Source organism: Furipterus horrens, unplaced genomic scaffold (genome assembly GCF_987537825.1).
Source record: "Furipterus horrens unplaced genomic scaffold, mFurHor1.1.pri manual_scaffold_7, whole genome shotgun sequence".
Taxonomy (NCBI): domain Eukaryota; kingdom Metazoa; phylum Chordata; class Mammalia; order Chiroptera; family Furipteridae; genus Furipterus; species Furipterus horrens.
The window spans coordinates 113,599,485-113,743,663 of NW_028327177.1; the positions used below are offsets into that span (position 1 = coordinate 113,599,485).

Here is a 144,179-nt window from a genome sequence, read left to right on the forward strand (position 1 = left end):
ATGGTCTGGGTTCTCCCTGGATCAACACAGATATCTCAGTGTCTAGATACAGTGTTCGGATGCTCTGTGAGTGTTGTAGACAGGATGCAGCTGAGGCAGTGTAATCCTGCAATCAGGTGCAGGATTTCCAGATTGCCGGGTCAGCAGCTGGGGCACAGCTTCCAGAGTCCCCAGTTTCCTGCTCATGGCAGAAGGGGAGGCTCCTTCAGTGGGTCAGTACTGAGCTGAAGTGCTGGGAGCCTAGAAGCTCAACTGAGAACCTGCTCTTCCACCCGATTTGACAAAACTGTAAGCACCTATATTGGAAGTGCCCTGTATTAAATCATGCAGTTTCCGTACCCCCACCACCACCACCACCACCTATCTTTCAACATAAACTATCCGTCACCTGTTGCTGAACTCTGACACAGTGGTCAACCTTGCTAATAATCAAAGAAATACAAAATAAACTTCAATGAAGTAATTCCTTGTTCATCAGAATGTGAACACTTACAAAGGCTGATAAAATTCAATGTTGGTGAGGGAAACGGGTTCTCTCTTGGAGGTTGGGTAGGTTGGAGCAGGCATTTTGAAGAGCAGCATGACACTATGAATCTAAGTGTAAACTGAGCATCGAATCCAGCCCAACATTCCACCTATAGACGTCTGTCAAAGAGAAATACTGTCACACATCCTTAAAGAAACATTTTCCATGGGTATTAATCACATCATTGTGAGAAACAGAAAAATAACAACACATAGCTGAAATGTCCATCAAGAGGGAATAGTTAAAAAAGCTTACTGTACAATCGCTCCTTGGGAAACTCTGCAGTGGGCAAAGAATGAGGCAGAGCTCCAAGTACTAATATGGAAAAATCACAGACATATTTTCAAGTGAGAATGAATTGCAGAATAACGTGTATCATATGATCTCATTTATGTTTTAAAACATATATGACAAAAGTATATGTTTCTATTTAAACATGCATATGTCTGCATAAACACAGACCAAGGTCAGGAAGGGCTCAAACCAAGGTACCCTGAGGGGCCTGTACAGGACTTTTGCTTCTATTTTCTAACTTCTATTCTGTTTCAACACGTGACTATATTACAGGAAGAATATTATTTGTTTTACATAATTATATTAATATATAAATTTAAAGGTTATAAAACACTATACAGGCAAGATTTCAACTTTCAAATGTTGAAGCAAAAGCTACATAGAGATTGATCATACCTAGAAAGAGAGAAAGAAAGCAAATATGACAAAATATAACACATTGAATTTAGGTGGAAGAATAAGGGTATTCATTGTACTCGTCTCAACTTTTCTGTATTTTTAACATTTTCATACTATAAAGATGGAAATAAAAGCACATCAAATACACATCTTTGGACACACACACACACTTTTCCTGTGCAAGCAGAATTTTCCAGATGTGGGAGCAAAGCCTGTGGCTCTCTCAGCTGCAATTATGGCCAAAAGGCATTGGCAATCTTTCTCCACCATTTCTTAAAGCAAGTCTCTTTCACTCCTGCGGCCAGTGTCCCGAGGAGCCTGCAGATGTGTCAGCAGGGACTGACTGGGGGACAGCAGCCCTCCCCCCAGTCCCTCTAGGGGCACCATCAGGGCCTGGACCTGTTGGGGAACAGCTGTTCCTCCTCTCGTCTCCCTCCACAGGCAGAGAGCCCATGGCTAGGGCACCTTTAACATCAATTATGCCCCTATCCCAGGTGCATATTTAAACCAGCCCCATGAAGGGAGAGGTGGCCATTGGAAAGAAGAGCTGGGGACTTCTTCACCGCCACAACATGGGGCTCTGAAAAGATCCCACTCATTGGAGCTGGTATACTCAGGACGCCTCATTCAGTTTTGAGATCGTAGTTTATGGATAAAGGGGTGGGGGACAGAATAGCAAAAAAAAAAAAAAGAAGGAATTGGAATTTTAATGAGAACCATCTGGCGTGCTTGCCAATGGTGTCATGTTTTCAGTACAAGAAAGTAATTTCTCAGCTTAAATGAGGAAAAGAGCAATGGAGAAAATCCTTACATCATGCTTAGCCCCGAAACTGACGTGGAACAGAACCACCTAGAACACGCACAGCGAGCACGCAAACCCCGCGCGGGGCGGGGTTGCGCGGAGCAGAGCGCCTTCCGTCGCCCCGGTGCTCCGCGGGGAGAGCGAATGTTACTGCTCTGTCAAGGAGACTTGGAAGGATGGGTTGCGGAGGGCCCTGGGCCAGAGCCTGGAATCTGGGTAACCATGGAAACGGGCCTGCGGGTGACAACAAACACGGGATGGAATTTCTGCGTTCGCAGCCAGGCCACAGAGGCAGAGGAATGGGAAAGTTCAGGAAAGTTTTTTGGGTTTGTTTTTTTTTTTAATCCGGGGGTGGGGGGAGGCACAGGAGGGAGCAGCAGTGTTGGGAACCAAGGCTCCCTCCCCAGCACCCCAACAGAGGCACTGGGAGCCAGATTCTGGATTCCTCATGATCAGTGTGTAAATGCCAACTATGCATGTGGCTGAAGAAAAGCGGGCCTTAATTGAATGAGGAAAGATACATGTGATGGAGGAAAATTTTTTACAGAGTAAGTAGGCAGAGAAGGTTTTAAAAAGAATCTGTGAACTCTAGAATTTTTTTTTTCAGTGTTTTTTTTTTTTGTATATTTTATTGATTATGCTGTTACAGTTGTCCCAATTTTTTCCCTTTGCTCCCCTCTGCGCAGTACCCCCCTTCCCTCTAGCAGTCCCACCCTCCTTAGTTCATGTCCATGGGTCATGCATGTAAGTTCTTTGGCTTCACCCTTTCCTATACTATTCTTAACACCCTCCTGTCTATTTTGTACCAACCAATTATGCTTCTTGATCTCTGAACCATTTCTCCCATTCTCCACCTCCTCCTTCCCAGCTAATAACCCTCCAAATGATTCCCATACCTATGATTCTGTTCCTATTCTGGTTGTTTGTTTAGTTTGTTTTTGTTTTTATTTTTTAGATTCTGTTGTTGATAGTTGTGAGCAGAATTTCCTGAGGCCTTTAGAAATAGAATGGCTAGCATCATGCCTGGACAGAATCAGGGCCTGGGACTGAAGGAACAGCAATTCCTTCACTGCAGACTCTTTGCTTTGCAGATGGGGAAATCAAGGCAGAATGGGAGACTGGGCCCCATGTCCTGGCTCCTGATACAAGGTTATCTCCTTGACAGTATATCCCAGGAGCCCGAAACAAGCTCATAGTAGGCCCGTGGAGTCCCCAGATGGGTTTAGGTGAAATAGTATAAATTGGCAGTGGTAAAATAAGGAATAACAATTGCTTCAAAGCATGGGGTTGTTAACCCTGGGATTAGAAGAGGGGAGAAAATGCATAATTGATTGGCATCCCTTGAACTTGAGATTAATATGGTGTAAAATCCACTCCAGTTGCAGTGTTATAGTTGAGAAGGAGCCTCTGTTCTGAAAAGAGAGACTGAACAGTTAAGAATTTAGCAAAGATAGTTTTTAGATAGTTTTAAATAAGCAAAGTTACATAACTTTATAACTGTTTCAAAAAAATCATCTTGAAACTTCATTAGCTAAAAATGCCCCTGAATCAGCCAACAGGAAATAAGAAGTCCAAGGAATTTCTGGAAATAGGAGGGTTTTTTTGTTTGTTTGTTTTTCAAGTGGAAAAAAAAAAATGTTTTTAAGGAAAAAGGAAGCCCTGACCCACATAAAGATAGGGTTGCTATAAAACTAATTTGAGAGAAAGAGGGAAAGTGTCAGCCTCAGGAAGGAGTACCCGGGCCCTGGAGGGATGCTGAAAACAACTACAACCCTTGAAAATGGATACAAGGAACAGCCAGATTTACACCAAAGACGAAATTCCATCCAATGAAAAAATAATAAATCTGCACAAGACTGTCCACAACCCTGTTGACCTTTACAGAGAAACTTAAAAATTGCTTCAGCACTTAACAATCCAGAAATACTTGCTGTTCTTCTGAAGCCACTGATTTTCCCTAAGGCTTTGCTTTGTAACTTTTTATCCTGAAAACCCTTATATCCTTTATTCAGTCATTTAAAATGGGGGAGAAGTGTTATTCATTTTCTCAGCTAATGGTTTTGACACTTTTCTCTACTCCAGGCCCTGAAAATAGTGCTGTGATCATATCCGATTATTCTTGCCTTTTTGGCTTAATGCCATATCTGAGTTTTTAATATTAAAATGCAGAGCTAGCTGAGAATCTATGAGCCTCTCATAAAATGCTGAGAGTTGTCCACCTTCAAATACTTAAGTACTATGCAATCTTCAAGAGGCCACTGCTCATTTCTAATGAGACTCTTCTGTTTATGATTCATGGATTAAACCCCTATAATGGCTTTATATACATGTCCAAAATATGTGGATCCACAAGAGGTCTGAGAGTATTCATGTAAGTATGCATGTGCTCGTGAGAAAGTGTGTGTGGGAGGGAAGGAAGGAAGGAGTGGAAACTGTTTTCATTTTAAAAAGCTAGAAGCGCAAGCAAAGCTGTTCATGCACATCATTGAAGAAGTGAGGTATAGGGCATGAGGATGGGAGAAACCAGTGCCTTTCCAAATTGTCATTCCTTTAGCCCTTGAGAAGCTTACTCTTTCAAGGGAAACAAGGGTTGGCGTTTGTTTTCCTCAGCAATAATTACACTGTTTTGGTGGTTTGTTGGTTTGTTTAAAGATTTTATTTATTTATTTTTAGAGAGAGGGGAAGGGAGGGAGAAAGAGAGGGAGAGAAACATCAATGTACGGTTGACTCTCAGGCACCCTCAACCCGGGCCCTGGCCCACAACCCAGGTATGTGCCCTGATTGGGAATTGAGCCAGCAACCCTTTGATTCACAAACTGGTACTCAATCCACTGAAGCACACCAGCCAGGGCTGTTTTGGTGTTTTTTTAATCTTAGTGCTTTTTAAAAGGTGAGAAATCTTTTATCCTTTCATAAAAGACTTATTTTTAAAAATCTCAATCCTAAGGTTTTCATTATGTCAGTGATAACTATGACATTGAGAGAAAGGGGCCCTGCTGCTGGCATGATGGCCTCCACACCATTAATTCCATCATGCAGTACTAGCCTGAGTGGAAAGGGCCTTAGATGGGATCAGCTCAGCTCAGGGTGCTCAGATGTTTGTCATGGGAATTTGTTCTCCAGGCAAGGTGTCCCTTTCTGACCAACTCCAGGTTGTACCCACTGGATGAGCAGAAGCTTAAGTACTGGATGTGCTCTGAGGAGCACAGACCCTTTCCTGTCCCCTCCCTGGCCTGTCCCCATGACTTCCTTCTAGACTTCATGGAAAGAAGCAACCAGAAACCCTGGAGCTATTACTCAGATGTTCTACATATGTTGTACAAAACTGAAGAGTATAACTTCTTTTCTTTGCCAAAATGCCTTTGTGAAACTGGATTTTTTAACAATAAATCTAATGAACCAGAATACATTGAATTCTAGTTTGTACTGTGTTATCAAATATAGAAGCCCAACAAACCAACTCTATCCAGGCAATGGCCTATATCCAACTAGGAAAACTACAGTATCATTTAGGAAAGCTTTTGGTTGCAAGTAATATGAAACTCAACTAAGAGAAGCTTAAGCAATAAAGAATTTATTATTTCACATAACCAACCCAGACCAGGATTGGTTAATTCCACAACCAAATAGCATCACCCAGAACCAGGTACTTGTCCATCTTTAGGTTCTTGAGTCTTCCTCAGCTGTCATCTTGCTCCCCTGATGGTCATAAGAGGATGGCCACAACTCTGGGCAGCACAACCTCACATCAAAAGCAGAAAAGGGATTATCTTTCCCTTCTGGTTCAAGGATGGGCAAATGACAGAATCAGAGCCCCTGAGAGCTTAGTTGGGAAAGAGGAGCATGCATACATGCCCACTGGATGGATACAGCCACATGGGCCGCTGTGGCCATCTTAACTATGTGGTGAGTGCCTATCTGAGAATGACCAGACTGTTCAGAGGACAGAAGAACCAAGAGACAGGGAAGAACTGGATATGAATATCATTCTGAAGCAATGTACACCCTTGGCCTTTTAGTTACAGTAAATTCCCTGTTTGTTAGGACTTCAAGGTGGGTTTTCTGTCACTTGCCACACAGAGACCTCATTCATACACCTTATTTGTCTAACTTTTCCAGCCCTACACTAGTCCTCCAATTTTGTTTTGTTATTTAAAAATATTACTGGTCAGCCAGTATTTCTTAAAATGGACAAGGTTGTGATGAACAAAGAAAGACTAAGAAATGGTCACAAATTGTAGGAGACTATGGAGACATGAAAACTAAATGCAACGTGGTATCCCAGATTGGATCCTGGAGCAGATAAAGGACGTTAATGAAAAAACTAGGAAATAAAACCTGTAGCTTAGATCACAGAGTTGCACCTATGTCAATTTCTTAGTTTTGACAAATGTGCTGTGTTACGTAAGATGTTAACATTAGAAGAAGTTGGGTGGAAGATATATATGAGAACTGTCCTACCTTTGCAACTTCTCTGTCAATCTAAAATTGTTCCGAAATAACAACTTCAAAAAATACATAATTGGTCACTAATATTCCAAAGTCTCTAAACACTGAATGAGGCTGACATCTTCAAGTCACAGATAATAATGTTAAGTTCCAAAGAGGTTTTGGGACTTGCCCATGGCACCTGGCAACTCATGTCAGAGATGAGCCTGGAACCCAGGTTGTATCACCTGGATGCACACTGCAGTCCAGGAATCCAGAAGCCTTGCTCAAAGAATTTAGTTTCCATGGAAACAGCTCTTTTCTGAGCACACTAAATTCCCTTGCTGTTCTCTATATTAGCTCTGGGCTATTAGATTTCAAAGTCCATTTTTCACATTGATAAATTACACAATTACAGCAGTCCAGGAATGAGCAATAACAGCATGCAAAAGGAATTTGTACCAGAAATTGAAACTACCATATGGTCAATGGATTAACATTAACCATAAATAGAAACCATCACATTCTCTGGTTCCTGCCAATGGCATTCATATGAATTAAACATTTTCTGAATAGCAATACACGAAAAAATGTTAATGCAAAATAAACCCAGGCCACATAATTTCCAAAGACAGCTTTTAGAGGGGCTCCATCTCAAATGACATAGGTGGGAGTGAACATGGCATCCTGGAATAAACTATATTAGGTGACTCAAAAAGTGGTTCTAGTGATGACACTGATGTCAGCAATTCATTTTGGATAATGGTAAACTTCGGCAAAGTTTGGATAAAATGTGTTCCATAAAACATGAATGAAAAGACAGGGTAAACTCCAGCCCGCCCAAGAGTGATCTCTTGTATCATGGTGAATTCCCCCATACAGCCTCAGGGTATGTTTGAGTAAAAGAGATATATCCTTGATCACATGCTTTCCCCCCAAACCATACCAATCCCATCCTCCAGAACCCCTTCCTGTAGAGCTTCTGTTATCCACACCCTGGCACGCAGAGCAGGGCACAGAGTTGGTCACAAATATTAGTTCTGCCCTCTTCCTCTTTTCCCTACCCAATAATTATTCCTCTTCCATCCTGTGAGCACTGGCCCTTAGGCAGAGCCCAGGCATCTGCCAGGATGCTGATCACAGAACGTCAGAACCCAGGGGATCCCTGAGAAACATGGACTGAAGTATGCTAATTAGCACCCTTCCCTATAATTGCTGGTGACTATTGGAATTATCTGATGAAAGTTATGAAAATAATTCCCTTTCCTTGGCACAGAGGTGATTTAGGAAGCACATCTTGATAAAGGAACAAGCCACAATTTCTGATGTTGGCCACAGTGTCCCTCATTAGCTAATGGGTTATATGACAGAAGATAAAAATGATCTTGACAGGCAGGAATAATGAGCCCCAAATTACAAAATGTAATTTAGAAGGAATGTAGGCAGTGCCCTACGGTTAGGTTCCAAAAAGTGCCTTGCAGAGGCGCAGGAGGCAGCATGTGTTGACAGCAAGAGCAGAGGCCCGAGCCTGGGAGTGCCAGGTCCTACCCAAGCCTCTGACCAGCTGGCCAGGCTTAGACAAATGACTAGCTTCAGGGAATGCAGTATTCTCATCTGGAAAATAAGAAACTCAAATGGGATGATCTTGAAGCAATTTTTTGCCAACAATAGGAGGATGATGCAATGAATTATGCTGTATTTCCATGATAGAGTATCATGCAGCTGTTACAAGTCCTGTGTTTCCCAAGAATATTTGATAACATGAGAATGTGCTTGTGACATACTGTTAAGTTAAAATTAAAACTTTAAATGGATTCTGGTTCTAATATTGCAAAAAGAAACAGATGAATGTTACTGGAAGATAAATGGGCATTGAATAGATAGGGGAGTTTTCTGACAACTGAAGTTGTTCATCAAAGGGACCAGTTCCTTCAGATGGAGGTGAAAATCCCAGTGGAGAAACAATCCAGTCAGGGGTGGATCGCTGCCTGACAAGGACTTTGGACCTGAGATTCCTTTAGCGGGTGGGAAGCATGAATCTCAAATAACTCTTCTGACACTAACAGTCAACAGAAAGGAGAAGAGACTGTCACTGGGGGAAATGAATGGAGGTGCGGCAAAATTCTGCAAAGCCCTGGCTTGATCAGTGGGAAGCTTTGGTGTTAATTCTTTGAATCAGATTTGGTCCACAGCCCGATGCAGCATAGCAAAAGAGTTACCATGGAAGTCAGAGGCATCACTGGAAAGCATAGAGAGCTAACCACTTACCTCTGATATAGCACAAATTATTTAAATGGGAATTCTGTAGTTGGTTTGGAGTGCTGAGCTTACAAAGCCACTTCTGATGACTTGGCCAAGATAAGAGTAAATGTGTTAGAGACCAGTCAGAGGCTTGGTGGGAATGAAGAACTCTACATACATCTGCATGTATGTGTGACTGGGAAGTGGCCAAAGTCAGCTGAGGTCCCACATTCTATTTGCTAATTAGTGATCCCTGCACCAATTTGCACTTCAGCCACTTGGACTTCCTTCTGATTCCTCAAACATACCTAGTTTATTCCCATCTTAGAGCCTTGGCCCTTGCTCTTCCATCTACCCAGGAAGCTCTACCTCTAGGTCTTTGTATGCCTGGCTTCTTGGGGTTGTTCAGGTATGATGTCAAAAGGCACCTCCTTGTTAAGTTCTTTCCTGACCACCAACTCAAATTAGCAATTTTGTCCACAGCAAGTGCCCCAGCCCAAAGAGAGCTCATTCTCTCCATCACATTATATTTGTCTTTCTGGAACTCATTACTATTGGAACTTGTCTTGCTCATTTATTTCCCACTTGTTTATGGTCTTTCCTCTCCATTAAAGCATAAGCTCTGTGCGAGTAGAGGCCTTCTCTGCTTTGTTCCCTGCCACAGCCTCAGCCTTTGGAATAATTGCTGGCACATGGTACAGATGTAATGAATATTTGTGGAATGAATAAATGATTAAATGAATATGCTCTTTCCCACCTTGCTCTTGGAGAAATTTCCTCCTATATCATATAATGTTCTTCTGGAAGACAAAGCACGTAAGTGAGACTCAGGTAGAGACTCTTTCATTGACAGGACTCATCCCTGGCAACTTGTCCTTTAATTGGCTTAGTGTCCTGAGGTGACCAAGGAGGGAAAGAAAACACAGGACTTTTTCCAGAGCTCTCCTTGCTAGGGTATGCGGTGCCTGAGATAACTGATAGAGGATGACTTTGAAAGTCTGCATGCGCATGACCAAAGCTGAGCTTGGATCACTTCCAAGGGACTTTGCCCCATGGGGAACTTCTTTCAAGACCTAGGGAGGAAGAGACCTGTAATTACTTAAAGGAAATAATATGGGAGGAGCTCTCTTTGAAATGTCATCTCACAGGCTTTCCTGAGTTAGGAGTAATCTCAGGGCACCCTAAACATATTGACCAACACAGATAGAGCTGGCTTTAGCCTCTTGGGGAAGTCCCTGTGCAGGGATGGGGAAATAGGCTTTCTATAAGGAACTTCTAAAAGTTTGAGTACAGGCATGTCATCTCCAGCATAGGGACAGATATTCAGGAAGAAAGGATTGCTCAGAGATGAAGTGAGAGGGTGAATAAACAGACTACAGGGATCATGCCTATTAGGAAGGCAGACATGGGAGTAAATTTTTGGCTAAAATACTAAACTGTTGGGGTACCTTTTGTTTTTGGTTTGCTTATAGCTGTTGGAAGCATAAAAAGTGAATATTCTTCATTTACATATTCATCAACTAATATTATTGAGTAACTGTTATGTTTCAGATACCATTTTTGATTTTAGGGAATCAACTCTGAACAGGACAGATAGGGTCCCTTTGCACATAGGGTTTACATTCCAGAGGTTTAGATAGACATTTAAGAGATATTTGCACATGTAATTAACAACAGATGTGAACTGATATGTAGGCAAGTCGGCTAAATGAAAAGACAGTTTGACTGCCAATTCCTTTCCTGTTGTTTCACCTGTTGTAAGACCCCACAAGTCCTGAAGGTGGACAGTAAATAATGGCAAAAGAAAGGAGGTGAGCACCAGACCTGGACCCCAGGCTTCCTAGGCTCTGTAGGAAAGGGGCTGGCTAGATCTAGGAAAGCATGGAAACCAAGAGGCCCACACCTTTCCCCATTTCACTTCTGGCTCAAGTCATGCTCCTATGGGCAAGTGCTCTGGGCAAGTCACTGTTGGCCCACTCCACCCTCAAGCCATTTCTCCCCTCTTTGCCAACAGCTGAAAGCCACATGTGTCTTTTTAAGAACAGTCTTTCTCACTTATGTCAGCTTCTCCAGGAAGCAGACACCAGGACGGAGCTGGGAGTGCAAAAAACTTTATCTGGGGAGATGACTGTGAAGAAGGAAAGGGAAGAAGGAGCAGAATTAGGTAGAGAAAGACTCAGAGTGGTACAGATGCAAGAAAATCTTGACCATCAAATAGGGAGCTTTAGAACAAAGATGCCCATTTAGAGAGTCCTGCACTGGACAGAAATTGTCAGGCCCTAGTGTCCTTGACTACACAATCACTGGCTATTGCTGCCCAGGAGAGTGTAGTCTCAGCTCAAACAGCAACAGATCCTGAAGGCTCTCCAGCTGACGGTTATCAGCTCCTATTAACAGGTCACTTCTTGAAGGGAGCTCTGAGCCACACACTCCCATGGCTGCCATGCAAGGTTGGCTTATTGTAACACTCTTACCCACAGCTCCATTCTCCATTGCCATGATTGATAGCCAAGGGAGGGCTTCCATAAGCACAGGCTTTGGCCTCCTGGGAAAATAGTAGGGGTGGCATGGGAGAGGTGGGCACAGAAGGCACAGGGAGCCCCTGGTGTTTGAGGACACAGCAGAGACATCATCAAGGCTCAAGCAGTGCCAGATACAATGGCTGAATAGACAGCTGGGTGAGGGGAGGTGGGTGGCGCACACAACAAACCTAATTCAGAGAATACTGGCAACTTGCTGACTGCCAGGATGGCCACAGTGGACAAGCCAGTGATGGGGACACAGGACAATCTGTACTGCATGATCGTCACATAGAGGCAGCCTAGCCCACAAGCTGAGCACCTCTTCCTTGGCTCCCCATGTTCTCCTCCTGGGAAATCTAGACACCTGCCTCTATGAACTTATGTCCAATGGGGTCACTCCCCCTGATCCTCAATAACTTATTGACTGGTATTAAAGAAAAAAGCTGAAAATTGTTTTTGTTTTTTAAAAAATCTAAGATTCAAGTTGAATCTATCTGAAACAAATTTTAAGTCATATTTCTTAAAATAAGATAATCATCATCTTAGCAGTATGTTTAGTCTAATTCAGCAACTTTCAACCTTTTTATTCTCATGGCACACATAAACTAATTACTAAAATTCCGCAGCACAACAAAAAATATATTTTTTCCCAATCTGACCAAAAATATAGGTATAATTTGGATTTATTCACACTAGGTGGCTGTTGTGTTGGTTACTGTCATTTTTGAATTTGACGATCTAAGGAAAAATAAGTCAGTGCATGTTTTAAAAATACTTGTGGTGCACTGGTTAAAAATCACTGGTCTAATTTGATAGTTCTCTGAAAACTTCTTTCTGAATTTCACATCTCATGTTAAGAGACCCTTGGATATACCAAAGATGACATTGTGTTATGAACTGAGCAATATGCTGAACTAAAATCTCTGTGTTGAAGATCCAAAGAGAAGATCAAATGCAATATAACAATGATGATTTAGCAAGAAGGGCCCCATGTTTCCAAGCACCCCACATATTACAAACACAAAATCCTGAACACCCACCCTTTTGAAGTGCACCACTTATAGCTCAGGAAAATTCATCTCCAGGCCTTTGGCTTTGAATTCTCAAAACAAAGGTGACTGAGCGCTGTGAAGGCGTGACATTGGAGATGGACAGTGTGCTTAGAAGGTAAAGGAAGTGCTTTGGTCAAGAAAACGCAAATTAACTTCCTCAGTCCTTCCTCTCAGAGAGCATGAATGCAACAGATTCTTGCATAATAGAAAATAATTTCCCAGTAGTGCCGATCGTTCACTTTCACCCTTCCTTCGTGTTCCAAATATGTGATTCTGGACATTGTCATTAATTAGTGCTGCCTTCACAGCATTTGTATACATATGGTAGCTAAGGAACATTTTGCAGTTTTAAATAATTCACATTGCTGTTAAATTTGGCAAAATTTGTTAAATGTTAGCAGAACTTTAAGTGTGTGGGCCTCCATTTGCATCTTTGGCCTGGGCCCCACAAATGTGAGGGACAGGCTTGGACAGCAGTATCCTGGTTACCAAGCAGAAGTCAACAAAAAGATCCGTGTAAACTGGGCCACAGTTCATGAAAACATTCCCGTGATGGATCATTAGCAATGACGATAATCACAGCAGCAGTCCTGTCAACACACCCTAAGGCATTGGGTCCTACACATTTTGCTCGAATAGTCAGCTCTCTGCTGTTCTGTGTAGTATCTCTGTGTGCTACGGGAGACATGCTGAGGAACAGCCCTCAAGACCTGGGTCTCGGCAGCCCCTACCTGTAAAGGAAAGACCACTTCTAGTTCTACCCCAGGCCTCGTGCTCCCGAAGCAGGGAATCTGGTCCCTCTGAAGGTCATGCTCCCTAGATGTTTCTTAGAGTGCTCCCAGGTGTCATCCCATGTGGAGTCTAGGGCCAGGTTTCCGACATACTTCTCACTCATCCTCAGCGCCAATACTGCTGCCTCTTCTGCCCAGTGTCCTTGTGAAGGCATCTCTCTGCTGGTGGCTGGGCTGCAAGGCACCCTGCCAGAGCACCACGGTGAGACCCAGCCTGGGGACCTGGCTCCTCCATTGGCCCCTTACTCATGCACTGAATCCCTCTCCACCACGGCTCCAAGCATTTCCTTGGAGATTCCCTAGCTCAGCCCTTCTGCAAAGTCCCTTTTTTTATGCCAGCTTCTCTCAGCTCCCAGACATCCTCCAAGGACAGGGTTCTCGATGGCGTCCTCCACCTGGTTGTTCATCTTCTACCCACCCAGTCCAGGAATCCCTAGGACACACGCTCAGCCCAAAGAGAGCAGGGCTTTCCCTTCTTGTGCCACCAGTGGGAGTGCTGAGTGGTCTCTTTCAAAACAGACATTTAGTCTGCTCCCAACATGACCCTTACAAAATAGTCATTTTCCTAAGTTTTAAAGGAAAAGAAAAGAAAGTCCCTGTGAAGGTTCCATTCCACCACATGCTCTGGTTCACAACCAACAATCCAGCTGCCATCTTCTCAGCTACCAGAGATTTCCAACATGTCCCTCAGAGTTGGCACTCTCAGGAGGGGACATCAAAGCCAATACCCCAGTGCCATCACACATCTCTGAGGAGAAAGGCATCCTCAGAGTCGAGTTCTGGAGCAGTCCCAAAGGGACACAGGGTGCCTGCACATGTCCAAATTTTCAGAGATGGAGGACCAGGGAAACCATGCAGCTTGGTCCCCTCCTTTTACAGGTGGGTAAATTGAGGCATAGAGGAGAAGCAGCTGACCCAGTCACTCAGAGTCAAGACAGGGCAGGAGCTCTGAGTCACGGTGCTTTCCATCACAGAAAGTCTGTGAACTCTGTTCCTGGGAGACAAGCCCACAATTCTTCGGTAAATAGGAAGGGACTTCCAGTGCCTCCTTATCACGTTTAAGCAAGACTGTGGCCAGGCAGTGTGGGCAGTAGAGCTTGGGCAGTCGCCAACCAAGCTGGCTAGCTCCAGACTTATCTGGACCTGGAGAAGGGGAAGGAAGGTGAGAGCAGGAGGAAGGGATGGGGCAATGAGGACCCACCTCTTCACCTCTGCTCTGCCTCCACCTTTTTGTCCCTTCCAGGACCCATATTCCCCTTCTCCCCCACCCCCACTGCAACACATTCTACCTGGCCTTCCCCACTGCCTCATCATCTGGGCTTCCTCCTGAGCAGAATAAGGGCAAGGTGAGAAGATGCTTATGAAAATAAAGGAAGAGGATGGTAAGTAGGTGAGACACACACCTGATACCCTGGTACAGTCAGAGCAGCCGATACAACTCTCCAAGGAGAAAGCTCTGCAGCCCCCTTGCTAGGTGTGGCGCACATTGGAGCAATGGTTCTCAACCTTAAGGGCACACTGGAATTAACCAAGGAGCTTTAAAAACTATGTGTGCCTGGACCCACCCCAGAGACCGACTGACTTTTTTCAGTAAAGCCTGAGCATCAGGGTTTGAAAAAAGCTCCCTTGATGATTTTAATATGGAGCCAAGGTTGAGATCCACTTCTTGAAAAAAAAGCCCTGGTCCATTGTGTATTGGGTTCTCTACTTTAAAAAGAAGCAAATAAGGTTAAGAGAGAAAATCCTCAAATCCTTTTCCCATCCTATTCTCAGCCTGCACTCCAGAAATTACAATTGTTCTAAACTGAACTGTCCAATTGTCTGCTGAGATCCCTTCCCTGGTGCCCTGGGCCTCTGCTACCACTGTTAAGTCTTCACACCTCAGATTCTCCAAAGTCCTTCCTGGGTCTCAGAGTTCCTTTGTATATGATGCTATGAAAAAGTGCTTGGAGTCACCGCTGCTGTGAATGCGAGATCTTCTTAAAATCTTCTTCCCCTTCTTGTCATGATAGAGTAACTGATACCAGATGTCCTCTCACTATAAAAAATGAGAAAATTGGACAAACATAGGAAACAGCTGTTTCCAAACACTGGACAGCAAGCAGTGCAGGACTATGACTGAGTAGAGTCGGGAAAGAAAAGGAGCCCTACCATTGCCCTGGCTTTCTGCCAGGAGCCACTTTTCCAGATGGCTGCTCAGAAGAGTACATACAAATAAAACCACATGAAGGCGTATTGCTGAAAACCAAGGATAAGAAGAAAAAGCTTAAAGGCAGATAGCTAACAAAAGATGCACCACATAACGAGGAAAAACTGAAGATTACCATAAATTTATCCTCAGGGAAAAAAGTGCAAGCTCAAAGATAATAGGAAAAAGAAATCAATCTGGAACCCTGTAAGAAGTGAAAATATCCTTGCAAACTGAAGTGAAGACAATTTTAGACAAATAGAAGCTGACAGAATTTATTGTCAACAGATCTAGTCTACAAAATATTATTAAAGTTGATAATAAATGTAAATGGAAACTTTAAATAAATGTAACTAGAACTTTTTCAGTTTGCAGAAAAATGATTCCAATGGAATCTTGGACTTGCACAAAAGAATGAAGCAGGCTGCCCTGACCAGGTGGCTCAGTGGCTTGAGCGTTATTTCATACACCAAGAGGTTGCAGGTTTGATCCCTTCCTCTCTCTAAAAAAATCAATAAACATATCCTCAGACGAGGAAAAAAAAAATGAAATGTGCCAGAAATAGCAAATAAGTGGGTAAATATGAAAGTTTTTTCCCTCATTTTAAAAGGTATTTAAAAGATAATTGCTGTTCAAAGAAGAAATAATATATTGTGAGATTGAAACAGAGTAAAATGTATAATAACAATAGTACAAAGATGAGGGCCTTAAAGTATATTGTGAAGTTCTATATTGTACCTGAAGTGGCATAATATTGTTTAAATGTACACTGTGATGAGTTAAAGGTATACACTGTGCATCCTATTATAAATATTAAAAAATAAAACAAAGACATATAGCTAAAACTAAAAGTGGAGGTAAAACGAAATAATTGGATTTAAAAAAACAAACAGACCCAACTATATTTTGTCTACAAAAAACTCACTTTAAGCATAATTACACAGAAAAGGTAAAGGTAACAAAGACCTTTTATAGAAAAAAATATATACCATGGGAACTCTATAAGAAAGATAAAATAGCTAGATTAGTATTAGATGGAGTAGACTTTAGTTCAAAGACAATTTCCAAAGATAAAGATGGATATTTCGTAATGCTAAAAGGGTCCATTCACATAACAATCTTAGTTATTTATGTACCTAAGAACAAAACTTCAAAATGCATGAAACAAAAACTAACAGAACTGAAAAGGGAAATAGACTTTTTGACAATCATAGCTGGATATTTCAATATACCTCTCAATTTATAGAACAAATAAACAGAAAACTAGTTTGTATATAGGATTTTTGAACAATAATCAACCAACTTGATCTGATTGACATTTATAGAAAAACAACAGAACACATTCTTTTCAATTACACATGGAATATTCATCAAGAAGGACTATATTCTGGACCATAAAATAAGTCTCGATAAATATAAATATATTGAATTATATGTTTTTTGCCTACTCAAAATTAAATTAAAAGTCAATAACAAACATATTTAGAAAGAAAACCCCAATAATAAAAACCTATGGTCACACAGAGGCTTGTATTCAAAAGTTTGTAATGGCTTTATTCATAATAGACTAATACTATTAACAACCTAAATGTCCATCAACAAAGAAATGGATAGACTCATTGTGATATAGTCACATAATAAAATATTACTCAACAATAAAAAAGAAATAAACAATTGTTAACCAAAAAAAAAAAACTTCATCGTTCTGAGCAAAAGAAGTCAGGCACAAAGGAGCTCATACTTTATGAGTTCATTTATACAAAATTCTAAAAAAGATCAATTTAATTTATAGCAACAAAAACAAATCAGCAGTTCCTGATGTTGGGGTGCTCAGAGGGGTCAACTGCAAAGAGGGACTAGCAGTAACAGCTACATCATTTGCAGGGCCCCATGCAAAATGAAAGTATGGGGACTCTTGTTCAAAACTTATTGAATTTCAAGGTAGTGGCAGCAGAGCACTAAACCAATAAAAGCAGCTCTGGGTACAAGGAGACTTTTTGTGGTGGTGAAAATGTATAGCCCTGGCTGATGTGGCTCAGTGGATTGAGTGTCAGCCTGCGGACGGGACAGTCACAGGTTCGATTCCTAGTCAGGGCACATGCCTGGGTTGCGGGCCAGGTCCCACTTGGGGGCTTGCGAGAGGCAAGCAATTGATGTATCTCCTGCACATCGATGTTACTCTCCCTCTCCTTCTCCCTCCTTCCTCTCTCTAAAAATTAATAAATAAATTTAAAAATAAAATAAAATGTATATCAACATCTTCACGGGGGGGGGGGGGGTGTTACACATCTGTGTACATGTGTCCAAATACATCAGAGTAAGGTGAAAATGGCAGAAATTTCCAAGGCCACTGAAGGGAACAAAACTGCAGACAGACCAGCTAGCCATCTCAAATGATCTGCTTTCTCCATTAATCTACTAAAAGTAGCCCTTTAACACTCAGATTTCAACCACGCCTTCTCCAGAAACCTCCCAGAACATCCTCGTCTTCATTCACAATTGATCAAATAGCTACTTACAGACATTATCCAAAAAGCTGGAGATAGAAAGATCTTTAAAAATACAATTTCTGCTCTCAAATAGTCTAGCACTGTGCTGTCCAGTATAGTGGCTATTTAAATTACATCAATGAGCCTTGACCAGTGTGGCTCAGTTGGTTGGATGTCATTCTGCAAAGCAGAAGGTCAACGGTTCCATCCCTGGTCAGGGCACCTGCCTGGATTATGGGTTTGGTCCCCAGTCTGGATGAGAGGCAACCAATCAATGTTTCTCTCCCTCTCTTTCCTTCTCCTTTCCCCTCTCTAAAAATAAATAGAATCTTTTAAAAATGAATTACATCAATGAAAATTTTAAGAATTAAAAATCCAGTTTCTCATTCATACTAGCCACATTGCAAGTGCTCAATAGCCACCTGTGGCTAGTGTCACCATGGGAAGTTCTATTGGACAGCACTGATCATGGAGACAGACCATGGGAGATAAACATAAATGAGATAGTTTCACATTCTTTTGACTCTTAAATACTTGTCAACATCACAGCATTTTAAATTCAATCACCTAGAAACCAGAAGCAGCCCCTAGTCAATCAAAATGGACACAGTGGGTTTTGCGGATCATGCTTGCAGGGGTGAAGAACATGGAAGGTCCTTTTTTGGTCAAATATGAGCTCAGTTTGCCTTCCTGAGCTGAAATACTCCTAGGAAACTCTTGTTCAATATTTGTTGCTCTAAGTACCCCAGGTGAGAACATTAGCCCAGAGATCCTCAACCTCTCCACCCCAACCACTTCAGGGACACGATGCTTGCTGACTTGATACTTGCCAACTTCACTATACAAGGTCTGAGATTTGAGGGAGGGGCAGATCTGTGGCTCCCTCCAAAAGATAAGAGTAATTTGCTGCCCCCTCCTCCCCCAGATTTGGAAACCCTCATTCCCCTGTCTTCCTTGGGGAGCATAACTTGTCTCTCTTAGTCCCCTATCTGACATATGAATCTCCTCTGCAGTCTGTCAAGGAGTTGCCAGCTTCTGCTTGAACACCTCCAGTAATGAGAGCTCATTGCTTCCCACCGTAGCCCATTCCATCATTAGGAAGTGTTCTTCCTTGGTGGAGCCAGTCAGAAGGTGACTCTGGAGTCTGCCCACTGGTCTCATTTCCCTGATTCCTTCTCCTTTGGAAGTCCTTCATCTCTGTGAAGAGGACTCCAACTTCCCCACCCAAGGGCCTTATCCTCTCCTACCTATAAGATGCTGCCTTGTCAACATCTCTGCCTGCACCCTACGGGGGAGACCCTAACATGGCCTGTTCCTGCAGCCTTTGTAACAGGCAATGCTGATAAATGAATGCTCACGGTGGTTCCCACAGAGCCACTGGTCTGCAGCCTCCTTTAAGTTCCTCACCTGTCGTTGGCAACATCAACAAAAGCATCATTAAAAATTTACCTCTGGTGTTGCTGCCCACACCCCAGCCTAGCCACACCCCTCGGCCCATGGCCACATACCTCTACAGCCTGGCCCGTGGCCAGCCCTGGCCCAGCTGTGGGTGTGGAACTGCCAGACCAGAGCTTCCTGTGGATTATATTCCAGAGGGTTGATAAAGACAGCAGCAGCATGATATCTGACAATGAGCTGATTCAGCAAGCACTGTCCAACAGCATCTGGACTCCATTTAATCCCATGACTATCAAGTCAAGCGTATCAATGTTTGACTTCGAAAACAAAGCCACGTGAACTTCAGCGAGTTCACAGGCATCTATCTGGGAGTACATCATGGACTGGTAAAATGTCTTCTGCACCTACGACAGGGACAACTCGGGGATGATTGACAAGAATGAGCTTCAAGCAAGCACTCTCAGGTTTTGGGTATCCACTCTGACTGGTTTCACATCCTCATTCAAAAGTTTACAGACATGGACAGGGTCAGATCGCCTTTGACGACTTCATCCAGGGCTGCATTGTCTTGCCTATCTAAATGCCTGTGGCTTTCCCCAGAGCTTGACAGATATATTCAGACACTACGATATAGATCAGGATGGGTGGATTTAGGTGTCATACGAACAGTATCTCTCCATGGTCTTCAGCATCATATTACACTGGACTTTTACAAATAGCATCATGACTTACGGAAAGAAAGACTGAAAATGCCAAATCTCTTACCTTTAATGAAATGGAACACAGATGCAATAGAAGCTGTTCTTCCTTTAGACTTTGTATAATTAATATTTGGGGATCCAACTGTACATATGTGGATAAGCTAATTAATGTTTTTGCAGTTGTAACAATAGTCATATTGTTATTCAGATATAGGCATTTGATTTGGGACTGTTTAATTGTGCCATGAGTTAAGACATAATATTTCAGGTATTCTGCATGTGAAACATTCATCATGTGCTTTTCTCTATATCTCCAGTTGAAATACTTTTATTAGCCAATAGGAAGTTTAAAATAATATGAAACTTGCACAGAAGGCTTTTCATTGCCTTGCTTTAAAAAAAGGGGGGGGATTATTGTCTTCATTTGAATATGCAACATAAGCAATAAAGCAATGTACTCCTTTTTTAAAATCTTCACCTGAGGATAAGTTTATTGATTTTAGAGAAAAAGAGAGAAATATCACTGTGAGAGAAACATTGTTTGATTGCTTCCCACATGTGCCCTGACCAGGGATCGAACCCACAACCTTTTTGGTGTACAGGACAATGTTCTAACCAACTGAGCCACCCAGACAGGACTAGCAATGTACCCCTTTAAAAATTTACATCTATCTATGGGAAAACCATTGTTTAAGATGCAAATCTCTCAAGGCTCTCTGCATAAGCCCCACACAAGACACTTCTTTGGAATGAAACTGTATTTTTAAAAACTGTCCAAGAAATTTTTCCTCCTTTATTACGAGAACTCTCAGTGTGTGAGCTTATTTATTTACTTATTTAGCCTTTCTCATCAGGCTGCTCTGAAGCTCAGAGCTTGATAAGACTTTGCCCCTCCCTGGCAGCCACCCCCTTCTCTCACCTGATGCTGTGTCCTCGGTGACATGAACACTTCTGGGGCTGTGCTGCTACTGCCGCTGTTTGGGGGAGCTCAGGAGCGCCCCACTGAGAAGAATGGGGAAAGTGGAATCTCTTTATGACTACTCTCCTGGCTCTTCCACTTCCCACCAGGCCCCCTGAGGAGGAACACAGTGGGGCTACAGGACTGGGGACCCACCCAGTTCCTGATGGAGTCAAGAAAGGCAACTGTCAAGGAACAACGAAATTACACCCCCAGATTTCTAAAATGCATTTTAAAGGGTTTCGGAGTGGCTTTGCAGGTGGACTTCATAGAATGGGTCTTTTTTTTTTTTTTTTTTTTTAAATTCCCATTAAAAATGTTTTCATTGTTAGCACAATTTCAAAGTGAATTTTTATTTCTTCCAGGTGGATGGCTTTCCTAAGGGTTTCTTTCCCTCTTTGTTAATTTCACACCTGGAGTAAAGGTGGAACCAGCCTAGGAGTGTACTCCTGCTTCCCATTCCCCAAATGTGCCCCCAGACCCCTTCCCCAAGTGTAACCTCCACTTCCCCCTCCCCAAGTGTGCTTTCACACACCTCCAAAGTGCTCATACAAAGAGCTGCAACCTTTCCTTGGAACGTCTCCAGCTCTCTTACACCTGAACATCCCATGCTGAGACCTACCACCAGGCAGCCTGCCAAACATTCATTCTCAGCTGTCCCTGGCAGTGGGTGGGACTTGTCCAAAAGCCCTGGGAGGGCAGATGTGTTTCAGAATCCAGAACTTCTTGGATTCTAGAAAGTTAATGTAGTGCCTATTACCTGTATTATGTAAAATCCCAGTGGAGTCTGGTGCAGTACACAGTAATCAAACGTATCAATATTTCTGCACCAACATTCACACTCCATGGGACAGAGATGACAAAGAGCTTCAGGTCAAGTCAGTTCAGTTCGGGTTGTGCTTCCAAGTGAGTCTTTTAAAAACATGCAGTTTTCAGGGCTGTTTGACCTTTTGGAATTGAAGGTAAGGGATGGTAGGTCTGCCTGGCCTGACCTTTCTCGTCTTTTTATTGCCTGAGCTATTTCCCAAACTAATCTCCCGTAAAGAGATTCCTATGGCATTTGTGGGCAAAGTTTGAAAGGCAGTTAATAAATAGTGATGAAATCCTTGTACTCAACCCAACTTTAAATACAAAAAAAAAAAAAAAAAAAATCTTTGTTTCACCTGGGCAAACTGCTTTCACAATGACCCAACATCTGCCCATCTATCATCTTCTGTGTTCCCTAATTTGTCTTCAAAGAACCAAACCATCTGGCACCTTCCAGCCCAGCCACCTTGCACCTGCACCATCCAGATGGCCACCTTTTCTTCAAAGCTCCTGATCTCCTCTTTTAATCCTGCCTGACATCCAGATTCAGTGTGTGTTACTCACAAAGCTATGGGATGGTTTCATCCTTGAAAGAAATGTGATAGGGACTAATTATCTGAGGGCCACTCACAGACTTGTCTTAAATAGAATCAGTGTGGGAATCACAGGAAATTTCCCCATAAATTGCAGAGAAAGTTCCTGAGAACCTCCCCCAAGATGTTACCTGCACTGATTTCAAGTCAGCCGTGATGCAGTTTTTCGCTGCCCCCCACATGCTTTGCACAGAGCCTGGTCTAACTCAACTCACGCAGTTCCCTTATCCCTCCCTCCTGCCTCCCTTAGCAGGTGGAGCTATTGTTTTAGAGAGAACTTGCCATAGCTCCTCCTATTTCTTCTCTGTTTAGAATTCAGAAGTTGGCCACCTGGATGGTCTCACACCCTCCAGCCATTGTAATGGCCCAGATTCCTACTTTACGTGATACCTTCAAGTGGCCTCAGGCCTCTTCCCTTTCTCCTGGTCAGCTTGCTCCCATTTCCTGCTCCCACGGAATTCCACCTCTCCTGTCTTTTGTCTCTGAGTGTGGCTAAACTAGACAACACATCCCCCTTTCTTTGTTCATTTCCAAATACCTGTCCTGTCAGGTGCTGCTAGTAATATACCTTCCACTGAAGAGCTGGGGTGGGTGGTGAGGGGTGGGGGCTATGCTATAGGCCCAGCCATTAGACAGCTTCAAAGAGACTATCTGACCTTTTAAAAAGAGGCTTTGATCTCTCCAGCCCAGCTTTCTGCCTCTCCCCACACCCTCCCTCTCTCCCTGGGCTCCCTCCATGCTCCTTCTCATAATTCTGCTCATTTGAATGTGCAGAGCAATTTCATTTCCTGTGCTGCAGTCCAGCTGAAACAGACCAGGCCTAACTCAGCCCAAGGCCAAACCATGTGGCCCCACCACACTGCCACTATCAGGGCTTCTTCTCTCGGCTGGGCACCAGCACATTGTGCCTTCGGTCAAACTCAGAGTATGTGTTCTGTGATCTGATCCTGCTGGTCTAGGTGCACTGTGTTCCCATGCCTGTGTTCTGTCAAAAACTGAGTGCCTGCTCTGGGCCAGGCCATGTTCCACATACCTTATGTGTAATCCTAACAACGTTTCCATTTTATTATCATCCATGTTCATAGATAAGAGATCTGAGGTATGGAAAAGTTAAATTGCATTGTCATGAACTCAAGTGTCTGTGGATCTCTAGGTTTCTGTGTGTTATAATCATGAGTTCTCATGTGTGTTCATGTTCCTGTGTGTGTGTTCATAGCCCTAGAAACCCCTCATCCTGGCTCCTTGCTCCTCCAGGGTTGGTCTCTCCTGCCCTGGTCCTGGGAAGGTTAGTGCTTGCAGCTGTAGGTCTTGGAGTATGGCCCAAGGACAGTGATGGGGGAAGGGAATCCATGCAGCTCACCAGCTGTTTCAACAGGACCACTGTCTCATGTCTTCTGTGTGCTCTTTAGTGGGAATTGGGGGACAGGTCCTGTAGGTGGCCAGGGGGGTGGGCACCTCTCTCCAGTGATAGTGCCCAGAGGATGCCAGGCTCACTTAGGGCAAATCAAGGGAGACAGGATCAGCTGCCATGCAGAGAGAGACAAGGCAAGACTTCCTAGCAGTGATGGTTGACTGACAAAGGACTAGTGCAGGGCACTAAAAACAAAAAAACACTTCTCTCTGGTGATAGCTTGAACATTTTTCTGCCTCTCCTGAACACTAAAGGGCTCCTTGCACCCTCCACCATGGTAAACATCTTATAAACACCATCTGAAATCCTTGAAACAATTGGATAAGGGTAGCTTATTGAAATTGTCCCCTAGTTACAGATGATGACATGAGGCTCAGAGAGTTAAGTGACTTGCCCAAGGCCACACATCTAGTGGCAGATCCATAGTGCAAATCTAAATTTTTTTGGCTCTTAAGCCTGGGCTCCTTCCATTATACCAAAGTATTTGTGAACTACATGATCACTTCCTTGGGATTTTTCCAAATCCTTGAGTTAAGCTGCCACCTCACAATGAAGATGCTGCTGTGTTTCTATGACCCCATAGTTTGCTGGCCTGGATGAGGGCCAGTCAGCAGCCTCCATCTGGGTTTTTCCATTAACAGAGCTTGAGGCTCCCCTCTAACCACTGCTATGGTTCATCCTTAGAAGTTCAACACACTGATCCAAGGCCTAATCAACCCATTTTACAATAAGGGGAGGTGAAGCACCTGTCCCTTGTCACTCGCAGAGGGTCTGGGCAGGATGACACCTGGAAGCCAGCCTCCTAGAACAGAACATCTGATTCTGAGCTTCTCCATGACTCACAAGCTCTCACCTTCATGCTGGTGTGACTGAGGAAGTGGAGATTAGAACACTCAACAGGCAGAATCTTGCAGCTCCCCTACAGGGCCACTGGGGACCCAGTCTTCCCCCCTCCTCTGACTAAGAACTATTCTTAGGATAAAGCCAGGGGTCATTGGAGGGGCCTCCCAGGCCCTGCTTTACCTGAATCCTGCCCTTCCCCTTCACTCCCCTCTTTTAGCCCACACTGACCTTGCTGTTTCTCGAAGTCCTCAAGCTCTCTGCTTCCTCTGTCCCCTCTGCTTGGAATAATCTTCCCTGATAAACTTCCAGTCTTTTCTGTCTCATCCTACATGTCCTCAAGGAAGTCTTCCTTGGCCCCCAGGTCCTGCCAAGACCTCTACTGGATGCATCCAGAGCCCACAAGACTGGGTTCATTTAGTGTCCTTTGCCCACCCTAGACTACAGAATATGTGAGAGCAGGGACCATCTGTGTCTCGTTCATCACTGTGTCCCCAGGCCACACTGCCTGGCACATAGTAGCTATTTAATAAATATTTGAAAGATGAACACAGACATGATAGAAAGGAGGGAGAGAGTCAAGGAAGCAGGGAGGAAGGCAAAGAGGAAGAGAGGCCAGGAGAGCAGCAGAGAAGAGTTCTCAGCCTCTGAAACGCCACAGGCTCCACCCTTCAGGGCTCTGATGCACACTTGCTCATTTTGCTGAAGAAACATCAATTGCAAAGCTATCATTCCTTTGAGGTCAGTCAGATGAGAAAGCATATCAGAACAAGGCAACAGAGGAAACCATTCCCAGGAATGCAAAGACCTCTATTCTGTGGGGCCTTGACTCACTTTCCAGACACATCAGTGACGTTGTCCTCCCTCCAGGTGCTCATCACTCATGGGGTGACTACCCTGCACTTGTCTTCCCAAGATGACTCAATCTACACTCCAGCCAGACTTCCTGCTGTCTCCACCAGGCCCTGACACTAAACATGTCGAGGCTGAGGTCACCATCTCCTTGACCTTCACTATCACTGTCTCAGTCATGGGCAGTGGGGGAGGGGCTTTTGCTCTGTCCTTTCTCTCCTTCACCAAGGGTGGTTAATTTGTCACTTCTTTCTAGAAGGAGGCACTGTAGACTGGAGAAGTACCAGAAAGGAAGGGAAGGGAAGACTAAGTCTGCCTGGTCTGACAGTCCTGCCTCCTCTTTTATTTCTAGAAGCCAAGCAGGATGTCCCTGCTGGTGACTCTGACAGGGGGCCCCACCAGGTAACGCAGACCTGCTCCTCCATAGCATAGTCTGAGCTTCACAGTGAATCTCACTTGCCCCAGGGAATCTTAGGAAAACCAGGAGAGGGTGTGAGAAAGACCAGGGTGAGGCCCCCCGCATGGGGCAGCAAGCACTGAACAAACTGATTGCTTGGTTGGACTATGGCTATGGTTGGACCTGCAGTAGCTGTGCCCCTAATGGGTCTGCCCACTAACCACCAGCCTGAAGAGAAGTCAGGCCCCACTGCAGCTGGAGCAGCTCAGCAGAGGCGGGTCGTGACCACAAGCCACAGGCGGGAGAGGGTGCTCAGACCCTCACATCCTCAGGATGGTATTCTAGTGCCCCAGGCCTCTTTGACTGGGAAAGGCCTTTAGAAACCCACAGCTGACTTTTCCCAGAAAGCTGCCTGCAGGTACCTGGCAGTAAAGGGCTCTGTGCCCCAGCCAGAGTGGGCGGCCTGGACAAGACCTTTTTCCCACAGGCCTTCCCAGAATGCTCCTAGAAGTGTCAGTGGCTGGTAAGCTTACTATCTAAAGCACTATTGTCCCCAGTGCATCTCACAGGACTGCTGTATGTGGATAATATTTGGGAGAATGCTGTATGTGGATAATATTTGGGAGAATACTGATCCAGGTCAGTCCCCTCATTTTACAAATGGGGAGACTGAGGCCTGGGTCATACTGCTGGTAAAAGGCTGAGCTGGACCTTAAAGAAGGTCTCTCTGGGAACTCCCTGAGGGTGGGACCTCTCCTCACCCCTACGCAACCCCCAGGGCCAACACCCGGCCTTGCTCAGAGATAAACTGTAGGTGACTGCCCCAAAGGGCGAGCTTGAGATGGGGATTCTAGAAGAAACAAAAGGGCAAAAGGGAGATGTTGCCAAACAAGGAAGAGTGTTTTAGACTCTTTTCTCCCAGGAAAAGTAAGTTGTCCCTCTGAAACCCCAAGCAGAATTAATGAAGAACCTTTCTGACCTTGAACTCTAAACAGTCTAGACAAGCAACTCATACCTGGAGCTATTCATAATTAAGTAAGAGAGTAAAATGGGACAAAGTACATATTTAAAAATTTTTTTAAAAATCATTTTTCTGCCCTGGCCAGGTGACTCAGTTGATTGGAGTGTCATCCTGCTTCCCCAAAAGGTTGCAGGTTCATTTCCCAGTCAAGGCACATACCTAGGTTGTGGTTGGATCCCCATTCTGAGCACATGCTGGAGGCAATTGATCAATGTTTCTTCCTTTCTCTCTTTCTCTCTCCCTTCCTCTCTCTCCAAAATCAATAAACTTATCTCTGGGTGAGAGTTTTAAAAAAATAATTTTCTTACATTTTTCTCTTGTCTTTTTTTATTTAAAATGTTTCTTTCTTTCTTTCTTTCTTTCTTTCTTTCTTTCTTTCTTTCTTTCTTTCTTTTTGGTCTTTGCTCTATATTTTGGAATTGCTTTTTTATACTCTTGTGGATAAAATTAATTAATGGTGTTAAGCTTTATTATTACAAATAAATTGAGGAGAGAAATTTGACCCTTGATGATCAGTGTGCTCTATTCAGAGAACTTCTTCATTTCTAAATTGAAAGCTTCACCCAGGAGCAGCTCCCAGTCTTGAGGTGCAAGGCCCCAGGGAAAGAGCAGATATCCAGGCACCAAGGAGAATGGCTCACAGGTGTATCCTGTGGATCTGTTTCTGGACTTCCCTCTGCTGTCTGCCAAACTTCTAACTGCTGAGGACTCCGTACCTGGGCTGGGTCTGCAAGACCTGGAATATGAGAGTGAACACAACATGGTGGGGCAGATGGTGAGAGTCTCAAAGGGGAATATGCGCATCCTGAGCATAACAGTGGGTATGAAATCACCTAAGGAAGGTGGAAATAAGAAATGCAGACAAGAAGAGAAGAAAATGAGCATTTATTGAGTATCTACTAAGTGCCATACAATTATTTTGTGCTCTGTAATTTACTAAGTGCTTTTCCAAAATCAATATTTCTCTCTAACTCCCTCTTTCTCTCTTGCTTTTTGTAACTCTTCTCATTTCTGTATTTTAGATTATATATGTCTCTATGTTTTCTTATTAACTCTCTCCCCCAATAGATTCTAAATTTCATTCTGTAGGTCTTTTTTTAGAGGTAGAAGTGGTCAGCAAGTACTTTTTTAAATAATATTTTTTATTTATTTTTAGAGAGAGGGGAAGGGAAGAGAGGAAGAGAAACATCGATGTGCGAGAGATACATTGATCAATTGCTTCTCACATGCCCCCAGCTGGGGACCTATCCCACAACACAGGCATGTGCCTCCAGTGGGAATCCAACCAGCGACCTTTTGGTTGGCAGGCTGGCACTCAATCCACTGAGCCACACTGCCAGGACTCATTCTCTAGGTCTTATTCATTACTGCTTTCCTAGCATCTAGAATGGAACCTGGCACATAGTAGTTTATAGTTTAATAATTTTTTATTCAATGAGTAGATTAATAAAGTCATCTTTATAACCACTGTTTTTTGGGAGGGATTACTATCCCCATTTTACAGATCAGTATACTGAGGTTAAGGAAATCACAACTTTGCCAAAGTTTGTACAACTAGCAAGTCTGGAGACCAGGTTTTCTAACCTCTTTCTGTTGCCCAAACATTGCATCACCTAGTCTATATCACACCATCAGAAGATAGATCCTCATTCCTGGAGCAAGGAGGTTTGGTCTCAGAGAAGTGAAGTTATGCTCAAAGTCACTAAGCCAGTAACTGTCACAGCCCAAATTTAAATCCAGGTTTTCACCGTTCTTCTTCACAAAGAGAAAGAGAGAGAGCACAGTTTAATGACATGCTGAGAGGAGCAAGGTCAGTGGTATGGTTGCCCAGATAGGGCTTGATGCCAGAGGCCTGGCCAGCTAAGATTGGGCAAGAGCATGCCAGTGAAATCTGAAGATTTCTGGGGGATCCCCTGAGCCCCTGAGTCCCTGAGCCCCAGCCTTCTCATCTGTGAAATGAAGGCTTCAACTAGGTAATTGTTGAAATTCCTTCCAGTTTTTGATGTGCTAATACAATGTCTCCTTTGTGACCTTTGGACCTTTATCCAGAAGACTTGGGATCCAAATTCTATCTTCCCCCACTCTTTCTGCAAGTAGTGGAAGGAGAATCCTGGTCCAAGATCCAGGTCGTCAGGACCTTTGTCACCCAGGAGCACAGCGGGCTTGAGTCAGCTAAATTAGCAGCTGAGATTCACAATAGCCAAGATACGGAAATAATCTAAAGATCTGTTGCTGGATGAATGGATATAGAAAATGTGGTATATACATACAGTGAAATATTATTCAGCCTTAAAAAAGAAGGGAAATATCCTGCCATTTGCAACAACATGGATGAATGTGATGGTTAATTTTATATGTCAACTTGACTGGGCTAAGGGATGCCCAGATAACTGATAAAACACTATTTCTGGATGTGTCTATATGAGTGTTTCTGAGAAAGAGGTTAGAATTTGATTCAGTAGACTGGGTAAAGACCTTGCCAATTTGGTCAGGAATCATCCAATCCATTGAGGGCCCAACTAGTATAGAAAGGTAAAGGAATGGCCAATATGCTCTTTTTTCTTGAGCTGAGATGTTCATTCTTCCCTGCCCTTAGACATTGGATCCTGTTTCTCAGGCCCGCAGACTCCAGAACTTATACCAGTGGCCCTCTGGTTCTCAGACCTTCAGGCTTGGATTGAATTATGCCACCAGCTTTCCTGGTTCTCTGCCCTATAGACAGCAGATTGGGGACTCTTCTTGGCCTCCATAATTGTGTGGGCCTATTCCAACAGTAAACATCCTCTAATATATATCTATATGTATCTTCTTATTTCTATTTTCTGGAGAACCCTAATACAATAGACCTTGAGGTCATTATGCTAAATGAAATAAGCCAAACACAAAGACATCTCTTATAGGCAGAATCTAAAATAGTCAAATTCATAGAAACAGAGAGTAGAATGGTGGTTGCCAGAGGTTGGACTGAGGGTATAATGGGGAGGTAATGATAAAAGGGTAGAAAGTTTCAGTTATGCAAAATAGATAAGTTTTGAAGATCTAAAATACAGCAGAGTGCCTGTAGCTAACAACAATGCATTATATGCTTAAAATTTTACAAGAAGGCTGTTAAGAGTTCTTACCACACTCATCATCATCAATAACCATCATCATCATAACAATAATATAACAATCACAATAATAATACTAATAGAGGAAACAAGACGAAACTGGGAGGTAATGTCTATGTCTATGGCCTTGATAACAGTGATGGTATTGTTAGGTAGGATAGATAGTAAACCAGAGCAGGGAAGAGGAGGAAGACATGTCTCAGCCACTGACTCAGCCGTCCAGAGCCCGGTCCTATAAGATTGCCAGGTGTTCCAAACATCACAAGAAACAGCATGATAGCGCATGAGGAAGAAGGTGGGAGGGTGTCCATAGTGCTCAAAGAAAAAGCCATAAAATAACTTTGGTTAATTGACTGCCTCTGGTAACTATTTGCTTTATGGGAGGGTCCACAGTGCTCAAAGAAAAAGCCCATAAATAACTTTGGATAACAGTCTCAACTTTAATTGACTGCCTCCTATCACATGTCTGTTTTACAACAAGAGGAACAAATGTGGTCTGGAGTCAGATAAGAATTCTGGGGAACAGACCACCACACATGTTTATGTTTAGGTGGTCACATCCCCCCAGGGGAAGCTGACACCACCATTACCCACCAATCAATATGTAACTCCCTCACCCCATCCCACCAACTATATCAGTCCTCAGGACAAAGGACCTGATGCCTTGTCTTGTCTTGTCTTGTCTTGCTGCCCTTGCCTTGCCTTTACCTGTGCCCTATGCCTTTCTCCCTGACCTGGGCAAGGCCCATTCTCTTCCATGAGAACATATCACTAATAAACTCTGCTTGCTGATCTTTCTTTCCTGACTGCATCATCAAGAGGAACCGAGTTTTCCCACAACAGTATCACAGGTGTATGCTTATCCCCACTCATCATCTTGTGTACATCAAATACATATAGTTTTTTGCATGTCAATGATATCTCATTAAAGCAGTTTAAAGGAACAATCAGTGTCTAAGAGGTGGGACCACATGGGGTCAAGGATGAGTGAGGGCAAGAATGAGTGTTGAGGTGAGGGAAGATGGGAATCATAGCAGGAAGGAAAGGACCACAGATGGGGAGGTGAGGCTTGACTGGGGGACTCTGGGTGAAGAGTGATGCCAGCAGCGATGCTTGTAAGTGTGTGTGTGTGTGTATTCCTCCATTTGTGTCCCATTCTTATTTAATGTAAAGATTGCTGTTGGTAGATACCTGTAGAATTTGGTTTTAGATTAGAAAAGAATCAAGTGGGACAATGAGTGAATTACAGAAATAATACCACCCAGAGGTAGAGAGTATGGCTGGTATCCATAAGTGGATCCAGTAACGATGGCACATTTTGTCTCCTCGTTTTTTTTTTAATTTTTTAATAATTTATTTATTTGTTTGTTTGTTTATTTATTTTTAGAGAGAGGGGAAAGGAGAAAGAGAGGAAGAGAAACATCACTGTGTGGTTGCCTCTCACTCACGCCCCCAACTGGGGACCTGACATGCAACCTAGTCGTGTGCCCTGACTGGGAATCGAACCAGCAACACTTGGTTCGCAGGCCGATGCTCAATCCACTGAGCCACAGCAGGCTTGGATTGAATTATGCCACCAGCTTTCCTGGTTCTCTGCCCTATAGACAGCAGATTGGGGACTTTTCTTGGCCTCCATAATTGTTTGGGCCTATTCCAACAGTAAACGTCCTCTAATATATATCTATATGTATCCTCTTATATGTATCCTCTTATAATTGTATCTTGTTACTAAGAAACTCAGAGCTGTGATTGTTGTATGGGAGTTCAAGTATTTACAGAATGGTGTGTGTCGATGTTCAGTAGCCAAAGAGGGAGACATGTTGGTCACTAAACGGTTATCTCTCAGCCCCAAATCCATCTCTCCCTACGCTGCCCTGTAATGCTGGGATTAGGACTCTGCAAACTCTCTCTTCCCTCTGCTAACGTGGTTACCCGTTAAATTTCACTAATAGGAGGTGCTAGCTAGATGGAGACACACTTGCTTCTTCCTCTTGGCTTCCTGTCTCAAAAATAGTCCTTTAGCCATGCAGCTGCCTTGGGGTCCAGCCCCCACTCTCTAAACTCCTAGAGCCAGCCTCAGCATGGCCTCCATCAGAGGTCTGAGGAGACTCCTGCTCTGGCCCCTTCGTCAGAGTGCTGCATCCCAGGTGCACTGGCCCCACATCTGAACAATGAGGTTATGATAACCTCTGCTCCCTACTTAACAATCTGTTGGGAGCCAATGCTCCCTGCATTTCTACACATCTTGTGATAGCTTTTGTTCAGGAGTGTCTTTGCAAAGAGGTTTGCATAACAAACAGCCTTGAAAGCTGCAGACAGTGTCTCCCTCTGGGACACTGGGCAAGTTTTCTGACCAGGATAATAGAAATAAGGACTCTGGCTGGGGCAAATTTGGGTGGGTATTATGGACTGATTTGTGTCCTACCAAAATTGCATTGTGAAATCCTAACCCCCAGTACCTCAGAATGTAGCTATGTTTGGAAATAGGGCTTTTAAAAAGGTAATTAAAATAAGATGACTAAGGTGAGCCCTAATCCAATATGACTGGTGTCCTTATTAAAAAGAGGAGACTAGGACACAGACACATACACAGTGAAGATACTGAGAGGAGACAGCCATCTATGTGCCAAGGAGAAAGGCCTCAGAAGAAATAACCCTGCCGACACCTTGATCTTGGAGTTCTAGCTTCCAGAACTGAGAAAATACATTTCTGTTTATAACACACTTCTTAAGCCACCCAGTCTGTGGAGCTGTCACACTAGCCCTGACACACTAACCCAGCAGGTTTGCTAGCAGCCCCCCTATAAGATTGGGGATTTCCTGAGCCCAAACTCCTCAGCTATGACACAGACCTACTGTGTATTTAGCAGATCCATTGTGTGTTTAGCAGACGCGTAGGCCCACCTCTGCATGGCCCCTGTGGGGGAAAGGGGAAACCAATGTAAACATGAAGCTCATGATGCCTGCTGTGCAGTGAGTAATAAACTGTCTAAATCCATTTTGGCTCATTGTCATCCTACCAGGCAAATCTACACTTGTAGCAAGTCAGCCTCACTGCTGCCAGCAGGCTGCTGCTTGGGAACCACTTGCCCACTTGATGTTACCTCTAAATTATCCCACGTTGCCTTTCTGTTCTGTCAGCCCTCCAGCAGCTGCATTAGCAGTTCCCTATATTAATTCTCCTTGGTTGAAATAGCCAGTGTAGTTTCCCATTTCCCAAATGAACCCTGACTGGTGTCCCAGGTCTGAGCTCTACATTAGCACAAAAGGCTCAGGCTATGCACCTATCCCATGAAGTCAACTGAGTGCCAGCCACATGCACAGGAGAGGAACTGGTGAGGAGTGGGAGCCAGCATGGGCCCAGGCTCAGAAGCATACAGTGCTATTCCTTTTGCTGTACCTTCAGGAAGGTGAGTGCAGGGTGAATGGTGTCACACCAGGCTGGTGTCCTGACTAACATTGTCAGGAACGGGTCTGGCAAACATCAAGAGTATTTTCATATTGTGGGTCACCGTTCATTGGGTGTCCATCAGATCAACTAAATTCAGAATGCTCAAGCATTTTAAAAATGAAATAGAAGAGAAGAAAATAGCATAGACTAGAAAATAACAAAATGCATTGCACATAGTAAATGTAAGTTTTATTTTATTAAACTTTTATACCAGAGGTGTGTGTGTGTGTGTGTGTGTGTGTGTGTGTGTGTGTGTGTGTGTGTGATTATACTGCTTGCATTGCAATATAAAATGCCTTTAAAAATATTATAGCAGACTTCCGTCCAAGGTGGAGGCCTAGACAGACATGGTGGGTCTCCCTCCACAACTAAGAAGGAATACAACTACCTCAAAACTAGAGACAACCAAAAGTTCCAGAAAATCAAGCTGCATGGAAGTCCAACAAACAAAGATATAAAGAAGAAAACTCATCCAAACAGGTAGGAGAGGCAGAGCTGGGGCGGAGAGGACATGGTATGGTGGCAGTGGCAGTGGCAGGCCAGTGGAAAGTGCAGTCACATATTTTAAAAAGTGTGGAGGGACACCTGGGGAGCGTTCCCATCTCCTGAGCAGACTGCACAGCTCATGGTCCCAGCGCCAGGGAAAATCAAGCCTCATTGCTTCTGACTGTGCAAACCAGTGGGGGTTGGGGTGGAGGAAGAAACAGCCAGACTCTCAGCAGAGTCTGCTTGTTTAAAAGGGCCCCCATGGTCCTAGAAGGTCCACAGACCCACCCACTCTGGGAATGACAGCCAGGGCAGCAGCTAGAGGGGCGGCAATCCCATACGAAAGTGGGAAAAGTGCCTGGAAAAGGGGCAAGTGCTGAGCCAGTGGCATTGTTCCCTCTCTGACCCCTACCCTACATATAGCTCTACAACATGGTGAAACAGGTCACCCTGTACTGACAAATACCTAAGGTTCTGCCCCTCACAACCTAACAAGAGCGACAGCTCTCCCTAAGACATAGAAGCAAACTAACACAGGAGCCTGTCAAGATGAGGAGACAGAGAATAATGGCCCAAAAGGGAGAACGGATCAAGGTTCCAGTGGGAGAAATAAGTGACAAGGAGATAGCCAACCTAACAGATGAGGAGATAGACAACCTAACAGACACAGAATTCAAAGTATTGGTGATAAAGATGCTCACAGGCTTGACAGATATGCTTGAGTACGACAAATGCATAAGGGAAGAAGTGAAGGCTATACTAAGTGAAAAGAAGGAAAATGCACACAAAACCAATGGTGAAGGAAAGGAGACCAGGGTTCAAGTCAATGATTTGGAACATAAGGAAGAAAAAAACAGTCAACTAGTACAGAATGAGGAAAAAAGAATTGAAAAAAAATGAGGAGAAGCTTAGGAACCTCTGGGACAACTTTAAAAGTGCCAATATCCAAATCATAGGGGTGCCAGAAGGGGAAGAGGAAGAGCAAGAAATCAAAAGCTTATGTGAAAAAACAATGAAGGAAAACTTCCCAAATTTGGCAAAGGAAATAGACATATAAGTCCAGAAAGCACAGAGAGTCCCAAACAAGCTAGACCCAAGGAGAAGCACACCAAGATACATCATAATTAAAATGCCAAAGGTTCAAGAAAAAGAGAGAATCTTAAAAGCAGCAAGAGAAAAGCAGAGAGTTATCTACAAAGGGGTGCCTATAAGACTATCAGCTGATTTCTCAAAAGAAACTTTGCAAGCAAAAGGGACTGGCAAGAAATATTCAATGCAATGAAAAGCAAGGACCTACAACCAAGACTACTCTATCCAGCAAAACTATCATTTAGAATGGAAGGGCAGATAAAGTGCTTCCCAGACAAGGTAAAGCTAAAAGATTTCATTATCACCAAGCCATTATTATATGAAATGTTGAAGGGACTTATTTAAGAAAAAGAAGATCAAAACTATGAACACTAAAACAACAACAAACACAACTATCAACAACTGAATCTAAAAAATAAAAACAAAATCCAACTAAGCAAACCAGAATAGGAACAGAATCATAGGTATAGGGATCATTTGCAGGGTTATCAGCTGGGAGGGGAAAGGGAGAGAAATGGGGAAATGGTGCAGGGATTAAGAAACATAATTGTTTGGTACAGAATAGACAGGGGGAAGTTAAGAATAATATATGAAAGGTTGAAGCCAAAGAACTTATATGCATGACCTATGGACATATACTAAGGGGGGGTTGGATTGCTGGAGGGAAGAGGGGTACTGGGCAGAGGGGAGCAAAGAGGAAAAAATTGGGACTACTGTAACACATAATCAATAAAATATACCTAAAAATAAAAAATAAACAAAAAAAATTATAGATTGGCCAAAGAGTTTGAAGAAACCACTGGTCTAGAGATCTTATTTCCTTTATTATTTTTTCTTTTCAGAGATGTGGGTGAGTCCCAACTGAATATAAGCATATTTTATTCTATTAGTCCAGGAAGCAGGCACTGAGCAGCTGTTCCTGTGGAGATTCAGAAGCGGTGCCTGTTCCTAAAGAGTTTCCACGTGGGGGCTGGGACAAGAACCAACAGAGGAGCAAGATGGGAAAGGTAGGGTGCCATGTGGGAGGGCAAGAGTAGTGCTGGATAAGAAGCTGTTTGTTTTGATGTGACTACTCTGATGCCACCTTTGTGTCAAAGTGTAAAACACTTTCTTAAAATCATCCACAAGCTGCATAACAGACTCTTATAACCCTTACTCCATCCCTGACTCTTACCCCAACCAAGGGGATGAGGCTCAGGAATAGCACAGGGATGTCTGTGTATTTGGTTCTCTCTCTTTTTTTCTTTTTTCCTTAAGCTTAAAGTTTAGTGGTTGGGTTTTAGGCTGAGTCAAAATGTTCCTTCATCAAAACAACCGTGTGTGAAACAGCTGCTACAGTTTCAATGAAAATGGCTGCAGGAAAATTCCATGGAACTTCCCTGCGGGAGCCCCTCACACAAACTTATTTCTCCACTCTGCCAATTTGAGGTCAGTATGGATTTAAAAGGGTGGCATTTGTCTCAGCCAGCCCTGGCCTTCCAGGCGAGAGCTAAGTAAACAAGAGTCCTGGGGAAGACCATTTCTTCACGAGGGCCCGTGGTGGATTTTTCCAAGGGAATGAAAGGTTGTCTTTGTACAGAGGAGAGGAGAAAGAAAATCTGCTATTTCACAGCTGCCCATTCTCCATGACCTCATCAATGTTGACTTTCTCACCACTTCAGCTCTCTTGGAGCTCAAGAGAAGGCCGGGAGGAGACCAGTGAACAGTGCCACCTTCACTATACAGACTGGTCAGAGAAGGCCAGGAAGTCACTGAGTCACTGACCATCACCCCTCACACCAGGTGACAAGGGACTAAAGAAAGGGAGGAGGGGCAGTTGGTGAGGTCCTGAAACAAAGCTGCTTTGCCTTGGATGAGGTGTGCCCCGTTTCAAATGCCCACCAGCCAGACTTCAACTTTTCGGGCCTGTATTATTTTTCTCAGGAGGAAGCAACATGGAAATGACATTTGCTCTGTAATTTAGGCACTTCCTGGAAAACCATAATTACCCATCACTTTATAATTACCTGCCACCACTTTCTTCAACTTGGAACCCTTACTTCCATGAGTTCTATTCTTAAACACCTTCCCCACCCTGAGAAACAAGACAAAGCACTTTAAATGTTTTCTTGATGAATGTTTTTCTCCTCCAAGGACCTTTATATATTGCATGCTGCCCCTTGAACACCTATTTTAATTTTCATATAAATTAGATTATGTCTCTAAGTGAGCGAAAGGAAATGACAAAGAATTTATTTTTTTCATGACCAACAAGAATAGAACTGACCATCATCTCTGGGTTTTGTTTCTTTTTAAAAATGTCTAGCAGCAATTCTGCTTCTTCAGTAAGAGCCAGCCTGGTGAGGAAGAAAGGACATGCCACCATCCAGATGTTTGACCTGGCATGAGGCACCATCTTTCCAGGGGTTGGCTTTCCATGACGAATCAGCATTTGCCCAATATGACATCAGGGACCTGGGGTGACACAAGAGCAGAGCATCAAATGATATGGATATTAATCAGTGTCACCCCAACACATTTGATAAAATCCTAAGAAACAACATGGAAGCAGGCTCTAAAAGAATTCTTTCCTTGTCTTTTCATTCTGTAGGAGAGATAGTCTCAGTTCAGTGCTGGTGGGCCTTTAACAACTCTCTGATGACTTTAACCTTCCTTTAGAACAGATCAAGCAGCCCTTAGGTCCAAGCCATCTGCTGGCAATGACAGCTGGAATTTAGTATCGTCATTTTGATTTTATTATTTCTATTTTTTACAATACCTTCCATTTATTTTAACTATATCTAATTTCCTATTTATGTTGAAAACATAGCTTCCTTTCTAATTGGTAGTTTTTCATTAAAAAGGGCTTCTCATTTTAACACTGAGGACAGGGGAGCAAGTAAGGGTTGAGGTAATGAGTGTGCCTTAAGTAAACCTGTCAGGATTAATCCTTTCAGATATTAGAAAAGACCAAGGAAATCAAAGGCACTGAATTAAAGATGATCAATTCAAACAGGCACCCTACAAATGAACTCTGACTTACACTGCTTTGTTATCTATCCAGATCGTCAGCAGAAATAAACTAAGGACAATTAAACACCTCTGACTATTACCAGGAAGTCAGAGGGTTTTGTTTTATTTTCTCACTTGTTTATTTGAAAAATGATGATGGTTTTCTTTCCTTTAAAAAAAACACATACATATAAGGACTTGGCACTATTTGCTTTAAGAAAAAAAAGAATTATGGTGCATACACTGTCCTACATTTTGCTTTATTTATTCAAAAACACCTGTAGGAAATTCCTCCAAGTCCACTGCTATAGCTCTAATTTATTTTTTTTAGAAGCTGTAAATGTCATGTGTATACTATGGTGTGGATGTGCCACAATTCTTTCAACCATTCCTCTACTGATGAACACTCCCACTGATTCTCAGTCTTGGCTTTGTAACAATGCTGCTATAAGCATGCTCATGTATATATCTTTACATAGTCAAGGTTAATATCTAAGGGATAGACCCCCAAGGGATGAGGTTGCTGCTCAAAGAGAAGCTGTATATTTATTTTAATAGATGTTCATAGAGTATGTTCCCCAAAACACACATGTCTACCAGGCCTATATGATAGGCCTGAATCTCTTTTCTGAATCTCCTCCACCAATCAATGCTACACCTTTTTTTTTTTTTAGTTTGTTATGGCAACAACACCTTAGACTATAGAAATAAGTGCTGCCTTTTTTATTTTAAGATTTTGTTTTTCAGAGAGAGGGGAAGGGAAAGAGGAAGAGAGAGAAACATGACCAAATCATTTGCCTTTCACATGCCCCCAGGCATGTGCCCTGATCGGGAATCCATCCAAGGACCCTTTGACTCGCCAGTCAGCACTCAGTCCACTGAGCCTCACCAGCCGGGGCTACTTTTATAATATCTGTTGTCAAATGAGCAAAAGTTGTTATTTCATTTTTTACTTTAATTTGTATTTCCTTGATGGCTGGTGTTTTTAGCATCTTTGCTTTTGTTTCTCAGCCATTCTAAACTTCTCTTTTCATACCCTCTGCTCATTTTTTAAACTGAGTCATCTTTTACTTATCAACTTGTAAGAGGTTTATCATATTGTAGATATTAACACTTTGACCAATTCTCAGGCATTATATTATTCTTTACAACCATTACAATAATTGTATCCAATTCAAAAAATCCTGTAGAAACTTAAAGCTTTAAATTTATATATTAATTTTGCAATAATTGATAGTTTATGATAGTATTGCCTTCTCAAACATGAATATGTACTTCAATAAGATTTCAGAATTTTGTACAAATAAACTGTGTTTTTCTTGCTCAGTTTATTGTAGGGCTCCATAAGTGTTTTCCACCCACACTGAAAATTTTTCCTACTTTTGTATCTAGGTGTTTATTATTTCCTAAAATAAGGAAAAGCTATTTTGACGTGGATCATCTATGAAGACACCTTCCAAATTATCTTACCATTTCCATAAGGTTCTTTTTCCTAAAATCTTTTGGGCTTTCTGAGGGAACTGTAATATGATCAAAGGGAAAAAATGATAGTTTTATTTCTCCTTTTCCAATATTTATGGTAATTATTTAATATTCTTTTATTGTAACATCTGTTAAAACCTTCAAAGCAATGATGATAGCAGGCAGCTCTGTCAAGTTCCTAATTTTAATTAAATTATTTCAGTGTTTCACTATTTAGAATAACATTTCTTATTGAATTTTGGCAAATAGTCTGTTTAAATGTTTAAGCAGTTAATTTCTATTTTAAGATTACTATGAAAAAATTATTTAGGAATAGCTGTTAAATTTTTACCAAGCCTTTGCACTATCTATAATATGATTCCATTGTTTTTCTCCTTTACATACTAATGTAGTAAATGAATGGAATTCCTGATATTTATTCCTGGGGAAAATTCTACTTGGTTAAAATATATTATTCTTTTGATATTTTGCTGGGATCTATTTGCTACTTCCTTCATTCATTTGTTAATGATAAATATTTATAACTAGCTTTCTATGTTGTAGGCATTGTTTAGATCCACAGCAATGAACAAAACACAAAATTTCTGATCTTATAACACTTATCTTTTAGCAAGTTGTTTAAAAATTCAGCAACCTTCAATAACAAACCATTTATTTCTTGCTCTTAGGTCTCTGGAGTGTCAGCCATCTCCTGGGGTCCAGACTCTGCTCAGGCTCTACCTTTTCTGAAATCTTGTTTCAAGGATCCCCAGTATTTTCTGAATCAATGGGGGAGAACAACTCTCCCTCTTTCTTTCACTGGTCCTCTTATGGGGTGGGGGCCACCACATTTGGATTCAGGTTGCCACGTCCCCAGAAACACCTCTAAAATACCCTTTTAAAGTTAAAAAGACAAGAGGATTTACACAAACATAATGAATAATATTTCAGGTGATACATGATAAGACAAATCACTAAGGTGGTGTGTGAATGACAAATGCTGAGAAATACTGCACCAGAAAAATGTCGAATTTCCCTTCTAACTCTAGTGTGTTATTACTCTGCATAGCAGAATTACTGGAATGTTCTTCTAACAGGTTATGTGTTGTTTTGAAGATGAAAAAGGAGAGATCACAGTCAAGATTAAACTAGTAAAATGACTTCTCCATGGTCAGACAAGTCATATGTATACCATGTATGTATGATGCATATATATTATATATATGGCATATACATAGACCTCAAAATGGAGGCAGATAATTAAAGAAAGCAAGGAAGCAGGAATTATGTTTTAAATATGATTCAACTAAGTAATAGCAGCAAGGACACAGAGCCCTGGGGTTATAAGGGAAGGGCAGGACATGACAGGACAGGAATTATGACCATTATAAGGGACTTTCTTTCACAGAGCACCCCCTGCATAAAGGGGTCTAGTGAGGACATCAGAGCCCAATCAGCCTTTACTGTGAAGAGGACATTTTTCCAAAATAAGAGCCTCACCTGTTTCTTTTGTTGTGTAGCATTTATTATTACTGAGCGTGAAAGAGTGGGGGAGGGAAAGTCGCTCTTAGATGCGCAGCAGGGAGGGGCCCCACACACCCATCTCTAAGTTACAAATAGAGCCCCTTAAACATTCACAGCTCCAGGCCCAGGTCACCTGGCTGCCATTAGCTCTTCCACAACAAAGGGGTCCTGGCACATCCAGGGTTGGGTCCTGTCTCTATTTGCAATGGACTTGCCCAGTTGTCAGTATCTTCTGTGAATTAAGGCAATTCCCCTAAGCACTGAACACTCCAACCAAGGAGCTCACAAATGTGCCTCCTTGGCCTCAGAAAAGCTTCAGGTCTGAGGGGACAGACAGAAAGGATGTCTGCGGGTCACCTGCCTTGCCAGGTTCAGGTTTACAGTACTTTGTTTAAGAAGGAGCATCACTGTTGAAGTGAGCACTCTTAAAAAGGTACTCAGCCCACCCCCTTAGCCCCATCAACTGGCCGAGCCACCACTTGGCTGCAGCGTCCAACTCCGATTCGGGGCTCTCTGTGGAGCCCTGCCTGAGGCGCCCAGCCCCGAGGTTCAATGCTAGAAATTGAGTATATTACTCAAATCCACTTCTTTCTGAAGTCGACTAATGTGCCAGTGAAGAAAGCCCATTGTGTACTCCGCATTGGGCTTGCTACACATGTGACCTTTTCAAGGACTCACCTGCTCAGCCAGATCCCGGCATGAGTGTGAATGTGAGTGTGCGTGTGTATGTGTGTGTGTGTGTGTGTGTGTGTGTGTGAGTGTGTGTGTACACGCACGCGCAGGCGAGCGCGGCACCCGCGGCTCTGGCCCCAGACACAGGAAGGACCCGGTCCCTGGGCTCTGGGCGCATGAGGATGGACGAGGGACGAGCTGGGTCTGCACAGGACAATGGCCGGCTCGCTCAGTTGGCGCGTGGCCCAGCTCGGGGGGGGGGGGGGGGGGGGTTCGGAGAATTCTGTCATTGTTCTCGCGGCTGGGCGGCCGCCGCCTGCAGCCGGCGGGCTGCAGTCTATTCACAGGGCTGCCCGGCAGCCTGCGCACCTGCCGGAGCCCCTCCCCTCCCCGCCCGCCATCTGTCGTCTGAGCGCCATTGTAAGCGGCGGCGCCTGACGTCCTGGACGACACCCAAGGGGACCCAGGGCTTAAGCCAGGCGAGAGGCAAACAAGGAGGGTTTATTTCTTGTCCCATTTGGAGGTGACCTTGAACAAATAGCCAAGCCTGGGGGCATCCACGCGCTCCCCTGCCCCCAGCTTTTGGCTCAGGATTTCTTTGGGGGCTCCTCGTGGACCCGGAGATCCAGAGTCTGCAATCTGAGCCCAGCCTCCTGCGCGGACTTTCTGGCTGTTATCTGGGCTGGAAGGACCGGTCAGTGGCAGATCCCTCCCACCACAAGCCTCCTAGAACAGCCCACAGGAGCCGGAGAGCCCATTTCAGATGCAGATGCTGGTTTTGTCCGAATGCTGAAGCTCCGAGTCCACCCCAATTGTCGGGGCCTCTTGGGACACTGGGTTGAAAGAAGTCTTTGCTGCAACTGCAAATGCAGGCCTTTCCAGTCCCGCCAGCCAGGCTGCTGCCCCAGCAGTCTTTTCTTCATTTGTGATACATTTGCTTAATATCTCCTTTCTTCCTTTAATGTTACTGGAAGTTTTAAATGCTTTTCTATATCCCAACCAAAAAAAAAAAAAAAAGACATACCAAAACAAAACAAAGTTATGGTCATTGTGGTCATGACATCTTTTTCAAATTACACCTCCCCCACCTTGTCCTACAGAGATTCTAACCCACCCTTCTTCCTAGGCGCCTCCCCAGTCTCAAGATTGGAGAGCCGACCCTCTTCTAACCTCACTCCACCCCGCTGTCTCCCACCCACAAGCACATCACCTCTTTTCATAGATGAGAAACTGAAAAACAGGAGACAGGAGGAGCTGTGAACAGAGGTGGGTTTACCTCTCGGAATTTAAAAGTCACCTGCCCTCAATTTGGTCTGCTATTACTAGCAGGCAGATCCATGCAAAGAGAAATGTCTGGGCTTCAGGGTGGAGGTCGGAGGCTGATCTCAGGTTGGGCCACTTCAGGTAGATGTCTGTCTCTCGACCCCGCTGCCAGGAAAGGGGAGTGCTAGAACCCCAGAGGTTTCAGGCCTCAGGAAGCACACTCTCACAGGCAAGGCAAAATCCCATGCAGAATGGGGTTCTTCTCTAGAAATGTTGTGTGTTCGCAGCTCACAGTTCTCCATCCAAAAGAATGCCTGGTGGGGTGAAATCAGACCAGGGAATGGAGAAGCCTTGCTGAGATACTGCATTTCAGGTCCCCTCTATTGGACAGAACTAGATACGGGGGTGGGGGGGACATGCTTCTCTGAACCCCCTTTCCCATCCCCTTCAACTCACAGATGGCTTCTTTCCTTAAGCTAATTATTCCTGGGCTATATGTTTACACATGTGAGTGTGTATGTGCATGTAGGTAATACGTGTACACAGTACAGATTCAAGAGAAACAAATGGTTACTCACTGAAAAACTAGTCTTCCTTCCATTCTGTTCCCAGAATGTCAGTGTTTAGTTTTCTGTTCCTACTTGACCATAAGAAGGCCCAGGCTTCCACTTGTCACTGGACTCCTTCTGTCTTGCCTCCAGCTGTGGGACCTGGCGCAAGATCTTCCTTCTCACTGAACCTTGGCTGTCTGCTCAGTAAGACAACCTACTACACAAGGTTGCTAGGACCAAACGCCATGTATAAAAAGTGTTCCAGGTCCCCTGAAGGGCTCTGTGTTCAAATTTGAAGTTATCACTTCAGAAACAAAGAGCTATTATCATTCCCCTCACCTTGTCTAGCAAAGTTCGAGGGGATAGGTATTGAAGACTTTGGATGAGAAAAGAAAGATTTGACAGCCGGGAGACTGTAAGCTGTTACAATGTGGAGAAGAACTGGAGCTAAGAAAAATGGGCCCAAGAAGCTAAAGGGACATGTATCAGTTAGGTTATGCTGCATAACAACCAACCATAAAATATATATGACAAGAATCTGCTCACGATCTGCAGACCAGTAGCTGTTCTGCTTGAGGCTGTGGATTTGTGGGGTGGCTGGGGCAGTTCTATTCCATGGGTCTTATTCTGGGGATGCTGAGGGGTCAGCTCCCTAGACTACATTGTTCTGTCAATGACAGAAGTATGGGGTACAAGCCAAACTACGCAAGCATAATAGCTGCTAACATCTCATTGGCCAAAATAAGCCACCTGGCCCAAGTGAAGTCGAGGGAGTGGGGTGTTCATTTTACCCACTGTGAAATAGTGGCAAAGGTATGTATTACCATGGAGCAAAGAATTTGGGGTAATATTTCAATTATTTCTCTCTACATTCCCTTCCTAGATAACACCCATCCCCACAGCCTTAAATACCAGGCATTTGCTAAGGATTCCCTAACTTACATTCCAGGTCACAGCTGTCCCCTAAGTTCCAAACACCTCTGAATTCCCACAATCCCTTTCCCCCCTAATATCTGCACTTGCATATCTTATACACTTCCCCAAGTAATTCTTGGTTTCCTGCCTCTACTGCAAACCTGACTTCAGCATTAATCTCTCCTTCTGCCCTCTTGCTCAAACGCGAGGCAGAGGATCACCTTGCACCCATCTTCCTCCCTAACCACCTTCGCACCACATTCAAATCATTAACATGCTGCTCCCTCAAAATCTGCCTTTCCCTCATCCAGACCCTCAGCGTCTCTCACCTGGATGATCACCACAACTTCATAACTATTCTCCTTACTCCGCCTCTGCCCCATTCAGTCTTTTCTCAGCATAGCAACACAGTGATACGCATAAGCTATAGATCAGATCATGTCTCTCCTCTGCTCCAAACCTCTGATGGCTCCCATCTCAGAGAAGAGTAGTCTTTATAATACTCTACGAAGTCCTATATAATCTGTCCTCACTCTTCCACCTCTCCAGCTTCACTCCCTAATACCTGGCCCTCACATATTCTGTTCCATTCACACTGCCTCCTACTGCTCTGTAAGCACCATCAGGCACACACCGGCCTCGAGGCCTTTGCATTTGCTGTTCATTCTACCTGGAAAGCTCTTTCCCAAAACCTCTACACTGCTAGTGCTCTTGCTTCACCTTCCCAGGAAAACTACCCCTAGCCACCATACCCAGAACATCACGCCTTACCCAAACTTTCAGATCCCTGTCCTTGTCACTATCAAACCAATGACACAATTTTACTTGTTTGTTTTGCTCATTTTTCATCTCTAGTGGGAATAATGTATGCTCTGTGTATGGTGAGCATCTCAGTTTGCCCAGGACTCTCCCTATTTCAGCACTAAAGTTACCATGTCCCAAGAAATCCCTGTGAAACTGGGATGATAGGTCACCTATAGGGCAAGGATTCTCTCTCTCTCTCTCTCTCTCTCTCTCTCTTCTATTTCTACTCCTGGTGCTTAGCACATTTCCTGGCACCCATTGAATAGTGGCTGAATGAATGAATGAATGAACAGCCAGAGTGATCCTCTGAAAACTTAAAGCTGATCACATCTCTCCCATGCTAAAAGCCTTTCAATGGCTCCACATTGCACTCAAAGCAAAATCTAAACTCTTCACCATGCCTGTGAAGCTTGTCTTTGTTGACCTTGCTGGTTGCATCTCATACCTTCTCTTTCTTCACAGTCCTTGAGCTCTGGAAAGTCTGACCCCCTTCCTGCTTCCACAAGTATGCCATCCCTCTTCTTACCTCCTGGCTTTTGCATTCGCTATTTCCTTGGCCTGAAATACACTTCCCTTGGAGGCTCCTGCTCATCCTCCCAGGCTCCATTTGAATAGCGTGTCCTCAGAGAGGTCTTCCCAGGCTGTCCTTTCTAAGAGGCTTCCTCCCCCGATTTATCTCTTGCATGCCATTCATGGCTAACTGTGATCACTCCTGTTGGTTTATATGTTTGTTTGTTTATGACTTGTTTACATAACACCACCATCTAGAATACACTGAGTGCTTTCAAATATCTGCTGCAACATACTTTGTGGTCAGGAAAGGAGAAGGGAGAGTTGAGAAGTTTTCATGCCCAGAGTGAGGAGCTAAGTTCACTGGGGACCAAATGGGCTTTTTGAGCAATGAAGGAATCCTTTGGACCTTGTCAAGGAAGATACTAATTGTAATTAAAATAATATATACCATTTATCCAACAATTAACATAGGCCAGGCATGATGCTGAGCATTTTATATATATCACCTTGTTTAATCTCACAGCAGCTTCATTATAATCTCCATTTCCAGGTAAAAGAATTAAGTGTGGGAGACACTGTCTGTTGCCTACCTAATGTCCATTCTCCACATCCTCTTTGCTAATAGGACCTAGGTTTTGTATTAAGGTGAAAATGGGTCCAACCCTCCATGAAAGATATAATTGTTGAAGCCACCATTAGCTAAATGCACTGCTACTTGCAACTGAACATATTTCTAGATCATAGACTAGGGCTCAGATAACTTTGGAGAGAGTCAAGCCTAAAGAAGAAGGATCTAGTCAGGAAGTTGTGACAGTGAAGGACCAGCAGCGTAACAACCAGAAGTTAAGCCCAGGTTTTGTTGTCATTAAAACTAAACAGGTCCTGAAGACATTGCTTTTGAGGCCACTTAAAAGAAAGAAGGCAAAACAACAACAACAAAAAAGTCACATTCACTCTTGACCAGGATGTGATTGTGGAATTTCTAATAGCAACAGACGGAAATCTACAGGAAAGATGAGGGCTAAAAGATGCAAGGTTTTGACATATGACAAGGTATAACAGAACTAACATTTTTTAGTCTCCATTAGGCTTCAGCCACTGTGTCAGAAGTTTTACATTACCAAGCCGATAGGGACTTGCCAACTCCCTTGCAAGGCAGAAATTATCATCTCCACATTACAGAGGAGGAAACTGAACCTCAGGGAGGAAGTGAAGAAAAATATGTAAGAGCTATAAATTCCAAGCAATCCCAATCAAAAGCTCAATAGGAATTTTTTAAAATAAATTGACAAGCTGATTCTAAAATTCATATGGAAATACAAACAACCTGAAATACCCAAAACAACCTTGAAAAAAGTTGGAGGACTAACACCTGATGTGAGAAATAATTATAAAGCTACAGTAATAAAGACAGTACAGTATTGATGCAAAGATAAACAAATAAATCAGTGGAACAGAATTAAAAATCCAGAAATAAACCAATGCAAACTGATTTTTTACACAGGCAAAAAGTAATATAGTGGGGCAAGGATAGTCTTTCCAATAAATTGTGCTGAAATAATTGGATATGTGAGTGCAAAATGAGGATTATCAAAGAGGAGGCAAAGGTGGAGGAGGAAGAAGAGGAGGAGGAGAAAAGATCATGGATCACTTCTTGGACTATTAATAAAAATTAACTCAAAATAGATCACAAATCTTAATGTAAGAGCTAAAATTCTACAACTCTTAGAAGAAAACATAGGAGTAAATCTTCATAATCTTGTGTTAGTCACTGATTTCTTAGATATGACATCAAAAGCACAATGTATAAAAGACTAAGTGAATAAATTGGACAATATCAAAATTGAGCACTTTTTCTTTTCAAAAGACACTGACTATTAGGAGCAGGAAAATAATATTCAAAGAATCCCAAAACTCTAATTCAGAAGACTATATGCACCACTATGTTCATTGCAGCATTATTTATAATAGCCAACATTTGGGAGCAACCCAAGTGTCCATCAACAGATGAGTGGATTAAAAAGCTGTGGTACATTTATACATAGACTACTACTCAGCCATAAAAAAATTTTTTAAAAAAAGGAAATCTTACCCTTTGCGATAGCATGGATGGAACTGGAGAACATTATGCTAAGTGAAATAAGCCAGTCAGAGGAAGACAAACACCATATGATTTCACTCATATGTAAAATCTAATGAACAAAATTAACTAACAACATAGAAACAGAATCTTATAGAGAACAGACTGACAGCTGTCAAAGTGGAGGGGTGTTTCAGGGCTGGGTGAAAAAGGTAAAGGGATTAAGAGAAAAATACTCATAGACACAGACAACAGTATGGTGATTACCAGAGGGAAAGGAGGTAGGGAAGGTAAAAGAGGGTAAAGGGGGGATAAATGGTGATGGAAGGAGACCTGACTTGGGGTGGTGAATACACAATGCAATATACAGATGTTGTATTATATAATTGTGCTCCTAAAACCCATATAATTTTTTTGTATATTTTATTGATTATGTTGTTACAATAGTTTCAATTTTTCCCCTTTGTTCCCCTATGCCCAGTACCCCCCTTGCCCTAGCAATCCCACCCCCCCTTAGTTCATGTCCATGGGTCATGCATACAAGTTCTTTGGCTTCACCCTTTCCTATATTCTTCTTTTTAAAATTAATTAATTAATTTTTATAACAATAAAAAATAACAATTCCCCCCTCTCAGACTTAAGACCCTTTATAATCTTATAAAGGACAATGGTTGAAGGTCTCATGCTCCTCTAGCTGCTTCAAGCTGGACATGGTTGTTGTCCTACCTACCCTTGGGTCCAGAAATCCCTAAAAACAGTGGGGGTATGGAGGAGAAGGTGGTCTTCCCACATGGGGAAGGATCTTGCAGACTCCAGGTCAGCTGGCCATCCCCAGACCACGGCATGCTTGGTTTAACAAGCTGGCATCCTTGTTGTATTTTGGGGGCAACAGATTTGGCAACAGGGTTAAAAGGCATCATTCAATCCGTAACCATTAGATGACAAAAGGCAGGGATTAATTTTTCAATGTCTCATATTAGGGAGAAAAAAAAAAAGGCTCTTTGGGGGAAGGTGTGCAAGGCACATCACACCTGTCCAAAACCCTTTTGCCCACTATACTTAGTTTGGGCCGAGGGGAATATTTTAGGTTTCCTCCCTCTCGGACCTCTGGGCCCTTTCTATCCAAGCCTTTAGGATAGAAAAGAGAAACCAATTTTAAAGTGAAGCCCAAGACCAACCCATGCTTCACCACCCCATCCACTTAGTTCAGCTAAATCATTCACTCTCAGGAGACAGCAATGCAGACAGGATTAAATGAGGCCTATACGTATGGACAATCACTTAGGTAATGAGATAATAAGCTTATGCCCTATGAAAACAGAACACACATGTTAATTTATGCTGAAACCCATATAATTTTACTAAACAATATCATCCCAATAAACTCAATTTAAAAAAAAAAAAACAGGAAAATAAGTCACAGAACAGAAGAACACATTGGAAAATCATGTCTGATAAAGGACTTGTATCCAAAATATATAAAGAATTCTCAAAGTCAACAGCAAGAAAACAGAGAACCCAATTTAAAAAGAGATGGCAGCCCTGGCTCATGTAACTCAGTGGATTGAGTGCCAGTCTGTAAACCCAAATGCTGCAGGTTAGTTCCCAGTCAGGGCACACGCCTAGGCTGCAGGCCAGGTCCCCAGTTAGGGGCATGCGAGAGGGAACCACATATTTATGTTTCTCTCCCTCTCTTTCTCCCTCTCTTCCTTTCTCTCTAAAAAATGAAGAAATAAAATCTTTAAAACTAAATAAAATAAAAGGAGAGGATAACATATTTGAACATGCCTCACAAGAAGATATACAATTGGCAAATAAGCACATGAGAAGATGCTCAACAATAATAGTCATATGGGAAATTAAAATTAAAATCAGAATGAGATACCACTGCATGTCTACTAGAATGGCTAAAATAAAAAAGACCAACCATACCACTATTGGTGAGTATGTGGAAGAAGTTGTATTCTCAAACGTTGTGAGTAAGAATGTAAAGTAGTAAACCCCCTGGAAAACAGTTTGGCTGTTGCTTTAAAAGTTAGATATATACCTACCAGATTAACTAGCCATTCCTCTCCTATCCAAGTGAAAAGGAAATATATGTTCATACAAGCACTTGTACGTGAACGTTCATAGTGGCTTTATCGGTAATAGTGAAAAGCTGGAAAACCAAAATAGCCATCAAAAGAGGAATAGATACACAAATCGTGGTATATGCATACACTACAACTGAGCAATAAAAGGAAATGAACTATTGAAACACATAACAGCATGGGTGCTTAGTGAAAGAAGCCAGACAGAAAAGAGCACACCCTGAATGATTCCATTTATACAAAAAAAAATTTTTTTAATATGCTTTATTGATTATGCTGTTAGTTGTCCCATTTTCTTTTCCCTTTGTTCCCCTCCACCCAGTGATCCCCCTCCCTACAGTTGTCCCCCACCTTAGTCCATGCCCATTGGTTGTGCATATAGTTCTTCTCAACGTCTTCCTATCTACTCCACTCCCTTTTACTATGCTTCTTAATTTCTGTACCATCTCCCTCCCTTTCCGCCACTTCCTCCTCCCTGCTGATCTCCCTCCAAAAAGTTTCCCATACCTATAATTCTTTTCCCACTCTTGTTACCTACTTAGTTTGCCTTTGTTTCGGTTCCCTAGTTTCTGTTGCTGGTTGTTGTGATACAGTTTTCATTTTAATGTTCATAGTTTTGATCCTTTTTCTCCTAAACAAGTCCCTTTAACATTTCATATAACAGTGGTTTGGATCAGATGAACTCCTTCAGTTTTACTTTGTCCTGGAAACTCTTTCTCTGCTCTTCTATTCTGAATGACAACTTCGCTGGATAGAGTAAACGTGGTTGTAGGTTTTTGCTTTTCATTACTTTGAATATTTCTTGCCAGTCCCTTCTTGCCTGCAGAGTTTCTTTTGAGAAATCAGCTGAGAGTCTTATTGGAACTCCTTTGTACATAATTCTCTTCCTCTCTCTTGCTACTTTTAAAAACCTCTCTTTATCCTTAATTTTTGACATTTTGATGATAATGTATCTTGGTGTGGTTCTCCCTGGGTCCAGCTTTTTTGGAACTCTCTGTGCTTCATGGATCTGCCAGTCTATTTCCATCCCCAAGTTAGGGAAGTTCTGCTTCATTATTTTTTCACATAATTTTTCAATTTCTAGTTCTTCTTCTTCATCTTCTGGAAACCTATGATTCAGATGTTGGCCCACTTATAGCTATCCCATAGGTTTCTGAGCCTCTCCTCATTTTCCTCACTTTTTGTTTCCTCTTTCTGCACTGGTTAACTGTTTCTTCCTTCCCTATGTTCCAATTTGTTGATTTGATCCCTGGTTTTCTTGCCCTCACCATTAGTTTCATATGTGTTTTTGTTCATTTCAGCAGGAGTAGCCTTCATTCCTTCCCCATCTTGTTTAAGATCTGCTGTTAGGTCTATAAGTATTTTTATAATGAAAGCTCTGAACTGAGCCTCAGGAAGATTTCCTATCTGCTGCTTCATAAGATTAGATATTTGCTGTCTGGTCAGCTGCGTCACTGGGATCTCTATCATGATGTGTGCCATCCTGACAGTTTTGTGTTTACCTATACTTCCTGGGCGGGGCTGTCATGCCTCCTAAGCTATAGGGGGAAGAGCCCATGTACTCGTCACACCCGAGCAACCCTTCTCACCACACTGTGGGGTTTTCTGTGGGGGTGGGGGTCCAAAATGGATTCCTACCGTTCACTCTCCACTGAGAGACCAGGAGCCTCCTCCTCCATCCCAACCCACTCTGGGCCTCACAGTCCAAGGCAATGGGGGTCTGCCTTCCCCAGCATTGCAATCACAAGCTGATGGGTCTGGTCTTCAGCTGCGGGTGGTCCCCAGGAGCTTCTCGCCTCCCCTTAAATATGGGTGTCTGTGCTTACCGCCATCCCGCTGCCATTGCCGTTGCTGCTGCTGCCGCCAACACAGCTTGGCCTCTCCTCCCTGGCTCCGCCCCTCCTACCCATCCTGATGAGCACCACTTCTTTATAACTTCATATGTTGGACTTCTGTTTATTTTCTGGAACTTCTGGTTATTTCTGGTTTTGAGGTAGTTGTATTCCTTTTTAGTTGTGGAGGGAGACAGAGCGTGTCAGTCTAGACCTCCATCTTGGCCAGAAGTCTTCTGTGTGTGTTTGCCTCTGTGTCTTAAGTAGAGCTGTCACTCCTGTTACATTGTAATGGGCAGAGCCTTAGGGATTCATCAGTACAGGGCAACCTGTTTCCCCACATTGTGGCACTGATGTGGGGGAGAAGTCAGAGAGGGAACAATGCCACTTGCTCAGCGCTTGCCCTTTTCCAGGCACTTCTCCCACTTCTGTATGGGACTGGTGCCTCTCTAGCTGTTGCCCTGGCTGTCGTTCACAGAGTGGATGGGTCTGCGGATGTTCTAGGATTGTGGGGGCCCTTTAAACAAGTGGACTCTGCTGAGAGACCAGCGGTTTCTGCCTCCACCCCAACCCCCATTGGTTTGCACAGTCAAAAGCAATGAGGCTTAATTTTCTCCGGTGCTGGGACCGTGAGCTGCACAGTCTGGTGAGGAGCTGGGAATGCTCCCCAGGGTCCCTCCTGATTTTTTAAAACGTGTAACTGTGCTTTCCACCGACCTGCCACTGCTGCCGCTGCTGCCACCACCACACCATGTCCTCTCCATTCCTGGCTCAGCCCCTCCTACCTGTCTAGATGAGTATTTCTTCTTTATATCTTTGTTTGTTGGACTTCCATGCAGTTTGATTTTCTGGAACTTCTGGTTGTTTCCAGTTTTGAGGTAGTTGTATTCCTTCTCAGTTGTGGATGGAGACGCAGCATGTCTGTCTACGCCTCCATCTTCGCTGGAAGTCCTCCCAAAAGTTTTTAAAGGATAAGCTAATCCATAGGAATAGAAAGCAGAGCAGTGGTTGCCTGGGTGAAGGAAGTGATTAGAAAAGAGGGGTTGGTAAAGGGACATGAGGAAACTTTGGAGATGCTGAATATTTCACTCTCTTGATTGCGGTGACCATTTTATGGGTGCATATGTTAAGACAAAACTTAACATGTTGTTCAGCATAGTTTATTATATGCCAATTTTTAAAAAAAATACCCAAGACCATACAGGAGGTCAGCAGAGAAGCGGTGCAGGTAGGCATCTAGAGCTTGAGAGCAGAGCTCCTACCACCCGCACAGACCGCAGTCAGATGGCCATAATCTGTTGGCAGGAGCTATGTGTGTGAAAACTCCAGCTGGAATAGTTAGAATTCTTCATCTAAATTCCAGGAAATCCAAGGACTTCTGGGCACCATATGAAAACATAAGAGAAAAGAAATGGTTTATTTTCTGAGAAAAATGAAGCCTATTTTACGGGGTCATGGAGACTCTGAAGTACCACCACCAGCCCTTTGCCTGGGTGCTTGCTGGGGCTTGGGGTGGGGGCAGGGAAGAGAAAACTCCAGTCTGCCTGCCTTCCTCAAGCAGAGACAGTCCTAACACTCATGGAGGTTGGCAGGGTGGGGATAGGGGAGATGAAACTGCTACAGGTTTCTGAGTACGGGGTGGGGTTGGGAGTGAGGGTGCAGGCCGACACAGAACTCCAGGCTGGCAGAAGCCCCGAACTCAGAAATGTGGGAAATTAGGCTATGTTGCCCTAAGGGAGGCTCTGTCACCTGCAGGTTTCCCTGGTGTCCAGACTGAGGGGGGAGCTGTTCTCAACAAGAGCAAGCTCTTCTCTGTTGGTAAGGACACACACACACACACAATGCAGCTGCCCTGGCTGTGGACATGACAGCAAATCAATCACCTTGGTCCTCCTAACCAGATCAAACTCTTCATCAGTAGAGCTTGTCACTTTGTACCAAGGCCTCACTTGTGTTATACACCCCTTCTATTCAACAGACAATAAGTATTTACTATGTGCCAGGCACTCGTAGTCTCTAGCAATCTCCCATCCTTGCCCTGTGGAGCTTAACATTCCAGTGGAGAAAACAGACTATATACAAGACAAATAAATAAGTATACAGTGTGTCAGACCGCCATATATATAGTGGAGAAAACAGAACAGAGACAGGGGACAAGAGAAAGGATCGGGTTGTGTGCGGAACTGGGAGAGGCAGGGTGTGGCTTCGCTCAGTCCTGGTATGACCCCACTCTCTTCTCTCCTATGATGTCTTTTCATCCTAATCTTAGAACAGATGGCAAAGAATCAGGATGGACTTTGTTGGTCCCCTGGCAGCCATATCCAAGACCCAGTCATCTTCTCAGCAGCTTCTCCTGGACAGAAAAAAGGCATCTTGGCAGCCGTCCCACCACAGCCCCCTCATAGGCTGTTGCTGGGGGCTGCTCACCCTTGGGCCCAATGATGAGTTAACTACCCCAGGAATTGAGTGCTTTCTGCTTCACCTTTCCAAGCACTAGTCCTGCTCAGGAATTGAGTCCTTCCTAAACTTACAAAGGCCCTGCCCCTCGGTCTCTCGTTCTTTTCTGACCCACTACTGCATACCTTCCATTTATTATTCAGGCCCATCTCTCTGCCCGTAATCATGCCCCACAGGTTCCCATTTCTGTGCTTTTTCTGCTATGCTGCTCCTCACTGAGAATGCCCTCCTCCTACTCAAACACTTCTCATGCTCAAAGTGGAGCTCTAACACACCTATTTCCAGAGCCCCTCCCCTGCCCATGTCAGCCCCACAACCCCCCTTTTCTTGATCCCCAACATCACGCCACATCTGAGCCTCATAACTGAGGCAATGTTGTCTCTGTTTCACTGCTATCTCCCTGTGGTCTGGTCCCTCCAACTGTCTTGGGTGTTCCTCCCATGTCCTTACTTTCTTCTGTATCCCTGAGATGCAAGCTCATACTGAACATACAAAAGGCACACCACATATACTTCTCATTTCTTCCTTAAAAATAAGCCTTTGCCCTAATTTTCTTTTCTGTATCTGAGAAATGGAAATGGTTTGGAAAATTCCAGTATGGGAGTGCTCAGCCTTATTTGAGTTGTGCAAGTGGGAAAAAATGTGCTTTTCCCCAAATTAAAAAATTTCCCCCCAGCCTTTTCTTTGAAAGAAATTCACAAACTTCTGAGCCCAGTATGTAAGTTTACCAGTTTCTTCATTTCTCCAAAGAATGAACTGTCCGCCCATTTATATGTCATATACACACATATTTTTGAGTCAATGAGAAGGATGAAATCAGAGTAGGAATTTACCAATCCTGAAAATGAAGCATGTGACACATGGAAAGTGGCAAACTCTTTGATGCCTATGTCCCCTGGCTTTCCAGTGTACTAAGAAAACCATGTCTTAACAGCAGTATGACCCAGTTTGAGTCTATCCTCCCTCTGCAGTTACCCAAACTCATCCATTCATCTGTTCAACAAATACTAATTGAAAGTCCAGTGTGGTTGGCGGTTTCTTAAATGACTCCCAAAGGCCCTGTTTCCTGGTACTTATGTATACTTGTGTAACCCCCTCTACTTGAGTGTGCACCGGACCTACTGAAGAGAATAAAGTAAAAATGGTGGGTATTGCATCCAATGTTAGTTTCCAAAACAATGATAATGTTCATCTTTCTCAGACTCTCTTGGTGATTCTTCTTGTTTACTCACTCTGATGAGGTCAACTGCCAAGTGGCCAGCTGCCCTGTGGAGAAGACCATAGGATAAGAAATAGAGGGCAGATTCTGGCCAACAGCCAGGGAGGAACTGAGGCCCTCAGTCCAATAGCCTGCGAGACACTGAATCCTGCCAACAACCATGTGAGCTTGAAGCAGATCCTCCCCATTCGTGTATTCAGATGAGGCTGCAGCAGCAGCCGACACTTTGAAACATGCTGAGCCAGAGTACCCAGGCAAGCTGCATCCAGATTTCTGACCCACAGTAACTTAAGGTATTAAATGTTGTTTTAAGCCACTATATTTTAGGTGCAATTTGTTATGAAGCAATAAATAACTCATACACCAACTATGTGCCAAGCACTGTTCTTGGTCCCAGGATACAGCAAAGGATAAACCATACATACATCATGCCCTCATGTAGCTGAAAGTCTAGTGAAGGGAGGCAGATGATAAATAAAGCGTGGTGACAGAGAAAAATAGCACAGTGCAGGGGAATGGGGAATTACTAGGGTTTGGGGTAGATGGTGAGGTGGGGGTGACAGTGGTTGGAACTTTACATGGGGTGGTTGGAAAGGCCCCCCGAGAAGGTGGTATTTGAGCAGAGACCTGCAAGGGAGAGCATGAACCATAGACTATCTAGGGGACAAGTGTTCCAGACAGAGGAAACAGTCCTGAATGAGTTTTTGTTTTGCTCGGCAAAATAAAATTTAGAGAAGGCAAGGCTTCCAGCTTTTCTCCTTAGCCTGTAGAAAAATAACTAAACACAGGCAGCCCACCAGAAATGCATTCCAACTTTCCTCCTGCTCCCAGAGAGAGCTCAGAGTCCAGACAGAGGTAAGCTTTGTTTCTATTTTGTTTCCTGTGTCGATATAGGCAGTTACTCACCTCGACAGGTGGGGCTTCTGGGACTTTGGGGGAGGAAGGGAGTTGCCTGATGTTCCTTCAGCTTGCCCTCTGCCCTGGTGTGCTTTTCCTGCTTGATGCAGAGTATAGGATGTAAGGGTTGGGCAGCTGGGACCCCAGACCAGACGGTTTACCATTGGAGAAGACTTGAACTGCTCAGTTCACTCTGGGATCCTCAAGGCCACCAATTCACATTGGGCCAGACCCACTCTGACAGCTGAGAACTGGTTGGAGACAGGGGCGCTGATAACCACTCATTTCCGTCTTTACAGGCTTTAGGTTTAACTGAGGAATTCAAGGGGAAAGCAGTTTACAAAATGGTGTTTGAAGAAAGGAGGCCTGAGAAAGTCATCCTGCTGTGTGCAGAACTAGAGACTTGGGTAGACTCAGAGATTCTGCTTCCCCACACACTTTCCCAGAGTGAGGCTGGACACCGAGGCCCGGGCACCATAGCTGCCCAGTAAAGAATAAGGATTGTGAGAGGACGCGCCAACATCAGCTTTCCGTCTGAAATCTGACCAGAGCCAGATCTGATCTTCTGGCCCAAGTCAGAACTGATTAAGTGCCTCTGACTTCTGTTGAACACTGGCGTTACCAATGCCTCTCATGCCCCAGAAAGAGGGTGAGAACTTTCCATCTAGCCTGTGAGGTCCAGAAGGACAGTCCAGATCAACATAGGCCTGCCCTTGGCAGCGAAGAGTGCTCTGCTTCTCCACACACAGGGAGGAAGGATAAAATAAAGACATTTTCCAATCAATTAAAATGGAGAGCTATTGTCATCTGCAAGCTCATATTAAGGTGGAAAAGAAAAATAATCTGAAGTGCAAGCATGGAGATAGAAGAAGGAAGGAATAGAGAACCATGAAAAGACTAAATATGTGGGTAGATCTAAATGAATATTGATAATGTATAAGAAAATAATAATGTCTTGTGAGGTTTAAAATATATATGGAATTAAATTACATGACAAGAACACAAAAAAGATGGGAGGGGATTAAATGGAGTTAAAATGTTTTAAAATTTTTACATTATCCTGAAAGCGGTACGAGTATAAATCTACATTAAACTTTAATGTCAAGGGCACATATTGTAAACTCCATGGTGACCACTAAAAATTAATAAAATAGTATCTAATTAAAAAGCCAAATGGAATGGAATAATAAAAAGTACTGAAAAAGCATGAAAGGAGGAAAAAGGAACATAAAACAAGTGAAACAAATAGACAAATAATGAGATACAGGTGAATTTAAACCCAAATATATTAGTGCTTTCATTACATATAAATGGGCTAAATGTTCCAATTAAAATCAAAGGTTGTCATACTGGATATTTTTAAAGGTACGCTGACTGAGAGGGTATGCACCCTTCTGCCTGGCTCCCCTTGGGTTTAACCCTCTTACTAAGGGGAAGGATGACCTAAAGCTAGAGCTGCAGTGGGTGTCTTACAACCATGAGGTTGGGTCTAGAAGCTGTGGCCAATGGATGGAAGAGCAGAGAGATGAAAGGATCCTCATACACTGAAGATGCTTTGGAGCTACCATACCAGCCAAACATGACTTGCCTCCAGACTTCATGCATTTTTGGGGGAAAGTAAATTTCTAACTTTTCTAAGTTTAAGCCATCGTTTGTGTGGTGTCCAATACTCAGAGATAATCAGTCCTTGATACACAGGTTAGGCATTACATCTGCAAAACCCACTGAGTGTCAGGTACTAACCTTAAACTGATTAAAACTATTGGGTTATGTACCATGTAAAATTTCAAAGGAGCACAGTGTCACCACAATGCAAGAGCAGAAGCCACTTGGAACAATTAGACCACAGAGGAGTTTAATGAATGGGACCATTCCTGGGTATACCTCATCTCTCACGCCAGAGGGATATTGATAAGATACTTTATATGCAATTTAAATGAGTTAGTGGGAAAAGTGATTTCTTGTTGGCAGCCATCAATCATGAAACAATACAGATCATCTCATGGCAAAAATGAATGTTCATGACTTCATTTCATTCATTCAACAAAGGTTTATAGAGTGCCTGCTATATATTATTCTAGCCCCCAGGGGTATAGCATTGAACAAAACAGAAAAACTCCATGGCCTAGTACAGTTTACATTCTAGTAGGGAGGCCAACAATAAACAAATACGTAAGTAAGATAAATTGTATGTAGAATGGTGCTAAGTCAATGAAGGGAGAAAAAGGAGGAAATAGAACAGGGAATGGGGCAGGTTGTAACTATAATGATTGTTCAGTATGATTAGAGAAGGTCCTACTGAATGGTGATATTTGTTAAAAGATCTGAAGGGAGTGAATAGGAGACCCAAAAACTCTCAGTCAGCTCATGCCAAGGCAGGAGGAAGGATTCTGGAAGCTACAAATTGTCCTCATGAATGGCTTTGGCTGAGGGTGCTGCTTGCTTGAGAACTGCCCTCGAGCCTTAGGGAGGAGGAACGGGGCACATAGGAGGTCCCACTGCAATGTGGTGGGAGATGAGAATTTACAGAAATGCTCTGTGGAGAAGGTACTTATTGTGCCCATTCTGTCTGGATGCCATTAGATAGATTGTTTCACTTCATGCTCACAACTACCCTATGTATAAGGTGGGTTTTATTGGTGCTTGTTTTGAACAAGATAAGAAGGCTCATATTTTGCCCAAGACGGCAAAGCCAGTGAGTAGGGTTGGAGGCTTTCCTGAGTTGATGCACTCAGCACCTCACAACCCACCGCTCCATTTCCAGGGATTGTCCATCCGGCCAGCATGCAGGGAAGAGCAGGGTGAAGGAGAGCACGGTGGCGGAAGTAACGAGAAGAGAGCCCAAGGAAACTTGGCCCCTTCTCAGAAGTTCTGGGCTGAGAATTTCCTCCTGACTCTGGCATTGAGAGGGGAGTGCAGGGGACAAGTGCAGGGGACAATGGGCCAGGTGTCCAGCATTAAGCAATTCCCAGCTGCAGAGACCAAGGGTTCTGCCCTCCCTCTACCTCATCCCACATCCCACGCCCACACCCACCCCAACTGCTATCCCTGGCCCATCCATCCTCCCTTGCCCATTGTTACTCATGGAAATGAGGTGGCTGGGCAGATGCTTTATTGGCAGTGCCTTTGTAGGCACCTGACCCAAAGGGAAGGGTCTGGAATGTGTGACCAACATTAGCCTCTCCAGTCTGCCAGTTGTAAGCCAGACATCTCAGCCACTGGGATGGGAATGTGCACTGGGCTCCAGCCTTTGCCAGGATGTGAAAGTTGGTCAGTGAGATGCCCCTAGGGGCTCCACTTCCCTGAATGGAGAGGAGGGAGGGAGAGCAATAAAGTTCCCATGTCAGTGCCCAGGAGAGGAGACTCAAAGTTCTCTCTCCTTTTCTCTCCCTCTTATTTACTAGGCATCAGGCACTGTGATAGTGCTTTACTTACATTATGTCATTTGATCCTCACCATGGCCCTGTGAGGAGAACCCCATTTCATCAAGGAGGGAGGGAACTGAGGCAGAAGTGAGGTGCCAAGATCACAATGACACAAAAACCCTAGCTCTGAACCGCTACAATGGAGTCCTTTATTGTCCCCTCCCTCTTTTTCCCCCTTTCTGAAACTTTAGTTCCCCCCTCTGTCTTCTTCTTCTCTTCTTTTTCTCTTTCCCTTTCTTTGTATTCTTTAGTCTAATAATTATTTGTAAGTCAACTATTATGGTCTGGGCACTGCTTGGCACTGAAAATAAAGCAGTGCAGAAAGACATAGTCAAGTTTATATTCAGTTGGGGGTAGATGGACCAAAGGAAATAAGCAAACACATAAATAAAGGATTAGGGAGTAGTGACATAGTTTGTTGTTACAAAGAGAGCAAGAAGAGTGACGTGCCAGAGAGCATCTTCAGGTCTGGTGTTTTAAATTGGATGGTCAGGGACGGTCTCTCTGAGGAGGCGACCTGTGAGAATAGACATAAAGAAAAAGAAGGAACCAGCCACTTGCAGACATGAAGCCAGAGTGGGCCAAGTAGACTGAGGGGTCAGGGGAGGAAATTCCTGCAAAGGGCAGCAACTTTTCAAAGAGCTGAACATGACCTAAATCTTTGTTGTGACTGTGGTTATATAACTGTATACAATGACCAAAATTCATCAAACTGTACACCAAAATGGTTGAATGTCATTATATATTATACATAGTATTATATACCTTACTAAAAAAATGTGGGTGTGACTGTGTCCAAAAGTAATGATAACTGATATGCCTGACTCCATGGTCCCTGCCCTCTCATCCTCAGAGGGAAGCACTGTCCCTGTGCCTCTCCAGAGTCACTCTTTGTCACTTTGAATTTGGACTGGTGTTGGGAAGGATCTGCTAAAAGGGTCTGAAAATTAAGGCAGAGCAGTCAAGACACTCCAGACCTCTAACAGAGTTTAGACAAGGATGATACTGAATATGGGCTGCCTCTTCACTGTCTCCGACTCTGGAGCCACCTTATTTTATAAGGATGATGGGCTCTCTACTCCAGTTAGTCCACTGCCTGGTACTTTTGAAGATCGGTCTAACTTCTTTCCTGCCCTCACTTATGTGGGTACACCTTAAACAAAATACATGGTTTCCTTCCTGCCAGAATTTTCAGATTCTTCACAAAGGTCAATGCCATTGTGACTCTCTAAGATAGGAATCCTGTTTATGGAGTCTCCCTGGCACATATGAGCACAGGTTTCATGGAGCATGCCACACAGCATACCCTGAGCCTCTGCACAAAACAAGCTGGACATTATCACATCTCCCAAGAGACTCTCCAGCCCCTGTCCAGTCAAACAATGGAACCTTCCCAATAGGTCTGAAAGGTCAGATGCTGTGCCCTCGAGATTCAGCAAAAATGGGCCTGGGAGAGACAGTGTTCTCCCCTCTCCTCTCCTCTGAATGCACAAAAAGGAAAGAGCCAAAACTGGAAGCAAAGGCCAGCCTTCACCAGGATACCCAGGTTTCGTGATGACAAGGTGGTGTCTTAAGGTGTCATGCACCTCCTAGAACTCTGGGTTCAGCCCCTGAGCCTCTCAAACCCCAAGCCTCAAGTCTTCCTTTCCAGGGTCTTTACTGCAGCCCTGGAGTCCTGGGGTACCAGAGTACCATCACAGAAGCATCCCTACCCTGGTCTTATCCTTGGTGGATGTATGGGAACCCAGCCCACAGCAGGGAAAGCAAGCCCTGAAGTCGTAGAACCAGCTGAGCAATGCTGAGCTTGCCAGCTTCCTGCCCCAAGTGCCCACACCAGTCAGTCTTGACAAGGTCTGGAATGAGCCACCCCAGTGAGAAAAACCAAGAGGAGGCTGAGTCTGGCTAAACGGGGAGGAGAGAAGAGACTTCATCCTGGCTCCACCCTAAACCTGCTTACTGGAAAGAGAAAAAAGGAAAAAAACCTAACTCTTCAGTGAAAGAAGGCAGGAGAGGGGAGAGCAGGAGGCTAATGTAAACAAAATTCCGGAAAATGGAGAGCAGACAGTTGAGGTTATAGCTTTCTCCCAGTACTGAGTATCTGGGGAGGAGAAGAAATAAACTTGGCAGAGCCTCAGATTCTTAGCAAGTGGGGGCACTGGGCACCCCCAAGACAGGGGCAAGGGCGAGGCTGGAACCAGGCGAGTTGGTTGTAAACCTTATGGAGAGACGCATACTCTGAGATACCCGCCTTCGTCACTGCCTTATTGCTTACCACTCCCCTCCCCCCACTTCCACTGCCAAGCTGGAGAGTTACCAGCTGGAGAGGCTGAAGGTGGTGATGGCAGTGGTGGGGTCTGGCACAGCCCACTGCCCCAACCCCCTTTCTGTTTCCCTTCCTTGTTCTTTTCTGAGCACACTCAGGCTTCTAGATTCCAGGCAGGAGATTCAGAGGATCCTCCACTGGGAAACTGACTTGGGCAAGGAAAATGCCCTATATATTCTACTATTTTGGGGGTCCCCTACATCAAAGCCAGAACCCTATCCCAACCTTTTTTCTGTGAGACCCACCAAAAAACGAGTTCTGCACCCACATGGGGCTTCCATCAGCTGTGAAATGCCTCCTTAAAGATGACTAGACAGCTAAGAATCAAAGTCATTTGAGAGAAGCCTTAACTATGAAAAACAGAGAGCAGAACAAACAAACAGCAAAAAAGGAACTCCAAGGAAACAGAGATAATGTGGAGATTGGAATAACAAAACAATTTTCATTATAATTACTACTCCCAGAGGGATGAGAGAAGATAATTAATTCATCTTGAAAAAAGAAGATGATATTATGAAAGGAAACACTGGATTGAAAAAACAACCCTTAAAAGTTGAAAATGATAACAAAAATATAGAAGGCTTGAAATATAAAGGGGTGAAATCCACACCCCCCAAATGAAAAATAACAGGAAAAAAATGACTTAAAATTAGATCATCATTTTGGGAGTTCTAACATCCAAATACTTGGAGTCCCAAAGAAGAGAACAATTCAATTGGAGAAAAGTAACCACAAAATCATATGAGAAAATTTTCCAACACTTAGGGACATGCGGTGCTAGATGGAAGGGCCCACCAAGGGCCCAGAACAAAGGACAAAAACATGTCAAGGAGCCTCACTCAGAAACTTCAGGACAGCAGACATGCAGAGGAAATCCTAAAAGCTTCCAGAGAGAGAAAACGGTTCATATCCAGGGAATAACAATCAGAATCACACCACTTTTCTCAATGGCAACACTGAAAGCAAGAAGGCAATGAAGCAAATCTTTCAAAATACAGAGTGAAAGTTATTTCTAATCTAGAATTTTATACCCAGACAACTATCAATATGTTGATATTGTATGAGAGTACAATTAAGAAATTTTAAGATGCAAAAAAAATTTTTTTTTTTAATTTGCCTCCTACAAATCTATTATTAGGAAATTACTAGAAGACAAAGACAAGGAGTCCAGGAGACAGGAACACAAACAGAAGAGAAGTTGGGGAAGGGCCCTTCATGGAGATGAAGGGAGATCTCAAGATGAAAGCTATTTGGTGGAACCAGAGAATAACCTGTCCCAACTCCCCAGGAGGGATGCCATCAAGACCAAAATGGACCTGCTAAAGCACTAATGCATCTACATTCACTGCGCTGAATTTTGAGGTTCTACATGTCTGTTTTGGCACAAGTTAATGCTAAATATATAGCACTCCAGGAAAATGGAAAAAATGAGGCAAATATTTAATTCCAATAACAATAAAAGTTGTGTAAGAAAGGAAGTGTAATCATGGCCTGGTATGTGATTCAGCTATTAACAACATTTATATAGTCACAATCGTATAAATATTCAATAGTAATTTATGCAAAAAAATGCCATGTAGCCATATCAAGAGGCTAGAAGGAGAGAAGTATGTATGTATATGTGTCTGTATGTGTCTGGTGTGTAAGAGAGCTCTATCCTAATCTTTCATAAGAGGAAGTAGGTTGATAATACCTGGAGCAGAAACACCATGAAATAGAAGACTATTTTTTAGAAATTTAGGTGTCAATAACAGAACATGCAAAAGACTTGAAAGTGGTTGCCTCTTGGGAATGGAATTTGGTGGGGAGAAGAGTGAAACAGGGTACTACATTTTACATTGTTTGACTTTTTAAATATTTTTATTAAGGTATAATTGACTTATATAAAAATATACACTTATTTAAAGTACACAATTTAATGTTTTAGCATATGTAGACCACAAAGCGTCCCTTTGTAATCCCTCCCTCCCACAATTACTCCTGGAGGTCAGTAACTACCCATGAATGGCTCAACACTTCCTGCTTCAGTTCTAGTGAACCAGGGGGTCTGTGCTTTTAGTGCAGGTTCTCTAGATGCCAGCCTTGGAAGACCCTTTGCAGTCCATCTTGGCCTTAACACTCAGCTTTAAAAGCACCACCTCCAGGAAGCCTGCCATCACTCCCTCACTGTGCCCATACCATCTTCCTCCAAGATGGAGCTCTCTGCTCTATAGTATACTAGCCTCTTTCTCTCCTGTATTCAGTGACCTGTGAGTTCTGCAAAGATGGAAATCCCCTTGGATTCATAGGGTCTGGCTCAGGATGCATACTCAGGAAATATTTTTGAATGAATACATAAAATACCAGATAGAAGAGATGCATAGAAGAGTGAATAGGTGAGTAAATGCAAGGTAGCTTCCCAATGTCAATGATTTAAGGTTGTGTTAAAGATTGATAGTATGTATCTCTTTAAAGATCACGTGAAAGTTCAGAAGAGACCAAAATAGATGGAAAGTCAGAAACACAACTAGAGCCATTAGACCATTCTTGGAGCCTGGGAGACAATTGTCCCCTGGACAAAACCCTGTCCCAAGCATGCTTGCAACCACTCCTCAGGGAGCAAAGATCCACCTTGGGAGCCCTGGGACCTGGCCCAGCAGTGGGGACGAGGCTCACTAGGGGGCAGTCTTTTATCACTCTGTCCCTGCCCCAGCAGCCACAAGGACCTGCCTGGGTTCTTTTCTGCAAGGAGCCCTGCAAATCCTGGGCCTCCTCACATTCCCTGCAGCCTCTTGCCAAGAGCTGAAGGTCTTTACAAGCAGCAATGGCATGTCCACCAAATCAATTCTCACTACAAGGGAGCTGTGCCGAAAATGCAGGTGTCTGAGGTCACATTGACATTGCAGAATGGTCTTCCCTTCCTCACTGTTTCAAATGTGCCAATTGTTAGTTCCCCACCCCCAGCCTGATGGCTGCCCAGAGAAGAATAAATAAACTCCTGTAATTTATCCATTTATTCACCAATATCCATCAGGCACTACTTCCTAGAAACTCACAGTTCAAGGGACCTTGGAGGTTCTGGGCACTTATGGACCTCAGAGCAGGGGGAGGGAATGAAAGCAGTGTCAGAGCTCCCTCCCCAAGCACAGGAATCCTCCCATCCCTGGGCTGGTAGGAACATCTGAAGCCAAGAGCACAGAAAAAGGCCAGGCCTCAAGGGGTATGTGCAATTTGAAAGTCAGGACTTCTTGATATTTTAGGTCAGTGCCCTCTTACCTCAACCACTGTGGGGCCTAATTTTAAAAATGCTTCAATTCTGGAGGAATTAACGTCCCAAAGACACAGGCCCTGTGTGGCAATCTGTGCCTGAAGGAGATTCTGGGCCTGATGCCTGGAAGGTGGTGGTGGTGGAAGGAAGGAGAGGATTGGGAGGAAAAACCTGGAATAAGGTGAGCATAAAATGGGGTGGATAATGGACCCCAAAGTCTTGAAAAGGAGAGAGAGGAGAAGGCACCCAGCTTGGCTTTTAAAACTGAAGCACTGGAACTTCCATCCCAATGCCCAGGCTCTTGTTGAAAATTTGCTACCTATTCCAGATTCTAATGGGCTTCCTAGTCCCTATAACCTGTCAAGGAAGTGTCCAGGAGAGGCTGGAAGGGAGAATCTTCCTTTGATATTGCCATCTGGGCCCCAGAGTCCTTTCCCCACCAATTAGCCATTTGGGAAATAGGACCATTCCCTTCCTAGCTCTGTGGGAGGGGGCTGATAGGGTCCAGCGCAGAACTCACCTTCATATTCCTGTTGGGTGCAGTGGGACACAGCCCAGGCCCAGGCTAAGGAGGGACAAGGGTGTGGGTGACTGGATCCCTTGCTAAGCCCTGCACACACCTATGATGCAGCCACACCCCTGGGGAGCTGCACTCTCCAAAGCAAAAGCATCGTCTGACTTACTCTGAGAATTGGGTCACCTCTGCACATTTCCTGGGCAGGATTCCAGACTTACCAGCCACACTGTCATCTGGGAAGAGTCATTGCCTTCAGGGGGAGGGGGATAAGAAAGAAGAGGACAAGATGGGCAGAGAGGGACAAAGCTGGGAGGAAGAAAGCACTGGCTTACTAGGCAAGCCTTTCTTCCCCTGCTATAAGAAGAAATGATGTATATGCTAGCAGGCTGGCCAGCCCAGTGCCCACCTGTGCACATTTGCCTCTGGCACATCTGAGCTGTGGTGACCCTCTCACCCACCCACTCTGCAGAGCCAGGTGTAGCTCCCAGCTCAGGCAGCTCCACCAAGGCCTCTGGCCCTGCCCTGCCTGGAAGGCCCAGCCCTCCACCTTTGCAGAGAGAAGTGTATGTAAATTTCCCATTCAGGTTTTGGGGTCCCTCCTCTCCTTCTGTTGTTCTAGGGCATGGAAGTGAGTGGTCACGAGGGCTGATTTATGTCTACTGCTTACTTTTCCACTGCAAGATGTACCTCCTTGACTCTAGCTCCCTCAGGTCTGTCCCTTTCTGCAACCATCTCTAGAATGTTTGCCAAGAGTTTTGCAGCTGTCCCCCAAATGGCCCAAAGACAGAAACTGTACCATGTGACCTTTCCCCTGATTTTGCAACCCCAGAGTGCACATGCCCACATCCACTCTCACACCTTCATCAAGTATTTCCAAGAAGAATGCTGTCCGCAGGGTAAGGCCACCTGGGGACCTCTTCTCTCTTTCTTTCATTTCTCAAATGTCTACCGAGTGTATCTAGTTGAGATGGTAGCAGATTGGCCATAGTTTTTTCTTTGTGAGAATGGGTCTTGGATAGCCAAATATCCCTTAGTTTGGCACAAGTGACTTATTTTCTCCAATGTCTCAGAGCCGATCACTGTTTGAAGTGATCAGCCAAATGCAATATTTGGCTTCCACACATACACACAATTTTGGGGGGAGGGCTTTATTGAAAATTAACATCCCTGGATAGTAAAAAGCTCTTTCAACTTAAAAAGTTTTCTTGTCCCTAGTCTCCCTCCAGCAGATCTGGGAATTGCAAACTTCATGGTGAGGGGAGGAAAGTAAGACCCAGACAGACCTGGAAGTTAGTCCTGACTCTCCTGATCAGCAGCAGCCTGACATGGCCCTCTAAATCCCAGCCCACCCCAGCCCTGTCTCCACTCCCGAGGATGTGTCAGCAGGCCCAGTGTGGTTAGGGCTCAGGAATGACACCCGTAGCTGTGGGGGGAGGCGAAGGTAGGTGGGGAGGGTCTGTCCGGGCAGGCTTTCTGAAGAAGGGGTTTCTATCAGCCTCAGGAGAGGTGGGAGAGGAAGAAAGGGTCCTAAAGGCTGAGGAGAGAATGCTATCCAGAGGAGAAACAGCAGGAGCAACAGAAGAGGGCATGGTGGGGGGCGCAGCATGCTGGCTGGCAGGGTTGTAGAGGGAAATGAAGAAGAGTCTGGACCAGAGAGAGCAGATGGAGAAAGGGGGGCTCCTAGAGCCTGTCCTGTCCCTCTAGGGAGACTGGATTCTGGGGCCACGGAAGGGTTTTGAGAATGAGAAACTGAGCAGCCCAGTGGTTACCTGGCTTCATCACTTACTCCCTGTGTGACCTCGGGCAAGCTAATTAACCTCTCTGAAGCTTGGTGTCCTCATTTATAGCACAGGGAGGGTAACAGAACTCCCTGAAAGGGATGACTGGGAGGGCTGAATGAGGTGACTGGGAGAAAAGCGAGTGAGTGGTGGCACACTGCGCACTCTGCGTAAAGCGCTGCCAATGACTACCTTCTTCGATTAGAGTTGGACAGAGAATCTGGTGACGGGAGATTCCGTTGGCTAGGTGGATCAAATTAATCGGAACGTTTTCCAATCCAGATTCACACTTCCTGTGGAGACAGGTCCTAAAAGAGCTGGCGAAGGTGTTTGTAAACAATAAGAGTGCAATTCAAAGTTCGCCGCTGGCGGTGAAAGCAGTAGGGGTTAGAAGAGGTTTCGTGCTGGAAGCGGAGTCATTTCTTCGCCCGGAGCACGTTCCAAATCAGATGGATATGGACAACTTTGCAGTCCTCTCTCCACCTGTATACACACGCCGAGCCCCCCGCCCACCTTCCCCTGTCCTTTCTCACAGCGACACCGTGAACCCCTCAGGGACACATGAAATATGTCCTCGGTGTCGTTCGCCCTCGGGATATAGGGGTGAGAGCAAGGCAGAGACAGGGTTGGGGACAGTATTGGGCCGAGTTGGATTAAATCGTCCCTGGCAGCTCCAAAGGCAAAGCGGGGTGGGGAGGGAGGAGCGCAGCCCGTCCTGGAGGGCCGAGGGCAGCCCAGGAACGAAGCTGGGGCCAGCCCCGTGCCGGGTCCGCAGCGCCGCCTCCCCGGGAGGGCGGCAGGGGCTGGGAGGAGGGAGCGGGAGGAGGCGGAGGGCAGAGGAGGGCGGTGCGCTGAGAGGTTATTTGTGGTTCGCTTTGATCCCAAGGGGGAACCTGAAACTCTCACATTCCTGGCATAGCAGCCGCCTCCGGCGCGGGCCGACCCTGGGGCTTTGCGCTAGAGCCTGAGCAGCCAGAGTGTCCGCGCCACCGCTCAGTGCACACCTCCGCTGCCGAGCTGAGCCCAGCAGAACCGGGCTGGGGCGTCAGGTCTGAACGCGCCGAGCACCCGCGGGCCTCAGCTGTAAGGAGGGCCGATCGGTGCTTCAAGCAGCACACCGGGCCAGCAGAGACGCGACCCAGCCGAATCCCCAGCTCCAGCGCGGCCTGGCCTTTTCCGGGAGCAGGAACTCGGAGGATCCAGTGTCCTCAGGGCGCACGGCGCCCTTTCCAGGCAGTTACAAAGGTGAGCAAGGGGCACTCTGCCCGGTGGGCGCCGCGCCTTGTGCCCAGGATGGAGGAGTTCTCGAAGACGCAAGGGTCCCCTGGGGCTGGGGAAAGAGGCAAACTCTGGGGAGAGTGGGGTTCGTGTTTTGGTCGCGGGTCGTGGAGACAAGCACAAAATAGGGCAGGTGGTGCCATTTCAAATTTAAGTTCAGGGCCCTGGAGGCTGATTAGGTGGGGGTTACAGGTGCCTTTGCCCCCAACTAGCCCAAGAATTCCTCTTTGTCTTCCTTGGAAAATCTTAGGAGCCACGAACTGGCTCTCACTTAAAAAGAATGCAGCTTGCCGTCCAGCCCGGTGACGTCAGCCCTGGAGCATTCGGAAAACAAAGAGGGCTGGCGAGGGAGGAAAGGAGGCGGACCCGCGACACTTAAAAGACCTCTCAGGGCCACCGGCTACCGTCGCCCTCTCGCTGTAGGCGCAGCAGCAGCCTCCCAGTGCTTGTGGTCGGCCGAGAGCCCGGTGCGGCTGGAGAGACCCTCACTCCGGTTTTTTAGGCGAGCGTGAGCCCAGGCAAAGGCGGGAGATGAGCGCTTGCTTAGAAAGGGGGTGGAGGGCGGGCTTCACTGAACCGAGCGCGCTAGCTCTGCCGAGGTGCACCGGGGCGCGGGGTGGGGGTTGGGGGTGGCGCAGATTTTAGTAACGGCTCCCTTGAAAAAAATGTGCCTCTGAAGGTCTTGACGAGGACAAACTCAGGATGAGAGGCCCCGAAAGAGGTGTTCCCTGCTCCCAGACACACTGCTGAAGAAAGGAGGTCTAGAATCTGTCCGGAAAGCTCTGTAGTTTTGGTCTTCCTCCTCGGAGTCAGGCGGATAGTGATGAATTTAGGAAATGCCTGGCAGCGATTTTCAACCTTTTTCATCTCGTGGCACCCATCAACTAATTGCTAAAATTCTGCAACGCACACAAAAATATGTTTTTGTTGTTGTTGATCAGACAAAAAATATAGCTATAATTTTGCTTGATTCACACCAGACAGCTATTGTTGTGTTGGCCTTTGTGATTTTTTTACTTGACAGCCTAAGAGAAAAGAGGTCAGTGCCCCTGACTGAACAGTCAGGTATTGCATTTTTCAAAAATTCTTGTGGTACACCATTTGAAAATCGCTGCTCTAGGGCGGTAGCTCTGAAGTCTTGCATCTCCACTGCTCCTGTGTGTAGGGGGAGGGGATGGCATGATTGGGTGCCAGGGAGGATGGGCACAGAGATGCCCTCCAGACTTACCTCCCGCCCCTCATCTGTGGGAGTGGATTGAGAATGGCTGCTCTGTCAACTTACCCAGCCCAAACTGCAGCAGGGCACTGGGTCTAGTTTTATGGCAGAGGAGGGGCCACATTCCTCCCAGTCCCCTCCCCCCATACACACGGGACCTGTGGAGGTGTGGGTTTTGATTGGCTTTCCCTGAATCCCAGTTTGGAGGTTTGTGTTGGAGGAGGCTGTGGAAAGGAAGCTTGGTGAGGCAGGCAGCCTTCCAGGCATGAGCCACTGGGAGTGCAAACTCAAAAGGCAGCACCTTCCTTAGGAAATAATCTACCTGCACTCACAGCCCACAGCCTCCAGCTCCAGGTCTCTGCAAGCAAAAGCCTTCCCCTTGCCCCCTTACTCCTCCATTGGTCTCAAGTGGGTGATACTGATGTCAAGATGCTGAGTGCACATCTGCTATGTCACCAGAGGACTATAGGGGGCTTTTCCAAGTATCATGCTTGTGTGTGTGTGTGTGTGTGTGTGTAAACTCAAAGACATTGTCCATCCTTTCTTTCTTCTGGAGCTCCCATGCAGATACTGTCAACATACAGGCTATGTGCCTGACCCACGGACCTTGGTGGGTGGCACCTTTTTGACTCATCTCACAAAAATCATTGTCCTGTTATAGCCTCTTTTCTTTCATCCCTTGTTCTCCATTCCAGATACATTTTCTCCTTCTTCCCTTTTACCTTGCACAGTGGCTGCCAAGGTCATGCCATGACAGGGAGGGTTCTGCTGGGTAAAGAGTGGTGAGTTAGCTGTGCCAAGGCTGAATCTCAGGCATGCCTCATGCTAGAGGGTGCTGGAGGATATCTGCCTGGGGTTTCTATTGGACTAGACGCATTCTTTATTACCTGCCAATAAATTGGGACCCTGTCCGCCCCTAGACCAGACAGCTCAGTGGCTAGATTTGAACTAGTCCTGTCTTGGAGTCACTAGTCTCTTTGATGGGTGGCTGGCTGTAGGAAGCTGTGGTTCCTGGTTGATTACTTTCTGGGTACTGGTGTCTTTTCTCTAAGGCATAGTAAGTCTCCATGCATATAATTATATTGGCAATCCTTTATCAAAGATTTCTAGTGCACCAGGAGCTCAACAGCCATTGTGTCCTTTAATTTTCAACTTCATGCAGCAAGCATTATTCCTTCCCCTTTTCTAATGGAAAGAAGCTGAGACTCAGAGGTTAGATAATTTACTTAATCAGTAGGGGCAACACTGTCATTTGAACTCAGGCTTGTGTGGCACTCTACGTCTTGCTTTTCATCATTATGCTTTGGACCTGACCCTAGAGGAAAGTTCCTCCCTTTCCCATGTGCTCACACTCATTGCTCTTCTTTCTTTCCTCCCAGGTGCCCTGGGGCCACGTGCCTCTGGCTGTTGTGCAGGCAGGTACGTGTACAAGCCAAGGAAGCATGAGGACTCTGGAAGACTCCTCAGGGACAGTCCTGCACCGCCTCATCCAGGAGCAGCTGCGCTATGGCAACCTGACTGAGACACGCACACTGCTGGCCATCCAGCAGCAGGCCCTGCGGGGCGGGGCTGGAGCTGGGGGCACTGGCAGCCCCCAAGCCTCCCTGGAGATCATGGCACCCGAGGACAGCCAGGTTTTGCAGCAGGCCACAAGGCAGGAGCCCCAGGGCCAGGAGCACCAGGGCAGTGAGACCCACCTGGCAGAGAACACCCTCTACCGGCTGTGCCCACAGCCCAGCAAGGGCGAGGAGCTACCCACCTATGAGGAGGCCAAAGCCCACTTGCAGTACTATGCGGCCCAGCAGGCAGGGCCCCGGCCACTTGTGGGTGACCAGGATCCCCGAGGGGCCCCTGGAGGCCATCGGAGGCAGGACGAGGCCCTGCGAGAGCTGAGGCATGGGCACGTGCGCTCCCTGAGCGAGCGGCTCCTGCAGCTGTCCCTGGAGAGGAACGGTGCCCGGGCCCCCAGCCACATGAGCTCCTCCCACAGCTTCCCACAGCTGGCCCGAAACCAGCAGGGCCCCCCACCCAGGGGCCCCCCTGCCGAGGGCCCGGAGCCCCGTGGACCTCCACCTCAGTACCCACACGTTGTGCTAGCTCACGAGACCACCGCTGCTGCCACTGACCCGCGGTACCGTGCCCGCGGCAGCCCGCACCTCCAGCATGCTGAAGTCAGGTACCTGCCCTCCTAGGTCTTTCAAGCTCTTGACTCCCTTCCAGTGCAATTCTCCCAGAGCGGAGAGCCCCCAGAGGACCCTTTGTTGGGGCTGGCAAGCCCCAGAGTAAGGCTGGTGAAACCCACATCTCCTTCCCAAGAGTGAGGGGCTAATGCCTAGAGGAGGGAGGGACTTAGCCAAGGTCACATGAGCACCTAAAAACATCCCTTGTTTTAATTCAGAAACGGACACCACTGTCTGATTAGCTATAGTAGTCAAGTAACTGGAGTTCCCACAGGGCATGAATTATACAGCACGGGGTTAAAGGTTAGGTTTCAGAAAGAACTTGCTAAAGACAGTTGAGAATAATTGCCAAACTCAAGATTTTTAACAAGTGAACAGTGCTTTCTATGAGCATTGGGAGGCATACCTAACTGGAGGCAGGAAGGACCAGGTATCCTTAGAGACCTCTCCCAATTCTGCACCAGGGCAGAAGCTGCCCTGTCTCTACTGTTTATTTCCTTTTGTATTTATTCATGGGTTTCATATATCTGGAGCCTGTAGGGGGAGAGGGTCCTAGGTCCAGACAAGCCCCTTTCTGTAGAGGCTCGGGGGAGGCTACTAGGGAGACTTGGAGTTTAAGTCCAAGTGAAGGGAAGCCTTCGGAGGATGTGATTTGGCTTATCTTTTTTAAAAGGGCCCTCTGGCTGCATGCAGAGAATGGATTCTAAGGCACTGGAATGGAGACTGGGAGCCCAGAGAGTTTGCAGAAATATGGGTTCCTAGAAATGAAGCTGACACACTCTTCATTTCACACACCTTGCAGTATCCCCCATGGGGGGTGGGGGCAGGCAGGCAAGAAACCCCACCAGAGGGGCCTGAGGATTTGCAGACTCCCTTCCTCTGATGGCTCAAGGTCAAAGTCTGCTTCTCTTCACGCCTGCTGAGTCTTCACTTAGTCACCCACTTTCCCACCATTATGCCTTCCCTTGCTCTCGAGAAATGAGTGACGCAAGGGTGTTGGTATCAGAGGAACCAGAGTCTTGTGGGTTCTCTCCAACCTCTACCTCCCAGGCCCCTTACCTTATCTCCCTTCTCAGGGCTGGGTTGGGGGTAGTTTCGGAAGCTGAGTCGTGGTTTCTTCTTTGGGACCAGCCTTATTGAACCCTGTCAGGAAAAGATAATATCGTGGAAAGGAAATAGACTGTTTGCAGGAGAACAAAAAAAAGAGGGGTGGGGAGGGGAAGGGAGAGCAAGTGTGAAGGGAAAGGAGACTCTATTCTTTCTGGGAGCTAAGTCATCCCCAAAGAATGCCAGTTGTGTCTGCCAGGCCCAGTGCAGGGGGAGCGAATTCATGAAGCCACCCCGAGAAGACCACATTTAGCAGAGCAGGGAGAGTCTGGACATTCCAGGGGGACCCTCTGCTCAGCTCTCATAGGATGCCCTACCTTAGGCAGGAAGAGAAATGCATCTGCCCAGCCTCTCCTTTGGGCTGATTAGATGAAGACCATTTGTTGGGAACTAGGGGCAGGGTCTCTTAGCCTGGGGTCCTTAGAAGAACAGGGGAGCAAGGCTACAAGGGGAGGAAGGGCAGTTGAGCATGAGTACTGAGGTGCTGGACCCAGAAGTGGACTTCAACTTCTGTGGGGTTTCTGGGAACTGGAGGATTTCTGGTAAAACTAAGATGGTCTGTTCTTTGACACCCTTCACACCATGCCTGTTGCTTTTTGCTCCCTACCTTGACACAGGACCCTGAGGCGTGTGTTATACCAGTGCTAGAGGCCAGTAGGACATTACCCTTATACTCGGGCTATTGCAGAAGTCCGGAGGCAGCCCCTACACCGAAGAAAATGCAGTGTTTGGGCCCCATTTACTCTTTAAACAGAGAGTAATCTGTGGTCTCTACTAGGAGAGGCAGAAGATGGGCCACCCTTGTGGCAGCGCCTTCTGTAGGAACACCCCGAGCGCCTTCTGTAGGAACACCCCGGTAGCTAGAGATGCTTATACTCATTATTTAGCAGAGCCATGCTGGCACCTTGGGGATTTAAATGTCTGTTTTGTCAGACTCTGGAGCTCAGACTCTCATCCTGACATCTGTCTCGCCACCCTAACCTTAGCCACGGTCTTCTAAAAATGTTTCTGCAAGGGACCCGAAATAGGAAGGGAAAACGTGAGTGTGCTGCACTGGCAGGTGCTAATATAATGCCTGAAACTAGAGGCTCATTACAGTTACAGACCGAGGTAGCTGCTGGAGCTCAGCCACCAAGTGGCCCAGGGGCCTGGAAGGCTGTGCGCTCAGTCGTGATTGAGGTGGCCTCCAGCCCCAGAAAGAACCTGCTTTTGGTTAGAAGGATCGAGTGCACATTTTTAAAGATGCCTTCTTTAAGCACTGGTTGTTTAGGAATTCAGGATCACTCAGGCAGATCCCCAAGGCCTGTCCACAGTGAGGCTGGGCGTGAAACAAGCATTCTGATCTTACTCCCCTCTAGCTCTGCTCTCCTGGCCCTTTGAGGGTCTTAGGCAGACCTCGTGTGGAAAAGGCCTTTCCCACTGTGGGGAGGCTGAGTTTACTTGTCTTTGTAGTATGCCCAGGAGGGCTGGGCCAACTCGGGGCTGCTCTGGGGTGGGAGCCATAGGGGTCTGTGCAGCCTCTGAGCACCATCTCTTCTGTTACCCAGGATTCTGCAGGCCCAGATGCCTCCTGTATTCCTCCAGCAGCAGCAGTACCAGTACCTGCAACAACCCCAGGAGCACCTTCCGCCCTCACACCCAGCTGCTCTTGGCCATGGCCCACTAGGCTCCCTCAGTCCACCTGGGGTGGAGGGGCCAGGAAGCACCCAGGCCTCCTCGGCCACCTCGGGCAGTGCCCAGCTGGCCCATATGGAGACTGTGCTGAGGGAGAATGCCAGGCTACAGAGGGACAATGAGAGGCTACAGAGAGAGCTGGAGAGCTCAGCGGAGAAGGCCGGCCGAATAGAGAAGGTAGGCCTTGCTGCAGCCTTAGAGGGGAGGAAAGGGCTTGAAGGCTGAGTGGGGAGTGGGGAGTCAAAGGGGAGGCAACGAAGTCTGAAAGTTTGTCTGGCTGGGCTTTTCTTTTCACCCATCCCTCTGCCTCCCACCCCCTAATCCCTCAAGCACCCTCCCTGGCTGACTCCAGACAGCTGGGGAGCAGCCGTGAGGCCACAGAGCAGGTCTGGAGCATGAGCAGTTGCTGGCCAATCATGATTAGAAAGAGCTCATTCACCAGCTCCCTCACACTCACACCCTTCCCCTCCTGTGGACACCTCCCACAGAGAGCCCTTTGTGTCCCCCATACAACAGCACGTCTGTTCTAGGCCCTTCCTGGCCAAAGAGAAAGCCCCTCCTCTTGGAAAAAACGAGCGACTTATTGGAATCACAGGCCAGCTAGCAGCACGTGCAGAACCTGCCAGCAGCCAAGTAGGCGGGGCCGCTGGGCCAGGCTGGCTCTGCAGTGGATGGTGATGGCCAGAGGAGCAAATACTCCCGGCAGAGGCAGCTCAGGCTGGGGTCCAGTACCCGGTTCTTCAGCAGGTGGCCTCAAGCCTCCCATGGCTGTCCCGTGGTGTCTAAAATAGGTCAAACTTCAGAAGATGGATGGAGTCTTTTTGCTCCCACTCCTGGCCCACTGGGCTCAGATTTCTCAGCTGAAGCCAGACAGAAGTAAAATGCTTTCACCCTGGAGGCATCTGCTTCCAGGGTACCTAGCCTTGGCTTCACTAAGCATCTGGACCTTGGGAGAGTTAACAGGACCCTTGCTTGCTGATCCCAGCAGTCTGGTCCACCCCGCAACCCCCGGGGCTGCATGCTTCTGATGCTCCCACTATCACCACCTGGACTTTTTTGCTCTCACTTTATCCTCTCCTCTCTCACCTCTGATGGAGAGCAGATCAGCATGGGCCCATGGAGGGGGCTTTGATGGCACCACCACCCCACCCCCCACCCCCGGAAACTCGCCCCTTCCTTCATCTCTGCTGTCTGCCTCTTGCAGCTGGAAAGCGAAATCCAGCGACTCTCTGAGGCCCACGAGAGCCTGACAAGGGCCTCTTCCAAGCGGGAAGCCCTGGAGAAGACCATGCGGAACAAGATGGACAGTGAAATGAGGCGGCTGCAGGACTTCAACCGGGATCTTAGAGGTGAGAACAGGTCGCCCAGGCAGAGGGGCAGGATGTCTGCAGAGGGGTTGATTCCTCCATTCAAGGCAGAAATTCCCAGTCTCTGTCCTCTGCAAAAAGGAGTGTAAATTGACTCAAAGGGGGCCAGGTTGAGACCCCTTGGGAGCCACCCTGACATGGAGATGCTTATCTCTGACTTCTGGACCTTGGAGCCCCTCCTGAAGCTCTCATCTACGTGGCCCCAAGGGCTCCTCTGTGAGCCTATCCCTAGGTTGGAGGATGCAGCCCCATAGATAGGACCCCAGGGGACACCTGGACAGGCAGCTTCATTTGATACTCAAACATCTTTTCTTTATTTCAAACAGAGAGATTGGAATCTGCAAACCGCCGCCTGGCGAGCAAGACACAGGAGGCCCAGGCTGGCAGTCAGGACATGGTGGCCAAGCTGCTTGCTCAGAGTGAGTAGGGGTCCCACTCAGAAGCCTGGCCAGATGTGTGTGTGTTGGGATCATCACAGCCCAGTTGGACAGGGAGCATTGAATCTTTCCCTTGTCAAAATGGTGCTTTGAGCACAGGTTTACTGAATGCCTACTAGGCACCCAGCACTGTACTGGACTTGGGGAGAGGGGTGGCTTCTGAAGAAGAATAAAATCTGGCTTCTATTTATTGGGGAGATCAGTGGAAACAAGAGGGACAGCTGGGTAGCAGTGATTTGCCGAGCTGTGGTGCTGACCATCAGTGCGTGTCCTTTGGAAGCAGAGGTGTAGCGGGCAGTGGAGGAGGAGGGATCGCCCTGGAGACGTGAGATGAAAGAGGAAGAGTCCGAGTTCCCCAGGGACTTTCAGGCCACAGAAATGTTAGGGGTGCCCAATAGGCGGGTGAGAGCTGGGGAGCAACGGAGGCACCTGAAGACAGCAAAAATGGGTTCCCGGAGCTGAATCGAGTGCAGCCTAAAAAAAAGAGGTTGAGGAGGCTTATCTAAAGGGGGTGGTGAAGTCTCCTTAAAGAGTGGATGAGTTTATCATTGGCTGTCCCATTCCGTCATTCATTTGTTCATCAGAGCTGTGCCAAACACCCGGCAGGGGTTGAGCAGAGTGAGAAGAGGCCCAGGAAGGTACTATGGTGGGGAGGTGAAGAGGGGCTGAGCTTGAGAAAGTAACAGAATCATGGGAACCACAGATTCAAGGGAACAGGTGCCCCTGGCCCTGAAGACCACTGACTAAGCCCCCACCCCCCACCCCCCGCCCCCCAGTGGCCAGAGAAAGAGGCTCTGTGGGAATGGCAGGGGTGGAGAGGAGGCCACAGGTTAAGACACAGCTGGAAGGTTCAGGAGAGGTGCATGGTTGGGGGGGGGGGGGCAAAGGAAGCATTGAGCTCCTACTTTGTGCTATAGCGATATTTGGGGGAGTGGGCAGAAAAGAGGAATGGGAGCGGATGGTGTCTGGGTGAGGATGGCCTTGAGGAAGGAATCAAGGAACGCATCAGGAATCCTCCTGTGGGTGGCACAGCGCGTGGGGTGTGAGCAGAAATGGTGGGGCACTTTGAGCAGTGAGCTCTGGCTGGCAGCACCTCCTTCCTCAAGGAGGGCTCAGAGCCCTGACAGCGCTGGCCAGGGCAGGGAATGGGAGCACAGCACTGAAGCGGGGTGGGGCAGGGCAGGAGGCAGGCTAGGACGGACTGGCTGGGTGGGGTGAGGTGGCAAGCACTGTCCCTGGGAGAGAGGCCGTGGTGGTGAGGGAGAAAGGGAAGGGGGCAGCCCTGGGGAGTCTGGAGAGGGCTGGTTGCTGAGAGGAGGCAGGTGTCCTGTAGGAAAAGGCCTACTTTTGGGCCCTGGATCTGCCAAACAAAGGAAGTCACAGGCGAGTTTCTGGGAGCCAGCAGAGGAGGGGCACGGGGGAGGCAGCCTGGAGGCGTTTCCGCTCCCTGGGGAGCGAGCGCCAGGCTGTTCTTGGCTCCTGGCTGGAGCCAGTAATCTCGCAGCCGCGGGTGACCTGGATGCCTGGCATTCCAGAGCCGCCAGGCTGTTCCGCTCCAGGCCGTCCCCCCGCCGCTCCCTCGCTGCTGGCCCTCCTAGCCACTGCTTGGGGAGAGTGAACACAAAGGGAGACTGGAGCTTGCAAGTGGGGGGCCTCGATTTCTCTCTGTGAAAGGCACTTTCCTGGCTCCCTCCACAGTTCGCTGTACCCCCATGCCCCCTCCCCTCTCCAGGCTCTTCCCACACAGCAAAACCCCCAACACCCCTCTCAGACAGGCCGGCCCATGGTTTTATTCTGGTGGCTGGGGATGGCTAAGGTCTGAGGACTCTCAGTGCCTGCCAGCACCCTAGAGGTTGTACTAGGTGGCAGGAAGCTACTGGAAGCAGAAAGCTAAGGTCTCCTACCCATCTCCAAGGGCCAAGGAAAGCCAAGCAGCTTTTCCTTGCTCCTTATTAAGAGCCCTGGGGGAAAACACAGATTTCTCAGGGAAAAAGTCTCTGGGTGACCACAGTTTTCCACCTCCCCTCCACTAGGAGGGAGGTGTGATTCTTATCACCAATGCCATCTGCTTTTCCTACTGGGAGGTCATACAGACCCCCACCTCTGCTGCTCCGGTCCCGCACCCTGCCTTCCCTGGGTATCTGGCCTGGAGTCCTGAGGTTTGGTTCTCCTAGCTCTGTCCCCCTTGGCAGTTTCTTCACCTGGAGCTCTGAGACAGGACCATTGTGATAGGACTGGGTTGTGATACAGGCCTCCTGCAAACTCTCAGTCTGCTGTCCTTGTCTGCCCCTTCCGCCTCACTCACTGAATGGGAAGCCAGCCCAGTGTGAACGGCTCAATTTTCAGTAATATTGATCTTCCCCATCTTTTCCCTCTGCACCAAGGAATGAGGCCAGCTTTGGTCCCAGCATTCAAAAATCCAGGGTGAACCTGAGCTGACCTGGGTCCCCTGTACCCTCCCTCTGCCTGCCCAGATTCCAGGCCGCTAGTCTTCTGTTCCAGAACCTGTACTGGCCTCTATAATAGGTACTTAGCCACACGTGGCCTGAAGATGAAAGCTAACTAAAATTACATAAAAAGAAAATTTTAGTTTCTCCCTCAAACTAGCTACATTCCAAGTCCTCAGTAGCCACACCTGCCAAGTGGCTGCTGCTCCAATTGATACCATATAGGACAGTTGCATTACAGCAGAAAAGCCCACTGTGCTGTGATGGTTCTGCTCTAGAGACCATGCCTCTTGAGTGCATCAGGCAGCCCCAGAGCCCACTCCCACCCCCACACTGACCAAGCCCCCCTCTCTCCCTGCAGGCTATGAGCAGCAGCAGGAGCAGGAGAAGCTGGAACGGGAGATAGCACTGCTGCGTGGTGCCATCGAGGACCAGCGGCGGCGGGCTGAGCTGCTGGAGCAGGCTCTGAGCAACGCCCAGGGCCGGGCAGCGCGAGCTGAGGAGGAGCTGCGCAAGAAGCAGGCCTACGTGGAGAAGGTGGAGCGGCTGCAGCAGGCACTCGGGCAGTTGCAGGCTGCGTGTGAGAAGCGTGAGCAGCTGGAGCTACGTCTGCGCACTCGCCTGGAACAGGAGCTCAAGGCCCTGCGTGCGCAGCAGGTGAGCCCGGGAGCCCTGTGGAGGTGGTAGAGCCAGGGCAGCCGCTGAGGAGGCCAGTTCCACAGTCCCTGGGAGCCCTTGCACAGACCAGGCCTAGGCCCACCTTGGAAGGCAAGGGTGATCTCTGTTCCTCATCCTTGCAGCAGGGCTCCTCCCACCCACCAGTCTCAGCAGAGGTTCTGCCACTTGGCCATGTGCTGATGTCCTCAGGAGCAGCAGGAGTTGGCGTCCTTGAGAAAGTAGCTCAGGACCTTTGATGTAGAAGACTAGCCAACTCTCATGTGTCTCCCCAAGAAAAGAGAGATGGTCACCCACATCCTAAATCTATTCTCCTTTGGAGTGTGTAAATAACTCTGGTATTTACAAACCGGATAGAGTTCTATCTTCACCTTCCCCTTCCCTACAGAGACAGGGTGACCAGCCTCCTGGTATGCCCAGTTCTGCCCTAGTTGACACCTGTTGCCCCAGTGTCATTATTAAGAGCCACCCACCCCTTCCCCAGTTGGGATGATAATTTAAGTGGTCACCTGTGCAGAGGTAGACCTGATCTTTCCTACACCTGGGCCACAGGATTCAGGGCAGGGATGTGGGGACCTGTGCCACCTGTTTGTCTCTGGGTGGAAGGGAGGTGGGAGGAGACTGCTGTGAATAGCTCTGATCAGCACAGGCAGAAGTGAGAGCCTCCTGTGGGGTGCACACCCCAACCTCTGTCCTTGACCACAGTGCTCCTTGCTTTGCAGAGACAGGCCAGCTCCACCAGTGTTAGTGGCAGTGGTGGGTCCCCAGAGCTCAGTGCCCTGCGGCTATCAGAGCAGCTGCGGGAGAAGGAGGAGCAGATCCTGGCGTTGGAGGCCGACATGACCAAGTGGGAGCAGAAGTATTTGGAGGAACGTGCCATGAGGCAGTTTGCCATGGATGCAGCCGCCACAGCTGCTGCCCAGCGTGACACCACTCTCATCCGACACTCCCCACAGCCCTCACCCAGCAGCAGCTTCAATGAGGGCCTGCTCACCGGTGGCCACAGGCATCAGGAGATGGAAAGCAGGTTCGCCCAGGCGGGGCCAGGGCACCAGAGGTGGGGGTGGGAGGTAGCAATGACCAGCCTCGGTGATGTCCTTAATCTCTGATAAACAGGCCCCTCTCCCCACATGGCTCAGCTGTCCCTCCTACTTCTGAGCTGGCCCTGTGTGTTTGGCACACCAGGCGTTGTACACATGTTCTTTCCCAGAGATAGCAACTGAGCCCTTAATCTGCCCCGGAGACCTTGGCCTTGCAGGTGCTGGATGCCATCCAAGGCTCTGAGAGCCTCTACCTGCTCCCCTTCCACCATGTAAATCAGAGACTGAGGCTTTCCAACTGAGTCCACACCATGTACCACCCAGAAGGAATGTGGACTGGGTCCTTAGCTTGGAGATAGCTAGTTTTTCCTCTCCAAAAATAATGTCAGAGGCCCCTCGAGATTTCATTTGACCTGTATCTGACTCAAAAGCAGAAGCATATCAACTGAGTTCATCTGATGGTCAGCAGCTCTGGGGTGTTGCGCCCCAGGATGAGGTTTGCCATTGCTATCATCAGATGAGTCTAGAACCTATCCCTTAATGACTTGCCTTTGCTGGTATAAGAAGGGATGGTTTTCAGAGCATCAAAATCCAAAGCTATGATGACATTTATGAAAGCCAGCTCCTGGCCCTGGCAATTGGGTCCAGCCTGGCTGTAGGGAGGGCTTTCCCTCCTACTGTTACCAGGTGGGAAGGGTAGAGCTGCTGAATCTGTGATCTGACAATGTGGGCATGACCTCTCCCCTCAGGTTAAAAGTGCTCCATGCCCAGATCCTGGAGAAGGATGCAGTGATCAAGGTCCTTCAGCAGCGCTCCAGGAAAGACCCCAGCAAGGCCACCCAGGGCTCCCTGCGGCCCGCCAAGTCCGTGCCGTCTCTCTTTGCGGCTGCAGCAGTAACAGGAACCCCGGGCTGGCAGGGGCTCTCCTCTAGTGAGCGGCAAGTGGATGCCCCTGCCTGGTTGGCTGCAGGTGAGCAGGGGCTTATGGGTGGCATAGTAGAAGGGTGGGTTGCTCTCAGGCGTTTCTTCCCAGGGCTTCCTGATCCCTTAGCTGGGGAACCAGCTTGTATTCTGATTCCAGTAATCCTGCAGCCCATTGTGAAAGGGGTGCTGTAGCGCCCATCTCCATCACCCTCGGCGCCAGCCACTTACCATCTAAGTAAAAATAAAGTTTCCTGTGCAAATGCACCTTCAAGGCGAGCCCCCTCCACACCTCCTCCTAAGCAGAGGTCATAGAAATTCTAGAATCCCTGCTGCTTTTAAGACTTAATCTACGAAGAATTCTACCACTCCAAACATGTGGAAGCCAGTCTAGCCTGACAGTTATTCCCATTTGGAAACAGCAACATTTAGTCTTAATGAAATTCTTGCTGATCAAGAGCGACCTGTACCACCTCGTGCCCCCAATAGGTGCAGTAAACTTGGGGTGTTCTTCATGGGGCCATGTCTTGTGAATGAGGCAATAACTCTCACCCTCCTGCCTTTCCAGCAGACAGGGCCCCAGCCGAGGAGCCAGTGGCCACAGCTCCCCTTCCGGCCCATGCCAAACATGGGAGCAGAGATGGGAGCACCCAGACTGATGGCCTCCTGGACGGCACCACTGCCTGTCTGGGGCTGGAGCCCGACAACCTTGTGGGGTGCAGCAGCGGCCAGAGGACAGCCTCACTGGGTAGGTCCCCACTTCCCTGGCTGCTGTGCCTAGCAAGGCTGAGGGCACACTGCGGTGCGATTGGCAGTACCAGACCCCTTCCCAGACACTTTCTGTTCATAGCCCCCACTCCAGGGAGAGCCCTGCACAGTGATGGGCGAGCAGGGCGTGTGGCCCACCTCCATGTGAACGTGGGGGCTGGTTGGATACATGAACAGAGGAATGGCAAACCCTGATTCCAGACAGATTCGGAATTCAGAAAGAAAGCGACCCCATGGGAGACACTTTATCTCCTCTTTCCTACTTTTCCTTACATAATTAATTGCCAATCTAAATATCTAAGATAGTGGAGCTTGGCAAATTATCCTCATGGCACTCTCAAGTTAGTTAGAAGACTTCCTTTAAAGAGTCCAGGGAGGAGAAAGTTGAGAAGATGCCATTTAAATTTTTTTACTCCCTTTCACATTAGCCTTTGCATATTTGCTTGTGTCTCACATCTCAGAAAACCACAGGCATGAAAAGAATGCTGCAGCCTGCCTCCCTCAGGGCTCTCCACCCTCCCTCCAAGCCCTCCAAGGAGTTCAAAGTTATAAACAAATGTGTCTTGCTAGCAGGAGGTTGGTAGTCTGGGGGGAGAGCTGAGAGGGAGCAGAGCATTGTGCTTAGTTGGCCAGGTTATGGGAACCTGGATAGCTGGGCAGCTAAGGTGGGACAAGTTGGTAAAGAAAGACCCTGTCTTCAGAATGTACCAGGATTTAAAAGAGTGGCCTGGAAACGCTTGCTGAGATGTGTGCCTGTGATCTTGTCGCCCTGCAGACTCTGTTGCTGCATCCAGAGTCCAGGACTTGTCGGACATGGTAGAGATACTGATCTGAAGGAGTGGATGCCGTGGGGACTTGGATCCATTCCCTGCTCTCCTCTGCCACTCTTCGGCCATTCCAGCAGCCCCTCCAACTGCTGCTTCTCCACTTCCCTCAACCAGGCACTCATTTCCATTGACCATCTGGTCCCCAGGTGCTTAGGAAGGATGCTGCAGGGAAGAGGGATGCCGTGAGAGCACCTGCACCCCAGAAGACCCTGCTTGTTAGCCCCACATCCCTCCTGGGCCCATGCAGAATGAGGATTTAGACTTTACTTGCCATCAGGCCTTGCTGCTGGGGTCATGACTGAAGGCCTAAAAGAGAGCTGAGCCCCTCTTGCACCCCAAGGTGACAGGGAGTAAGGAAGGGGATATGTTGGTTTAGGAAGCTGATTGCCAAGGATGGCTGCCTGTGGAGCTCCCCTCTGGCTAAGTGTGGTCCCAGCCAACCTCATCTGCTCCTCAGCTACTCGCTGCCTCCTTGGGGTCACTAAGACTTGCTTCTTTGGGGGACTATTGAAGGTGTTAGTCCTGCAGAAGCCACTGCTTCACCCTTTCACTTGGAGTGGGTAGGGCCTCTTTAAGTGAACTGGGATCTGCTGGGCGGTTTGTATATAATTCCCTTCCTCGTTGAACAGAAGGAGGAAGCATGTTGCTTCAGACTTGTCCCCTCGTTCTGTGCCCTCGTCCCTGCTGCCATGGTTCTTATAACTTCTGACAAGCATCCCAGTTGTCTCCTGTTCTCAAGTTCCTGGCCCATGGATTTTGATACTGGTTGATCCACGGGATATTGGCTGTCTTTTCCTCCCTTCTTGAGCCCTGTTTTAAGAGCCCATGGGACACCCACCCCATCCCCAATCACCAGCTTCTTGAAATGGCTTCACGGTTCCTGTCCCTGGAACATCCTGTCAGTTTGGATATGAACCCTGAGCCAGATGAAATGAGCCACCACACACAGACATCTGCCATGGTGGGCTTCCCCGCACCAGTTCTTTCAAAGGAAAGTGGAGAAATTGCCTTGTTCTCATCAGTCTTTGTTCCCACCTGGAGGGTTTAAGCGAGGGAGTGATGCTAGTGAAAACTAGTCAATGAACTACAAGATGTGACTCAACTAGTCCTTTGAAGGGAGCCCCTGTCACAAAATGGCACCCATGAGGCTGGCTCCTCAAGCTACCCGTGCCCAGCGCCCTGAAGCTGGGCCAGTGCTTGGAATTAGAGGGAAGTATCGGTGTGGCAGCCTGCCAGCAGCACTGACTTTGACTTCTGGTCTTAAGAGCCCCCCAGCTCAGCCCCAGGAGCACTGGGTGGGTTTTAGCTGTTTGTCTCGACTGTTTTTAGTTCTTCTCGAATCTTTGTTTTTTCTTTCCTGTTTTTAAGTTCTGTGTGTGTTATTTTATTTCCATGGTTCCTTTTTGAACATTTGCATTTGCTGGACAATTGCATATTTTTTTAAATCCCCTTACCCCTCTTAAAGCTTAAAAAAAAAAACACATTTGGTTCATGTGCATTGTTTACAAAGCAAAAAAAAGAAAAAAGAAAAAAAGATTAAAAAATTATTGTGAAAAGAAAAAAAACAACTTAATATATTTTGGATTAATATTTGGTATTTCTTTTAAAGTATTTTTTGTGCTGTGAACATTTTCTGCCAAAGACCATGATGTGTGTCTGTATGTTTAAGTTATCGTAAATATTTAAAATGTAAACATGGCTCTTTTGTTATGCCACCCTGTACCAGGATTGCTGCTGCATTCCACTGGGTGTAACAGTATTTTAATAAAAAATAATAATTAAAAGTTGTGTCTGTACAGGTGAGATTGCACTGAGAAAGAGGAGAAGCAAAGTAGGGGATGAGGATTTGGTGGGGGCCACCCCTGTCACAGTGTCTGGCCACTGAGCACTGAACTGTACCCCCAGCCTCCTGCCCCAAGCTCCTGTGTGCCTTGGTTCTTAAATATTGACCAGACCCTGTCCATAAACAGTCAGCCCAAGGTCACTACCATTTCTCATACAGAAGAATGGAGGGTGCCCATTTCCACTTTTGACTGGAATACCAGTGGGCAAGGTAGATCCATCCTTATTTGCAAGGCTAGGATGGTGCATAGTATAATCTAGGATTCACCAGCCCTGGGAATTTAATAAGGCTGCATTAGAAAGAGAAAGAGGATGTTGGCTTGCTTTCCCCTTTCACAGAGAACACTTAAGCTTAGATGGGCCTGATGGATAGGCAGCCTCCCCAGGTAGCTTTGTCCTAACAGGCTTCACATGGCCGCACACTGGTTACTCCACAGTAGGAGTGGGGGTCCAAAGGTGGACACCCCATACCCCTATTCTCTCTACCGCGCACCCAACATAGAAAGTTGTCTGGGACCCTCCCGAGAGACCAAACACTATATTTGCCCTCTGCCTGGACTTGGGCAGAGGGTGTCGTGTGTGGCATGTTCTTGGGCACCATCTCTCCCTTGCTGTGGCTTCACCACCTTACCCCAGGCGCAGGAAAACATGCCCCTCTCATCTGTAAAAGAAAACACTCAATCTCTAATGTTCCTATATCAGAAATAGTGTCTGTCTCCGCTGGCCAGTTGGCACCAAGGCTCCCAGTCAGGATGCAGGCTGGCTGTCAGTCTGACCACAAAGCAGCAGGCAGCTAGACAGGCTCTAGGCATCTGATAGAAACAGTCACCCCCTGCAGCTATGGATGAAGCATTTCCAGGGCAGGTGTGGGGACTCAGCCATGTTGATGAGTAAGGCAGGATCCTAGAGAACATGTCTTCTGAGCCAGCCTATCTGCCCACAAGAAGCTAGAGTCAAACAGAAGAATTTGGAACATCTAAGGATGTTTTTTATAACAATTTTGCAAATGGCAATGGGCCTCATACGGTGGCCCATTGCAGGATTCCCCACCCAGCGCAATGCAGAGGCCACAGACACCACCCCAGCCCTCTCCCACCTGTCTCCACCACCTGGCAGCATCTGTGCCCATTTCACTGCTACCAGGCCCTGGATGGGGTTTGCTATGTGCATGGTTTGCCCTCCTAGGATGCACTAGGTGGCCTGGATAGCGGAGCTCTGCTCCCACTTCTTTCCCTTTGACCACACCAGCCCACAACTACGTTTGCTATGATGTGGTATTGAAACAAAGTGGCAGGACATTTTAAAAACTGGCTTCGCAAAGAGGTTCTTGTTCACCCCCACCCTCCCCCAAGAAGAGCCTGGGAGGGCTGTCAGGTCCAGGTGCAATAAGCCCTGACAAGAGCGCCACCCCTTCCTCTGCACCTTTGACCTGGGACTTGCAAAGCAACTATGCCTTTTGCAGGAGCTAGTCTGTCAAGAGGCACTTTAATTAATTTCCTCGGCACAGACCACGAGAGTGAAGAAACCAACCCAGCCTGCCCAGCGTGTGCACGTGTGCATGTGTCTGTGCACACATGTGCCTGAGCATGTGTCACAGAAAAAGATGTGAGGGGCACTAATATCTTCTGGCTGGTACCCTTGCAGGGTACTGGAGCTTTCCAGCCACATGGTCACCAGTGGGTCTCAGGAGCCATTTCTTCTCAGTGCACTTTGTATTTCAGCCTAACAAAGTTCCAGAACCAGTGGAAACATTGGTGGAACTGCAGGCCAGGGTGGGGTTGGGCGGGCTCTGGGGAGGAGAGTGGTTGCCCCTGTGCCTGGACACCTGTGATGAGGGGGGCTGGGCAACGAGGGAGCCAGTCCCTGGGTCTCACAGGTGGCTCTTCTGGGCCCTTTGTCTCAGCTGGGGACAGTCCTGCCCTGCCTGACCCGCCTCCACCCAGTGCTTCAGTGGCCCAGCAGAGGCCCCACACTGCTCCAGAGGGCTGGTCATCACCTGCAGGGTGTCCCAGCCCTCCTCTCTCTCTCCTCCAGGTTAACCATTAACTCTTCCCCTGGTTCAACCATGTGTTAGCTCAGAGGGCTTGGAGAAAAGTGCCAAGGTAGGGACAGCAAGTTGGAGCCTAGTCTCCCAGATGTGGCTGAGGCCACCCGCTGCCTCTAGGGACGCCAGCTGGACAGGAGGCTTGTTTGAAGTGCCACCACTTTGTCTGCTAGCTCCGCGAGGACCTGTCCAGGATACAGTGGTCCCCAATTAGCCCTTGCTGTGTGTCACTGATGCCCAGAAACTCCTGCATCAACCAGTGTCTTCATAAACCTGCCACATCTGGATCAAACTCACAAGAAAAGCACCACAGCAACCAGACTTTGGTTAAAAAGTTGAAATATGATTCTCATGCCGTTAAATCCACCCTTTTAAAGTATACGATTTAGTGGTACTTTATGTCACAACATCCATGCCAGTGACCAACCATGCATGATCCCCAGGTGCCGGTCCAGTGAGCCATGTAGACAGTTATAAGTGGTGTTTGATCAGGTGCATTCACACTTGTCGGCCCTTATTTCTCAAAGGTGCCTTTTGACCTTTCTATAGCTGACAGTCTCCTTCCACCTGGCCCAGCCCACGGCTTCACAACACCTCCTCTGGGCCTCAGGGAGGACACTGTCTACTCTGTGCTCCAGGCCTCTGCCACCTACCCCCAAGCTGCCAGGGTGGAGGTGCCGGCCCGAGGTCTCCTCCAGGCACTCTTTGTCTGCTCAAGGTTTTCCAAAGTCAAGAAGCATTGCCGGGGGGGTGGGTTTAGTTTTGTGTGGCCTGAAGCTTATGTAATCTGGGGGACTCTCTTTAAGAAAAAGACTTTGAAATGGAAAATACAAAATTAGGTCTTAGAAGGGGTTTGGTCAGGCAAGCCCCTTGAGGCACAAGCTTCAATGACTTGGCAGTATGCCCACGGCTGGGCAGGGGCCTTGTGTCTCCCTAAAGGAATGAAGATCTCGGAGGCTCCTATGACTCAGGCCCATCTTTGTCTCTCCAAGGTGAGACTTGGGTCTGGAGATCACTGAAGCTGAAGTTTTTCTCTGACTGGGGCAGACTGATTCACTGCTCTGGGTACCCACCATAACCCTCTCCCCTGGGGCAGAGGTGCCCACAACAAGGGGGCCTAGAATCCAGTCGGGAGATAATACCACAGAGGCTGGACAATAGGGCTGACCAGCTTGCCAAGGACCAGATCTGTGGCCAGGCTGTGTCTGCACCCTGTTCTCAACCACCAAGCACATCTCTAGCCCCAGCCAAAGTTGGGAGTTTGGGGGGAAGGAGGGACATCTCACAATCAACTCTCTGGGTGCCCCGGAGAGCCGTGTCACTCAGCTGTGGCACAGACACATTCTCTTCTACTCTGAGGGCCTGTCTGTCCGCTTTCGATTCTGAGTGGGCCAAATGTCATGAACTGTCCTCAGATAAAGGCCTCATGGGAGTCCAAAGGCTCCTACCTGGGGCACATTCCAGGTGTGGTTGGGCAACAATGTGAACATTTTCCTGCACAGGTTTGCCTCTCCTTGCATCAGTTTGGCCTTCTTTTTTCTAGCTCCAGGAGGCCCTGCCCAGCCTCTCCTCTGCAGCCTTTGCTTGCTTAACACAATGCGCTGTGGAAATCCTCACAGCATGTTGCATCAGCAGCAAAATACCAAAACCTCAACCAGAGAGTGACTAACTGCATAAGCCCCAGCTAAGGTCTGCCCTGAAAACTGTAGTAACCCTCTTTAATTTAAAATACAGAAAAACAACCCTCTGCCCAGAGACTTTTCTCTAAGGTTTGGGCCCTCTGCTCAGCAAGACTGATTTTTCTGTAACAGGCCTTGTCATCTCTTCCTTCCTTCCTTCCTTCCTTCCTTCCTTCCTTCCTTCCTTCCTTCCTTCCTTCATGTTACATATGTTTATTGAGTTCCTGCTGTGTTCCCAGCACTGTGACAGGCACCAAAGGTACAATGATGAATAAGGCAAATTACGTGTCCAGGCATCTTTATGCTTCTAGCATCTGATTTATCTTTATACCCCACAATGAGCCGAGCACAGGGGTTTTCATAAGTGTTGCCTAAATGAGTATTCTTGGCAAGAACTGGCCCCCCGCCTGCTTTTCTGGCTCTGGGTTCCATCTCTTATGTACACGCAGCCACACAGACAACAGATGGGTGGTTCTGAGGGCACTGTGGTCTCCCTCCCCTCCTGGTCTTTGCACACGCCATTTCGTTTCTCTGGAATGCCTTTCTCATCTCTTTTCTCCTCTCTTGGCCTTTTCTCCTCTCTTTTGAGTACAGCTTGAACATCCCTTCCTTCTGACAGCCTCCACTCTCCAGCTTCCTTTGTGTTCCCCAAGACTGTGAGAGAGGGGAGGTAAGACTTGCAGATGAAGGGAACTCTTGTCTGTGGCTATGCTTGATTGAGAGAAAGTAGGTAAAAAGACATAACTGACCTTTTTCATTACACAAAAGTTACCCGTTGTCCCTGTGCTGGGGGGTCACAAGTGGCCTCGAGCACTGCCAGGATGCTAAACTCTGAGGATGTTCCGGCCAGAGGGCCCATGCCCCTCCTCCTTGGTCAGACCCCGTGGTTTACTGGCAGAAAAGGAGAACAAAAGAGATTCTGTGAGTATAGTCTCGAGGTCAAAAAAGGAGAAGCTGAGCCTGAGGGCTTGGGTCGAGGTAGAGAGGAGTGGCTGAGCACGCAGCCGCAGTCGTGGGTGTGTGAGCCCAGAACCAGCCCTGCTGGATGGCTGGCCCATGAAACAGGCCCAGGCGTTGCAGGCCACGTGGGCCCCAGTCAGCCCCAACCGTGGGAATAGTTGGTGGAGCCAAACTCCCTCCTCCCCCAAGACAGCCTCTCCTTCGTGGCTCTGCCAGCCCTGGGCTCCGTCTGGGCACAGACCAGGGGCAGGAGAAGAGTAGAACACTTTTCATCAAGGCAGCAGTTACCAGCCATGCCGTATGGCACTTGAGTCCCAGGCAAAACTCACAGGGGCTCAGACCAAGAGCACTGTGCTCAGAGCTAGGCAGGGACGGGGACAGGGAGCATTTGCTGTCCTTCTATACCTTGTCCAGCTGGTGATGCTTCACCCTCTCAAACCCCTTCTTCCACATGCTCTCATTCAACAAATATCCATTACACACCCACTGTGTGCCAGACACTATTGGGGGTGCTGGGGAGATGGTGGAGGAACAAAGCAGACAAGAATCTTGCCCTGTGGAGCTTGCCTTCAGGTAGTGGAAGGGCGGGGGAAGACAAACAGAAAACTGAATATTGTTTATGGTGTTAGAACAATGATTCTTAAAGGTGGTGAAAAGCTAGCTCATCTTTTTTCTGGTCTTCATTTGGATTTCTTGGCAATGTCAAAGAGCTATAGATTCTAGAGTATCTATAGTTTTTGAATGCTTACTCTCAGTTCCTGCCCTCACATCCTCTTGTGGCAGACATACTTGGTCCACACTGTGTAAGAAGATAAGAGTTTTCAGGAGAAACAAAGGAAGGAAAGAGAGATGAGAGGTTACAGCAAGGTGGCAGGACTGGGGGAAGAGTTGCAGTTTTAAAACGGTGATGACTGAGGTGATATTTGAGTAAACGTTGGAAGGATGTGAGGGAGTGAGCCACGTGTGTATCTGAGGAAGGTACATTCCAAAAAGAAGAGTTTTGCAAACTTGGACTTTGACTGGTTGAAGCCTTCTTGAGGGTTGAGGAGCAAGAGGTAGGAAGTGAGGGAGCTTTGTAAGAGGGCATGAAATGGGGATCCCTGTGCAGGAGAGGCCCACGGATGACACCCTCCCCCCCCGAATCTTACATGGCCTGCAGCTCCCTGGGGTAGCCCTTGCACCCTGGGTGCACCCTGATCCATAGCCCCTCAGAGCTTCATGCAGCATCTCAAGCCTGGGCAGGGTCTCCCTGAAACCACTGAGATCCTAAATAGGGGCACAGCTTCCCTGTACCTGGTCTCTCCTCCCTCCTTTCAGAACCATCTTCCTGCATGAGCCAGCTCTCTACACCTGATTCAAGGATCACACAGAACATCAAACAGAAGCCATTCTCCTGGTGAAAAGCTTTGTCTGTGTGCTCAGTGTATCTACCTCCAGATGTGAACAGAGGAGGTGCTTCCAGCCCAGGAGGTCTGAGCCCCATTCCTGTGTCTGCATGAATGCAGGGCCACAACTATAAGGAAGGCCCCATCCACCTGACTTGTTTCTGCATTTGAGCCCAGGCTACTTGGCACAATGGACATGTGGAGATTCCTTTCTCTTATTGAATACACCTTCACACTTGTAACTGCACGACCTGTCACATACGCATGCCTCTACATCAAACGCACCCAGACTCTAAATACATTCACAGACTTGGTGGCATGCACACCTGACCACAAATATCCATCATAAACCTTCAGGTACACTAAAATGGGCATGCATACTTTTACACGCATACACACACACACACACACACATACACAAATTCTTGCGGGTCAGCACCCACACCAAACACATACCCCCAGAAACACATACATGTTCACTGAACATAGACTCATTCTCTTTCCAAGAGAGTTTCTAGTAGGAGACAACATCCAGCACCTGTAGTGAGTGGCGGACAGACAGACGGGACGAAGTTCACTCAGGCATCCATGTGGCCTTCTCTAATACAGCCCCACAGGAGAAGAAGCATGCTGGTCCCCTCACCACCAGGCCTTCAGGAAGACAAGACTGGGGTGGGGTCAGGTTTGGGCCAGAGTATGTCAGAGTTCCTCGGTACTGACTCAAGGCCAAGAACAGACAGCCTGTGCATTCCTGACAAGTAGGTCATTCTGATGAGATATGTTGGCCTACATGCCTGGACCTAAGGCCAACTGGAAAAGACTTCGAGTAAACCAAGGGGTCATGGGGCAGCAGTTAATAAATAGGTATTGCCTTTTATTCAGGCCCTTTGATTAGGTCTATGCAGCGTAAGGGTGCATGTGTCAGGGGCAAGTGTTCTTAATAAGTGCAGTGTATATTGAGAGAGGAGGGGTGGGGGCAATGGCTGAGGAGGGGCTCAGTATGGGAAGGATGGGACAGCAAGTGGACATAACACTAATACCGCTATTGCTGAGCACAGCTGTGTGCTGGAACTGTACTGAGTGTTTCTTGTGTATTACCTTGCAAGTTAAAGAGGATTGCCTCCATTTTACAGATGAGGAAACTAATGCTCAGAGGGTTTAAATAAATTACTCTAGCACCCAAACAGGAGAAGATATTTGCAAATAACAGCTCTAGTGAAGGGTTAATATAAAAAATGTATAAAGAACACATACAATTCAAGAACAAAGAACCAAAGGATCAAATTTTAAAATGGGTAGAGGACTTAAACAGACACTTCTCCCAAGAAGACATACAAATGGCCAATGTATACATAAAAAGATATGCAATTTCACCAGCTATTAGGGAAATGCAAATCAAAACCATAATGAGATACCACAAACCTGCTAGAATGACTGTCATCAATAAGACAAGAAATAGCAAGGGTTGGAGAGGTTGTGGAGAAAAAGGAAACCTCATACATTGCTGGTGAGAATGTAAATTGGTGAAGTCACTATGGAAAACAGTATGGAGGTTGCTCAAAAGCTTAAGAATAGAGCTACCATAGGACCCAGGAATCCCTCTTCTGGATATCTATCCGAAAATTTTGAAAATATTTATTCATAAAGATATGTGTACCCTTATATTCATTGCAGCTTTATTCACATGACCAAGACATGGAAACAACCAAAGTGTCCCTCAGTAGAGGACTGGATAAAGAAGAGGTGGTAATTATATATACAATGAAATACTACTCAGTCATAAGAAAAGATGAAATACTGCCATTTGTGACAACATGGATGGACCTTGAGAACATCATGCTAATCAAAATAAGTCAGATGGAAAAAGTCAAGAACCATATGATTTTGCTCGTATGTGGGAAATATTAAAAGAGAAAGCAACAAGCAAACAAACAAGACAAACCAAAGCTCATAGGCACAGACAACAGTATGCTGGTTACCAGAGGGAAAGGGAGGGGAGAAAAGGTAGAAGATAGTAAAAAGGATCAAATATACAGTGACAGAAGAGACTTAGCTTTGAATGGTGAACACACAATGCGATATACAGATGATGCGTTATAGATCCGTACACTTGAAACCTATATAAGCTTGCTTATTAACCAATGTCACCCCAATAAGATTAATACAATTAAAATAAACAAATTACTCTAGGTCCTCAGCTTATAAGCGTAGAACTAAGATGTATGCCATGATCTATCTGGCTCCAGAGCTCAGATTCTTTCTACATTCCCATGTTGAACCTAAAACTCACATTTTAAACTGTCACAAGCCAGAGGAGCCTAAGGATACAAGACAACAAAATGTGTGCAGGCATCCTAGAGGGGATCCTGAAACATAAAAGGACATTAGGGGGGAACTGAGGCCCTCTGAATATAGTATAAAATGTGATTTTGTATCAATATTGGTTCCTTAATTGTGGCAAATGTAGCATATTAATTAAGATGGTAATGATGGGAAAAATTGGGTGCAGGGTACACAGGAACTCTTTGTATTATCTTCATAATAATTCTGCAAATCTAAAACTTCTAAAATAAAAAGTTAATTTTAAAAAAAGTTGTGTTTTTGCCAGTAGCGGGGGCAGCAGATAACTTATATTCCACAGTGCAGCCAGGGCCCATGGCCTGAACAGTTAGGGCTTTGGGAAGTGCTTCACTACCTTTCCTCAAAATGAGAGGCTGTTTTAGACTTTGCACCACTGAGTTCCCATCACCTGAAAATATGAAATAAGACATGATTGCAGAGCTGTTACAACCAAGGCCACCAGAATCCCCTTCCTACATGGGCCAAAGGACCCTGGAGGCAGGCAGAGCCAGGCAGAAGTTCATGGAGCTCTGCAGTTTTGCAAACTGGCATGAACTGCTGAGGCTGCAGCAGGGAGGTCTTTGTCTGCCTGCTCCTCCTCGAGAATATGACCTGGCTAAGCTGATGTCCCTCCATTTTTTCAACCGTTCCCACCAGAATGTGGCTTTCAGTTGCACTTATTTTGTTAAATTTATTCCTGTGCACTTAAAATTCTTTTATACTATTATAAATATCATTGTATTCTTGGTTTCATTTTAAGACTGTTTATTGCTAGTGTACAGAAATAAAATTGATTTTTGTATATTGACTTGGTGTCTTGCCACCTTTGATAAACTTTTTTTTCATTATTCTTAATATTATTTTAGTAGATTCCTTAGGATTTTCTATATATAAGATTATGACATCTACAAAACAAGAAAGTTAACTTCTTCCTTTCCAATCTGGAAGGTGAATAGGTGTGTTGTAGACAGCAGGGTCTCGTCTGCTGTAGTCCAAGTGGGGGTTTCTGGATTCTGTGGCAGCCAAACCTGTCCCAACTGACAGACCTAAGGTTCAGATTAATAACCCTGGTTTCAGAATAAGCTTAAAAACCTGCTTAGAAATTATATTAAGGCCAGGCCTGTCACAAGGGTTAAATGAGATAATGTATGAAGGATTCTTAGCATGATGCTTGGCATAGAATAAGTATTCAGTAAATGGGACATTATTATTCTTATGATAATTTTTATTATTTTATAAATTATTCTAGAAGGATGTCCACTGACAGCCAGACTCTCTTATAGCTTCATTTTAATCATTACTTTCAAAATTCCTCAGTAGATGCCACTTGGACCAATCCAAGACCTAGAGAGCATGAGGCACCACCCTTCCACCGCTGTCAGAAACAGCCATCAGCGTTCACCTGGCCATGGGTGAAGTCTTCTTTAGGACAAGCAGGAAAGAAAGTTTCCCTCATCTCCCTGAATAAGCGCGTCAGGAGCAGGGAAAGCTGCCCTTCCTCTCGTTCCCTCCATCTCCCCACTGCATGTCAGGCTGTAAAAACAGTCCAGTCACAAAGGCAGCGGAACAAGAGGGCACCACTGGAAGCAGGCTGGGCTTGACCAGAGCACTGGGTGATGCCAGCTCTAAGAGTGGATCCCAGGTCCTTCCCTCCGCATGGGGTGGGAATTCCTCCTTGGATTCTGGCATCAGGCCTGCGCTCCTTATCTCCTCCATACCAGTCGTATCAGAGCAATTCAGTGAATATACCAAGAATGTATTTGTTGCCCTTTGAGCAACCAGAGTGCTTGCAGAGTTGGCCTTGGGCCCATGCCTTCCAGGAAGCAGATCAGCAGAGCTAGCTAAGCCAAGACTCTGACCTGAAATGGCCCCAAGACCAGGACCAGCTGTGCCCCTCAACCCAGGTGAAAGCTGAGCGCCTTCTGTGCAACCACATCCCAGATCACCTCAGACTCTACTGATGGTATGGATTCCACTGTGGTCTCCGCCAGAGTTGGCTGAAGTAAATGGGGAAAGAACAGTAGAAAAAGTAGAGTCAGACCCGAGGCATCAGGGGAATGTGGGGGCAGAGGGGTGAAAGAGAGTGGGGTCTAAAAAAGTCATGGGGTCTAGCAATGAAGAAGCCACAATTCAGAGCAAACTTTCACAGCTAAAGAAGATCTCAAGGTTGTCTGTACAAGGATGTTCATTGCAGCGTTGTTTATAACAGTGAACAATGAAAGTAAGTTCAGGGTCCAGCCCCAGGAGATTGATAAATAAATTATGATTCAGCCCTGTACAAGTAATAAACTGGCAACTGAGGGTAAGAAGGAAGAGATGGACTGAGAGAATACAGAGTTTTTTTGAGGGCAATGAAACTACTCTGTATGACATAATAATGGTGAATACATGTCATTTTACATTGCTCAAAAACCACATAATGTGCAACACCAAGTCAAACCCTAATGTAAACTATGGCCATAAGGTGATTATGATTATGATGTGTCAATACAGGTCCATCAATTGCAATAAATGTATCACTCTAGTGGGGGATGTTGGTAACAAGGGAAGCTGTTCATGGGTTTTGGCAGGGCATACATGGGAAATTTCTGTACCTTCCTGTCAATCTTATATTTTTAAGATTTTATTTATTTTTCATTTTTAGAGAGAGGGCAAGAGAAGGAAAAAGAGAGGGAGAGAAACATCAGTGTGCGAGAGAAACTGGTTGCCTTTCACACGACCTGGCCTGCAACCCAGGCATGTGCCTTGGCAGGGAATCAGACCAGCAGCCTTTTGGTTCGCAGGCCGGCGCTCAATCCACTGAGCCACACCAGCCAGGGCAACTTCCCATCAATCTTGCTGTGAACCTGAAATTGCTCTAAAATAATAAAGTCTACAAGGAAACAAAAGAAAACTCTGATAGCTCACAGATTTTGTTTGGCTTTTAAGAAGAATGGGATTATTTGTCATTATGAAAAAGACTGAGAAGTTTTATGGAAAATAAAAACCAGATGTCCAGCTTCTCTCAAACACCAGAAACTTTGGCAATTCTAGGCCCTCATTTCCACTTGGCAAGCCTTTGTCTGAAGTAAGAAGCAGCTGCTCCTTTCAAATGAGGAAACCCCTCCAGGTGGCCAAGGTTTCTACCAAGCCAAATTCAATCATGCAGTTTCTATTGGCTGTGGGTGTAGATCTCTTGTTCAGACTATTCCTGTGTCTGCAACATTCCTCTTTTATACTCTACCTTTTTCCTACTCATTCCTTTGGATCCTGTGCGAATAATCTTACATGTCACCTCTTCAGGGAAAACTTCCCTGACTACCCCAGACTGAGTTGGTCACTGTTTCATGTTCTCAGGACAAGCTTATAAAACTCTTCACTATTGTCACAGAAGAGGCATCTGTGACAACTCTCCCTTACAGAAGGATTCCACTGAATAAGTATAGAAGGAATGAGGAAATATAAAATCACCTAGAACACCAGAACTCTGTAGGCAAGACCCACCCATGGACAGTAAACTTAGTGAGTTAAATGAGATAATGTTAAAAGAGATATTTGCAAAGTCTCAAAATATTCTTCCCAAGACAAATCTTTATTAACGACAAAGGGGAATATGGAAACTTTAGAGTGGAGAAACCCAGCAGATTTCACCTTACTTAAGTGACTAAGGTTAACATCTCAAATGATAAGATGTGTAGGCATCATGTACCACCTGATATCATGCACTGAAAAAGGCATGCTACCTCAATATAATGCCATTTCTCAATCTAATCGTGAGAAGACATCACAAAAACCCAAATTAAGGGCCTCTACAAGGTGACTGACCAGTACTCTTAAAAATTCTCAATAAAAAAGTGAAGAACTGACCCAGATCAATGGAAATTGAGAAAACATGACAACTAAATGTAACATGAGACACTGGATTAGAGCCTGGAACAAAAAAATATATATATTGTATAAGTGGAAAATAGAGTCTGTGCTAGATAGGTATTGCAGTGGTGTTTATTTCTTAGTTTTCAGGATTGTAATATAGTTGTGGGAGATGTTACTATCCGGGGAAACTGGGTAAAGGGTACAGAATTCTGAATCATATTTACAACTCTTCTATGAGTCTAAACTGGTTTCCAAATCAAAAATCAAAAAAGTATTGGTGTAATTGTTTGCTTGATTCCTGTGTCCCCTTCCAGGCTATACACTTCACAAGGGTAGGAACTGTGAATGCACAGTCTTTTCATCATTGAAAATCGCTGACTTGTAGTGGATATTCAATAGATACATGCTGAGTAAATAGACTTGTAGCCATGACACAGAAAAAGTTCATGGCCTATTACTGAGTGAAAAACATGGGACACAATACGGCACATATAGTGTGTCAATATTTGTATGAATAAAGACACTAAGGATTGCCCTGGCCAGGTAGTTCAGTTGGTTAGAGCGTCATCTGGATAGTGCAGGGTTGTGGTTCAACCCATAGTCAGAATCAACTAATGAATGCATGGAAAGGTAGAACAACAATCCTCTCTCGCTCTCTAAAATCAATAAATAATTTTTTAAAAAAAGACTAAGGATTTACAAACCAATATTGACTGTGGCTGTTTCTGGAAGATAAATATTAAGTAATAGGTAATTTTACTTGGCTTCTTTCTACCTTTTTATATTTTCTAAGCATATTTAATGGTTTGCAAACTACTTTTATGTACAAAAAAAAAAAGGCGTACATACACACACACACACACACACACACACACACATACCACATCATTTGAAAGAAAGCCCTGAGCATCATACCTTCCAGACTTGGAGCCAGAATTTGAGGGCTGGAGGGAGACGTATATGAGCCCGGGCAGTGGTGCCCAGTGCACGGTGATCGCAGCCAGTGAAGGGGAGAGGTGCTGAAAGGCTGAGCTAATATGCCTCTGCTTCTCAGCTTCTGCACTCAGCCAGTCAACACTCCGTGAGCAAAACTTTTGAATCAGTGTATTCCTTTCCTAGGGCTCCCATAACAAATTACCACAAACCAGGTGGCTTAAACCAACAGAAATTTATTCTCCCATTGTTCTGAAGTCTAGAAGTCTGAAATCAAGGTGTAAACGGGGCCATGTTCCCTCCAAAGACATTAGGAGAGAATCCTTCTTTGCCTCTTCCTGGCTTCTGGTGTCCTCTGGCAATCCTTACATTCCTTGGTTTATAGCAGCATCGTCTACCCCTTAATCTCGCCTTTGTAGTGACATGGCCTTCTTCCTTGTGTTCCCTGTGTCTCTATCCAAATCTCCCTCTTCTTCCTCATATAAAAATATCAGCCATTGAATTTGGGGCCTGTTCCAATGCAGTATGACCTCATCTTAACTTGATTACATCAGCAAAGAATCTATTTTCAAACAAGATCACATTCACAGGTACTGGGCCTTAGGACTTGAGCACAACTTTTTGGGACACACAGCCTACTGCAACTAGCACATGCCCTGTACCTTTATCTGTTACTATGGAACACACCATTTCAAAACTTAGCTGCTTAAAACAACAATAATTTTACTTGCTAAGCAATTTGGGCTGTGCTCAGCTGGGAGATTCTTCTGCTAGTCTCACCTGGGTCATTAGTGTGACTACAATCTTCTAGTGGCTCTATTGGGACTGGAAGGTCAAAGATGGCCTTATTCATATGCCTGACTGTTAGCACTGGCGGTAGTCAGTCAGGTGGGCCTCAATTGCAATGACACTTGTCTATTTTATGTGGTCTTGCATGCTCCAGCAGCTCACATGCAGCTTGGCAGATTCGAAGAAGACAAGAGCAAAAGCTACAGCACTTCTTGAGGACTAGGCAACTGCATTCTAGTGGTCAAAGCAAGTCACAGTCCAGTCCAAATTCAAGGAGTAGAGAAATAGACTCCACCATAAAAAAAGCAACAGAATCACATTGTAAAGGTCATGCACATAGGGATGAAAGCATCTTTGCAAACAGTCAACCATAGGCTTTAAGTTCTGAGAAGATAAAAATGAGCAAATACAGGCCTTGCCCTTAAGGAGCAAGTGTAGCAGCTGACCACGATGAACTGAAGAAAGTGCTGTGTGTTAGAGTACAAGCACAGAAGAAAGCAATACATTTCCTGGTGTGTGTGTGTGTGTGTGTGTGTGTGTGTGTGTGTGTGTGTGTGTGTGTGAAGGGGCAGCCACTTACCATATAAATCCCAGGACAAGGGCTACCTCATCTTTGTCTGGTTCTGGATAATGACCTCCATGCCCTTCTGCCTCCAGTCACAAACTCAGATAATCATTGCTGTGAATCATAGTCTAACTCTAAAGCAAGGATAGCATGATCTCAAATCCCTAAAGAAGCAGCTATGCCCTCATGTACAATACTGACTGAGGTAAGAGAAGATTTTCAAACAAGAGAGTTAGTGCAAAAATGGTCTTGGAGATAACCATTGGCAGAGCCTCTCTGCCCTCTGTCACTGACAGACACTTGCCCTTTTCTCCAGTGACAGGCCAGGAGAGGTCTAGCTGCCCATATTTATGTGTGCCTCCGAGGGCACACATCACATATATCGCACAAAGGTGGAATCCTGGCTGCATTCATTTACTGTGTGACTTTAAGCCTGTTTCCTCATCTGTAAAATGTGGACTCATAAAACTTTTGTAAGAGCCTATGAGAATTATTTGCAAACACTGCAGAAGCTGTACCATCATCTGAAGGATGTGTGTTGTTCCTGGCTCTTTCGTTTATCTGTTTATTCACTCATGCAATGTTTAACTTTATTTCATCTGCCCAGAGCAGCACCCACCTCTTAGGATCTGCTCTTCACCCTTCCCCAACCATGTACGTTGAATGGAAACTGCCATTTCCTTCTATACCCTCTTCACAGTGGTTGGTCCAAGGATGGGCAACGGGCTTAAGATGAGCCAATGAGCATTCCTTCCTGGAACTTTAAAATGTGAGAATATAAAGAGGTGGCCAGAAAGCTCTGGAGCAGTGTGGACCTTGTCATCATATGAGGAAGCACACTGTAGGACTCTGTAGGCTGAGAAGGGAATTGCTGGGGAAAGGTTGTTACTGTGGTATTCCCCATGCCTCAGTCAAGAGTGTGACATTGGGATCCATTCAGCAGTGCATTGAGCTGGCAGCGGGAGGCGAGAGCTATTGGGCTGCAAGGAGGAACTAGACAGGGATCAGAACCACTCCCCTAACGGATTCGCAAGTACAGGATGAGCAGGGTTTAGAGGAGTGCTGGGGTGGCCCTTGAGTCCCAGGACTCGAGACAGAGGGGCATGGAGTGATTTACCAGGTGGCAAAGGGTGAGAGGTGAGGCTTCAGAGGGGCCAGACTATATCATGAAGGCCTCACAGGCTGAGGCCAGAGCCATCTTGATTGTCTGGAGGGCACAGGGCAGGATTGGATGCTAGAAGTGGTAAGGTCGGTTGTGCATTTGAGGAGGAGATGGAGACTCACCCTGCTGGCCTGCCGCCCCACTATAAGGCCCATGGTGCTATGCACACTGGTATTTGGCAGCTCTGGCCTCAAGCTCCCAACAGCCACCTACAGGGGCCTGGGCACACAAGTTGCCCATGGGTAGGGTAGCTCCACCCCTAGGCTCACCCACCTCAGCAGATTCCCTGTTGGGATTAGGCCCAGGCTTTCCCAGGCCCAGGATACCTGGGCACATGAGTGAGCATGACCATCAGGCCTTGGGCCTCACCCAGAATGGAGCCCCCTTTAGCAGCCCATTGACTTCTTGAAGTGCTAGGCCTGGTCCACAAGCCTCCCCCATCCTGCCTGGCCATCCCAGCTCTGGCTTCCCGTTGGGCTGGGCTGGTAGTATGGGAGGGTCCCAGGGCCCATCAGGCCCTGCTCTCACCTGTACTTGCATCAGCATTGCTGTCCTCCTCCCACCTCAGGCTGAAGGAGGGGCCCACATGAGCCTTGGCTCCTTACCAGCTCCCTCTCATCACCTGTCAGGCTGTCTGGGCTGTGCTGTGCTGGTGAACATTGTCTTCCCATCCCTGCCACTACCTAGCTCAGCAACTGCCAAGGATGCCCAGGTCCCCAGGACCCACCGCAGCTGAGGGCCACACCACCACCCCACTGCATAGCCACAGCTGGCAGATGCACAGGGCAGGAGGTGTGATCCCCAGCACTTCCTACCTTGCATAGACCCCCACCCCCTCACTTGCTCCTTAGGACAAGGCTGAGCCATAGTCTGTGGCACTTCCTTCATGCTCCTGGGCAGGGGATTTTCACCATGTGGGGCTGACGTGGGGACAGGTGAGTCATCACTTTCAGCAGCAGAAGGATGATGCAGTCTACAGCTCCCAAAGGAGAAGGAGGGAGGAAGGAGATGACAAGAACAAGCCCAGAGCTGGGGCAAGAGGGATCAGGGAGCCACATATCCATGCACTGTTGTGGGCACCTCCTCTAATGCTATACTAGGCATAATGGTGCAGCAGCCCTGCTGTGGAGGAGCTCAAGCCAGCTGGAGGCAGAGGATAAAAGCCTCACCATGTATGGAGCAGGTACTTCTGAAGCAGGAAGCAGAGGCTCTCTATAGTAGCACAGAGCAGAGACCTGTGATCCGGAGCCAGAAAACTTCACAAGGGAAGGGCATCTCAGCTGAGGCCTGCAGGCTGAACTGGCCAGTTAAAGAAGGGGAGTGAGAAAGGAAGGTGAATGGCAGGGTGAGGGAGAGCAAGGCATGGGGAGGAACAGACAGACATTGTATTCCGTGGGAATGTGGAGGGCCTAGGGGTTCAAGGTGGGCCTGGAGGGTGCATGACTAGGATAGCAGGGATCCTAGAAAAACCAGCTGCCTAGAAGGGGGTGCTTTGGTCAGATGGCAGCTTGGTGGGTGGGTAGGAGGAAATATGGTTCCTGCTGAGGCTCCTCGGTGTACTCCCAGGATCATGCCCCCAAGAATGCTCACTACTGTTCTGTCACACAAGCCATGGACCATATCTATGAGGCTAGAACAACAGGAGCGTCCTACCTTATGCCCTCTGGAGACTCCCAGACAAGTCTGCATTCCCTTTCATTGTCTACATTAAGAACTTACTGCAAATAGACATGTGAGCTTCAGAGTGGCCATGGAACTTGCCTGAAGTTACATGGCCCATCAGGCACAGAGGCGGTTCGAGCCTATCCAATGCCAGAGCTCTGGGCAATGTTAACAGGAGTCACACTCATGTCACACACATACACCACAGATTCCCTGGTCATGAGAACTTCGGAAGCACTCAGTAAAATAATCTCAAATAGGCACTCTCCTGGAGGACTTGCCAGAGCCTTTAATGTGCATGGGCGATAGAGGATGTATAGCATATGGAGAGATTTTCCACGCATGGGCCACAGAATTCTTCCACCCAAGGGGTCCACACTGGGCTTGCTGCTCTGGACAACAGAGTCAGAGACTGGACTCTGGAAGCCTCCCTGCCTTAGACTACATGGATGCTCACTTTAGTGCTGGCCTTGTTTGGTAGAGTTGGTTCATTGCAGAACTTCCTCGAGCCTGGGTAGAGGAGATTGTGAAAGTGGGCTCCCCTGAGCCCAACCTTCACACTCTGTGCACATTGCCTGCAGCCTTGGATCACCTGTGCAGATGTGTTTGTGGTTCACCAAGGGACACTCCCAGACAAAAGGGTCATTCCAGGTCACCAAGAGCACGAGCATGTTTGGGGAAGGCTTCCAGGAAGAGATGGCATTTTATCATGAGGGATGAGTGGGAGAAGAGCGAAGGCACAGAGGAAGAAGCCACCCATACGGGAAGCACCCGGGCTGGGAGAGGCCAGGAAAGGGAGCCGGTGCTGGTGGCGGTGGCTTTGAAACCTCTCCATGAGGTTCTGGGACTTGGATCTGGGTCATCAGAACACAAAATGTGCTTGAGACAGGGATGATTTAATCAATCCACAAGCAATTCCAGCCTGGATTCATTCCCAGCAGAAAAGATTCCGGCATTCCTTCCTCCCTGTGAGCTCCCAAGACCTGACTCCCACCATGTGACCGCAGTTACTGCCTGTGACCTCCTGTCTCACCCCTGCTGGAGTGTGCCAGCTCTGACCCAGCCCATGACAGCTCTTGAGTTGGCCCTTCTCCTTGCAGCACCCATGGCTTGGTGCCTCCACCTGCATTGCTTCCCTGGGTCTGAGCACCCGGCCTCAGGCTGCCCTAGCAGAGAACCTTGCACGGGGCTGTTTCTGGGCTTCCTCCCCTCACTGCAGACTCCTCAGCTGAGCCATCTTCACTCACCACCTCCGGGCTTCCCAGGCACTGCCCCAGCACATTTAAAGAAGGCAGTGGTTTTGGGGCACCAAGCAATGGCTGGGCATCAGGAAAATGCTGGTGGGTAACCACCCTACTCCAGACAACACAGGATGGCACTCTGTCCTTGGCCCAGTCTGCTCTCCATCCTAGCTTTGCTGGAGCCCATCCCTGACTCTCTAGGAAAGGGGTACATCAACCCAGCCAAAGACTTCCCTCATGGTCACCAGGACCAGGATTCGGGACACTTGTCTCACTCACAGCTAGGCAGATGCCAAAAGCCACCTGGGGAGAGAAGGTGGAGACAGAAAATAGGAGCCTGACTGAGACCACCAGACTGTGATGACCTGCTGCCCCCACTCCATCCTTGGGACAATTAAGGATCCAGATGGCTGCTGTCCCTCTGCCCTTAGGGTAGAGCGGGCTGCCTCCAGAGCTCTGACACACCCTTTCTTCTTCGATGGGGTTGTCCTTTCATGTGGTTGTCTTTGTGCCTCAGAGCAGTGGCTTTTCTCATCAATGCCAGAATCCTGGAGATGGGGGTCACTGGCTCAGCTCCTTTTACACAAGCACGCTCGTACATGTGTGCATGCACAGGCGCGCGCGCACACACACACACACACACACGCAATACCTGACACTCTGGAGCACATTTTCCTTGGAATTCTCTTCCTGAGTTTCCATGAAGAGTCAAAAGCCTTAGAACCTCCTGAATCTGCTGATTGATTCCCTCCTGGCATGTTAAGTATTTTTACAATTGCTCTAAACTCCCATTATCTCAGCCTTCTGAACAGGCTCAGTGACTCGTGCAGGCTGAATACGTGCCTGGACACCAAGAGGTCGCCTGCTGCCCTTGCTCACATGAATGTGACAGAGGGCGGCTGGGTCTTCAACATACTTTCCCTTCCTGAGGCCAAGGCCGCAGGAAAACACAAGATAACAAAAATAGAAAGGAATGATCTTGACCACACGGGTTAACTGTAAATACTGAAAGATGTTTCGAAGAAAAACTAAAGTAAAATGATAGATTTGGAAGGAGTTCGGAGATAAGTTTTCTTATTCTCTTCTAGCCAGCACTTCCCACATTTGTAATTTTATACTTATCTGTGTTACTATATGCTAATCACTCAACAAATATCTATTGAGCGCGCACCATATGCCAGGCCCTATTCTAGATGCTTGGGCTGCATCAGCGACAGAGCAAAGGTGCTCCCCTCTGGGTGCTTGCATTCCGTGGGAGGAGAGGGAGAGACCGACAACATTAATGATATTCATAACACATGAGAACATGACAAAAAATGTTAGCAGGGAATGGGTGCTAGGGAAACAGAAGAGCAGGGTAAGCGATGCTGGGGAGATGTGGGAGGTGGGGGCAAGTTGTAGCCTAGAGTAGTTAGCAGAGGGGACCAAAGGGAGGAGCATCGGTAGAAGGGGCAACCAGAGTGAAAGCCTGTGGAAGGAAGAGGCAGGAGGCCAGGTGGCTGGAGCAGAGGGAGCAGAGGGGAAGGTGGTGGGAGAGAAGGTCAGGAAGGTACCCGGGAAGAGGTCGCTGGTCACTGGTCACTGGTTCACTCTAAGGACTTTGGCTTTGGTGAGAATAACATGGGGAGTACTGCAGAACAGGGGAGTGGCACGATGGGACTTCACATCTGTGAGAGCTCCAGGAGGTCAGGGTCAGTCTGCAAGCCCATGTTTAGGGCACGGCACCTGACAAGGACTCAATAAATACTAAGCACCAGTGGAATGAATGAATGAATGATTGAATGAATCCAAGCTGGAGATTGTATCCACACCTTCCCAGAGATAGGACTGTAGATACTTCTGGACAAATATTTCCAATCTGGTCATTGTTTCTGGGCCAGAGATTCCTATCCAGATCATGGGTTGTTTTTCAAAGTCCTCATTTCCAGGTTCCTCCCCAAAAGTCCTGATTCCCAGGCTGGGTGGGGACCAGAATGAGTATGTGAATCTCAGGCAAACCCATCACCATGTGGGAAACATAAATTCAGACACTCCAGATACTTCCGAATACCCAGCACCTGGCATCATACCAGGCCCAGGGCACACGCTGAATGAAGGAATAAATATGTGCCAAATAAATTCATGAATGTATAACTGCTTGAAGATTGCTCATTAATTGTTCTTTTCCTTTTTCAACTCAGACGTTTAGAATTGTATAAATAAACAGCCTTCCAGAGGCTGAGAAGCCAGGCTGCTGTCTGCTCTTCTCCCCCCCCCCCCCACCCAAATGCATGGGACCCTCCTCTTATCTGGGGCTCTTTCCTTCATTGGCTTCCACCTGATTGATCTGCTCTTATCCTAAGAGATGCGGGTATTCTGAAAACAAATCGCCTTTCATAACCCAGTGTTTCTGCAGTGCTCCCCATCTGGTAGGACCTCTCCTGGGATGAGAGGGCTGCTGAGGAATGAGGCTCTACTGGAGAGCCGGATGCCCCCAAAGAGGGGGGCTGCTGAGCCTGGGGAGTGGAGGCGGGGGCGTCAGAGGCTCTGAGGGAGGCAGCAGTTCACTTCCCTTTCCAGGCAGGAGAGGTCCGCCCACATTCCTGGATGGGGACCAAATTCTTCCTACAGGAAATGCTGGAGCTGCGAGGAGGATGCCTTTCCTTCTTGCATCTCCCCATCACCACCAGTTGCCCCCCTTCAAAGCTCAGGGCCCCAGCCCAGGGCCATGGGTCTCAGATTCCCGGCTATTGCTTGCATGTGCTGGCTGCTTGAGATTTTTGCATGTAAACAGTAAGAGTTCCTTATTATCTTCACATATTTGGAATAAGTACGGCCATTTTTTCTCTTCCCGGAGTTCACAAAAGGCCAGAAATTCCACAAGGCCTCTGACTCAACTCTGTTTTCTCCCTTCCTCTTGCTAACCACCTTTGCCCTCATGACCTTGGCAGAGCACCCAGGAGCCTGTGCTCTGCAGCCACACCTGGTGGGCTGGAAGGAGTCAGGCCCCTGACCCAAGTGGGGCCAAAGGCCCACCAGGTGTGTTCCATTGAGGGGACAACTTTGTACTGCAGGAAGCTAGGTAGTGGTTTATCTAAGGGCCTCACACGAAAGACAAGCAATCTGGGTTCAAATCCTGGCTCCTTTACTTATTGGCTGGGAGACAAATTAGTTATGTCTCTGAGCCTCAGTTTCCTCATATCTGAGATGGGTGTGTCAATAGTTTCTTTCTCTTAGCGAGTCTGTGAGGATTAAATGAGATAATGCACAGAGAACACTTCACAAACAATAGCTATAATTATTCTATTTTCATTAGTATTGAGCCCCTGCCATGTACCTATAACTGTACAAAGTCCCAGGTCCCTGACCACCTCATCAAGGAGATAGGCAAGGAAACAAGCTTTGGGCTACACGTGATCAAATGGTGTTCAAGATAGAGGGGAAGGCAGGATTAACCCTCTGCAAAGAGATCAAGATAGTTTCACAGAAGAAAAAAACCCTTGAAAAGGTTTTAAAGGTTGACTAGGAGTCGTCGAGACAGTTAAGGGGGAAAGGACATCACAGGTAGAGGAGATAGCACATTCCAAGACTCAGAGGCCCAGTCAGCAAGCTGGGTGTGGAAGTCCAGGACATAGGAATCTAAGGTGGGAAGAGGACAAGGGTGACAGGGAAGCTTTCGAGACAGGGAGAGTCCCATCCTAAAAGGCCTCGGAAGCCTTGCCAAGGAGAGATCTAGATTTCTCCCTAAGGGCGCTGCCTTGTAATGACGGTTTCGTTTTAAGATCTCTTGGCTGCAGTAGGAGGGGTCAGGGCGCAGATGCTGGAAGGGACAGGCTGGATCGGAGTTTGAAGGTGGGTGCAAGAGGGTAGGCCAGTGGCCCTCAAGCTTCAGTCCTTCCCTTGCCTCCTTGGTCGTGTTTGACATATCCAGGCACAACCGCAACTATTATTCATGTAGTATTTCCCTTTATGTCAGCTCATTCTGTGGCATTATATGTGTACCATTATAGCCACTGCTTTGTTTCCTCCGGACATATATCTAAATGCCATGCGCTTAAAATGAAAAGTATATGGTCACTTGCCACTGGAAATCATCTCTCTCCCCAGCTGGGGCACCAGACTCAGGCTTTGGGAACCCTCAATCCTGCCAGACATGAGGGCCTGAGCCCCGCAGCTGGGAAAGAATAAGGGTCTGCTTAGTATGTAGTATCAGCAAGGCTGGCCCCCCAGACCCTTGCATTAACCTTTATGGCCTTTGCGACTTTGCTTGGGGGCTCGAGGGGCTCAGCATGGCTGCTGCTCTGAAAGGGAGGACCAGACAGGCATCTGCTGCCCTTGGTGACCTGGACTATAGTTGTTAGCACCCCCTCCTCATCCAAACACATGGGCTACAGCTCTGGTGGGAGCACAAGCAGGCGAATGCTCTTCCCTGAGGGTGAGAGACATTTCAGCAGACCCAAGGCTGGCTCGGTGGGTACGAGTTTGTAGGTAACTGCACAATGGTGTATTCGTGAAAACCATGCAAGGGGAGGGAGAGAGGAGGAAGAAAGGAAGACAAGAAGGGAGGGAACACAGCATCTGATTTATCTTCACAAGAATCTTGTCAGGCAGGAATTCTTGTACCCATTTCACAGATCCGGAACCCATCTCAGAGACATTAAACTACCTGCCAGGTTATTTCTAGTAAGAAATTGTACTTAGTTACTAGTTCAGATCTATCTCACTTAAAAGCCATTGCTTTCTTTTAAAAGAATAAAGTTCAGAATCACAACGTTGTAGGAAAGCAGCTACTCTTAAAAACCTCTTTCAGTCCTCTCTTGTTCGTGTGCAAATATATGCATGTCTTCCTTTTATTCACCTAGCACTATATCATAAATATATCTAATGTTGCTTAACAGTCTTTACAATAATCCTGTTTACATAATATTCCAGCCTGTAGACATATCATGATTCACTGAGCTATCACTGCACATTTAGGTGGTTTCAACGTCTCAGGAATATAAATCCTCCCCACTCCCACCCTTCCCAAGTCAGGCTTTCCCGAGATGAGTCAGGCACCCACCTGCCCCATGTCTGGAAGGTGATGTAGGTCACTAGGGCCTGATCATGGCTGCAGTGGTGCAAGGCACTCTAGAGTCTCTTGAAAGGTGAGAGCTACTCAGAAAGCTATGTCTTCTGCCTCCCCAGGTACACACTCTGCCAAGTCTGACACGGCCTTGCCCCTGCCACTGTTCCCATTCACTCAGGCCACAGCACTGGAGGAGATGTAGACTGGGGAGACCAAAGGCAGGCTGAGTTGCTGCTGGTGAAGACAGCCCCATGCCCAGGCACCTCAAGAGCCATAAGGCACCCAAATAACCCCAGAAATGGTCAGCAAGGAACCCAGCACTAGGATAGGAGCTGGACCCCTGCAAAGGGCTCTGGGGCATTGTTTGGACCCTGTTCCCTTCAAAGGCCCCTTCCAGAGAGTTCTCTGTCTTCTGCCCCTTTGGGGAACACAGCCACGTACCAAGCTGGCTCCCTAACAGTTCTCAGGTGGACTCTATACACAGAAACACTCCTGGCAGGCAAGCAGACGTGCACAACCACCTGAGATAACCAGCCGAGGATCACATTTTCAGGATGCTTCTGTTCTCTCTGTTTGCAAAGCAGATATTTGGGGAGGTTGGGCTCCGAATTGCCAGTCCCATGGGGAATGGTTAGCATTCTTGGCATAGCTGGAGGGCTGCAAGGCAAGGGATGACTGCTCGGAGGCTCTCCAGACCCGACCCAAGAAAGATGAGCCATAGCCTCGGCATCTTCTCTCCTCGGCTGGGTTTTGGTATGGGACACACTGGACATTCTTTCCAAGAAGGTAGGATGGTGAGAAGTCTCCAGAAGGGCTATTTGGAGAGAGTCATCATACTACTTATGCAAGCCCAGGACTGGGTGGGAGTGCTTGCTGGGGTCATGTCCTTCTCGCCCCAACCCAGCACAGTGCCCGGGGCCAGCCGAACTGCCTTTGGAGAGGCTCCCAAAGGGTTCATGAGGGTGGCTGTCTTGAGCCAATGGGATCTCAATTTCTTCTGGGTAGGTGCTGTTTGCATTTTTTCCTCTTTTAATAAAGAATATGTATCTTTTAAAAACAAAATCAATAAAGTTCTTTTTAAATAAATAACTAAAAAAAAAAGGCCCCAGAGCCAGGGCATTTCACCTCTTGCCTTGATTATAAACCCCAGGGTTTAGCAATCCTTCTTGTCAGAACATCATGACTGTCACCCCTCTGCGTCCTTTCCTGCAGTCATTTGGACATTCTACTGCGCTGTAGAAAGGAAGGGGAGTAGTGGCCTCCCTGAGTCAAACCTGTGGTAAACGGGTTCCTCATTGGGCACACTGGCCGGTGGCCAACGGCCACACCTATAGAATTCTCTGAAATGAGCAACCGCATTCCTGAGGCCATTCAGTGGAAGTGGCCTCAAAGGGCAAGCTGGACTTTATTCAGGCCCCGCTCATTGCCAGGAAATGCAGGGAGAGAAATCCTGTCTGTGGCCCCTGCGCAGCTGGTGTGTGTTGCCACATCCAGGGTCCACTGAAAAGGGTGCTGTCCTGGGAGACAGATCGTCGGGATGACCACAGCCTCCTTTGGAGCTTCTGGAGAGCAGCAGAAGAGGGGCTTTGGTGGCAGAGGGAAAGCCACGCAGCTTGGGGCCCAGGTGCCCACCCTGTGACTGCGTGACATGAAACGCAGAGAAATGCTCTTGGGAGCCTGATGCCAGGTGTGTGAGAGACCAGGGCCCCTGCAGGAGGTGGCCACTGTCCCAGAGGAGGGAAGGAAAGGCCTGTCTCGGGACTATACTAAGGGCCCAGCGTGTGTGTGTGCCTCTGAGGGCCAGTAGGCTGAGGTCTCACCCTGCCTGAACTTCCTGTAAAGCAGAGGCTCTCAGCCCTGGCAGCGTTTCAGACCCACCTGAAAAGCTTTTGAAATTCCCACACCCAGTCTGCACCCCAGACCAATAATACAATCAGACTCTTTAGAGGTAAGACCCAGCTTTCAGGTAGTTAAAACTTTCAGCCAGGGTTGAGAACCCGTGCTTCACGGCATTATCTCATGCATCCCAGGTTCATCAAGGAGTGTAAGCAGGGCTCCTCCTGAGGTGCTCAGGGAGCCACCTTGCCCCTGGAGGCCCTCCTCACACTCCAGTCTCTCCAAATTCCTCCCATTCTTCAAATCCCATCTCAGTCCCTACCACCCAGGGAAGCTCTCCCTGGCTGCCACAGCTGCAGTGTCCTTCCTCTGAGGCCCCTGTCACTGAGGATTTGTGTCACCATGCGTAGCCATCGGTTGACCAGTATTTGTGCTGTCTACCAATTGGGTAATCTGTTCCCTGGGGCCAGGTACTCTGTTGCAAAGTATGCTTTCCTGTAACCCACCAACCTATCACCTACCACCATTCAGTGCCCATCTTACATGCTCAACGAGTATTTGGGGGCTGGCTTGCATTTCAACATTTCAGGCAATCTTGGTGAGAGACTTGAAAGAACGTCTGATCCAAATTAGTGGTTTTAATGCTGATCAGTGATTGTGGTTACGGAGGTATGTCTGGCAGGAATGGGGTGGAAATGACTGCAAGAAGAATGGCTAAGAAATGCCAGTTAGGCTATCTTCCAGGAATGTATGACTGACCCATCTAAGCCAGCACTCACGTGATCCAGTCTCTGTACAAAACATCTTCAAAGACACGGAGTGGTGGGTGGGGAATGGGGTTTAACTATTTAAGAGCATCTTGAATATTTACTGCAGTCTCTTAAGGGAACTAGAATGTGGCAAATCTGAGAAGCTGATATATCAGCTAGGCCTTGTGGAGGGCAGAGAAACAGAAAGGTATTCCAGGCAGAGAGACTAGCTGTGGTGGATGCAGAGGCACACAGTGCCTGTTGGGCTCGCAGAATGGCCAGTAGTCCTCTGAGTGTGGAATGAAGAAGTAAAAGATGGAGATGGTTAAAAAGAAACAGAAAAGGAGGACAAAGGCCAATCAAGGAAGAGCCTGGAATGCAGATGAGGGAGGTGGACTCCAGGTCACACCAGCCAAAGTTAAGACTGAGAAGGGCTGTGATGGAATCACTCTGGCAACATACAAAGAGTGGGGGACCAGTCAGGACACAACAGTAGGCTCCAGGAGCAATGCCTGGGCCAGAGAAAGCCTGCAGATGAGAGCTGGCACAATCAGTCCACCTGCACTGCCAGCGCAGCTGCATCTGAGTGTCATGCCGTGTGTGGTATGGGGCTAGCGTTGGAGGTGCTCCCACATACTTACCCAAGAGACCCTTCCAGAGGTCCTGGCCTACCCGGCAGGCCACCCCCAGGCCCAGACTGGCCACTCCATACTGCTCCTCCAGCATTTGAGCTGAGATCAGAATCTCCCCAGGTGCTGGCAGGGCCACCCTCTGCTGCCTTCACTCACAGGGTAACATTTTCACTTTATGTCCAAATCAAAGGGTATTTATAGTAACCACCAAATAGGAGAAAAGGGGAGGGGGGATTCTTAGACTCAAACAAAAATTTTCAACAGAATGGCTCTTTAGTTCTAAAAATTTTATGTCAATTTTTACCAAAAGATTTTAGAAGTCTTGGCTGCTTGGGCTTACCAGGAAGCCAATGCTGAAATGGAGTTCAGAATGCCAGCTGACTTATGGAGGAAGGAGTAACACCTGTGAAAGAAGAGGGAGGAAACAAGCTTGGAAAGTTCAGACTAGGGTGCAGACCTAACAGACCCAGCCAGTCCACCAGGGCCTGCTAGCGGAGTTAGGTGTTATGTGGAAATGTGGACATGGCTAGGCCCTTGTACCACCACCTGGCCCAGTCACTGGCCAAGGCCACCTCAAAAAGAACGTAAACATGGTCCAAAAGCTGAATGGACCTTGCAGGAGCCAACAGCTGTAGACTGCCTGCGGACCACAGCCTTGCAGCTGGGCAGTCCTTTCTTGGAGAGGAATCTTTGTGTGTGCCATGGAGCCTCTCCTCTAAGCCGCAGGGCCACACCTGGTGCACTTGAACCCTAAGGGGTCTCCCTCACTCTCTCCATCACCTTCCTTCCCTCCTGCCTCACTCAGCAAAGGGCATCTCTCTTCAAGGATCTGTTCTGTTTTCCCCTCCCTCCCTAGCCCTGAAGCCTTTTCCTTCACTTACTTCCTCACGATACTCTGTTCCAAACTTGCCACAAGTAAAATCAGAAGGTGAATGCCTACCTGGAAAAAGATCTGTATAACTCGAATCACCAAGGACTCATCTTCATGAAATATGAAAAGCTCAACACAAATCACAGATGTAACCAAACAGAAAAAATGAGGAAAAGCTATGAATGAGTGTTTTATGAAAAAGGAAATAAGATACACCTTCAATGAAAAGGTGCTCAGCCTGACTCATAGTAAAAGAAATTCAAGTCAAGACTACACAGAGATACCATTTTCACCTATCAGATTGGCAAAGATCAAAACGTTTGACTCAACACAGCGTTGGCGGGGAAACACGCACATTCACATGCTGCTGGTGGGAACGGCAATTGGTTTGTACGGAGGACACTTTGGCACTGTCCCTCTAAGTTCCAAATTCCCACAACCTTCAAAAGGCAGCAGAATGTAAGGCTTAAGAAGATGAACTGGAGCCAGAACATCTTGGTCTGAATCCCAGCTGCCCAAGTCACCTAGCGTCTCTGTGCCTCAGTTCTTCTCATCTGTAAAATGGGATGGTAATAGTACCCACCTCTGGAGAGTCTTGTAAGATTAAAATACATTAATTATTGTAAAGCACTTGCTACACTGCTCAGTCCTTAATAAATGCCATGCAAAAATTAATTATCATTATTTTTAATTGACCCAGCAATTCCACAGCTAGGCATTTACCCTATAGATATGTTTGCCCATGTGTTAAATGAGTTTACAATGTTATTCATTACAGCATTGATGCATCTGGGGAGCAAACTGGAAATAATCCAAATGTCCATAAACAGGCTAAATTAATTATGATGCATATGTATCATAGAATACTGTGTGGATGCAAAAATAAAAGGAAAAGGAAAAAGGAAGTCTCTAGTACTGATCCAATGTGTACAGAATACTACCATAAGTTTTTAAATAAGGAGTAGTATAAACACAAGCCCACATTCCCTTATTCACAATTATGAAATTGAAAAATCTCTAAAAGAACAGAAGTTTTGTTGTTGTTGTTGTTGTTTGTTTTTTTTAATAACTTTGGCCTAAACACACTTGGTAGCAAAACCTTAATTCAGCTGAACTCTAGTTATCCTCCTTGGTGCTGAAATACTAGGTTTTATCACAGACTCTGCAGGGCTGTGACATAACACACACACTACCTTTATTTGTTGTCCCATGAGTAGATGGAGCTGTCTCATTATAGGGTTTTCAAGGTAAAAAAAATAAAAATAAAGATAAAGATCAAGAAAAGAAAATGCAATAGTGGTTCACATTGCTTCTGCTGCATAGTTTGAGGGTCCCACCCACATGTCCCTGGTGTCACAATCACCAACCACCCGCCAAGTGGAAGTGTCCCTGCAGGGCTACCTTTGTACACACCTTGAATTCTGGATTCCCAAATACACCTGCCCCCAGAGGTTCCAGATAAGGAGCTATGGGCTTTTATCTACCTTTTCTCCCCCATTATCAAACATTCTTTAAGGATGCACTAGAAACTGGCACCAGTTACCTCTAATGAAAGAAGCTGCGTGGCTGTGCAACAGGAAGGGGAGGGACAGTTTTACTCTATCTCAGTCCAAGAATTTAAAGAGCCTATGGATATCTTACTCACTCAAAAAATAAATAAATACCATTGAAGATCTCCTCAGCCCAAGCTGCCAGGTCGTGTCAAAGCCTGAATACCCTCTCACTGGCATCTCTGTGGCAGGCTGCCTGGGAACTTAAACATGGGAACCAGGACTCAAGGGTGGGACAGGAGCCTCATCACTGACTCACGTGCTGCCCAGGGCACGGTGGTGAGGCCTCCTCCCTAGAAAAGTGGAGATAATCAGAGTGACTAAGTGGTGAGCGCTCCAATGGGCCGATTGGTGGGGAAGTCCGGTTCCCTCGCCAGCACCTTCCTTCACGCCTTTCCCTTCCCTGGCAGGCAAGAGCCTCACTCCAGATGCCTCCTTGGCTCCTCTCCCAACAGGGACCCAGTAGGAGGGCAGCGTGTGCAGGGTCCACAGAGGCTCAGGGTGGGGAGCAGAGTACATGGAAACAAACCCACTGAGGAGGCACAGCAAGCCCCTTGCAACCCTGTTTTCAAAGGTGAAAATTCAGAATAACCCACATGTCAGCATGATAAGGGAATAGTTCAAGAAATCCAGGGGATGGGTGGACCTGAATGTGCAGGTGAGAAATATTGCCCATGACCTAGTGTTGAATGAAAAAAGCAAATTGCATAATAACACATATATGATGACAAATCCCACAAGGACCCTTAGATGGTAGGGGAGGGAGGAGAAAGTAACAGATGAAAGATGTTAGTGAGTTTATAAAAGAGGAAAAGCAAATGACAGGTGGGCAAGCTAAATGCCAAATGCCAGTCTAGAGGGCTCTGCCCAAGAGACATGCACCTGGCCCTCGTGCAGGAAAGCCCATGTGGCTCAGGAACTGAGACACAGTCAATGCAAAAGGGGCTGGAGTGCAAAGCAGGGCACAGGCTAATAATCTGCCAAGACAGCACTTAGACCCTGGTTCTCTCCCCAACTGGGCAGCAGGTGAATTTATCTCACCCAGAAGAGATGCAGAGAAGTTAAACGCGAAGGATGCCAGATAGAGGAGCTCCAGGCACAACAGAGGGCCAAGGTGGGGTGGGGGGAGAGGACCAGCATTGAAAACAGGAGACTGAGCCCTTGTCACCGGTGTGACTCAGTAGGTTGGAGTATCATCCTGCACACTAAGAGGTTGGGGGTTTGATTCACACTCAGGGCATATATGGGAGGCAACCAATCAATATTTCTCTCTCAAATCAATGTTCCAGTCCTCTATCTAAAATCAAGAAAGATGTTTTTAAAAATTAAAAAAACACACACAGGAGACTGCATGAGAGTCACCATGTGAAAAATGCGCCCACCAACCCCTTTCCCTCACACCCCCAACCTCTGCCCTACCTAATCCAGAGGAGGAGATTGTACAAGTCTCAGAAGGAACTGAATGACTTCTGAGAAAAGACACAGAGAAACCAACTCTCCAAACAAACCTCTGAGTCCTCCTATCAGACTCAAGGTTCCAGTTAGCATTCCTTAGCACCCCTCTTGAAATATGAACAAAAATGTCAGCATCACCAATCTCTTGAGAAAACTCCCCACACAAAAGACAAAAACCACAACAAAGAAGCAGAATAAAAGCAGATAATGGATGATGCAGAGGAGAAGAAAATGTCAAGAAAAGCAGTCTTCAGAGAGATGAGAAAATGGCTTCCATGAAATTAGATCAGAATATTTTTCTAGAGACAGAGGAAAAAGAACTTCTTAGAAATTAAAAATGTGATTCTAACATAAAAACAGACCATATTTAATAGAAAAAAAATGGGTCATGAGCGAAATCACCAACAGAGAAGAATAAAACAAAAGAAGACAGAAAAGATGAGAAAATGTGGAGGCTCAATCAAAAGACCAATTTGAAAAGAAAGTACAGAGGAAATAATATGTAAAACTGTCACAAGATGTCCCCAAACTGAAAGACATGAGCCAAGCCCCTACCAAGTACCCAGTACAACAAATGAGGAAATACCCACAGAGAGACAAGAGCTGGTGCAATTTCAGAATACCTGGCATAAAGAAAAGATTCCACAGGCCTCCAGTGGGGAGAACATGGGTCATCTACAGACACGCAGGAATCAGAACTGCAAAGGGCTGTAGGAAGAGTGGGGCTTCCTCAATGGAGGGGCAAACTCAGGAATTTATTTTTTAAATGTGTTAAAATTGATACTTCCTCAGATGTTGTATAGGCAGTTGAATATAAGAGGCTGAAATATTAGGGATTTTAGTGCAATCTTATCTTTTTTTTAAAAGAGGCTCTTTCTCGCAATAATCCATGTAACAACCCAGCAGGTATCCTCCCATACCTGTCTCTATGCCTATATATACACACATATACAAACATAGATATGCACACATATTTGTATTTACACATACACATGTATCCATCTGTAGACATACATACATATGTAAGCATATCCACATGTGAATAGGGCAGCTCAAGAACACACATTTCAGACCTCTGACTACAGTGTTTGCACCTAGGCCAGGCTTCCCCAGCCAGTGACTGAACAGGACAGGGACAGTCTTGTGTCCCAGGACACAAGACTCCACAAACCTGGGACTTTGACTCAAGAATTCCCCATCCCAGTTGCCAAAACTTTCTTAGACCTAACTATACTGTATTCTCCAGCCTCCTCCAAAACTTCCCATTTTTCACTCATAGGAGTTTTTCCCAGTAAACCTCTTGCAAGTTCTTGCAAGTTGAATTGCACTTTGGTAATTAATTCCTAGAGGACCCAAACTATGAATATATATATATAGTCTGTCCAGAAAAAGTCCAGTCATTGTTAATATAATGAGAATAGTTTGCTTGACAACGATGTAACCAAGGAGAGTGGATAGGAATGCACATGCATGAACAATGAGGACTTCACTGTACTAGTCAGTGGGGGTGGTAGATGCCATTGAGTGAGCATGTGTACTGTGTGACCGTCGCATTCAAAATGATTGAGCAAGTAGAGCAATGAATTTGCATCAAATTTTGCATTAAGCTTGAACATTCCTCCATGGAAACTATTCAGATGATTCAGAAGGCCACAGCTATGGGCAATTGGTGATTGGCAGCTTCATCGTGACAAGGCACCCACTCATGTGTCATGTCTCATACAGAGCTTTCTTGGCAAAACATCAGGTCACCCAGGTGACTCAGCCCTGCTACAGTCCAGATTTGGTGCCCTGCAACATCTGGCTTTTCCCAAAACTGAAATCACCTTTGAAAATAAAGAGATTTCAAACAGTTGATGAGATTAAGAAAAATACGAAGGGGCAGCTGATGGTGCTTGGGAGGACTGTGTGAGGTCCCAAGGAGCCTACTTTGAAGGGGACTGAGGCATCATTGTCCTATGTACAATGTTTCTTGTATCTTGTATCTTCTTCAATAAACATCTATATTTTTCATATTACATGGCTGCATACCTTCTGGACAGACCATATGTATAAATACAGTTTCCAAATATCTCAGCTGTTTGTCTTTGTGTTATCTTTTGCTACAAAAAAGTTTAATCTAGTCAAATATGTTTTTTTTTTTTCTTTCATAGCTTCTGGGTTTCTGATATTTGTTAAAAGCTTCCCCACCCCAAGTCTTCATGGCCTAAGAAGCCTGCCAGAACTCTCACCATCACATCTGTATTACAGGCAGCAGGAAGGAGAAAGGGATAAGCAGGGCACTTCACCTCCCTTTGAAAGAAACTTTCAGCACTTTCTACATAATAATTCTACTTACATGACTTTGGCCATAACTTAGTTACAGAGGCATCACTAGCTGCAAGGAAAATATTGTCACTGTCTTGAGAAATGCAACCTGCCACACCCATGCTTAGAGCCAAGGGCACTCTTGCCTGGTGGCATTCAGTAGACAGGTAGAGACCACATACCACTAAGAGTGATCTGGAGCATGAGAACCTTCCCTTTGAGGGGAAAAAGCCTCTATTTTGTCCCCCATAGGCATCATGTTTAAGATGATGGGCATACTAAGTCACAGAGAGGACCCCCCAGGAGGGTCTCAGCTCTGAGGCGGTGTAAGCACAATCCCAGAGGGGCTGCAGGCTCCAGAGGTGGCATATCTGCCTTGGTTCCCTCTCCCCTTGGTGCCTTCAACGGGAGAGAGGCAAGAGGCTTGTGGCTGGTTAGGGAATAGCTAAGCCTACTGGCATGCAGGGCTGAGGGCTCTGAACTTTGGGAAGTACCACCAGCCATTTCCAGGCAGATGGAGGCTTTAGGGAATTACTTATGATTCATGCCAGTCTGCGGGTGTGTCTGTGCCAGAGAGAAAAACATAACATTGCAAATATTTTCTTGGTCACTCACAAAGCCCACTTGTCATTCACAGAGGGCCCAAAGAGGGCCCAGCCACGTTTCCCCAGATATTTCTTGCAGGTTTTCTTCCTACAGTTTTACTCTCAGTGGAGAAAAGCACCAAATGGAAGTGGTAGGTCAACGGAGAAGAGCTGGCCTGAAAAAGAGAGACCTAGAAGGTTTGAAGCAAGGGACTCAGCATACCATGCTCTGGGCCCTGTGGATTATAGCAGGACTGGCCAGCATGCAAAGGCCTATTCTACCACACCCCAGATGGCTACTCTTCTCCAAGTCCCTCCCCTTCACTGAGCCTTGGCTTTTCACTTCTAAAGTGGGAGTGGCAAGCCTGGCCCTGCCTCTTTGTCAGTGTGAGAAGGGGGTTGATCCGGACAGTCCTCCAGGCTCGCATAGGTCAGAAAGCTCCTCCTCATCAGCTATGCTGTGGACTAGGTGCTCTACTACAATTCTCTTGTTTTTTATTTGTATGTATGTACATATGTTTTAAAATAACTTTCAGAAAATTATACACGTATTACATGCTCGCTGTTAAAATAACCAGGAAACACAAACCAGATCATGGCAATAAAAGGGAGAAAAGGGCTATTAACATCTCAGCACAAGTTCTTAGAGTTTCCAAAACCTAAATATATTTCCAATGGGGACTTACTTCATATATGGTTCTGTAAGCTCTCATTTTTCATTCAACAATATGCCATGAGTTTCTTTCTGTCACAAGCAAATTTCTATGATGTATTTTAATGCTTTTATGATAAATGCTGTATTCAGTTCTGAACACAGGATCTGTATTACTGATTTTCCCTTTGCCTCAGGTCCCAATAGGCACAGCATAGAATTGTTACTGATCCTGTCTTTATTTAAAATTTGGCTATTTTGTTCACCATGGGTTGATTTTTATTTGTTAAAATATTATTTATCTTTATTATGGAATTTTTTGGTACCCCTTACATTTTGCACCCTAAGCAAGTACCTCACTTGCTTTCACCTTAGTCCCAGTCCTGTGTCATGTGTGTAGCTCCTACTTTATATTGATATGACTAATTGTTGGAATCTGCCCTGGCTGGGTTGGCTCAGTGGATTGAGCGTCGGCCTGCGAGCTAAGTGTCGCTGGTTCGATCTTCCAGTCAGGGCACATCAGAGAAGGAAAACTCTGATTCCAAAAAACCTCCGCTGCCTTGCGGCATACCTCTTTAGGGAAAAGACTAAGGGAGTAAACCCCGACAGAAAATCCGGAGCCGGAGTCCCTAAGGCGGTTTGACGTTGTAGTCAACACCGGCAACTCCTGCGGCGCACCTGAAGCCAAGCTGTATGGACTCCGTCTTTCCCTTGGATCCTTCAGCTGCGAAGAGAGGAGGGGTCTGCTGCATGGGCAACAGCAGACCCTCCATATCACCCTGCCCAGGCTCTGTAGCTTCAGCTTCACTGGAGAGGACACTCCAGCGTCATCGCAAGATGTCGATTCAACACGGGAGGAGACAGATACCGTGTCACTCCCGAGTCGGACTGCACAGCCATTCTCGGCGGTGCAGATAGACTCTTAAGAAGCTACACCATCGTCTCTCGAGACGGACGGCTGCCGACGAATTGTTGGAATCCTAAAATTGTTTTCCATTTTTCCAGTTTATTCATCTCTGGATTTCCAGCACCCAGCATAGTGCCCCACACCTAGTAGGTACTCGATAAATATTTGTCAAATGAGTGCAGTAATGAAGAATGAATGAATGAATGAATGAATTTGTGAAGTAAGGAAACAATACAATAATCATTCTCATGGGCAGTATCAGGAGAGAAGGGCAAGAAGCAGAAGCCACACTAGAGAGGAAAGCACACCACCCACGTGTCTGCCACACAAAGCTCAGGAAAAGAGGCAGCCCAAGTCATGTGGGCAGGGGACAGCTCTCTGGTGGCCTGGGTGTTCTCCAAGTGCATACACTGCACAGGCCCAACTGAAGACGTCTTCGGTGGTCCCCATCATTTCCTAACACTACTCCGGCCTGGCCCTGGTCCAGACAGCTGGAATTAAAACACTGCCATGTCTTCACTGTGGGACTAGCATACGCACACTTAGAGGCACACACGCCCAGCCCCAAGAGCCTCCCTCACACAGGCTGACTCAGGAGCTCACTTGGACACTGGGCTGCAGGCCCACTGGCCAGGGCATTGGGTCTGTGTCCCCAGTGTACAGCTTCCTCTCCACAGCAACAACAACAGGGGATTTTCCCAGCCCTAACCAGTGTGTGGAATTTTAAAATAACAAAGCCAGAATCCAAGGGAGGAAATTCTAAGAACATGAAATAAGTCAGAGGAGCAGAGGTGGGTGTTTATTTTCCATTGACTGCCTGGTTCTCTGCCTCCTCTCCACCCCTCACCCCAAAGGCAGGGGAGAGGTCCGGATTCAGTTGTCAGCACCACAAATCTAAAGGAAACCCATCTTCCTGTGTTTGCCAAGGAACAATGCTGGAGAGGCCATCCAAGACCTGCACTTTTCCTCTGCACAGAAGAATTTTGGTCCCAGTGCATTCCGGGAGGGGAGCCTGACAAGGAATTTCTGGATGTAAACATTCCTGTTTCATCACTCAGGGTCATGTGGGACAAACAGGTGGGGACATTTAGGATACCCCATGGTCTCTTGTGATCAGACTCTTACTCACCACACCAGGTAGGGATCTAACAGTGGATTTGGAGCCCTGGCCCCACCTTGCAACCAGGCAGCTAAAGAGTTTGGTCTCATCTGCCTCCTCAGTCTCCATCTCCCAGCACTTCTTTTTGTTCTCCCTTCCTTAGCTCTTCTCAGGCTTTTATCACTCCTTTCTTGGACTGTTGCCCCATTCCAGACTTCCTTTTCCTGACCCTCCATGCTTCATTCATTCAGGACCTTATGCTAGCCAATGACACAACTTTCATCTCCAGCATGCTCTCCCTCCTCAGCTAGGGAGGGACAAAAAGAAACAAACAAACAAACAAAAAAAAAAAACCAGGAAGTTCCATGACCTGATCAACAGTGTCCACCTCCTCTGCCAAGTACCTCCTAAGGGATGAAGGACTGGACAGCTGCCCTTTTCAGAGACAGAAAGGGAAAAGAAAGAGTCCATGAATCAGGCCAAGTGATGAAAGACCAGTCAATGTTTACTGAGCACCTACTAGGTGCTGGGTGCCATGCCAGTGCTTGATGGGACTTATCTCTCAGTCTCCACATTATGCTGAGTCCCACTCCCCTTACCCTTCTCACAGGCCCACTACTGTTCCTTCTGCAGAGTGGGGGCTTCACAAACCAACCAATATCATGGAATTGACCGAGGTAGACGCCACGATCCTTGCTGTGGTTTAGCTGGCCATCTGGCAGGTACTTGTGGGGAAGGCAAGCCTAGGCTTTGCTTGGGAGCCACTCAGACCACATGCTCTTCCCTCCGTCTCCACACATAAGGTTCCCTCTGTCTAGAACATTCTTCACCTAACTTTTGGGCTAACTCCTACTGGCCTTTCACATACCTTTGCAGCTTCTCCCCAAAAGCCCTCCTAGATTTCCATCCTAATCTAAATTATTCCTCTGAGTTCCCAACACCATGGGCTTCCTCGCTTTCTCCGGGTGTTTCAGCAACAGTCTCTAGGATCAGAATGTCAGCTCCTCCAGGGCAGGTGATGGCTTGTTCACCTCTGTGCCCCCAGAATTTAGTTCAGGGACTGGCACAGAAGTTCAGTAAATATTTGTGGAATGAATAAAATGCTCACCCTTAGGTCTTCAGTCACTCCCTCTGGCTGGTCAGAAAGCACCTAATCCCAAACTGGATCATCTGCTTTTTTCTTTTCTCTAGGCCTTGCCATCTACTATATGTCCTAAAGGTGGGCAAATCTCAGGGTCTGATCCCTGTGCCCCTTGAAGCAGGTGGCAGAGAGCCAGAGCGTAGATCCCATCTCCCCTTCCAGCGACCGGCCTGGCCTTCTTGGTGCCTCAGTAGACTACGTTTGGCTCCTCTCCTTTCCTAACCCACACTTGATCTCAGACTACCCCTGTCCTGAGTCCCCGCTGGCCTGACAGCCCTCAGGGCCCTACCTCCACCCGGAGGGGCTGCGGGCTCTGCGGGGTGTCAGAGAGGGGACCAGCCCTGGAGCCATTGCCAGGCGTTCTCTGACGGGAGGGGATCGAACTAGTGCGTTCAGGGCGCGTAGTGAACACCCTGTTCACATTCCTGGGCGCCGGAATGTGGACTGGGGACAAGCCAAAGGCCGCATTCCTCAGGACACTGCGGGAGCTCAGCCCGAGCCCCGCCCGGGCCTCGGCCCCGGCGCCGCCCTCCAGGACGTGGGTCTCGAGCCCGTGAGGGCGCCCCCTGGCGGCCGGGAAGGCCGGAGGCGGGACCGGGGCCCTCTGCCCTCCCCACCCTCCCGCCCTCCTCTCCTTCCCGGGTCTCCGCGTCCTGCCCGCCTTTTTTTTTTTTAAGTTAAACTGTAAACATTTTTGTTTTCATTTTCTTTCTTTTTTTTTTTTTCCAGCCCTCCCTTTGGATCCAAGAATCCCTTGCTTCCTTTTTCAGGAAGCTTCCGGGCACTATATTAGGATGCCAGAGAGCCTTTTGTTGCTTCCCTTCCATCCCAGCAGTCCCCCTTCACTGTTGTCTTTGTTTTTTGTTATTTGATGCTAATCAAGTCAGGGAAAAGCCAACGGCTCTCCAGAGCCCCAACAGCAAAATTCCAACCCCAGGACCACTTCCTCTCTCGGCTTCCCATGTCCCACTCCTGAGGGAGCCAACGCTGACATTCTCTAGGGCTCCTGCGTCACTGGGCCTCCTCCCAGGCGGGCTCCTCTGCAGTAATCTCCCGTTCTTGAGTGTCATCTCCCCATAGGCACCTTTAGGGCCAGGGACCTAGATGAATGAGCCTCAGGCCTCACCCTGTGCCAGCAAGGTGACTTGCCCCTGCTCCACTGTGGGTTTAGGGGAAGGAAACGCAGCCTGTCCCTAGTCCCTGTGACTCTAAGTTGAAAACTATGAGGAAATGGGCCAAGCAGGTCTGTACATTGGTCCCCATTGGGAAAAGCTACTGCCCCACATAGCAAGGATCGCTGTTACTGATGTGAGTTGAGGCCTCAAGAAAGTTGAAAGCCACTGGGCTGAGAATTTCCACGGTGGTGTAGAAAGGCCTCACACCACATGCACACACACAACTGTACCAACATCGAAACGCCACCATAACATAAGCAAACAATTTTCTTTACCTCATGGACAAGAAGAGGGGTTCTGTGGAAAGCAACCTCGTAGGGTGATCTGATCCAAAATTCCTAACTAGGCAGGTCAAAGTGGGCAGTCATGCCCCAGGCATGTAACTTTTTTAGTAAAAGTTTTTATTATTGTTTTAAGCAAGCCCTGTCATTGTTTTTGTGCATGTAGGTTAACACCCTTTGCAATAAGCCATAACCACGCTCAAGAGAGCAGGAAATCTTAACTATCCTGTAATCCAATCTCCACCTTGCTTTCTCTCACCCTCAAATAATTTCCTTTTCTTCCCTCCTTAATCTTAAGTGCATAAAAGAAACTGTAAAAAAAAAAAAAAAAACAGAAACAGACTCAGATGCAGAAAACAAACTAATGGTTGTCAGAAGGGAGAGGGTTTGGAGAGCTGGGCGGAAAAGGTAAAGGGGTTGAGAAATGCAAATTGATAGTTACAAAATATATTTCGGGGATGTAAAGTACAGCACAGGGAATATAGTCAATAATATTGTAATAACTATATATGGTGCCAGGTGGGTACTTGAATTATTGGAGGGAATTACTTTGCAAATTTATATAATTGTCTAACCATTATGCTATATACCTGAAACTAGTGTAAAATAATGTTGAATGTCAATTATAATTGAAAAATAAAATTTAAAAAACCATTTAAAATAAAAATGAAAAACAAAAGAAATACAAAACTCTTATTCTCATTTGAGATATTGCTCCCCAGCATGTTATCAGTTTTGGCTCAAATAAACTCATAAAAATTCTCTACAGGTTTGGATATTTCTTAGGTTGACAGCCCCAAACCAGGACTGGGCTATGCCTGTTTAAGTCACTTCCACCCTCCAGCGACTTGAAGGAGAGGAACATGTACTGCTTACTTACTGCTGCATGAGGAGATAGGCCACCTGTCTCCCCAGATACCTGTCACCAGGAATGTTGGACAGTGCTAGGAAGGCCTGAGCTTCCACTCATTTTCTGAGCTTGTTGACATGTTGCATTCTTAGTGGGAAAGAAGCTACAGTCTACCACTGTTTGCATATGGGAATTTGCATGTTTATCAGCCCACAACCAGTTAAGGACTCGCCCTGTGGTTCAAGTGACACCTGGGAAGTCAATAATGAAACAAGGCATGCCTGGAACTTGCATTGCTCACCATCAGGAAAGCTTGTGAATGTTGCCAGAAAAGGTGGGAAAGCAGAAGCCAAACTCTCATTGGCCAACTGCTTGGCTGCAGGAAAAGGTGGGGAGTCAGGAGAGCTGGCATGGAGGTTGAGCTTGGTAGCTGGTTTACCTTGTTTGCTTGGTTTCTCAGCCTCGAGGAGGAAGAGAATACAGCGGTCCCTTCCTACCTGGCAGAGGTTTACACCTGGAGGTAGGCCCATAGTGACAAGGTGGCAAGAAGCCATGTGGCCCTGGTTTGAGATTGCTGCCCTGGCTCCAGGTTTGCCTCTTCCCCATGACACAGAAAATGGGCATTCTAGATGTTTCACACCACCATGACACTTATCAAATGGCTGTGCCAGGGCTCTGTCTCAGTGGGGTGTCAGGGTGCTTGAAATGATAAAGACTTAAGTTAGACACAAAAGAAGCCCCAGTGATGAGCTTATCCATTTTAGCAACATCTACTGAACCCAGGACCTACCTCCAAGGGACTTACTGTCTACTGGGGGCGGCAGACACACAAACTGGGCCAGTATAGCACAGAGTGATAAGTGACAAGACAGAAGCAGGCCCAGGAGGCAGTGGGAGGACTGTGGATTGGTGCCGGCCCAGCCTGGATTAGAGTGTGGGCACAATGGGTCCTACAGAAGGTGCTATTCTCCAGGCCCTGAAAGAGTTGGGACTAGCCAGGGGACGTGGGGCAGGAGGAAGGCTCTGCCAGAAGATGGAGCTTTAATTCTTGCCTGTGCTCTAGAGCAGCAGTCCCCCACCTTTTTGGCACTAGGGACCAGTTTCGTGGAAGACAATTTTTCCACGGACCAGAGGTGGGAGTTGGTTTCAGGATGATTCAAGCGCATTACATTCAAGCTCACCTCCTGCTGTGTGGCCAGGTTCCTAACATGCCCAGACAGGTACTGGTCCATAGCCCAGAGGCTGAGGACCCTGCTCTAGAGGCCTCTTTAGTATCTTGAGGTCAACAGGCTATTGTGCTGATCTTTTGCTAAAGAATCTCTGAGGATTTTGCTGGTCATGTAGCTGGACTGGCTAACCTTTATGCTGTGAGTTCTGAAGATGAGTGGGATTGTAACTTCCACTGGGCCCAGGTGGGATCTGGTTTCAGGAATGAATTTACCCCTGAAATTCACCCCCTTCCCATGGAGTTACTTCAGGGTTCTCTTCACTGATGTGTAAAGCGTCATTTCATTCCCCACAATCCCTGAGTGTCCAGTTATGTGCGGGAGAGCTGGGCGGGGAGGAGCATTTTCCACCTGCTGCTAACATTCTCGCACACTTAAGCGAAGAGCTGACCTCTCTGAGCCTCAGGCCACCCTTGTCCTTAAAATCAATAGAAGGCTACCATGTCCTACTCTTTTCATGTTAACAAAAATAAATAGAGATAATAAACTCTTTGAGAAGCTATATTTTTTAAAGTATCATCATACAGAGTAATGTTTCATAAGATTCTGAGTGTGTTTCAAAATCACCAGTTGGTGGGCAGTAGGAAAAGGGTTTGTTTAAAATGCATTTTCCTCAGCCCACTCACAGATTCTGAGTCAGGAGGTCACACATGGAGACCAGGAATCTGCACGTTTAAAGTCATCCTGAGGACTCCTGATGCCGTTGGTCTTTGGACAGCACTTTGACAAAACCAATGCAGGTGACCTTCTGTCTGTTTTCAGTGAATCCACTTAAATGAACTCTCCTGTCAAGTCTCGACAAATCCTGTGAGGTTTTTCAATCTTCTGCCTCTAAAAGGAAACATGTAGGGAAGGGGCCCAAGAAGGCAACTCTACATGTACAAGGTGGGAAAATGTACAGTAAACCAAGGTGGACCCTCCAGAGCCCACACAGTAGACATACTCCAGAGAGCACAGAAGAGGACCACACAGCAGAAGGCTTCCTCCTCCTACTCTTTTACAGGAATCGGACACTCATGTAACAGCCAAAAACAAACAAAAGCCACCCAATTTCAAAAGTTCGTTCAGATTTGGGAATCTGAACCCAATCCCAAAGGATCAGAGTACCAATATCTGGACTAGAATAGTGCCAGCTACAATTTTCACAAGCCCAACGCTTAGGCCCTTGGCCCATGGCAAACTCTAACAAATGTCAGGGGCAGAACACTGGGCAGTTGTCAGCTGCACAACCCAGTGATCTCCAGGCTCTTTTGATTGGCACTTTGGCCTCCAAACATGTTTTTGCTTGCACCCCTGATACACCACAGAATTAGAATTATACACCTATCACACTACTACTGCTGATATCAAGGTACAACTACTTTTCATGTTATAGTAAGGCTCATCATAAATGATAATAGAGATTGTTTCAAGTAATTTTGACAGGTTTGAGTTTGGGAGACTGATGTCTTGTCAGATCTGTTTAAATTGTCATCGTTTTCATGTCAGAATGCAGCTAAGAGTTCATACAAGGAGTGGAAGTGACAGCTCAGTCATTTATTTTTCTCTGGCTCACTTGTCTGTGTTGTGAGGATTACTTTATTTAAACTATGTAATATACTGCGTAAGTCCAGTCCACCAGGGACACATTACTGTGCTAAGTTGTCATGACTGTCCCACTCTCCTCTTGGAACACCACACATGCTTGGCTATTTGACATATGACCCAATGAGAGAGCCAACACCAGTTTGGATATCAAATATTAGTGAAGCTATATTCTCATTAAAAAAAAATTCTCATCTGAGAATACACCTACTGATTCTAGAGTGAGAGGAGGGGAGAGAGAGGGAGAAAGGGGCGGGGGGAGACATCGATGTGAGAAACATGGATTGGTTGTCTCCCCTATTTGCCCTGACCGGGGATTGAACCCACAACCTAGGCATGTGCCTTAATAATCAAAGCCACAACCTTTTTGGTGCACAGGAGGGTGCTCCCACCAACTAAGTCACTCTACCAGGGCTACCTTCTCATTTTTAGATTAAAAATATAAATACATAAATAAAAGTTCTAATATTTTCTTCCTGTACCTCCAACAGACCATCTTGCAGAAGCCAATCTGGAGACCACTGGTGTGCTGGCCCCTCCCACTGCAGGGGTCCACATCTCTGAGAGCTAACCTTCCTCTTTCAGGATGGGACGCTGCAGTTAGCCAGGCCCCTGTAACAGGAAGAAATTCCGACAGTGCACAAAAATCACTTGTTCCAGTCCAGGCTTCTACTTTGGCATCTGCAACCTCCCCACGCTCCCTTTTGTCAGGTTTAGGGGGTAGGTATACTGAGAACTGTGCTGAGAGCCCTGTGAGGGGTTTGGAGAACTCCCTTAGGGTCTCTACTTCAAGCTGGGCTTGCATTCTTAAGGTCTGTGGTGGACAGCAGCCAGGTTCCTGGACTGAGTATGGGGAAAGAGCGGCCCCTGGTGGCTCAGACACACCTGGCCTCAGAACCTCAGCATCCCTCCTACTTTCATATTTGCTGAACCTTCAGTTTGGAGTGCAGGTGTTGTGGCATGATTATTTGCATAGACAAAGGTAGAGAAGACTTAGGTTCCTATCTGGGCTCATCTGTGTGACCCCAGACAAATTAGCTTCTCTGAGTCCTTAGCATTAAATGCAATTAGCAGGCCTACCTATTTCTTGCTGGGGTTAAATGAGATGATGAATGAAAAGCAGTAAACAGTGCTCATAGGAAGGACTTGTGACTGATGTTGATGCCTCTATACATCTACAAGCACCTAGAAAATATCTCTAGGCACAGCCCTGAAAGAAGACTTGGAGATTCCTGAGCAAGGACTCATGTTCTTGTGCTAATAGACATGAGTAAACAGTGAACGTGACCTAAACAGGTATGGTAAGCGTGAGCTTCTGTGTGTCTTGCCGTGTATGTGTGCACACAAGTACAGTCACAGAAGAAATGCAGAAAACTCAGGAAGATGCTCAGTGCACATCCCAGAGGGGCTCAGTGGTGACAAAGGAGAAGCTGGTGTCACTTATTTCTCCAATCATACTGCAGAGCTAAACTCTGAGAGAGGATGAGTTTATTAATGCATACCACAACTATTTATTGATCACCTACTATGTAGAAGGTAAGGTTAACAAAATTGAACAAACACCCATCACAAGATGCTTTCCAATAAAGGTCAGTGCTAATAGAGCTGGTCTTACCCAGGGGGCGGTCTACACTAACGATTGTATTTCTTGTAGCCACCAGGACAGAATAATTGGAAGTGCACGAAGCCTGGCCCAGGCAGAATAAGGATTCCTCTGCTCAGGTGGCCTTCTGAAGGTGTGTCACCACCCAGCTCTTTGGAATGTGTGTTTGGTCACACAGTTCAGAAGAAGCCAGGAAAAAATTTGAGATGCACTACCTCAATCACTTGCTCCATTGCTGGGACCCCATCTGACTAAAATTTGGTTCTCTTAAAAGCTAGCAACCTCTGAGTGTTCCCAGCTTTTCCCTTGCCACCAACAGAAGGGGGTGGAGGCTTTGCCTTGCACTGGTGATGGAGAAGGAGGGAGAAGCTGATGGCTTAGAAGAGATACACAGGTTCTGCCAACCTCTAGTGGGGCTCTTTTGGGACTCTTGGTCCTACAATCTGGGAGAATTTATACATTTGCCCAGATGAGCTGAAAGATCAAAATGCATGGACTTTTTATTGCTCTGCTCCCCATCTTGCACTTAAATTACCAACCTCTGACTTACAGCTATTCATCCCAACAATCTAAGGAGATGCCCTGAGCTCACTGTACTTATTAATTATATTACTTAGATACCTACAATGTGGTGATGTGGTAGGCAGGGTTAGGGAAGGGTGGGTGCTGAGATCGGGGAAGGGCTTCTGCCCAGGTTGAAACTTCCCCCTTCTCGTGACTTGGACTTTTTCTCTCCTACCCATCTCACTCCATGTGTCCAGCCAGAGGCACTGAGGGCTTGCCTTTGGCCTGCTTCTGCCTTTATGAAGCACAAACCATCACATGATTCTTCTGCCAACCCCTTACAGCCATTCCAGATAAATGCAAAACTGTTGGTGCTTCCCTGTTTGAAAAATAGTACTGCTACAGTATTACAACTCTCCGGCAAAGGTCCAGTATAGCTGTTCAGCTTCGGGGCAGGCTGGTGTGGGAGAGAAGGACTGGGAACCACCCACCATCAAAAATAATGCTTCTGTAGAGACACTCTGAGGTCAGACAGCAGATCCCTAGAGCTCCACTTCCCTTATTGCTCTGCCTCTGTTTTCCCCATTCCAGTTCCCCAGCCTTTTCCTGCCTCTTGTCTCTCCCTGATCCCCTGATCCTGTCTTTCCAGCCTCTGCCCTCAAACCTCAAGGAGAAAAACAAAGGAAAGAGCCAATCCATGGAAAAGAACACTTCCAAATTCAAGTCTTTCACAGTTCCTTTGGGAGGGTTTAGAAGGCCTTAGTTAAAGGTACGTATAAATCTATGTAATAATGATGATGATAATAATAACTCCAGTATAAAAGGAAACAATCATGACTTTTTGACTCAGCCATTAACTACTCTCACATATTAAACCCTCCACAAAATAATCAATAATTTAACAAGAAGTTGGGACATCGTGTGGCAGCAGGATGGAGAGAGCAGGGCAGTGGGAGCAGGGAGGTAGCCTTAGTACTAACTCTTCCTCTCTCATAATAGGAAGGCAAAGGTAATGTCTAGAGTTGAGAAATACAGAAGTACACAGTTAAAAAAAATAGCTAAAAAATTTAATAATGAGTATCAGGAGTAAGAAATTGTGGGACAGTACTATCTATAAGCCATATAAGAAACTGGCGCCCTTCTTGCTGTTGCCCTGGTAGTATTTCCCAGAGTGGGAGGGTTTGTATATGTTCTAAGTCCATGCAGAACCTTTAAGCAGACTCTCCTGAGAGACCGGCAGTTTATTGCACCGCCCAACCCCCACTGGTTTTTACAGCCAGAAGTCATGAGGCTTTATCGTCCCAGCACTGGAACTTTGGGCTACGCAGTCTGGCCTGGGGCTGGGATCACTCACTCCCAAAGTATCTCTCCCAGTTTTATTCACCACATGTGAATGTGGGACCACCCGTTCTGCTGCCACCGCCTCTCCCCACCACGCTGTGTCCTCTCCGCCCTGACTCCATGCCTCCACGCCTCCCACCCGTCAGGATGAATACGGCTTCTTTAAATCTTTGGTTGTGGGATTTCCATACAGTTCGATTTTCTGGGAGTTCTTGTTGTTTTTTGTTTTGAGGTTATTTGTAATTCTTCTTGTGGTTGTGGAGGAGGCAAAGTGTGTCTACCTATACCTCCATCTCGACCAGAAGTTTCCTCTGCTGCCACCGAAGCTGCTGTAGGCCCAATCGTCCTGGGCATTGAAGTCCGCCTTCCACCGTCTCCACTCCAAGAGAAAGCAGCTATCTATAGAATATTTTTACATATAACATTATCGTCAGATATCTTTATTATCTATAGAATATTTTTTAAAAGATTCACTTTTCACATATAGTATTCTCTATACACCAGTATAGTATAAACATTTTTTCCTGGATGGATGGATATTAATGAACCAGTGAAGATTCAGAGCAGGACTGTAGGCAAAGACCGAGAAGTGCTGTACCTTTCAATTTTACACTGCACGGAACTGTTTCCCCCTTTGCATGATATTGTATTATTTTATGCTTTGAAATATGTTAACTGGAGTCATCTGGGTGGAGATATTATTGCCATCTTTGTTTTCTTCACAGTACATTTTAGTATTAAACCAAATAAATGTTTTGTTTTGGTTTTGTGTTATTTTAGGGAACCCACTGAGGGCCAATGAGGAAGAGTAAAGAAAGATCACATTTAAATGCATCTGGGTAAACTTTCAGAAGGTAAAGCATAAAGAAGAATATTTCCCAAAAGAAAAAACAAGTTATATATGAAGAAATGAGATTCAGCCTAACATCAGATTTTTGCATCAGACTTTGCAGGGAAATTCATTTGAATCTGGAATTCTATAGCCAGTCAAATAGTCACTGAAAGTGAAGACAAAATAAAGACATTTTCTGAAATCCAGGGAGTCAGAAAATATACCATTCAAGCACTGCATATGAAGAAATTACTTAAGAAGATGTCCTACTAAAACAAAGCAATTCAGTAAAGAATGAGAAAGATTTTTTTTAATGGAAGCTGAGCGTAAAAAGAAATATAAACAGAAAAAAAATAATGAATGGATACTAGTTTGGGCTTTGATGCCTGGAATATGTATTGTCCTCTAACCTATAGGTGTTTCGTAAGCAATATAAAGTTATTTTTTTCTTAAGAGCTCCAGTCATACTACTTGATTCTGCAGCAAGTAACATTTACACAATTATAACATTATAATTATATGTTACAATAATGTTGTTTATATGGGGTTTACTATCTTAGACTCCATCTGTAGACAAAACATGTAATGAACAGAATAGAATGTAAATATTTTAAACCTTGACAAAGGGGAAAACAGTGCTGAAAGCTAGGGAGTTAAAACCTCTAAATTCCTTTATCTGGAATTAGTATATCAAAAGCCAGTCCTGGTTAATTAGAGTGTAGGGGTCTAATAAACACAGAACTGGGGGATGAGCCCAGGTCAGATGTAAGGAAATATCTCTAACTGCTCTTACAGTGGACTGTCTTCATCTTTTCCCAACTCCCATTGTTAGTCTGAAATTAACCACAGTGGGAATATTTCACCACAGATACAGGCAAATGTTATACATGAGGGCTTTTTTTTTTTTTTTCTTCCAGGGAGCCTGTTGTTAAATATTTACCAGCATACCCTTGGGAAAGCCTGATCCTTCTGGCGTGAAGGATTGTAAAAGGAAGAAGAAGGTGGTGAAACACGGGCTTACCACTTTATACCCACAGGGTGAGATGAACTGTGGCAAAGTTGGTGGCTTTCTTAGAGAGTGAAATCTTTAAAGATAAGAGTCAGTAAACTTTTTCTTAAAGGGCCAAATAGTAACTATCACAGAACTATTTAACTCTGCTCTGCTGTTACAGCTCAAAAGTAGCCATAAACAATGCCTAAGTAAATGAGCAGCAACTGTGTTCTAATAAGACTTTTACAAGACAGGTGACCAGTCCACGGGGCATATTGTTTGCCAACCTCTCATCTAAGACAAACACCATGGGATGGCCTTTCACATATGACAGCCACAGTTGGAATTAGCTGGGTAGCTGGCTATTTCAGCCAGAGGTCCCATGGGTGGCTCCTCATGGCCTCCAAGTGGCTTACAGGGGGCCCAAAAGTTTTGAGTTCCAGGTGAAGGGACACAAAGGTGCTATATCAGATAAAATTAGGTTTGACTTTATAGCAGTTATAAACACACAATTTAATAGAGGCTTAGAACACACATGCACATTTATTCTTTTATGTAAATACCTGGAGGTTGACTGTCCAGGTCTGGTAAAGTGCAAGAGACCCAAGTGCATCTGATCTTTTCTCTCTACTATCCTACACATGACCCTCATCCAGATGGTCCAAGGTGATGGCAGAAGCTGCGCCATTATACCCACCACATCCAGCAGGCAGGAAGAGGAAGACAGAAGTGGGTAGCCCTCCTCACCCTCAGCTTCATGGACTTATGACCTGGGCAATTGCACAGAGCACCGCATTCAGCAGGGCTGCACTTGGCATAATGGTGGACTGTCACTGTCTTGGAATTCTTTTTTTTTTTTTAATCCTCACCTGAGGATATGTTCACTGATTTTAGAGATAGAGAAAGGGAGATTGTGAGAGAGAAACATCCATTGGTTGCCTTTCATAGGCTTCCAGACCAGGGATTGAACCTGAAACCCAGGTATATGCCCTGACAGGGAGTTGGACGGGATGACACCTCAACCAATTGAGTCACCTGGCCAGGGCCATCTTGAAATTCTTAACATTATCTTTGAACTTGTATTTTGTAAATAAATTCTGATGGCACAACAGAGCATGTACGTGAGCAGGGGATATATTTACAGTATGCATATGTGTTATTAGTCCTTTCAACTCTCATTCTCATACAATATAGTGAGTAATGCCTGCTATGCAGCTTCCATAATATGCTTAACCATGTACTTGGAACCACACTCAGAAGGGCTTTCATTTAATGCTTTGCTATTCCTGCTTTGAGTTTTTAATCAATTTTAGTTTTGAATTTAAGTATTATAAGTGAAGTCTAGCAGGATCATGCATGATATGCAATGCGCATGTCTCTTTTCCTGGCCACCCATTTGCATGTGCATATAGTATTGGTAATGTGTCAGAAGCACAGAATTCCAGTAGCCCCACAATGTGTGGGATTTTAGCAAGACCCCAAATAAGTACAAGGTGGTAAGCATGTTCCTACTTGAGTAAGCAGGAGCTGACAGCCCAGAGAGGCCACACTTTCCATTTGAACCAAAACTTGCTTCAAATGCAGAAAGAAAGCAGCGGCATTCTGACCGAGTAGCCACTGGTTAGAGCATCATTTGCTATGCCAACGTTGTGGGTTTGATCCCTGGTCAGGGCACATACAAGAAATCAACCAATGAATGCATAAACAAATGGAACAATAAATTAATGTTTCCCTCTCTCTAAAAATCAATCAATAAATTAATTAATTTTAAAAAAGAAGTCAGTGGCCTTCTCAGAAACACAAACAACCAAGGAATTCTATGGTATCCTTTCTCACTTGTATCATTTCCCTGTATTAGCCAGTCACTCACTTTGAAAATGCATATGAGCTAAATGTTCTTAATTCTTTTTTAATTTAAAACTGGCATTGCAAAATATGAAGATGAATGGTAACATTTCATAGTGATAGCGTGGAATTTTAATTTTCTTTACTTACAATTATATTCAATAGCAATTAAAAAACACCATGACAAATCAAGAGATAGATCACAGAAGACAGGAAAATCTTTTATATTTTAGTACCTATAATAGTACTTTTTTCCTGCTTTTTGAATAAAGGAGTCCTGCATTTCCTTTTCTTTTTTTAAGTATATTTTATTTATTATTTTTTTACAGCAGTCCCAATTTTTTTCCCTTTGCTCCCCTCTGCTCAGTACCCCTCTACCCTCCAGCAATTCCAACCCCCTTAGTTCACGTCCATGGGTCATGCATATAAGTTCTTTGGCTTCACCTTTTCCTGTATTAGTCTTAACCCCCCCACCCTGTCTATTTTGTACCAAACAATTATGCTTTTTAATCCCTGCACCATTTCCCATTTCTCCCCCTTCCTCTCCCCAGCTGATAACCCTCCAAATGATCCCCATACCTATGATGCTGATCCTATTCTAGTTTGCTTAGTTGGATTTTATTTTATTTTTTAGATTCAGGGGTTGATAGTTGTGAGTTTGTTGTCATTTTAATGTTCATAATTTTGATCTTTTTCTTAAGTAAGTCCCTTTGACATCTCATATAATAATAGCTTGGTGATGATGAACTCCTTTAGCTTTACCTTGTCTGGGAAGCACATTATCTGCCCATATATTCTAAATGATAGCTTTGCTGGATAGAGTCATCTTGGTTGTAAGTCCTTGCTTTTCATCACCTTGAATACTTCTTGCCAGTCCCTTCTTGCCTGCAAAAGTCCTTTTGAGAAATCAGTTGATAGTCTTATAGGCACCCCTTTGTAGGAAACTCTCTGTTTTTCTCTTGCTGCTTTTAAGATTATTTCTTTATCTTTAACCTTTGGCATTTTAATTATAATGTGTCTTGGTGTGGTTCCCTTTGGGTCTAGCTTGTTTGGGACTCTCTGTGCTTCCTGGACTTGTATGTCTATTTCCTTCCCCAAATTTGGAGAGTTTTCCTTCATTATTTTCTCACATAAGTTTTCAATTTCTTGCTCTTCCTCTTCTCCTTCTGGCACCCATATGGTTCAGATGTTGGCATGTTTAAAGTTGTCCCAGGAGTTCCTAAGCCTCTCCTCATTTTTTTTCAATTCTTGTTCCCTCATTCTGTACTGGCTGACTGTTTCTTTCTTCCTTATATTTCAAATCATTGATTTGAATGCTGGTTTCAGTCCCTTCACCATTGGTTTTGTGTGGATTTTCCTTCGTTTCATTTAGCATAGCCTTCACTTCTTCTCTAATGCGTTTGCCATACTCAAGCATATCTGTCAAGTCTGTGAGCATCTTTATCACCAGTGTTTTGAACTCTTCATCTGTTAGGTTGGCTATCTCCTCATTTGTTAGGTTAGCTATCTTCTCATCGCTTAGTTCTCCCACTGGTACCTTGATCCGTTCCCTCTTTTGGGCCATACTTCTCTTTCTCCTCATCTGGACAGGCTCCTGTGTTAGTTTGTCTCTGTGTCTTAGGTAGAACTGTCGATCCTGTTATGTTTAAGGGGTGGAGCCTTAGGTTTCTTGTCAGTAGAGGGCGACCTGTTTCACCACCTTGTGGTGCTGTATGTGGGGAAGGGGTCTGAGAGGGAACAATGCCGCTTGCTCAGCACTCGCCCCTTTTTCAGGCACTTCTCCCACTTTGTATGGGACTGGTGACTCTCTAGTTGTTGCCCTGGCTGTCGTTCCCAGAGTGGGTGGGTCTGCGGACATTCTAGGACTGTGGGGACCCTTTAAACAAGTGGACTCTGCTGAGAGACCAGCAGTTTCTTCCTCCACCCCAATCCCCACTGGTTTGCACAGTCAAAAGCAGTGAGGCTTCATTTTCCCTGGCGCTGGGACCATGAGCTGCACAGTCTGGTCTGGTGCTGGGAGCACTCCCCAGATGTCCCTCCCTAGTTTTCAAAACGTGTGACTGCGCTTTCTGCCGGCCTGCTGCTGCTGCCACTGGTGCTGCCGCCACCACACTGCATCCTCTCTGCCCCAGCTCCACCCCTGCTACCTGTCTGGATGAGTATTTCTTCTTTATATCTTTGTTTGTTGGACTTCCATGCAGCTCAATGTTCTGGAACTTCTGGTTGTCTATAGTTTTGAGGTAGTTGTATTCCTTCTTAGTTGTGGAGGGAGATGCAGCGTGTCTGTCTAGGTCTCCATCTTAGCCGGAAGTCCAGGAGTCCTGCCTTTTTGTTTTGCACTGGGTCCTGCAAATTCTGCAGCTGGTCCTGGCAGCACATTACCCCAGGATGCCATATGGGACCAGCCTCATCTCTCATGTTAACTGCCAGGAGCCCATACCCCTCTTCTCAGAGCAGCTGAGGTCCAGAGGACCTAGGTGTACTGAGCTTCACCCCTACCCCCCACAACTCCACTGGGTACAGTATAAGCCCTCATTTACCCAGATATCCAGATGGCATCTTGGGGAAAGGGAGAAAGAGGGACAGAGCTGAGAAAGACAGTGAGTTTTCCAAGTGTGGGAAATCAGCCACACGAGGGAGTTCATCACCAAATAGACTGAATGCTCTGTCTGAAAGGAGATTTGTTCAATGTAAAAAGACCAGTCTATTGTTAAAAGGCAAGCCCAGGCTTCCCCACTACACAATAGGGTGGGACTGCCAAGGAAGATCCTAATTTTTGCAAGCCTGGAGGGGTGTGGTCGTTTACAAGCTTGCTACCCTAGATCCAAGGCTCCTTCTGTCTGAAATACCCTCCTTTCTGCAACCCCAGCCCCTCCATCCCCTAGTTCTGCAACCCTTGGACACCTGGCTGACTTCTTGCCTTTCCACACTCAGCTTAGGGATTTCCCCTCCCAGGGAAACTTCCCCGACACCCTGTCCTCACTCTCCCCTCCTCGGGGCATTCTTTGCAGCCTGCATGCACCTAGTTTCAGAGCAGCAGTTTGAGTGACAGAAGACACTTGCCATAGGACCATAGGCCAGGAGTAGAGGCCTTCCTGATGCTCGCTTTCCCCCTTTGAGTCTGGTTCTCTGTATGGAAAATGGGAGTAGTAACACCAGACCCACTGACCTTATAGGATTTTTTAAAAATTAGTTTTTGAGCCCTTGCTGGTCTGGCTCAGTTAGTTGGAGGGTCATCCCATTCACCAAAATGTTGGGGATTCAATGCCCAGTCCAGGCACATATGGGAGGCAACCAGTCGATGTTTCTGACAACAATGTTTCTCTCTCTCAAATTAATAAACATATATTTTTAAATTATTTTAAATTAGTTTATGGATAAGTACTCTGTATACCTAATGCACAATTCAAAATGTATGTAAGAAACAAAGTGGAAAGTTACTCTCCTCCCCAGTTCCTTCCTCCAGGGTCTCAGCTGTATTCTTCAAAGACAATCCCCTTCCAGTTTCTTTAGCTTCCTTCTATAGATATGCCATGTGTTTTAGAACTATTACATTGTACATCATTACCTCTGTGGCATTCCAGGGGAGAATGCATAACTTGAATCTGACTGTGAGGAATCATCAGACAAACCTAAAATGGGAGATATTCTATATTTTTTAAAAGTATTGGTTTCAAAGCATCCATATCACAAAACACAACAATAGGCTGTGGTTGTGTTCCAGAATTAAGGAGAATGGTAGATTAGATAAAAACATTGTATCCATGTTAAATTTACCAAAGTTGGTAAATGTATGTGGTTATGTAAGATAACCCCCTTTTTTAAGGAGACATGCACTGACATATTTAGGAGTAAAGGGCCATGATGTATATGACTTACCATCATATAATTCGGGGGGGGAAATGTGTGTTATATGCATTTGTGTGTTTGTACATGGGAGACGGAAGGGGTTACACAAATGATAAAACAAATGGGATAAAATGTTGACAACAGACAAATCTGGGTAAAACCTTGATGAATATTCATGTATTATTTTTATTTTTGCAATTTATGTCTAATTTTGAGATTATTTCCCCCTATATATTTGAGGTTCATATGCACAGGTTTCGTATTTGCAAACTGTCTGCTGTTTAAGTGTATTTTTTTAAGCTCCAAATCAATACTCATGCACTTTCACGGGCATCAGCAGACTCGTGCAGAACGGTGAAAAATCTGAGTTGCCCAACACACACGTTCCCAGCTGAGGTCAAATGAGGTGACGCTCTGCCTTCTCGGCTCAGCTCTGATACTGTAAATAAGTGGCCTGTTTGCAGTCTATTCAGTGCTACGTTCTTCACATTTTTGTACTTTTGGCTGATTTCACTGTTTAAAATGGCCTCCAATCATAGTGCTGAAGTGCTGTCTAGTGTTCCTCAGAGCACAGGAAAGCATTGATGTGCCCTTAAGGAAAAAATACGTGTGTTAGGTGAGCTTTGTTTAGGCATGTTTGCTTCCGCGCTGTTGGCTATAAGTTCAATGCTTATGAATCAACAATATACATCGAATAAGATGTCTTTAAACAGAAACACACATAAAATCAGGTTGTGCATGCATAGATTGCTTGATGAAAAGGGTGTGATCAGAACCTCATTCATTTCCCCTGGGAGCCATAGTTCAGTATTTGCTAATTCAGTGTTCATGGCAACTTTATAGAACACAGCTACCATGAATAACAACAATCAACTGTTTTTATATATACATATTTCTGTACAAATGATAGAATGGAATACCCACTGTTCTGTACCTTATGTATTTAAAAATATTTTTAGAAATCATGCTATTGGTTATTTATATTTATTCTGTTGAACACATGCCTGGTATTCCCTATATGGATATTGCGTAATGGATCTAACTAGTCCTCTAGTGACAGACAATTAGGTTTTATCTTTTCAAACTGCAAATCTGATCATGTTGCAGTCCTGCTCAATTTAAAGTACTTTCAATGGCACCTCCTGGCTCTTAGGATAAAATTAAAGTCCTTACATGTGACCTGCCAGACACCCTCACAGCGTCTTTGCCTCTGCATTTCTCCCCCGCCCAGCGTGATGTTATCCACACCCCCTCCCACCACAGAGCATCTGCACAAGCTTTCCTCAGGCGACATCTTACCTATCCCTCACCCTTGACCTGATTAACTAGTCTTTTCCTTCAAACCTCAACTTCACAGTTCAGTCTTTGTTCACCAATGTATCCTTGAGTCTGGCACAGAACCTGGCATCTGGAAGAGATGCTCAATATACTTTTGTTGAGCAATTGAAGAAATGAGTCAGGAGGCAGGCAGAGAGGCAAGCCAGCTGGTAAGGATTATGTGAGTCTCTTTTGACTGAACACTTGGTCTTAAGCTTTCAGTGGCATAAAAACTCTACAGCTGCCTTATCTTCTCCTCTCAGGCTCTCAGTTCATCAGCAATGAAGTGATTTCAGTTGAACTAGACAAGTGATGATGATGGGAAATCAGTGAGTTCTGCAAAGTAACCCTGAGGAGGTTGCCATACTTTTCTGTTGCCAGTTCCTCATCTGTGAAAGATGTGAGAATGTCTGGATCTGACTTGTCATGAGTAACACACCTGGCACTTAGACACATGGCAGGGGCTCTCTTTCCCCTCTGCACCTCCAACAACCTGTAAGATGTTGACCCTGTCCTCTTAAGAACATTCTCAGCATACTGGCTTAGAACAAAAGATCTGAAAAAAAATAAATATCCAGTTACGGCTTATCATTCCCCCAACCATCCTCCAGCCAAGAGATGTCTAGTGGCCACAGGGGAAGGAACCAAAATGGAAGCCTCGTAGCAAAGTGTTTCCCAACTCTCCAGGGCCTGAGCACCATGTCCCTGAGCAGGAAGGGACAGAGCTCTTTAGGGCTGTCACCTGACCTTTGGCTCCTTTCTGCCTTTGAATGACTAATTCTATTCTCATGGGTTTTCTAAAACTTTGTGAAAATTGTGGTAAAATTCACTTCCTCCTCATATGCCAAAAAGCCTCCAGCTACATCCTCTCAATGGCCATCATCCCTTTTCCTCTATTTTTGGTTGCAAAATGAATCAAACTAGTTCACCTAAAAGGTGAGACAGAGATAGAAACAGAGAGAGAGAGAGAATACACAGGGGACAACATTTACCAGAATCCAACCAGCTACTTCTCACCCCCTGCCATCCACCTCCCTGGTCTGATCCACCCTCATCTCTTACCTGGTTTACTGCAACACCCCTAGCTTCCTGCTTTCACCTTAATGCCCTAAAACTTTCTTCACGTATTGATAAAATATAGGATACTCAGTTAAAGTTGCATTTAAGATAGAAAACAAATACATTTTTAGAATAAATATGTCACAAATATTATATGTACTTCTACTAAAATAGTCATTCATATGAAATGCAAATTTAACCGGACATTATGAAGTTTTATTCACTGAATCTGCCAACCCTATCCCTGTAGCAACCAGAGTCATTCTTTTATAGTGTAAATTAGCTCATAACATCCCTTTGCTCAAAATCCACCAACAGCATCCTATCTCTGAGCAAAGTCCTTACCATGATCTGCCTTCCTCACTACTTCTTGGAACTCGTCCCCTACCACTCTTTCCTCTGCCTCTCGATCCAGCCATACACATTGGCTTCCTTGTTGTTCCTTGCGATTCTCCCAGGTAGCTGCATTGCTAGCTCCTTCTTTAGGTTTCTGCTCAGATGATACTACTTTCTCAGTGAGGCTTTCTCTGAGCACCCTTTAAAAACTGGAGTCATCCTACCTCCTATCACCTTTCCCTGCTTTTCTCCATTACATGTATCATCTTCTAACATACCAATTTCCACATAGCGATTGGTTTTGCTCTCTGTCTCCCCACTAAAATGTACGGCCCATACAGGTACTGCATTTTGTTCGAGCTGAATATCTGTACTAGGACCCTGCTTGGCACATACTAGACACTCAATAAATATTTGTCGAACTAATGATGAAACCTAAGGGAAAGTAGTATAGCCAGGAAAGTTCAGAAACAAGGGGGTTTTGTGTTTCTTTCTCTGCAGCCTTAGTCTAATCTTCCTCCACTTACTCATCTTGCTCAAGACCCCCTTTGGTCTCCTTCCCATGTGTCACCGGGACTTTTCAGGGGAGCCATCAAAAGACTGGGATAATCTGATTGGCTCAGCTCTCTCTCTCTTCCTTTCTCTTTGCCACTTGTTTTTAATTTTTAAATAAATGAGTAATATTTCTTTAAAATATACTTTATCTTCTTAGTATGCCAAGTAGGAAGACGAATGCTTTGGGGGCTCTGACAGCCAAGAACAAATGCCACTAAACATTTTTCTTGTGTCCTTTGCCAGGCTCACATTCCCTGCAGAGAATCGCCAGTAGTTATTCGCTAGGAGAGGATAAGCTTTACTTTGGTAGTAAACAGCTTCAACATTCTCAATCACATAAAACAGAAATTTACATGTCCAAAATGAATTGGCAGGAGTTCTGTGGTACTGGGTCTCAGACACCAAGGCTGATGGAGGCTCTTTTTTCTGAATTGTAGCTGGGTGATCTGGTCACCCTCTTCAGAGCAGGGAAGAAGAGAGATGGAGGGACACATTTTGGTCCTTAAATGCATCATTCCAGAAGTGAGGACCATCACTTCCACTTACAGCCCTTTGTCCAGAATTGGTCATGTGGCTCCGTATAATTGCATGAGGGCTGGGAAATGTGAAAGAGCATATAGATACTTGGTAAGAAATAGCTGTCTCTTCCCAGGCACAGTCTTGGGGAATGGGAGGATAGGTACAGTGGGTAGCAGGTCTGTTCAGATATAGATATCCATCTACTCACCCACTGCACCTCTCAGGGCCCAGGGAATCCAAATGAGCCCTGGCTCTATAAGAGGAAGAGAGCAAATCTGAGCCAGCTCTAAGCACCTGAACCAGGCCAGGTGGCAGTGAGGGAAAAAGATGATTTTCTGGGTAATGCAGCCACCAGTTATGCCTCCGTCCCCATTTCCTGATCCTACATCTGCTATGGAAGATAATGTCATTACCTTTTATTTCTCCAGCACTGACACTTTTCAAAGACCTTTTTCCCCCCATGTGGACTTCACAAGAAGTAGGCAGAAATTATTACCTTTTTACAAAGGAGGAACCAGAGGCTCAGAAAGGTTAAGAGACTTGCCTAAGGTCGCAGCGCTCTTAAGAGGCATTACTGGGACTTTGGCAGCTCTGTGTCCTTCTGCCTGGACCAGAACTCATAATCACTTGGCGGTGGGGAGGGGACAAGCACCACTGGCCCCCCACAGGGCTCTTCAGCCACACCACACACATCGGAAGCCATCACTGCTGCCTCCCTGTGACAGGTAAACACAGTAGGATATAAACATCAGGTCAAAGTTCAATAGTTCTGTTCAGGAAACAGCAAGCATTTTATCATGTGGGTGGTGGGGAGCACAGTGTAACAGATTTTCAAAGCATAAAGATAAAGGAATCTTCCAAAAATCACACTCTTTCCAGGTTTACCAGTGAGCTAAGTTGTAGTGCTGAACAGGCTGGTTACAAGGAAGGCTGTCCTGAGTTTGAGTCCCAGCTCTGCCACTAACTTGCTATGTAACCTTGAGCAACTGACCACTAAAATAAATCACAATTTCCACATTTGTAAAATGATCATTATAGCATTCACTCTATGGACTTTTGTGTGGAAAGAATGTACAGTGAGCTCACATGGTGCTCAGTACACAGCTGTCATTTTATAAAAGTCTGTTTAGAGCTGTTGGATAGGTTGAGAGAAAGCCAGGGAGCCCCTAAGGCTCAAAAAGAAAAGCAAAAGAAACTGGAGAGCACAGTCCTGGCAGTTGTGGCTCAGTGGGTTGAGCGCCAGCCTGCGAACCTAAAGGTGGCCCATTTGATTCCTGGTCAGGGCACATACCTGGATTGTGAGCCAGGTCCCCGGTTGGGGGCGTACAGGAAGCAACTGATCTGTGTTTCTCTTGCACAGTGATGTCTCTCTCCTTCTCCTTCTCTTTTCCTTCCCCTCTCTTTAAACATAAATAAATAATAAAATCTTTAAAAAAAAGAAAGTGGAGAGCAGAAACATCCCAATTCTTTTCCTTTCTCCTTCCCCCACACTATTTCATTCTTAGTTATAAAGACAGTAGAGCAACAACATTTTCTAGTTTAAGAATAAAGGAGAAAAAAATGTAAAAGGAACACAACCTCAGGATGGCCATCGAAACATCCTGTCCATATTTATGAATGTTTGCATTCTCTATGGTGTTTTGAGACTTTCCCTATGTGTAGGAGAGATTATGCTTCAGTATCGAG

At 46.1% G+C, this 144,179-nt stretch overlaps 1 protein-coding gene, 2 long non-coding RNA genes and 1 pseudogene across 6 annotated transcripts; 2 read left to right on the forward strand and 2 right to left on the reverse strand.

The window, feature by feature from the left end:
- The first annotated feature begins 18,357 nt into the window (after positions 1 to 18,357).
- Positions 18,358 to 19,877, forward strand: LOC150005084 (programmed cell death protein 6 pseudogene; annotated as a pseudogene).
- A 17,185-nt stretch (positions 19,878 to 37,062) lies between these two features.
- On the reverse strand, positions 37,063 to 41,568 carry LOC150005085 (uncharacterized). Its single transcript, XR_016512314.1, has 2 exons — positions 41,501 to 41,568; positions 37,063 to 37,300 (listed from the first exon to the last, which is right to left on the reverse strand). It is a non-coding gene; the product is annotated as an uncharacterized LOC150005085 (long non-coding RNA).
- An 11,168-nt stretch (positions 41,569 to 52,736) lies between these two features.
- On the reverse strand, positions 52,737 to 65,679 carry LOC150005086 (uncharacterized). The gene is made up of 3 exons (XR_016512315.1): positions 65,631 to 65,679; positions 56,125 to 56,427; positions 52,737 to 52,920 (listed from the first exon to the last, which is right to left on the reverse strand). It is a non-coding gene; the product is annotated as an uncharacterized LOC150005086 (long non-coding RNA).
- A 2,626-nt stretch (positions 65,680 to 68,305) lies between these two features.
- On the forward strand, positions 68,306 to 84,697 carry AMOTL2 (angiomotin like 2). 4 transcript variants are annotated; one of them, XM_090284316.1, is made up of 10 exons: positions 68,306 to 68,650; positions 71,279 to 72,075; positions 74,734 to 75,037; positions 76,065 to 76,209; positions 76,554 to 76,646; positions 79,473 to 79,768; positions 80,509 to 80,813; positions 81,576 to 81,796; positions 82,316 to 82,495; positions 83,291 to 84,697. In XM_090284316.1, exons 2-10 carry the CDS (start codon positions 71,342 to 71,344, stop codon positions 83,347 to 83,349), a joined length of 2,337 nt encoding a protein of 778 aa, XP_090140442.1. In that variant the 5' UTR covers positions 68,306 to 68,650; positions 71,279 to 71,341; the 3' UTR covers positions 83,350 to 84,697. The 4 variants fall into 4 exon arrangements, with proteins under 4 accessions (XP_090140442.1, XP_090140443.1, XP_090140440.1 ...); XM_090284317.1 differs by having other exon boundaries at positions 82,319 to 82,495; XM_090284314.1 differs by lacking the exon at positions 68,306 to 68,650 and adding an exon at positions 69,095 to 69,150.
- Positions 84,698 to 144,179: the final 59,482 nt, after the last annotated feature.

Excerpts from the sequence above, each read along its gene's own strand:
- AMOTL2 (XM_090284316.1), top strand. The coding sequence starts at position 71,342 with ATGAGGACTCTGGAAGACTCCTCAGGGACAGTCCTGCACCGCCTCATC. Across the intron at positions 76,210-76,553 it reads CTTCAACCGGGATCTTAGAG|AGAGATTGGAATCTGCAAAC; the intron begins GTGAGAACAGGT and ends TATTTCAAACAG. Across the intron at positions 82,496-83,290 it reads CCAGAGGACAGCCTCACTGG|ACTCTGTTGCTGCATCCAGA; the intron begins GTAGGTCCCCAC and ends GTCGCCCTGCAG.